Source organism: Emydura macquarii, unplaced genomic scaffold (genome assembly GCF_026122565.2).
Source record: "Emydura macquarii macquarii isolate MOO-44397 ecotype Brisbane River unplaced genomic scaffold, CSIRO-AGI_Emac_v2 contig_2422, whole genome shotgun sequence".
Classification (NCBI taxonomy): Eukaryota; Metazoa; Chordata; order Testudines; family Chelidae; genus Emydura; species Emydura macquarii.
This window is the reverse complement of record NW_027132559.1, coordinates 8,901,378-9,008,026: the sequence shown is the minus strand read 5'-3', so window position 1 is coordinate 9,008,026 and position 106,649 is coordinate 8,901,378. Positions and strand designations below refer to the sequence as shown.

At 40.7% G+C, this 106,649-nt stretch overlaps 1 protein-coding gene across 4 annotated transcripts; it reads left to right on the top strand.

The window, feature by feature from the left end:
- The first annotated feature begins 33,720 nt into the window (after positions 1–33,720).
- Positions 33,721–104,145, top strand: LRRC3B (leucine rich repeat containing 3B). Of its 4 annotated transcripts, none has more exons than XM_067561891.1 (3): positions 33,721–34,368; positions 90,378–92,007; positions 102,894–104,145. In XM_067561891.1, exon 2 carries the CDS (start codon positions 90,541–90,543, stop codon positions 91,318–91,320), a length of 780 nt encoding a protein of 259 aa, XP_067417992.1. In that variant the 5' UTR covers positions 33,721–34,368; positions 90,378–90,540; the 3' UTR covers positions 91,321–92,007; positions 102,894–104,145. The 4 variants fall into 4 exon arrangements, with proteins under 4 accessions (XP_067417992.1, XP_067417989.1, XP_067417991.1 ...); XM_067561888.1 differs by having other exon boundaries at positions 33,721–34,922; XM_067561890.1 differs by lacking the exon at positions 33,721–34,368 and adding an exon at positions 35,330–35,936.
- The last annotated feature ends 2,504 nt before the right edge of the window (positions 104,146–106,649 follow it).

Here is a 106,649-nt window from a genome sequence, read left to right as displayed (position 1 = left end):
TGACATTGCTACATCCACTGGCTTTGGCTAAATCCCAAACACCACCTGAGATGTGAGACTGCTCTTCCTTCCCTACCTTATTTCTTCTCTCTTCTCATTTTTTCTTATATCTAATAAGAGTCTGACTTAGCGTGCCAAGACCACATGTTTTTCAACATTGCTTTAAGTCTGTGACCAGAGAGGCAACTAAAAGTAATGCCCTAAACAGCCTGATGCTGGTAAGAGTTTTCCAGGTCTTGGTGTGTCTGATAAGACCACGTACCATGCCTTTGTTTTTCTAGCAGTGAGGTTGAATGTGTGAGTCAACACCAGAGACAGAAGCTGCATTTTCTATCTTTGCTATTCTTCCCTACCCTTTTGTGTGTCTGGCTTGTTTCCTTATCTTAGGAAATAAGGTCAGACTTTAACAATAGCTCCAGCCCATCTCAGCTACCTTCTTCTCTTCCCCCCCCCCCAACAGGCTATTATTATAATCTTTAATACCATCTAAAAGACTGTCAAATGAGTATTTCTTTCTAAAAACTGTCTCCAGCTAAAGGGAAAGGGAACAAGGGATGTTAAAATGAAAACTTTACTTCATACTTTATATTTCAAATGCTCTAGCTGTTTTTTTCCTTCTTTTCCTTTAATAAAAGGATTTGTAATTGTTTATCATGGTACTAACAGTCTCTGTATGCCAAACCTCAAACCTTGTTTAACACTGTTTAATAATGGACAGTGCCAGAGTCCTAACACTTTTAGTCCATATGTTCCATCTAAATTAATACAACAGACCCTGGGAAAAAGCTGGAGAGTGAAATTTTTGGGTCTGGTGTTGGCTAAAGAGGCTGGGGATTTTAAGCTAAAAGACTGCTCTTTTTGTTGGTTCTTTCTGTATTCAGAGACACAGAACTTCTTACGTTCCTTTTTAAATAAACAAGATTGCATCAAAAAAAAAGAAACTACCAGATTCCATCATCAATTTCTGCTTCCAACTGAAACATCCCCATGGCCCTGAACTTTGACCAGCTGGTTGGGTCAAAAAGGGGGCAATGGGTAAACAGAGTCAGAAAAGTGCTCTAAGTCTCCGCCATGCTTGATTAGTAGTTGTAAAAGTGACACCTGCTCTGTGCTTTCGTCTTCAGGTGACCACAGAGAATACAACTGATGTGTTAACAAGGGGGTCAAGCAAAAATGTTTAACCCAGTTTCTCTGCCTGGCTCAAGAGAATAGATTCTTGACAAACAGACAGACCTACATAGAATGCAGTGACAAATGAAGGAATATTTTGTGGCAGCAGGCTTTTCAGTTGTTCCTGAGAAAATTGCTGTATGTCAGACAGTGAACGCTCAGTAGTTTTTCCAGCTGAGACCACTTTTGATGAATGTGTTGGGCACTGGGTGAAATATTAGACATGGCAAAGCCATTTTCTGGCTGGCCAGCTGGTGATTGGGATTGGTGATGCAACAGCCATGCACTGACTCCCTAGGACACAGGGCTGGAATTTAACCACTAAAAACAGTCACTTGTTCTTACCTCTTAGATGGGTGCCGGCCCCCCCCCTCCCCAGAATGAACTAGGGTCATTCTCTGTGCACTACAAAGAAGCACACTAGCAGTGCACCAGTTAAATACCTGTTTAGTACTTTCCCAAGTGACATTGCTTCTAACACTTTTATTTTCCTAGGAATTTTTGGGTTTGGCATGGTGAAATGAAAGTGTCAATTTGAGCTTGTTGAGGGAAAAGGTTCTCTGTTTTTCAACATTTTCAAAAAATCTTTGCCCACCTCTCCTGTTAATGTTATTACAAGCACCCCCGCCTTCTCCACTGTAATGGAATATTAAACTATTATTAAGTTTAACCTCTAGGTGGTGTCATGTGTAATATACCTTTCCTAAGCAGCTAATAACTAATGCCAGCAGTACATTTAAGGGTATATCTACACCACAGTTAAACCACACCCGGGTGGCCCAAGTCAGCTGCCTTGGGCTTGGGCTTCAGGGCTGTTCAACTGAGTTGTAGACATTTGGTTTGAGCTGGAGCCCACACTCTGGGACCGTCCCCCCTCCTGGGGGGGGGAGGCGGTCTCAGAGCCTGTGGTCCAGCCTGAGCCCTAATGTCTACACTGCAATTTTACAGCCCTGTAACCTGCACCCCGCAAGGCTGTCTCTAGAGTGGAAGCTACATAACCAGGTCATATCTGGCAAATGACATGGTGTTAGAAGTGAAGGCAGCCTAACTGGTGCCAAAGGAGAGCAACACAGCATTGCCAGCAAAAGAAAAAAAACCCTAAGGTTGCAGATTTGTTCTCATCAACATGCCACTCTTCAAAGCCCCAGAGAACTTCAGCTTTGACAGACCTTCAGAATAGACAGACTGGAAAGCAGCATTTTGTAAGATTTCATGTTGCAGCCAAACTCCACAGGGAAACTGGAGATATTCAGGTATGCTCTTTAAATTATGCTATGGGGAAGCAGGCAGAACATATCTATATCTTTTACCTTTATTGAAGACAGCCACAAAGATGATTATAAAAGGGTTCTGGTTATGTTTGCTGCATACTTTATATTTCAGAGAAATGTGGTTTATGAAAAGGCATTTTTTCACCAGAGAATTCAACAACCAGGGTGCTCTATTGGATTTTTTTTTATCAGAGCTTTACTTGTATTAGCTGAAAAAAGTGATATTGGGGGAGGGCAATAAAACATGGAAATATGAGAGAGAGATTGGTTATTAGCCTGACAGACAAAAGTCTTTCACAGCAGCTATAACTAAAAACAGACTTACCTCTACACACAGCTATTCAAATAGAAAAGCAATCTGAATTTGTGAAACAGCAAAACAAATTTGCCAAACCCCTGTTGGTAGAAACTAGCTTGGAAGCTGTAAACAGAAACTGCTTGAGTCCAAATGTCATTATTATAAACCCCTGAGGCAAGAAATAATAACTTAAAAGACTAAATGCACAAGAAGTGGAAAAAATCTTAGCCAAAAGATGCATGTCTGGCCACAGGAATAAGATGTAATAAATACACAAAATATGGACATTTTGCCCTTGTTTGCAGTACTAAGGCAGTCAGGGAGCTGACTCATGTTACAGACAATGAAGAGCCATTGTTTCTGGGATCTATCACACGTTATGAGACAGAGCCTGCCTGGAGAGTGAAACAGAATATTCATGAAAAGACAATTGAATTTAAAGTTGACTCAGGAGCAGACATAAGAGTCATATCAGAAGGGACTTACAATCACTTTCAACCCTCCCAGAGCTGAAATCAACTGACACAGCCTTGACTAGCTCTGGAAGTATTCTGAACTGCATAGGCCAGTTCACCACAGAAACAGCTTACAAAGACAAAAGCTTTGAATTCAAAGTTTGTGATCAAAGACCAGCAACCTTCTCCACTGCAGCCTAGTGAGAAGTGGAAGAACTCAGTGGAATATTTGGTGTTGGACTTTTGAAAAGATCCAATATAAATAACTGTGAGACAACGCTGAACCATATAGTGCAGCGGTTGCCAAAGTGGCGTCTGCTGGGGGTTATGGATGGGTCCGTTCCTTGAAACTGGGCCAGAACACATTGGAACAGCATTGCAGCACTTTTGCCACAGGAAGGATGCCATCGTGTTCTCAAAATGGTGTCCTGCAAACTGCATGACCTTGCATACACTGTGCATGTGAGGTCACGCTGGTGGGAGCACTCCAGTAGTACCAGAAATGAAAGGAGTCTGGGACACTTGGTAAATTGCAAAAGGAGTCCTGGGGGGAAGTTTGGGAACTGCTCAAATAGTGTAAATACACCTCACAGGATTCCTATCACTTTGCTTCACAAAGTGGAAACTGAGTTAGAGAATGGAACAGATTGGTATAATTGAGACAATCCCCGAGCCAATAGCAGGGTTTGCTCCAATGGTGCCAGTTATAAAGAAAAATAGAAAATATGAATCTGCGTGGCTCTTAAAACTTAACAAAGCAGTTTATATCCTCCCAACACTGGATGTTTTCCTCCCCAAAGTGAAAGGAGCTACAGTATTCAAACTGGATCCCGCAAGCAGATTCTGGCAAATTCCTTTAGCCAAAGAGTACTAAACTGACTATATTTAGCAGACCCTGCAGGAAATTTTGCTTTTGAAGTTAACCTTTTGGGATTACCAGTGCCCCTGAATTTTTTTCCAAAGAAAGATTGCAGAACTATTAACAAACACAAATGGAGTTGTCATTTTCATGGACAATATTTGATATATGGGTCTTTGATGAAAGAACACAACAAAACCCTCAACGAAGCTCTAAGCCTAGCCAATTTAGTCTGAACTGAAGCTAAACAAGGAAAAATGTGTTTTCTGCTTAGCCCAAATCAAGTTTTTTGGGACAGACAAACTAAAGTTGAATCCATTCTTGCCCTGAGAAAGTAAAAGCAATTTGAGAATTTAATGCACCAACAAATGTACCAGAATTGAGATGTGTACTGCTGATCATAAACTACTTTGGTTGATACCTACAAGACCTTTCTGTGGTGAGAAAAATCACTGAATGAACTATCAAAGTCTAACATCTTGTGGCGATGGGGGCTAAATCAAGAAATTCTTTGGATAATTTCTTTTACCTTTTTGAACAGCTCCAGTTATCAAATACTATGATGTGAACAAATCCACAATAGTCAGTGCAGAGGCAAGCAGCTATGGCCTAGGTGGCGTATTGTTGCAACAACATGGATATGAGTGGAAGCCAGTTGCATTTTGCTCTAGCACACTCACAGAAACAGATGAAATTCACAGATTGGAAGTAGGTGCCAGGCATGCATATGGGAATGTGAGAACTTCTATAGAGATCTGTGTGGAATGGATTCTTTTTTTACATTGATAACAGACCATAAACTGCTTGTCGTCTTTATCCACGGAAAAAGCACTGCTTTATCCACGACGAGCACTGCTGAGATGCCAATGTCTATTGATAAGGTTAATGTGATTTAAGCAAATTGCCAAATATGTTCATGGGAAAAATCTAGTTGTAGCAGACACTAGAACCCAGCATTGCACTCAACTCGAAGAGCACATAAAAGTGTACATGGATGCTGTGGATGCATACAGACAAGAGACTAAAAAGAGACTATACCAACTACAACAAGCAACCTTGACGGTCACACAACTTAAAGGAGTTCTAAATTACATTAGAGCTGGCTGGCCTAAGTATATAAAGGATGCCAATGAGTGACAAGAGACTACTCTGTGGTAGGTGGACAATTAAGCAAGTCAAATTGACTCATAATTAAAGGCAATTGCATTGTATTTCAAATGAAATGAGGAGAAATTCTAAACCTCATCCATGAAGGACATATCAAAGTCTGACTAAGTGCTGTGAATGGGCCAACTAGTCAGTGTGGTAGCCAGGCATCAGCACATAAAGTATCTGCATATGACCATTGCAGAACTAAAAGAACAACACAGTGCAAAGAACTTATAATATCTCTACCAGACAGACCTTGGAAGAGACAGCTGCAGATTTTATGCGAATTCAGGGTATATCACCTGCTCACAGGGGAATATTTTTCCCGGTATATAGAAACAATGTACTTCATGTTGCAATGTTATTGAACAATTTAAGTACATTTTTGCTCACTTCCATAATCCAGAACTAGAGATGGACAATGGGCCACAGTTCACAACAGTGGAATTTAAGTCATTACAAACAAAATATAATTTTGATCACATTACTAGCAGCCTACATTAGCAACAAATGAATGCAGAGTCTGAGAGCTGTACAGATAGCCAAGAAAATCCTACAACAGGAAAATCCATTCCTTGCTCTTCTGTGCTACTGGTCAACCCCATAATAGCTACTGGGTATAGTCCAGCACAAACCCTGATGGGAAGACAACAGAGAACTGCTATTTCAACTTTGGCCACTTTGGAGACTGGAAAAGAACCTGACATGAAGAGTGGTCAAATCCAATAAAAAGGCAAAAAAAGAACACTTTTATGGCAGATGTCATTCAGTTACAGAACTGATGGGTCTAAAACCTAGTGACTGTTTTCCATCAAACTGGATGGAGGAAAAAGGATAGAGAACAGCTATGACAAAACAGCTGTCATAAAGAAAAAATTCATTGTCAGGATCAGATGTGATTGAGATCAGCAGTGGAGGGCTCAACAGAATAAGTAGACTTCTATAGTTTGTTCCTCAGAACAATCAATGGAGCAAACTCTACAGATGATGGATGGAGAAAATGACTCAGTCCAGACTGATTGCAACTAATAGACAGCCAGATATAAAGTTGTTACATGTTTGCATAATTAAAACACCAGTAACTTTCAGAGACTCTTAACAGACTGACCTGTACTGAACTTTACACTATTATACTGCCTTTAAATTTTGTGATAGGAATGTAAAACTTAAAGGGGGAGATGTAATTGAATGTTAAACTGTATCATAAAAAAACAAACAAAAAAACCCAATGAGAGTCCTGTAGCACCTTAAAGACTAACAACTGTATCATGTTTACCCAGTAGGTGGCACTATGTGTAGCATACCTTACCTGAGCTGGCAATAGCTAGAGCCTGCAAGGCATAAAAGTCTCTTAAAGAGAGCTCATCTTCATGTATCTCTATGGGGCGGAAGCTTTATAACTAGTCCACATCTGGGATATGACATCAGCTGTTGTCAACACCCACTTTTCTTCCTTGGTCTCCTTTTCTAAGCCCTTCATCGGCTTGTATGACTCCAACTTTTCTTGGCCTCTGTCCCCAATTTCACTTTTTCTTACTCTCACAACACAGGCATGCTCTAGTCTTTCCCATCCTCAAAAAGCCACCATCTCTAAATCACACCCTCATCCATCCAACTCCCACTGTCACCTCGTTCCCCTTCTTCACTCTACCTCCAAATTCAACAAGCAAGCAGCTTACAGCCATTACCTCCAATTCCTCCTTTCCTGATTTTTTTTTTTTTTTTTTTTTGTCTTGCATCCCCGCTAACCTGTCTTCTGCCTTTTACACTCCACTGGCCCTGCTCTGACCAAGCTCTCTGCTTGGCCACCTCTCAGGGTGGAATTGCAGTTGGGAGTGTTGTGGAGGAAGCAGGAGGAGCTGAATGCTTGTGGGCTGTGAGGGTGAAGAAGGGAAACTCAGTGTCTTCATCTTTTAAAAGACACCAACAACTCAAGTAACTTAATACCATCCCCATGGATCATTATCCCCATCCCTTTGCTTATGCCTGATACCCCGGTCCTGCACTCCTCCTCTGTCTTTGCCTTTTTTAGATTATACAGTCCCTACCCTGCAGAGCATGTCTTCGTCTTGTTCAGAAGATGCTTAGCACATTTGGGCTGCTGCTATTTTACAAATAAAGACTAGTAACTCGTAAGTCACAGGAGCCTGTAGGATTTGCTATATGTAACTCAGCAAGAACAGCGGGGCTTGCACAGGTGTTCTACGTTCAGAGTGCTTTTGGAAGTAGCAGGTTGGTTTTGTACGTTGACGTGAAGGTCTATGAATATGCATTGCACAAATACTAGAACAAACTATTGTGAAGCAAGTATATCTCATTGGCAATATGGTTGCTAGAGGTTCACACACTTGGTTACGTCTGTACGCCAAGCATATCACACACCATGGGTTCTTTGCATATCTCCAGTCTCCTCCACAAGTTTCCTGTGTGCCATCCCCATCCATTTCAGGGACTCCCTGCAATCCCTCTACCCCCTCCTTCATACCAGGTGCTCTGTGTCACCTGCAGCAGACCTGCCCCCTTCTCGTCACCACATGTTCTTTGTATACCCCATTCTGCAGCATGGCAGATGCTCTGTGCCGTCCTCCCAGCCCATTCCTCCTTCCCACCATATCAGAGGTTCTGTATGACCTCTCCCCACATACATCTTTTCTCTTCTTTCTGTCTGGGTGATAGTCATAGAGGGTGTCAAGGTGTTCAACTCTATTGAAAGGACAGGCAGAGATAAGATGGGAATATTGTTATACTGGAAGGATCAACCAGTTCTTTGATCTATGCAATTTCAGAGATGCTTGAAGCTGTGGCTGTGCTAAACAGATGGCCGAGAGTCCTCGTGGCTTCAATATTACCCCTTCTGATTTTTTAATTCCCCCTCCCCCCACCCAAATCAATAGGATTCTGCTCATTTATGCCTACAATCTTCCCTGAAATTTTGGAATTGATTGGATGCAATGTTAAAAAATTATTGTGTTAGACAGAAAAGGAAATGCCATAAAGTTGAACATAGGATCTCTCAAACTAAGACAAAAAATCCCTACCCCTTGACTGCTTTTATTTTAATGGCATCAGTTTTTCCTATTACACTTTGCTGGGCCTCTAACCTTTTGCTTACCAAGTCATCATTTCTTTACCTCCAGCTGCATGAGAAAACTAGACAAATAAACCAGGGCATTTTGTCTATCCCAATGCCAGGTCCAGCTTTAAAAGGCGAGAAAGTGCTTCCAGCTTTAACTCATGGGTTCTGCCTGGTACAATCAATATGTTACATTCTTGCCTTGCCATACCTTAAAACCAGCTTTTCATTTAAATAAACCTCTGTGTACAGTCTAGTGTGAGGATGAATGCTTAATAGTTTTACTAAAAAGTTTCTTCCAATTTGATTTTAAAAAATCAAATAAACCCAAATAACCCTGGAGCTGCATTAGCAGGGAGTGTGTATCAGGAAAGTTTCCTGTCACTGAGGTTTGTTAGGTAGTGGAATAGACTCCTGAAGGAAATACTAAAGTTCCATTGCTTGACATGTTAAAAGATTGCACAGTCTACTAGAAAGCACATGCTAAGGAACAATCCGGTATTAGCAGGAAAGCTGACGAGCTGACCTGTTGGTTCTTTTCCACCTCTTATTTCTAGAATTCCATGAGAATTCACATATGTAACACACAAGAAAAGGCAACAGGAACAACATGACGTGATATTTCTTTTTCAGAAGAATTTAATACAACAGGCTAAATCCTGAAGTCTCATTTTAATCAGTGCTTACTAGCCAAAGCTCCCACTGACTTCAGGTGCTTACATATTTTCTTATTTCTCTTGCTGTGAAGGTTATATGTGCCTCTTCGTATCATGATGCTCTAGCGGGCTCAGGTGCTTCAATGTTTTGGCCTGCAACAAATGCCATTACTTCTTGTTTAGTCCCCAATGTTCTCTTTATCCAATTTATCACATTCTCACTGCCTGTTCTTACTCGTCTGTGGCGTTGCCCCCTTCACCTGATTTAGCTGTGGCTAAAAGTTTTGTTAGACATCTTAAGACTTTCAGCCACAGATCAACAGGTCTGTAGTTAATCTATCAATGATTGCAGGAATCTTGAAGAGTCTTCAAGTCCTAGCACCTCACTGGAAATTTCCCTGTTGTCTCTGAACTTGATGACATTCTATTTGAACACATACACTCAAGGCATAATTTGACCTGTTACCATATGCCTGAATAAAAACTGACCTGTGATCTATTGCTATGTCTGATCCTGCACTCCTTTCACATGCAAAACTCCCATTTATTTACTGGAAGAACTGCATGATCAGACCAAAAATTAATTATATGTGATGCCAACACTTTACACTGAGGTTTTACAAAAGCAAGAAAGCACCCCTAGCCTAAGTTGCTGAGCTCATCTAGAGTTACAACAGGCCCAGAACTCAATTCAACAGAAACATAAAACCATAGTTTTTGAAAACATAAATCACAGCAAAGGAAATGGGAGAGGCACAGCACTGATGCACATGCAGTTTCGACCAGGAGAAATCTCTGTCATATCTTTGATTTTAAAAAAAATAATCAAGGATTAGATTTGTTTTTCTCACTGCACAGGGACACTGCAAGTCTGGCTGTTAAAACTATGTCCAGGGGACTATTTCATATAAACAGAAATGGTGCACTAATATTTTTGTAAAAGCATTTACAGTACACAATGAATATTTACTTGGAATGTTCTGTGCATTCAGGTAATACCTGTGAACAGGGTGCTGGGTGGTGACCCCCTGGCCAGCCCCCTGTCACTCCAGCCCAAATAGTGGAGGACAGCAGAGCTGGTTAGCTGGGTTGTGGACTGATTGCTTGAGGGGAGGCAGCTGTCAGGCTATGCAGGCTAAGCAGTTGCCAGAGCTTGATTAGGCAAGGGGCAGCAGCTTTCCAGCTGACCCAGGAGAGTTTATAGGCCAGCCCAGAAGGGAGGAGAAAAGGAGTGTGGAGGCTTTGCTTGACCCTCTGAACAGCCCCAGGGATTACTGGCCGAAGCAAGGCACTGTAAGGTGGTGTAAATAAAAGCACTGGTGACTGCATACCCAAGGGTCATTGAGTCCTTTGTTAGCCAGAGGAGAATGGAAGCAGAGGGGCTGTGGCAGAGGAACCCTTTACAGCCAGTCCCACAGAGTACTCCAAAGTGATTTTATTTGAAAGCTAAAATACTTTAAGGATGGGTTCCTTTTGGACTCCTGTCCAAGCTGATTTCTCTACAATGGAAACAACCTCTTCCCCCCCCCCCCCCCCCCCCAAAAAAAAAAAAACCAAAAAAAATACAGTCCAACCAGGAAATAAAATCAGCAGTGGGGAAGGGGGTACCGGGGTTTCCTGAAAAGTCTTGCAATATAGGGTTTTTAAAGCATTATTTTGTTTAAGTGAGAGCAGTTGCTGGTGAAAAACATGGCTCAAGACACCAATTTCATTTTTCTAGCTTCCAGTAGGAGAAAAATGTAATAGTTCACATTTGTACTCAGCCTGTCATGAAAAAGGAGCTCATATGCTATAAATATATTTCAAATACCGAGGCAAATCAGATGTATTCTTACAAACAGTCCTGTAAAGTCAGGTAATATATCCAGTTTGTAATATTCTACACAATCCCTGCCTAATAACTCATAGAATACTCTTAGATATTACTTTTAAATGTGAACCTGTATGGCAGGTATTTGCAGTGTGGTACAGCTTTTTTGGGGGGAGGGGAGGTGGGTATATAAATATAATATCCTCTGTCTCAGGACCAAATCATGAAGTCCTTACTCACACTAAACTATCAAACTCTATTGCAACTTTAGTCTGAAGGCCAACAACCAGATTTACTATTTAGGTTTGAAGGGTGCAGACAGGTGTCTAGTGGGATAAGTTAGGTGCCTAACTCCCCTGGAAAGTCTTGAAGTTCCAGTGAGACTTAAGGGGAATGAAGTATCTAACCTGGTTGGGCACTTTTGAAAATCCCATTTAGGTGCTCTCTGTACCTGCAGGTGCCTAAATACCTTTGTAAATCTGGCCCTAAATTTACCAAAAAAGTTAATGGGAGTTTTGCCTGAATAAGGAATTTAGAGTTTCACACTTGGATTGGCCAGGGAGTAAATCAGTGCACCTCCATTGATTTCAAGTGTAGTTTTTAGAACCTTCCCTCTAAAAGTAATACTGTATCTAAACATAGTCTCTGAGCTATGAGTCCAGTAGGTTGTAAAATACAACAGACTGTGGATATATTACCTATCTTTACAGGGCTATGGGTAAGAATATATCTAATTGGTCTTATCTTCAAGTCAATGGAGCTAAGGTGTTTTAAACCAGCTGAGGATCTGGCCCTGAACATTCTTAAACTGGACCCAAGTGCTTAGGTTTAAATCAGTATATTGAAAAGAAAATACTCGCATTTCAATATTTGTTTTCTGGTATTCCTATGAATCTAAGTTTAATGTAGAAATCCTTGTAGTAACATCCAGTTCCCATGAAAGTGCCTCAGAATGAGTTTTGTCCTCTGGTCAGAGAAGGACTTAGAAGTAAACACAGCTAAACTGTAGTACAAATGTGGTCTAATGTGTCTAAAAGGGAAAAAGAACAAAGTTGCCCCACACCCTCCTCTACCTGCATGTTTGCAGAAGCAACAAATGCAAACCAAAACTTGATTGCTCAGTGAAACGAAGGAAGGGAGAGAAATGCAGTCATGATTAAAAATAAAAAAGAAACCCCTTGTTTGAAATGCCCTTGTGCTATATTTTGGGGAAATTTTTTTAAGTTCCCTTCCCTTTTAACTGAGTTTTTATTATTGATTTCCATGAAAGCAAGACGAGGCCCAAAATGTCTACTGCATCATAAATAGCAAAAGTAGTACCAAGCAAGTAGCCTGTATCTGTTTTTAAAAATGTGTGATAATGGAGACATTTTAATTTAACAGTCCTACACCCTACACTTCCCTTCTATCTGTGACACATACCTGCTTGTGTACTGGATGCCTTTACAAACTGCCAGTAAACATCAGCAGGTCATCAGCAATCAGAAAGGATGGAAAATGTGAGCACTTCTAATCATGCAAATAGTGATGATGATAACAACTCTGCAAAGTGATTGATAAAAATGTTAAAGAAAAGCCAAGGAGAAAATGCAGAAAGTTGGCATCAGAAAGAATAGGTGATCCTACCTGCGATAGAAGAAAATTAGTAGTTCCAATACCACACAAATAATATGTACATCTTAATTTGTTTCTAATCAAACCATGATGAAAAGCTCATCTAACAATTCATTAATCCAGTTAATATCAATATTATTCCAGCAAAAAGGATAGTTTTATATTGCCCTTTATGTTTTCAGTGTACATATTCTAAACAGCATACAATGCCATTTAATAGTCCACTTATAGCTGATATTTCTTCATACAGATGTAGATCTGTACATTTAGTTTCACAAACAAACAATCAGCCAAGAACATGCAAACATCCTTGTCCACAGCCTGGTTCCTTTTGTGAGTGCTTCTTCCAGATGCATCAGTGAGATACAATTACTCTGGAAAAACAGCACCCTTCTCAAAGAAGCCATGACATTGCTAACCTAATTGCACTGGAAATTATGAACTTGCAAAAAGGCATAGAAATACTGTTTTTTTTTGAAAGAGTTACTTTTAATATCTAATCAGTCATGACAAGAGAATTTTCTAGTGCTTTTCAGTTCCTCTTCATGTGGCATTCCTCTTGCAGCATCTGTACTCAAACAGGGACCATTGAAGTAGAGCCAGAGCATGCCCTCTAAACATTTAGCAGGTAAAAAACTCAGCAACTTTCCATTCACAGGGCCAAATTCAGAGGTGATATATAAGCCAGACACACTTGCACTCAGTTAGGTCTACACTGGTGTAATTTACGAGATGACGTGCTGAAAGAAAGTATAAGAATCTGTAAGCTGGAGACTCTTCACACCATGCTGGGCAGTGGATTCTGGCCGTTGTGTTGTCAATATATTTAATCTTAACTAGAAAAAATCTTTCAAAATATAGCTATGGTGAAATGAATATAGCTATTACTTAACTGTGTGACTAATGGTGTAATAAAGAGATAGTTTTAACTCCTATTGTTGAAAGAAACCTCCTTTCCTTTGGCATTTTCCATTCAGACTCCCATGAGAAGTGATAGGCAATATTTAAACACAAATTTTGCTTTTTTCAGCCAATATTAATTAATATCTCACTTTTTCTCATTTGCTAAAAGATCAGGATTCACCACAGGTACCACAATCAAGACAATCACCCTTTTCCTTTGTAACATTAAAAACATTTTCTAATCATTCTCTGAATTAGTAGTGCTTTTCACCGGAGCATTAATTTAAAGTGATGTTACCAGAATTCCTCAGGAGAGTTTAGAGGCTTAAATTAATGATGTTTAGATTAATTAAAGAGAATGGTCTGTGAATTTTCCCAACTGAGTTAAGATCCAGGATTTTTTTTTTAAATATTTTCCAGCAACAGCAAACTTGAAGAAAAAAAAATTCAGACTTAACCCTACACTGCTGCAGAGCAGATTACATTGAGTGCAATTAAAAACAACATAGAGGAAGCTGTTGGTTTATTTGCCAGTCGTGTAGCTCCCCAGCTTGTGTAAATCACCATAACTCAGTTGAAGTCATTGGAGCTACGGTGCTTTAAACTAGTTTAGATTCTGACTCAGCATATTTAGTGGTTACAGCAGGAAACTTGGACATTAGGACACCTTAGTTCTGCTCACAGTACCACCATCAACTCACTGTGTGGCTGTATTGGTCATAGCACTAAAGAATCTGCTTCAAGGAATAAACACAGCAGGGCTGATCTATTGTACAGTTTGTTAGCGCTTTGGGGCACTTTGCCTTTTTGTGCTGTACTTGTACAGCGAATAGGACAGTGGGTCCCTGGTCCCAGGACAGAGGCTCCTAGGAGCTACAATAATACAAATAATAACAGTTTTGCTGCACTAAAAGAGGCTTGAAGCCATTTAGAGACACAAGGGACAATCCAGGTCCCATGGATGTCAGTTAGATGGGTTACTGCAGGATAATTCTATTACCAATAGTTCATCTACTGTGAGGTATTCATCTGAAGCTGTCTGGAAATGTTTGTCTCAGAACTGTTCAGGAGGACAGTGCTAACCTAACTTCTGTCTGTGATTGGACAGGATGTCCTACAGGGGAAATGGACAAAGACTCATAAAGCCTGAGAATCCATTGAGGTGTAGTCACTATGTGTCGTACTGTCGGCTGGATCTGGCCCTAAAGCTGGTTTAACGCATTCAGGGAGGATCACCCTAGAGTAAGGACAATCTCAGTTGACATATATGCTAATACCACTGGTATGGAGGGGTTGGTGCGCTATGACTAGTGAATTGTCACAGAGGATCATTGTGCTTTATCCTGAAAATTCCATTCTCTGATTCCTTGGAGATAAAAATGTTGACTGTTAGGCCTAAAGTGCTCTTTCTACATATAACTAGTGGATAGCTAATGTGACACTGTGATTTTTTAAAAAAAGAGGCTCCAGAGGAGATCTGGCAATTACAGACCTGTAAGTTTAACTTCAGTCCCAGGAAAATTGGTCAAAACTATAGTAAAGAATAGAATGATTAGACACGATATGTTGGAGAAGAGTCAATATGGCTATTGTAAAGGTAAATCATGCCTCACCAATCTATTAGAATTTTTTGTGGGGCTCAGCAAACTTGTGGACAAAGGTGATCTAGTGGATATAGTGTTTTGGACTTTCAGACAGTTTGTGACAAGGTCTCTCACCAAAGACTCTTAAGCAAAGTAAGGAACCACGCAATAAAAAGGAACCTCTCATGGATCTGTAACTGGTTAAAAGACAGGAAACAAAGGGTAGGAATAAATGGACAGTTTTCACAGTGGAGAGAGGTAAATAGCAGAGTCCCCCAAGGACCAGCACTGTTCAACATATTCATAAATGATCTGGGAAAAGGGGTGAACAGTGAGGTGGCAAAAGTTTTAGATGATACATAATCACTCAAGATAGTTAAGTCAAAAGCAGATTGTGAAGAGTTACAAAGAGATCTCATAAAACTTGTTGACTGAGCAACAAAATGGCAGATGAAATTCAATGTTGATAAATGAAAAGAAATGTACAATGGAAAATGTAATCCCAACTATACATACAAAATGATGGGGTCTAAATTAGCTGGTACCATTCAAGAAAGATCTTGGTGTCATTATGGACAGTTCTCTGAAAACATCTGCTCAATGTACAGCAGCAGTCAAAAAAGCTGGCTGCTTAAAATTAGCCTCCTAAAATCGTATTTAGGCACTTAAATACAAGTGCCTTGATTTTCAGAAGAGTTGAGCACCCCCAAAGTTTCATCAAAGTTATTACAAGTTGCAGGTGCTCTGAATCTTTAAAAACCAGGCCACTTATGTTTAGATGTATTGATTTAGGAGTGTATGCTTAGGCATCTAGGCCTGAAAATTTTGGCCTATATGACTTGGTCCCTCATATTTAACCTCTTCATAAGTGAAATGATGTTTGCAACTTACAGTACAGCAAACAGAGGAATGGCTTATGCAGTAGCAGTAAAATTCCCATCTTTCCCTAATTAAATAGCAGTATCGAGACACCTCCTCTTCCCTGCTTTCTTCAACAAAAGAAATCTGAAATGCAAGCGTATAAATGGGAGTCAGCATTTCTATTCATTTCCAATGGCCTCTGCTTCTGACAAAGTGGAATGCAAGTGTCTTTCATTCCAAAAGAATCAAACTAAAAATATGAATGGTCTTTCTGTTATTAAAATTAGTGGAGATGCTCTTGTTCATTTATTTCAATGAAAGTAACTGCCATCCCTTTTCTCTTTGATTTTCATATAATCAAATTGACTTGACAGAGAGAGAGAGAGAGAGAGTGAGACACTGGACCCGTAGGCATATTGTTGGATTGACAGAGTCTATCCTGTTAAAAGTCATTTAATCAAGATTCCCAAATGCTTTGAAACAATTAAACAAATTTCCTGAATGAAACAAATTATGAACACCCCCCCACACTCCTCTCCCCCCCCGAGAAAAGTTGCTGGGCTACATAAATATATATAACAAAACCCCATTCCCTGATGGTTTTTGTCTTGTTTTCCACTTCTCTGTTACTGTATAATATTTGTCTTTTATTATATATGATATAAGCAAATAGAGGATGATGCAGAAACAAACATGGAGTTTGAATGGGCTGCTGCATTTGGCGGCTGACAATCTCTCAGTGGTGAGCTGCAGTATTCTCAGGGATGATGAACTATAAATGGAAATACCTGTTACAATGGCCCGACACTTTTGTGGAAAACAGGTGGGATCTGGATAGAAATAGTTTTAATAGGCAGACTCTGTCAGTCCTACAAGCCCAGTTTTTCACCTGCTCTCTCTTAAGTAGATTTGATCATTAGTAAGGCCCTACTTAACTTGCGATATTGTGGAAATTGCAGATTCTGCAATATTAGGCTTCCACCAAGTTTTGACAGCGGGAGCCTTTCTGTGCATAAGGCTGACAGCAGGAGCTCCAGCCACTCTGGGACTGAGAGCAGGAGCCTCTGTTGTCAGTTCTGGGAGGCTGCTCTCAGCCCTGGGCAGCCGATAGCAGGAGCCCTTAGCCCCAGCCAGCTGGAAGTGGGAGCCCCTGCTCTCAGCCCCAACCCCTGCCCTCTGCCCTGGGCAGCTGACAGTGGGATCCCCTGCCTTGTGCCTCAAGCGGCCAACAGCAGGAACCCCCGCGCTCAGCTCCAGGTTGTCACCAGTGCAAAATCACAGAAAAGTGAGAGTGAACTTTATTACTGCAAATAATAAGGTCCATTATTGCTTTTCCACAATTTTCCAAGGCTTGTCTACAATTCAGCAGTGCTTTTCTGGCAATCATCCTGCCGTTTAACTAGAGCTGTAATAATAAGAAAATCAAAGTGAAATGCAGTTGCCACAAGATAGCCGGAGGCACAAATATTCCATCTAATTTTATTTCTGAGATTTTGCACCTCTAACTGAATAAGTGAAATTTTAACACAGATGCCCACCTTTCTTTTTTTCACTAGTAACTAGTAGTTATAATTCATTGGCATTATGAAATATTTTTGTTGGTGCTTCTAAGAGCATTTACAACATTGTCAGAAGTCTGAGAAATGAGCATGCAAGACAGAGTCAGTGCATTTCTTCCTTGACATTTTAGCTCCAGCAGCAGCCAAAGAGTAGTTAAGAAAAAAATAAAAGAACCTACAGCTCTTCCTCATTGATCTATGGTACACAAATAGATACTGTTTTATATGTAAAATCTCATTGCAGCATGGCTCTCCAGGAAGTTGTTATAATGAGAGTGAAGCATAGTTATCCCTTCTCTTGATGCCTGCAATCATTTCTAAACTTCATTCTGTGCAATTACTCACTGAGAAGGAGGAGAAAGCCTGGGGGAGTTGGGCCTGGAATCCTCTCCTGAATAGGAGAGTCTGGCAAGATTCCAGGAGAGACAAAGCAGCCACTGAGAGTGAAGCAAGCTCAAATCATAAGCCCTAATAAAAGGGCAAGATCTAGGCTTCAAGGGAGCAAGCTGAGGCAGGTGTTCAGTTAAGGAACAAAGCAAGAGAAAAAGAGCAGCTAAATAAAAGGTACAAAGGGCCAAACTGAAGGAGGGTTTGTTAAGGGGAATTGAGGGGCGGATCCTGAGAGAAGGGTGAACCTAGAGAGGTTGTGAGGGAGAAGGCCTGAGACAAAGCATAGTAGGAAGAAGCCCAGGGACCCAGTAGCAAGGAGTTAGATGGAACAGACCTTGGCTTCTGGATATTGGGTCCCTTGTCTGGAACCTAATGTAGTGGGAGGGCTTGTTCTCCAACCAGCTACCAGATAAAGGGGCATGAAGTTACCCTGATATAAGGGGATAAGGACATTAGCTGAGAGAACAGTGTGAGGACTCTGGGGCCTAGAACTGGTGCCAGAGACTTTTTGTGAGGACCATTGGACTTTGTTACCCCAGAAGGGATGGACTAAACCATGACCTAGCTGAGTCATGGGAAGAAGCAGATCACCAGAGGAACTGAGCTGCTGTCAATAGGGGATGCCAGAGGGGAAAGAGCTGCTATGCCACCCCCACCCACAAGGAGGCACTCCAGCAATGAGTCCACCATTTCACATTACATTTGCAACATTTTTAAAGTCTCAGAGAGCTCTACAAAACACATCAATTTTGAAGATTGTCAGTTCAATAGTTTGAAGTTATAAGCAAGTGAAACAGGTGTATCCTTAATTATGAGTAAGCCTTAACTCTGACTGGAAAAGTTTCAAGTTGCAAAATTCAAAATGTTTTGTATTGAGTTTTAAAACTACAGAATGTGCTTTTTTCCAACTTGACATTTTTGTGGATCTTATAAAGTCTTAAAATATCAAGCCAAGAATGAAGAAAATCCAGGATCCTGAAATTGACTATCCCATTTAAGGAAGCATTTACCAGATCTAAATGTCCCCTATCTTTAAAATTGCTGAACCAATTTCTTTCAAACCTAGCCTGAAGTTAGCAATAAGATCTGAAAAAAAAAAAAAAAAAAGAAGAAGAAAAAAAGAAAAGAAATCTGGTTCAGTCACTTTAAAGTTATAAATACTTGTGAACAAATTTTCAGTGGGTTAAAGGCCCTGATGCATCTGCAGAAATATGCATGGTACTTTTTTGCATGCAATTTGCATTTACCGATGGATATCTTACATCTAGTTATACATTCACTGCACTATGCCATTGATTATCAGTCTTTAGAAAACAGCTATTAATAACTAATGCATCCCTTAAGGTAGCTCAGTGGTTTGCGTGCATGCTTTGCATGTATGAGGTTGTGGGTTCAATCCCCCCCACTGCTAGTTTGTCTTGCTCTTAGCAGGGGGTTGGACTTGATGATCTCTTGAGGTCCCTTCCAACTTTAATATTCTATAAACACAAAGAGCCCTACTGGCCCTCTCTTCTCTTCTGGTGGAACTGTAAAATGACAAAGGGCTGTTCATTTGTTTCATTGATATGTCTGTATCTGCGGTGTTTGTTGTTATTTTGAAATAATTATGACATCTCGTACATTCTTTAAAATAAAAGCATAATATAAAAAGAAGGGAGGCAGCAAAGACAAGAGCTAAAGAAAGCAGCATCTGTCCATTAGGTAGCAACACTAAGCATTGTGGTGCCACTTGTTCCTGCACAAATTCAGCCAAAACAGTTGCTTAACCTGTCCGTGGAGAGGCATATAGAACATGATGGTGCCTCAGAGTCAGGGAAAGAAGGAAAGAGAGAGCTGTTTCTCTGTTGCAAGCACTTGGGTCTACTGTGGAGGGAGGCTGGTTGCAGCTAAACTACTTTCTTTCCATGCAAAAATTGTGAGTGAGCTCCTCCAGCATTTCCAGAAGGTTAAAAAATCTGTGTGCTGGCAAACCTTGGAAACTGAGTGTCAAAACCAAGGACCTCTCATAGAATTCCCTGCCAGTAGCCCCCTTTTGTTGATACTGTGGAAGCTCCAACTCTAGCACCTTGGCTGATTTCAGCTGTGGCAGTATATCACAGAGAGAGATGTTGTCTCTCAAGTAGCCCAATCCTCAAGCCTTTTAGGGCTCTACAGATTAAAACCAATGAATTCCTTGAATTAAAACCTTGAATTCCATCTGAAAATTTCTTAGAAGTCAGCACAGATGTGAAATTACATTCAGTAAGTGGGCTGCAGCACTGCTACAAATATAGCTAGAGCTTCTGACACTGGTGAGTAGTGTTAACTAATAGTTCATGACTATTCTAAAAGCTATGATGTCAAGAAAATTGATCTCCTGAATGTTATAGCCCTTGCTTTTAATAGCCCACTCTTATGATTGGAAGATGATTCATTAGTATTCCAGGCATGATATCTGACTTTTATTTATTTCCAAACTAGTAATACAATTATAATAATAATTAATAATAAATAGACTTATTGGTTTGCCTCCTTCCAGACCAATTAGATAAAGTTTAGAATGCCATGGGATACTAAGTCAGGACACTGAAATTGGTGATGAGTAACAAAGGTTAAACTATGCCTATTAAATTTTCCAGATGCTACTGCAAAATGGCAAAATCCTGTTACAATCCAGCATACTGTTAACCATAATGATCACCTTCCAACTATCTGTTTTGCAGTGGAGATCCACATTAGTGGATCTGGCTGGGTTGTAGGCATGCTTTGATATGAGTAATTTGACAAGAGTGAGGCCTCGTTTCTTGGGAGACACGATTAGTGAGGTAAGTGGATCATAGAAGCATTGAATTATAGGACTGGAAGGGACCTCGAGAGCTCTTCTAGTCCAGTCCCCTGCACTCAAGGCAGGATCAAGCATTCTCTAGACCATTCCTGACAGGTGTCTGTCCAACATGCTCTTAAAAATCTCCAATTATGGAGATTCCACAGCCTCCCTAGTCAATTTATTCAGTATTTGACAACCCTGACAGTTATGACATTTTTCTTAATGTCCAACCTAAACCACCCCTGCTGCAATTTAAGCGCATTGCCTCCTGTCCTATTGTCAGAGGTTAAAGAGAACAATTCTTCTCCCTCCTACTTGTTAACCACCTTTTATATATTTAAAAACTGTTATCAACTCCCCCCTTAGTCTTTTCTTCTCCAGACTAAACAAACCCAGTTCTTTCAATCTTCCCTCATGGGTCATGTTTTCTAGTCCTTTAATTGTTTTTATTGCACTTCTCTGGACTTTCTCCAATTTGTCCACATCTTTCCTGAAATGTGGACATAATACTCCAGTTGAGGACTAATCAGCACAGGGTAGAGCGGAATAATTACTTCTCATGTCTTGCTTGCAACATTCCTGCTAATACATCCCAGGATGCCGTTTGCTTTTTTTTTTTTTTTTGCAACAGTTTTACGCTGTTGACTCATATTTTGCTTGTGATCCACTATGACCCCCAGATCCCTTTCTGCAGTACTCCTTCCTAGGCAGTCATTTCCCATTTTGTATGTGTGCAACTGATTGTTCCTTCCTAAGTGGAGTACTTTGCATTTGTCCTTATTGAATTTCATCCTATTTAACTTCAGACCATTTTGTCATCCTATTTACTTGCAGACTAGATCAGTGGGCTGGAAACAGAATATCTGTGATAAGATAGGTAAATGGGTCAGTAAGTAAGTGACAGAATGTCTGTACTAGCTACCATAAGGGGGAACACCAAGGGAACTATTTACAATAGACATATAAGATGAGGTAAAGAGTAAGTCGTGTATGGCCAGAGCATGTTGTACAGGGATCGGTTCCTACCAAGTAACCATGCCAGTCCCAAAACATGTGATGCAATAATGCTATGTGTGTGTGTAAATATATACAAAGGAAGAGATTTACTGTGTAACTTTGGATTTGTGATGTATCCTGCATCCACACCCTGTACTGGAGTCTGATCAATTCAACGTAGCTTTGCTGTACGCCAAATAAAGATACCTGAGTGATGAAATCTGAAGTCAAACTGAGTTCTTGAGAAGCAGAGTGGAAAGAGGTCTCAGGGAAACACAACAGTGGTTCCCACTTTTTTCTTTTGCTTCTTCTGATCAGTAGTCCATCATACGTGCCCCAGATATAGAACAAGAAGTTAATGATTGATTGTGGTTTCATTTTGGTTTCTCTATATATAACTTCCAGAGTCCTCCACTATTCCCCTGCCTAAACTTGCACAGAAGACCACATCCTAACTGGGACTAACAGTCTGTTGTTTGTGCAGAAAAACTGGTGTCACAGTAGATAATTATAAAAGTTGCTCTGCCAGGGATTATACTGGACATGATTTTCCAAAAATTGCACATATAAAAACAAAACTAAAGATCACACAATTCCACTAGCAGGGCTCTCCATGGAGTCATGTTTATTACAGCCAAGTTGGGATCCAGAAAGCTCCCTCTTAGCTGCCGCCTAACCCTGTAGGCTCCTAAAGTTGCTCACCAACTAAATTTTTGCAGTGAAAGTTCCCTGGGTGCCAAAGTTTCTACCTCAGATCTTGAGACACTTAATTTTAAATTGTCCAAATAAACCATCCTGTACCAGCAATGATGGGAGCCAAATAGTAGCCGGAAGCAAATCTGGTTGGCTGTTAAAGCCTTAAACTAATTGGTTTATAATAAAAGCAACAATTCAAATTTAACTGTAATAAGCATGGATGTGCCTACAAAACTCTGATAAAAGAGGATGTGTTAATTGCATTACAGTTCTCCTGTGCTAATCTGGGCCAAAATTTCAGCTGAATTCCTTAAAAGCACCTGCAATATTTGTGCAAGTATCCACTTGTGTGTGCAAAACTCTGCATTTGTGCATACCAATCTAGGGGAAGTTTCCCTACATCCACTTGCATGTGAAAATGCAGTTTTATACACAGAGGGCCACCACAGGGTCTCTACATTAAGTTCTATCTTGAGGGTTGAAGTGGGACATAAGTTTTGCAGAGGCTGTGCTGGTCCTTTGCTGGTGATTGCAACCTTACAGAAGGCATACGCAGCTTTGCAGTCACAAGAATGATGCTTGGCTTTGAAAATTTATCTCTATACATGTCCGACATACATAATCTTACCCCTTGCCTCAGTGATGGTTGGCATCAACTCCTCACTGTTTTTTCCTGCACTGGTCTCAGTATATAGTTTTATTTGTATTAACTTATTTCTTCCTGCTCTAATTTTTTCTCACTATTTTTTTTATTACATTCTTTCTAGGATCATGACCTTGTGGAGATTTTGTGTGTGTGTGTGAGAGCTCACCATCCTGATATTCTCAAACTCCCAAATTTTTCATAGTCATGAATATGACATGTCTTTTCATAGTGCCTCGGTTTTAGTTAGCATGAATTAATTATAACGCTTTTAACAAAATGGAAAAGTTCAGTGCAGTTGACTCAGTAATTTCATTTACCTTGTGTTCTTGACCTCTGAAATAGAGCTGTCCTGGATTTCAGACAAATAACACTATTTCAAAAAAGTCTCATTAGTATGAACAATACTGTAGTTGTTTTTTCTTCTAACGCTATATTGTCCATATATAAGATTTATTGTTACTGTGCTCATATTGAGTTACTATAGGCACATGCAACATCACTGGACCATTATTTTCCTAGATCAAGCCTGCTACCTTCCCCTCTAAGAGCCATCTGTAAGCAGATAACACTTTTGAAGCAGACAGAGGGATTTACAATGAACCTCACTTTAATTATCATGCATAACTCTAGGGATTTTTTTCAAAATGTTCCTTCATTAAATAATTGCAATGCATTATCTTATCAGCTGAAAAATTTAAAGTTGAATAGGTCCAGAGGCAAACTAATTTTTATTTCCATATTTTAAATATTTGTATAAAACCCCAGTTGTTCTACTTTTTTGTACTCATTTTATTAATCAGACCTGGTTTTAATGCATTTGTTTCTTGTTCTCTCTTCTTCGCCTCCCCACTCCCTCCTCCAAATCCATCCTCGACTGCTTCTTTGGGACCATTTTAAAATTAAACTTAGCTATCTTAGTCCCAGATCATCAAATACATTTAATGTGACAATCACCACAGTACTGTAGTCCTTTTGGCTCAAGCAATTAGCCAGTATTTGGGGCTTTTCAGGGTTGTTTCTGCTAGAATAAGAAACCTTTGAAAAAAGTCAAATAAATGCTTGCTGTGATCTTATTTATAAAACTTGTATCTATCATAGGGTGACTGGCCCTCTAAGGTGAGATAGGGATGGGCCCAGCCCCACCTGTGACTGATCAACTGCCTCCCTCCTGCAACTGTGCAGCTAGGGATCAGAGAATAGTCTGAAGAGCACCTGGTCCTTACCCTGGCTGGGAAGAGCTGAGCTGAGCTGAGCGGCGGGCAGGATTCTGTAGTAGGCCCTGGAGCAGGGGAAAAGAACCTAGCTACTAGGTGACTCCCAGCTAAATGGCCTAGAGACTGAGGACTGAAAGGAGTAAAAAAGCTGTTACAGGAGTCTCTGGGTCAAGATAAGGACCTGGAGAGGCTGAGAGAAGTTAAGGAAAGCTTCTGGGAGCTGTACCCCACCCATTCTGGGTAGAAGAACTACTTCATTTTGGTATTTTGCCTAAGTTTTCTGTTTCACTAATAAATTGTGCCCTGAGGCCGGGCCTGAGGCAGACTTTGGTGTGGCATCAGTCCTTCCTGGGCTAGTGAGTTAGCTCGCTGGATTAGAGTACACAAAGTTCTGTTTCCCTGAATACAGCAGCAACAAATAGAAGGTAGTTTCCTAAAATTCTCTCCTACAAGCTCTGTGTCCTCAATGCCCTGTCTATCTGCTTTGTCTTAGGGTCCCCCTCACAACTGCTTTTCTACGCCTTTTTGTGACTTTCTGGCTCCAATGCATGGACTGCAAAACCAATATCCTAGGCATGGTGTTTGTAAACAGCAAAACACCTCAGCCCCACCAGGCTTAAATCTCTCTAACTTGCCATTTTCCTTGGTCTTCTACTGATTTTAGCCATCTTTGATTCACAAAAAGGCTTAATTGCTCCTTTCATTGTTTCTGAAAAATGACATATGCATTGATTTTAACTAGGTCTGTGATTGTCTTTGGATCAGAATTTCCTGATGACAGCCATTGGTACTTTTCAAGCAGTTGAACAATTTTTCTAATTAAAAGTCACATGAATGAAAGGGAAACAACAAGAAACCTCAGTGGAAATGTAAAATATCAATGATTTTTACTGAGAGGAAGAAGATAGAAGTAAAATAAGATGGTAAATTTCTATATGGTAGGTTCCGCTTAATAGCAACACAGATATATTAACAACTTCTGGTTAATGGGACCATTTCTCTGGCAATCAAACCCATCCCATTGACCTTAATGTTAATGAGATTTGGATACTGGCAAAGCTTTTCTGTGGGGTTTGGGATGAGTGAGGAAAACTGTAAGTTTCCTCCCAGCTCCAATTCTGGTTCCCCAGGGCTGGAGAACAAGACTGCCATGGTGATGATTGATATTCTCTTGTAAGTGGAAAGGAGGGAATCTGCAGAGATGGGATTCCCAGTAAGAGTAATACTGGTCAGATGATCTGTTCCATAGTAATTATCACACTAGAACTGATATTCATGTAGTCCAGTATCCTGCCTTCTCAGGTGGTAACTAATGCCTGATGATTCAGAGGAAGATGGAAATGCCCCATAATTCACCACACGCTGGTCTGGGAAGTTCCTTTCTGATCCCAGCTAGTAGTGATCATCTTATAATAGTAATAATATAATAGTACTCTTCATCCATAGGTCTCAAGGTGTTGAAGGATAAGTAGTATAATTAACCCCCGCTTTATATATGTGAAAACTGAGACAGTGAGCATGAGGATTGATAATCTTTGTAATTTTTGTCCTCCTAGTGTATCAACAGATGCTAGCATTACTAAAGCTTTCATCTTGCAAAGATTTATACATGTGGTTAATTGTATGCATTCTAAGTAGTCCCCTTGAAGTGAATGGCAATATTCCCAGGCCCATGCTCAAAGGTATTTAGGTATCTAACTATGGGAGTTCAGCACCTAAATACCTTTGAGAATCAGGCCTCAGTGCATGGTTTAGAAAACTTGACCTATGAAGAAAGTTTAAAAAAGCCTGGATATGTTTAGTCATGAGAAAAGAAAACAGTCTTCAAATATGTTAGGACTATTATGAAGAAGATGGTGACCAGTTGTTCTCCATGTCCACTGAAAGTAAGAGAAGAAGTAATGCACTACACCTGCAGCAAGGGAGATCTAGGTTAGACATTAGGAAAATCTTTCTAACTATAAAGATAGTTAAGCATTGGATTAGTCTTCCATGGATGTTGTGGAATCTCTATCACTGGAGGTTTTTAAGAACAGGTTAGATAAACATCTGTCAGGGATCATCTTGGTCCTGCCTCAGCACGGGAGAGTGGACTAGATGACTTTCCGAGGTCCCTTCCAACTTTACATTTCTATGATTCTATAAAGTTAAGTATATAAGTCTTTGCAGGATCAGACCCTTAAGCTGTAAGCTCTTGCGGGTAAGGGACATATCTCTGTGTGTGTAATGTGCTATGTAAAGGTATGGCAATATATACATATTTAATAAATAAGAAGAACAATTGTTTTGCCTGCTCAATCATAGTTTTTGCTAGTCCTTTTGATATTACACACAAAGTAAGAAATCTAACATTTTTGCTAAACAGTGTCTCAGATGTACTGGTCTAGAATCAATACTTTTCGTGTTACTGTTAGCTGGTTTGGACTGCATTTTTTTAAAGCCTTATTTTTTCTTTTCTGTTTCAGAAACATACTAAATCTATCACATTTTCTTATTTACCACCCAGATGCCCTGCACAATAATTCTGGGACATAGTAGATTGCTTCTTATAGCTCACATCATAAGCAATGGTCTTTAAACAAATATTTTTGAGCTGGGTGGCCACGACAGGTAGTATTATGCAAAATAGAATTTGCATGGAAAAGGCCTGTAGATGAAAGATGAACTGGATTTGAAAACCATGCATATATTCACTCACGGCTCAGAAGGGAGTTCAGGTTTACTCTACTTATAGTACATAAAGCATCCTCATTATGGCACTGATTCAGGAACACACTTAAGCATATGCTTGTGCTTTCCTTAATAAGACTGCTTTCTTGAATTGGACTCTGTATTCCTGTCCTTCCTAGAGATCCAGTGAAATGAGGAGGTATAGTATTGCTGATAAAAAAAAAAATAGCAATAACTATCTGTTCTCATTGAACGAAGAACCTGGTGGAATATAGCATTCTAGGGATACTTCCATTTTAGGGTCTGAAATTCTGACTGTCCTAAAAAAATCCTCTTATAAGACCATGATGACCCTACACTGATTTACCAGGAAAAGTGACTGGATTTGTCCTTTCTGCCAGCCTAGTTCCATGATATATATGCTGAACATAGCTTAACATCATTAATACAACAGCTCCTTGTTTACCTTTCAGATGGGGTTTATTGTTATAGCAGGAAAGTGCATTCTTTCTATATCACTGGCATCCAAGGAACATTACGAGTGATTCTTTATTAAATATACATGACATTTCTTGTGTCACACAAAGTGAACATGTAGTTGTTGGCTAAGGTAGATTATCGTTGCCATTGAGAGGCCTAAGTCCTGCTCCTGTAGTAGTTAGTTATTGAAAACCCAGTTGCCATTGTCATTGGGAAAATCCTCAGTATGTCTTTGGTTTTTCTTTGGTTTTAAAATAATCTAGATCTACTGTATATCATCATGTGAAGTAATATGTATACATGGGGAAAATAGTTTAGGGAATAAATACCTAACAATGGTATGGGTCATGCTGACTGCTGACAAGACAGCAAAATGAAGTGGGTTCATTTATAAAACAAACCTACTGAAAATAATATCTGACATGTCTTCACCTCTTCACATTTTTGAGTGAAGGCTGATAATTTGTGCCTGACTTTTACTCTCTGAAAGTAAGATACTGAATGAGTTTTTCAGTTTTGTGCTTTATTAAACTGTATATACCATGCACTGTGATCTCCAAGAAGAAAACATTTTTCAGGTTTACGTACTATTATTTATTTTGTTTTATTTATAAATTTGCTTATTTACAATGTCTTAATGTGTTTATGAATGACCAATTCAATGCTACGATGTTTATACATGTATATTAGTAATGAGTCATGTAGATGACACACTGTATAGGTGTTATTTGTAGCTCTTCTCTCTGCATCATTTCACAAGTCAGAGCTGCTTTTCCCCTTCTTTAATCCTGTATATAGGCTTTTAGAAATAGCATTCACTAACTGTATAAATACAGGGACAGAGTTCAGTTGTTCCATTGTAATATGTTCTATTTGGGGCTGCCATTTACTTGTAGCCTGCGGCCATAGCAGAACACAACAACCTCTATTCAAATACCTTCTCCAAAAGGATGTAAGTAATGTCATCAAGAGGTGTTGAGCACCCTCAGCTGTCATTGGCTGTAATGAAGACACCCAGCATCTCACAAAAGGCACTCAACATCTCATAGTATTGGGCCCTGAGTTCTTCATGGTTTTACCTCTACTATTGAAAGTCTATTTAATGTCCTGTCACCTTGTGTCCCATCATCACAGCTGAGTTCAGTGGGAGTGAGTTTATGAACTGTACTGAAACAAAGTTTAGAAATGGTAAGGCAAACAATTCTAGAATATTCTTCCCCTTCAAATGAACCCAAAGTCATGTGGACAAAGCTCAGTGCTTTTTTGTTTCTTTTCTACATTTTGTGTAAGTTGTTTCATTATTTGAGTATCCCGGTGGTTTTGTTTGTCTCTGTTTGGTAGGTCTGTAGGCTTGTGACTCATTTTGTCAATGCTTCTGGGAGGACCATCAGGAGGTCATTTGAAAATTAGAGCACCATTATTATTATCCTTTGCACAAGCTTCACGTTTTTTTATGCCTTATGAAGATATAGAGCCCTCACCACATAAGTGGAAGAGTCCCTGAAAGGCAGCCCAAAATACTGATTTCCAATAATTTAAAGCACATAGCTGAAAAAGGTAATTAGCTCATCTAAGTTTTTCTTAAATCTGAAATAAGTGGTGTCTAAGAGCTGAAGTAATAAAGCTTATTACTAGTGAACTAGAATAGAGTAATACTAGAGTATTAATAGAGTATCTTTGTTTTTTCATTAGAGTTAACAAATTATAGAACATCTCAGGACTTTCTATTATAGAAAACAGAAATACTGTTCCATAATGCAATGGACCCTCCCCACCATAAAAATGTGTGCTGATTTTTTCTGGTTTTAGGTGAAATCCTCATTGTACATATTTGGGAAAACAGTGAAATCTTTCAAAATAGTAGAGCTTATCAAGTGTGCTCATTATCATAGAATCACAGAAGATTGGGATTGGAAGGGACCTCATGAGTTCATCTAGTCCAACCCCCTGCTCAAAGCAGGACCAACCCCAACTAAATCATCCCAGCTAGGGCTTTATCAAGCTAGGCCTTAAAGACCTTTAAGGACGGAGATTCTACCACCTCCGTAGGTAATTATAGAGGAAAAATTGAAGTAATTGGAACATTTTGAAAGAAACATTATTTAGAGCTCCATCCTATAACCCCTTACATGAGTAGTACTCCTTACTACATGAGAGTGAAATCCACCCATGTGGACAAGCCCAGCACAAGGCTTAAGTAAGATTCAAGTAGTGTAGATGATTTGTGCTGGCCTTCTGCAAGGGTGGATTTTGCTCACAATTAGTCTGACTGGGGCAGAGCCTCAGTTGGGGTTAATTATCATAGCTCCATTATGATTTACACCATCTGAGGATCTGCCCCTGGTAACATCAATAGGATTAATCTCACTTGAATAGAGCTGGTCAGAAAATGGACAATATTACTAGGGAATTTTTATTTCTCCCTTATGGAAAAACTTCAATTGAATGAACATTTTCTGACCATCTCCACATGAAAGTGAGGCTTTTGAAAGTTGGTGCCCAGTGGCTTGGTCCTGAGAGATGATGAGCATTTGTAGCTCCCAGCGGAACAAATGCTCAGATACCATGATTACAGGTGCAAGTTGAGAGGCTGGTTAGAGAGCAGCTCTCAGGAACAGACACCCAAGTCATTTTATTTGGGAAAAATAAATTTGCAGGCACCATAACTATTTGTCATTAAAAGTGTTAGAAGGAGTTTAAGCATTCCAGTATTACAGAATTCTGTGGTTTTTGCTCTTATGGCTCTGCATAGAGCAGATGGAGACTGTTATTCTTGTAGGCCAGGGTCCTAAGAAACGGAGCAGCACCTGGGGAGATTGGGTGGGAGCCACGAAAGGACTTAGGAGTTACAATGCTGACCATCATAGCACATAACTTTTAGGCACCTAGACAATCACAGGAACACCACTCTGATCCACAAAGCCTTGTTAGGCTCCCTGTACAATGAATGGGAAAAGAGAGGTGCCTTAGGATGGGATCCACAAAAACCAGCATGCTAGGCATAGAGCCACTAAGCTAGCCAATGAGAGATGCTGATGACAGAGGTGTGCACTAAGTCCTGCTCCTCTCACAGAGATAGGGGCCGAAGTCCAGACTGCAAGGTGACTATGTCTGTATGAACAGGAACCTGCTGCCTGGAGAATCAGCTAAGTTGTTTCCTGTAGGAATGACTTAGCTGCCTGGCTTGCTCTATACAAAATGGTCAGAAGAGGTGGTCGGGTCATCACCCAAATTATAATGTTTAGCCCGGTGATTAGACGCCTTGCCTGGGATGTGAGACACCAAGGTTCAATTCCACCCTCTCCGCGAGAGGGGGAGAAGGGATTTATTAAAAGGCTAAAAGTTATGTGGGCAGCAGCAGCTCCTTCTCCGGCCAAATTTTGACTGGGACCTGATCAGGTTGGCCTATCAGCTCAGCCCTACACATGACATAAGCAGCCAAAAGCTTATCTTCTCCCAATTGATGAATTAGTCTGGGGTTTAGGCAGGAAATAGGACATCTAGAATGGGACAGCACTGGACATGCCCCAGGGCCTAAAACTTAGGCCCCTAGGGAACTTTTATAATGGAACGTTAGGTGTTGAGTGAGTTTAGGCACTTACAGGGTTAGACAGCAGCCAAGTAGCAACTTAATGGATTGCAGTGGCACTACACATGGTGATTTAGGCACCTAACTTTGGAGTGTAGGATTACACCTTTTTGTGCTCATCTCAGGCAAAATCTCTCTAGTGTCCGAGCTGGGCCACTGTGGTTTTGCACTGCCCCCTCTACAGGACTGTGGCATAAGAGCCCCAATATTGGCTTTAAGCAAAAGAGATATTACTGCTAAATTCTTGAAAACATGTTCCTAGAGGTGCGCCAGTTGGAAGATTCAGTTCATTAGCGCATCAGCTAGAATATTAATTTTATGCTATCGTTAGAAGTGAAAAGATTAATCCTCTATTAAAAATGAATATAAATTAATGAATCAAGAGAAGGTCATTTGGCTTCTCTTAACAGAGGAAGAAGCTGTATTATTTGCCAGCTTCTTCACACATAGCTATGAATATATAGGAGGCTAATAGAAATAGATTGTACCAGATGGCTCTTTAATTGACCCTGTGAAATAATTTTGGTTAATATTTATACATTAAGGACCAATCTTGCAAACCCATAGTCACATGAAAAATCCTTTCTCACAAGTAGTCCTGTTGATGTGAACTACTTTCATGAGCAAAGCTTACTCATCGGAGTAAGGGTTTGCAGGATTGGGTCCTTAAATATTTATAAATACCAATCAAAATTATTTTATGAGGTAAGCTAAAGAACCATCTGGTACCATCTATTATTTTATCCTCCCTAATTTCATAGTTATGTGTGCAGAAGTCAGCATGTACTACATACAGCTTCTTCCTGTGCTGAGAGAAGCCAAATGACCTTCTCCTTATCCATTAAACTTATATTCCTTTTTAATAGGGGACTAATCCTTTCACTTCTAACAATGGCATAACATTCACAAGCTAGCTGATGAGCTAATTAACTAAATCTTCCAAGGGGCTCAACTTAAGGATCATGTTCTCAAAAATTAAGCAGTTTCTTCTGCCTAAAAGAATGGCACATCCCATCTACTTCATATAGTGCCAGAGGTGGGAGCATGACATGGGCCATATTTAACTACTAAAAATCCATGAGACATTTTTAGCAGCAGCAGCTAGCTCCGGTGCTTACTCTGTTGTAATTTTCCTAAGTAAAATTACATTTCTCTCTGTTTTAAAGAGGTGCTGAATGCTCATTAACTTCAAATCAAGTAACAATGCTCAGCTACTCTCAGGAGCAAATCCTGGTGTGCAATCCTGAAAACATTCAAACTCATGTAGAGATGGTCAGAACTGAATTGAAAAGTCAACAGAAACAGAAATAATTAATTTATTTTTGGCCATTTCTATTCACTTGAAAAGTCCTTACTTGTGCGAGTAAAATCCATTCAAGTGAATGGACTAATTGTAGGAGTGAGTGCTAATCTGGTGAGTCAAATTTTGCGTGATCAGGTCGGTCATTGCTTAATTTGTTTTCTTTAGAAAACCATAAAAGTTGATTAGATTGTAGTGTACTGGCAGAATTTCAGTTTTAAAGGGACACTGCCACATAGATAAGAAAAATTGTTTATTTGAATAAGTAAAAATATAACTTTTCAGCCAACTGAGAGCAGATATGATTTGTTTCTTTACAATTAAGTGCTTCCACTTAAAATATTCAACAGGAAGTAGGCTTGGAAGGATTAGATTTTTATTGGTCAATAAATATAAATAAACATCAATTTCACCATACACACACAAACTAATGAACAAATATTTCCATTGATAATCAAAATTTGCAGCTAGACAAAGAAAAATTCTGCATGAGAACTTACAGGAGCTTGATTTAAGGCTAACATGTGATGTTGACAGTTTGTGTTGTCATGCTTTGTAAAGCTTTAACATTTTGAATTTCAATGTCTGTCATTAAATAATGTCTGACCCTCCCCCAATTAGGTGATCCCCCATAATTTTGCACAACTGTGAACATTTAAATTGATAAACATTGAAAATGTTTAAAAATAAACATTGCTATGTCAAAATTATTTTAAAAACCCCAACAAATCAAACTCTGCCAAATAAACATTGATATTATGTCAAAATTATACGAAAATACAAAATGAATTCTGCCAAGCCTAACACTAACACTAAAATAGCAGTTTTGAAATGTCTCTGATATGAATACCAGGGATCTGAGCATAGACAGGCGCTCTAGTTGAATACATACATAATGGGTGTTGTGCACATTTGTCTGATTGGTGCCCACATCCTGGAGAGTGAAAACATAAACACAAGCTGGATTTTGGTGCAATTGTCCCAGTATGCTAGCTTTTGGTTTGTTGTACTCAATTGTGATTAATATGTCTGTACTTTCAAGATTGTCTTAAAACTGATCCAAAATCAGAAAGTCTCAGTCCTAATGAATGAAACTTGGCAGGCCTGCAAATCATTTAACATTCAGTCACCTAAACATTATTTTGCAATCAAATGATGACCATGCCTAAATGATACCTGCCTTGAACAAGGATTGAAGAGGTGAACTGAAGGTTAAAAAGATCAATAGTCCTTTGTGAATAGGCCAGGAAAATCCATTCCCCAAATGTTTTAGTGATAGCAAAGCACATCAGGTAGACAAAATCTAACAGAGATTCTAAATGAGAATGCATAATCATGTATTTTTATACTGGGAAAGTCTTTAATGATAAATGAAGGCACAGAATGTGAGGAAGACATAAGAATTTATTGCTTATTTCTCATGCAAGCTGACAACAGTTATATAATCAGTGTCACTCGTATTTATCATTTACTTTTATAACACAGATGTACCTGATGCTTAATGTACATGAAAGAAGACACATGGACAATTTGGATTTCATTAGGATTTTTTCACAAGAGTAAAGTAAGCACAATGTGTCCCTCAGTTTTTGATGTAAGGTTGGTATTCACAATCTAAAGGCCTGATCCTGCAAAGCCTTGCTCAGATAACTCAGAGTGACTACTCACATGAGTAAAGATTACTTGTGTAATAATTGGCAGCACTAAGCTTTAAACTGTACAATGATCAGATGAAAAAAGAGAACACCCGGGTATCTTGTCCATTGGCAGATAGGAACATAGGAATTGTCCATCTGCTCCAGCATCCTCTCTCCAACAGTGGCTTACATAGGTGTAATGGGCTTGTTATATTATTAGAGGCAAGGATATGGATGTATCCAAGCCAATAAACTTTTCCATTTGACTTTATTTAGCATTTTGTGAGGAGCACACTTACGAGCAAACAAAAAAGCATCTTCCCCTGCCCTTTTTAGGCAGATGCAGTAGACCAGCCAAAGACAACAACATTTCTGACTAAGCTGTGCAAAACATGGCAAATATGCTGTATTGCACAGCCCAGAGTGATCGTTCCCAGAAGTCAGGGAGAAATAAAGTGCTTATGGGGGAAAATGAACAAGAGAGAAAATGCCCAGTGTTTTTGCTAATCCATGCCATGTGACGGGCCATGGCGCACTAAAAAGGGAAGAAATAATGCCCTTCAAAGTATCTTCGGGCGCTAGAGAGCTGAAAATCAGCCCAGGCGGCGGAAAGGGACTATGGAGATCAATACCAGGGCTCGGATTCACTTGCACCGCTTTTACAGAGTGGCAACACGAATGCGGTTCGTGGAGTTAACTCTGGATTGACCCGGTAGTGTGAGGTTAGCGGGGAAACACCCCCCCGGGCGCTCCTGAGCCTGGGCTGGGCTGCGGTCGGTGGTGGCTGGCAAGCCCCCGGGGAGCCCGCAGGAGAGGGTAGCCGCAGGGGGCGCTCCTGGTACCCCCGACCTTCTCCGGATCTCGGCACAGCAAACCCCACCCTCCAAAGCCAGCCGGGCGCTTCGCTGGCATGTGGCAGGCAGCGCGTGCTCCCCCTCACCCCAGTCCGCCCGCAGCAGCGCAGCCAGTGCCTGGGTGAGGAGGAAGGCTCCCCTCTCCTCTCCATCGCCGCCGCCTCCTCCTCCTCCCTGCCCGCCGCCGCGTGCGGGGTCTGCAGCAGCGCTCGCTCGCAGGCGGGCGGGCGGCAGCTCCCTCCAAGATGCCTGAGCGGCTGCCGGCATCGCCCCGCTCGTCGGCCGGCTGAGACAACCGGGGGAGGGCCAGTCCGTGCGCGGCCCTTGCAGCCCGCCGCTCCTATGGAGCCGCGGCTAGGCAGGCACCGGACGCAGCAAGCGAGGTAAGGCGCCGCCACCGCCGCCTGTTGCATTACATTGCCCCGCCTGGCTGGCTGCTCTGCCCGCCTGCTGCTCCCCGGCGTCCTGCGCCCTGGCCCGGGCACGCGGCGCGCGCGGGGGGCTGCTTGGCGGGCGCATGGTAACTCCGGGAACTTTTGCAGGCTCGGCTCGGCTCGGCTCGGCTCGCCGCGCCCAGTGGCTTCCTTTTTTTTTTTTTTTTTTTTTTGGTGTCTTGTTGCCTCCGCTGCTGTTTGTTTGTTTCTCGATTGGATGTGGCCGCCGAGCCCTGGCCCAGCTCCGGGGAGCGGCCGGGCGGGCGAGCGAGCTCCGGGGGGAGGCGCGGAGGCGAACCCAGCGCTGGATGCTCAGGGCTCGGGGGTGCTGAAGGACATAACGGTGCTGAGCTAGGAGGAGGGCTCGGTCCTGGCCAGGGCGGCTGCGCCCGAGCCGGCCTGCCACACCGCGCTGCCTCCGGCCCGGGCTGCTCCCGGGTGTGAGGAGCCGGCGGGCAGCGGCGGCAGAGCCCGGGGGAGAAGGGGGCCATGGCAGGGAGCGGCGCTCCGTGACGGGCTGGCTTGGACTGTGCGGCTAGGAGCGGGAAGGCGGCTGAGGCGGGGGCGCGAGCAGAGCAGCAGAGCAGCCCCCGGGAGTTGGGCTACGGGGAGAAGAGCGACGCTGTGGGAACCCCCCTCCCCCCAGCTGTAGCAGCGGCGCGGGGCGTGGGACGGGGCCAGGAGAGCGTGTCCTGAGAGGGGTGAGGAGGGCACTTCCCCCCGCTCCCGCCCCTCCCAGTAAGACTGAAGCGAGAGGCTCTGGGGAGCGGAGCAGGTGGAGTCAGCCCCCCCGCTTCCTGACTAGTGCAGCCGCCTGCTCTGCAAAGCCCCTAACTAGCCATCCCCGCTTCTCCAGCTGGAACCCCGGCCACCCGCGCCGCAGCCGGGCCCGGCGCCCTGCCCTGCTTCCCGGAGCTAGCGGCGGCTGCTGCGTGCAGAACTCCCCGGCATGGCCCGAAGGCGGTAGGTAGGCAGCAAGGGTTGGGTGGGCTGAATAAAGAAGCGGAGGCTGCAGGAACTAGGGCTACCTCCCCCCCCCCCCCCGGCTTTGGAGCAAGAAGAAATTGAGGCCCCCCCCTCTCCCCCGCATCCGTGCCAGAGCAGAGAGAGCATTTTCAAGGCCCGTCTTTTGGTTTTTTGCAAGCTGGTGGCACGCACGGGTTGCAGAGTGTCAAGCTGATCAGCATTCAAGTGGCGATGAGTGAGCAAAGTGAAGTGAGAGAGGCGCGTGCAACTAGCAGTGGAAGCTGAGGCTGGTGCATGGGGAGAGAGAGAAAGAGGGGAAGAAGCTGTTTGCGTTGCCTCGGGATTTTTCCACTTTGAAACCTACCAGGACCAGTTGCTATGAAGCAGGCGGTGATGCTTGTGATGATGAGGAAAGGCTGTTTCTATATGACTCGGCTGCAGCTCCCTCAGAATGCAAGCAACAAATGGCAGCGGGCTGTGGCCGGGCTGCAGCAGCAGCACTAGCTGCTGTTACTTCCAGGTGAGCTGCAAAGGCTCCGGGCTGCAAGCTGCAGTTTTCCATGCATGCGCCTGGCACTCCGCTCCTGATTCACCCCCAGCCCTGTACCCCCTAAGGTACTTGAGCTGGGAGCCCCTTTTCTAACCTATGTGCTTAGTGTATGTCTCAGGGTGCCAGAGAGTGACCAAGGGATTTGTGGGCGCTTCTGCCTTTGGTCTTTGTAAATTGCACTGTACTCCCTTGTAGAGGAAAGCCAAGGGATGAGAGGAGAGCTTGTGCTGATGTGTGCCTGGTCTGTGATGCAGTAAAATAATAGGGTAGTGTAATGCCCTGAGCAGGACACTGGCATGACCTTAAAGCTTGATATTTAGATAGAAATTTCATGACTATTTGCAGTAAGCAGGTACACAGATCCTCAGTATGTGGAAAATCTCTTTGTGATTAAAATCTGATAACACCATTCTGTATGTTGTTGCTTTGGTGACAATGTACATATCCAAAAACACTCTTTAAAATTCAGAACTCAGTATTATACCAAATGCAATAATATTTTTTCTTTCCTTTTTTGGCATCTTCCCATAAAAAATAAAACATTTTTAGAATTCTTCTCTTAAAAATACCCATGCAGTTCTGTCTGCAAATTATCAGTCAGTATTTGCTAAGTGGCCCCTTTTACTAGACAGAAGAAATGGCGTGGTTACAAAATAAAAATAGTGACACATAAAATAAATCAATTTACCAAATATATACACAATTGAAATGAAAAATGGGCAAAAAGCATAGGAGACAGGTATTAATGAATTAAACATAGAGCAATTTATACATCTGTAAAAATGACAAAATAAGTTATTTCTTTAAAAAAGATGTTATTGTTTTTTAAAGTAATAGCCCTGTAAAAGTGTTCCAAATACTTGCACTAAAAGAGAAAACAATACCTTTGAGTATAAAACTTTGGGTGGGACAATTCTCATCTCAGTACTGAAAACTGATTGGCTACTATCATTTCTTGGTGTTAAGCCATTTAATGGTTTATAAATTCAGATTGCAAGATGCCTGTTATGCTTTGCTGGAAGTGGTACCTGAAGTCTTTGATATAGAGTACAAGAGGGTTCACATGGTTTACATTTTGATATTAAGTAATGTCACCAAAAAGAAACATGCAAAATGAGTTTGATTTGGAGTGAGAGGCTAGAGTAATAGCTGTGGTATAAACTCACTCACTAAAAACTTCACCATGGTCAAAGTGAGTCAGTTTCTTAATTTTCTTTTGAAGGATCTAATTTAGTAGTAGTCTTATTCAGAGCATCAGTAATATTGAAGAAATTGTTAGGCCAACACTGCAGCTTTTATTCACACAAGTAGTCCTGGGTTTCAGTGGAATTACTCACATGAGTAAGGGTTGCTCACATGACTAAGGATTGCAGGATTGGGCCTTTTGTCAAATAGTTATGACATGGTGTTAAATATAGAGTCCTGCTTCTGCTGAAACTATTGAGAAATCTCTGCTTTGACTTAAGTAGAAGCAGAACTGGGGATGAGTCCATACCTTCTTTTCTTTGTCCATATATTGCTGAGAGAGGATTGAGACCCAGCCTTGCTCCCATTGAAGTCAGTTGCAAAACTTTCATTGACTTTAATGCGAGCAGAATGTGGTTCTTAGGGTGCTAATTTTCATTGATTTTTTTGGTGACGTTGAGACTGCCTACCACCTTGCAGGAAGTGTTCGGCACCTTACCGGTATTGAGCCCTTGGTGAACTTGTTTACTAGCAGAAATATCCAAGCTATAGCTTTCTTGACACTGGAAAATACTTACTCTTAAGCCCCATGATTTTCCTCAAATGGGAGATTAATTGAAAAACAAGACATTTTGTTAGCAAGAAATAAGAAAGTATTCATATGGACGGCCAGCCTAAACCACAGAAATCAGTGGGAGCTTTCTCATTGATATTAATGGTATCAAGATTAAGGTTTGTATGTACTTACTTTGGATTCATTATATATATATTGCCTTGGTCATTTAATTTAAAAACCGAAAAGGAACACAGCACTAGACTTTGAGCTATTCCAACAGTTCTGTCCTGCTCCCATTGAAGTCATTATAGATAGCCAATGACTTCAGGGCAAACAGGAGCAAGCTCATATAGCTTGTCAATTCAAGAAACAACCTCAAAACTGTAGAATTGAAATTTAGAAATTAAAAATAACTGTGGTCAGTGTCAACATTGGTGTTTGAACTAAGAAATGTAATATAAAATGTTCTTACTGAATTTAAGTAATTAAGGCACCAAAGCCTGTTTATCTTACTTATCCAACAGTGGGATACTCATGTAAACAAAGCATGCAGAATTTAGCTCGCTATCAGTACATTTGGAAAGATTAAACCTTCTAATTGAGAATGTAAGGAAGATGCAAAATGTTTGTAAACATTAGTTATCACTAACTTCTTCCTATAGTCAGAGGAGCAACTGTTGGCCATATTTTTTTTTTTTAGAATCAGTTAAATGTATATACATAATTTTAAATGTGATAATTAATCTATTTATTATGGGCCTGATTAGCTTAATTGAGTGCAATGGACTTTGGATCAGTTCCCATTTGAAAATGAAACTTCATTTGTGTTCCATTTTTGACATACATATATACTTAGTAAGTTTTGTTTTTTCCACTATCATCAGTTAGTAAATGTAAAGCAAATGTCTTGCTGTACTATTCATATTTGTATGTAGCTTGAAAACTCATAAAACAAAATGTCAAAAGGAAGAAAGGAACCTGATTTTAAAATGATAGTAGGATTCTCAAACACAGTGATTAAACATTTTGCCTTGAACCAAGAATGAATTAATGGAGTTCATGGCATTTTTAGTCACTTACGCTGGCTTCCTGGAACAGGTTTTTAAAATATCAGAGCTTGTTTAGTAAAAAGTAACTTGTGGAACATATAGCTTTGGTAGGACATCTGTGCTCTTGTGTGAACCAAAAGTCAGCATGTCCACAGAAACTACAAGGAAGAAATTAAAGAAACTTGCTAACTAATTTAATAAATGTTATTAAAAAACGTGGCTAACTTATAAATAGAGACATGAATGTTTGTATGCTAGTATTTAAACATGATACATTATAGGTAGAACACTATTGAATTTGGAGGTCTTTTCTTTTGGTGATTCTGAGTCTATATTTTGTTGGTTTTAGTCCAGTGCATTTGATAAAGTAAATTATTTCTTCTACTTTCTCCATCATTTTTGTGGGTGCTTTGTGAAGGTTGTTCTGGATGTGCAGCACACACATGAACTTGTCCAAAACAAAAACATACTGTTCAATCAGAGGCAATATCGTTTTTTTCTTAGCACTTTCTCAGCTCTTGATTTACAGAAGTAGTAAATGCCAAACTAACCCCAGGGGAGACTCTCCTTATTTAGCAATGATTAAGGTGCATGCTCTTGATTCATGAGGATTTATGAATGTGCATAAGTATAATTGGGGCTTTGCATTGTAGATTTCTGTACCCTATCGATTGACCTGGATCACAAGCATGTTTTATGGAGGGACTTAGGTTGAACTTGAAAGATATTATGCGCAGTGTTTGCTGCTACTTCACATACAAAATTCCAGGCTCTATCAGCTTTTATTCGTTTCCATCCTTGTCTCCCTGATATTTAAATGCTCTTTTGAGTATTTACATCAAATAGAGATTATAGCTTAGTTTATTTTCACACTGATTTCAAAAGTGGACATGGGAAAACTTTCACTATAAGAGTGGGCACAACTCCAAAGTTCAGTATTCTGTTGCCAAGGAAAAGGCAGTTGCCAAAATAAAATGGCCATTAGGTCTCTGTGTGGTGCTCTTTTGTTAGGATGAAAGAAGGAGAGATAAGAGAGAGTGGGAGAGGAATGGGGAAGGGAGGTGGCAATAGAAGATGAAGAAAAGGGGAAAGTGAGAGAGATCACAGGAGTTGTCTAGTTTGGGAAAAGAGGAACTTATAACTTTATTATGCTATTATAGAACCATGGAATCGTAGGACTGGAAAGAACCAAGCAAGGTCATCTAGTCCAGTCCCCTGCACTTATGGCAGGACCAAGCATTATCTAGATTCTAGGCCATCCTTGACAGGTGTTTGTCTAACCTGTTCTTAAAAATCTCCAATGATGGAGATTCCACAGGCAGTCCTCCAAGGCAATTTATTCCAGTGCTTATTCTTATGTAATTATCTAATCCTTAGTGAAGAATGATGGTCCAGTGGCTAGGGTACAAGCCTGGGAGTTCTGGATTCAGTTCCATGCCCCACCACAGACTTCTTTTGTGACCCTGGGCAAGTTAGTTCATCTTTGTATGCCTCACATGCTAAAATACATTAAAGATTGCAATGTGCTCAGCTGCTACTGTAATGGGGGGCATATATGTCCCAGAGATATGGATATATCATGTCCTTTTCCTTAGCATAGGTGCATGTTAACAGTTTTTACCTCATTTTCCTGGCCAAGGTCCACTCTGGGCTCCTAATTTGGATTCACCTCAGGTTGCGAATACATGTGGCCAGGGGAGTTGTATTTTAAACATGAGGTTTTTAAAATGTGTTAACTAACATTAAACAAACAAATTACACCATTTATTTTAGTCTAGACAAGGCCTTAGGGGAAATGTAGGGTACACCTCAGGCAGGTAAATCAAAGTAAAAGGTGTAGTAGACACAAGGAAAAGGTTCTGGCTGGGTAAAGGAGACGTGGAGAGAGAATGAGACAGCAGGAAATAGGAGGAAAGGTGATAGAGACAACAGAGGAGAGACAGACAAGACAGACAACATAAAAATGGGATGCTACTGTGGCCTGAGAACAGGAAAGAAAACAAAAAGTATTAATTGCTTAAGGAAAGATAAGTGAAGAAACAGAATGAAAGAGACAAACAGCAAGTCACTAGAGAATATCCAAAAGTTGAAAAAGAAAAAAAGTAACTGGAGAAAAGGAAAATAGAATATGGGTGGGAAAAGATTGGGGGGTGGGAGGAGGAGGAGAGAATAAGAAAAGATACGAAGAGGTTTTAATCTGGAGAATGTACCTTATTTATTCATATTGCAGTACTTCCATAACAGATGGCCCATATTCAGTCATGTTGTGAAAGACTGACAGAATGTTCTGCTGTCGGGGGTCAAGTCACATTTCAGCTTATTGTTGCTGTTGGTCGCATAACTCAGTTACCGGGGCATGTATTTTTAAAAGTGACATGCCATCGTGGCAGACAATCTTAAAAATATATTTTTGTGAATGATATTAAAACTATCTTCACCAGCACTTATAATGAATATACTGTAAAACCTTTACACTAACGTTATGTCAAGGTTGCAGTGAAGTTGCATGCTAGTAGTTCCGTTGTCTTCAGTGGGAATACTTTAATCAAAAGGGATTTGGTTCAATTTGGGTAAATTTGTGAAAGTGACTGAAAGTGGTTTTGTATATAAAGATAGTGGGAGTTGAGAGCACAGTGCTTCACAGCCGTGCTTGTGAGCTTGAGCCATAAAAGTGTTTTTTTGCAGGGCTTATGGGACATAGGAAAGAGTCTTAGTTTTTTAAACTGGACAGTATATATAACCAGATTGCTTGGGTTTATTGCAGCCTTTACTCAAAATTATTTTAATTAAATTGTATGTATAAACTGAAAGCCCAAGTATCTCAGTGAGCAGAGAGTAAAGATATATGACATTCAAATGAATTTATATGGTTGAACTTCATAGGGGGCATTATGTTAAAAACAAACAGAATCATCATTGCTTTTATGAATTATCCTATTCTTGGATTCTTCAGGAAGGATACAGTTTAATTATTGTCAATTGGAAAGGAAACTCTGACATAAGATTTTTGAATGGTTTAGATCACTTTGAAATTAAAAATCATGTTATGCAAATATATATTACATTCGATTAATAAAAGATTAAATTGAAATGCAATTTACTGGTCACTATTTTTTTTGTTTCCTTTTTAATTTCTTTGGACAAGGAAAATCAGTGCAGTAACTTTCACTTTTTTGTTTATAATCAGTTTCACTTTCAAATTCTGAATGCAGTTTAATATTTGGGTATCAAATACTGCAATGAAGTGTTTATTTCAAAACAACATTTTAATGGAATTTAAAAATAAATTGTTAACTTTTCTGTTGGTCTTTGGTTTTATTTGGAAATCTGCTTTTTTGTAGCCTGCTACTGGAGTTGCCCTGCTTATAAATATAATTGACTCAGAAGTGCTAAAATCTTGTTTTGGCATGTGCAGATTTAGGAGTTAAATATTTTAGAGAAAATGGTAAATATTGACAGGAAGCTATATGGTCCAGTGGACAGTCCATATAATTAGCAGTCAGGACACTCAAGACTTGATTCTTTATGGCCTTGTATCTTCTGTAGTCACTCACACTTGTGCAATGTGAGAATAAGAGGCTACCAAGCCAGAGTGGTAGTATTTACGTTCTTTTTACACAGGTGCAAATAACTTCACAGGGTGAAAGGCTGTGGAGAACTGGTCTCCTATGCCCAGTGGTGCGGACACATATACTTAACTTTTCTACTACGCATCTGTGCATGGCCCCTTGATTTTAATGGGACTATTCAGAGTAGTAAAGTTAAGCATGTGCATAAATGTTTTCAGGATAGGAGCCATACAGTCTGCTCTATACCTTATTTTCTGTGTGAAGTCACTTAATTCTTCTGCATCTCAGTTTCCCCATTTAAAATGGGAATATTTGGAATATCTTTCTTTTAAAAACATTTCAAGATATATAGCTGAAGATCATGGTTGATATTATTATTATTATTACTGTTTATTAATAAACACATCTTTTGTGATAGGAGTTATATATTCTTTCTAATGTGGAATGCATGCTAGTCATTAATTTAAAATGCAAAAATGATAGTCATGTGAAAGCTAAGACACCTTTCAGCAGCACTGATTTCAGTTTGTCTGTTTTTGTTCTTTCCCATTTGGAGTCTTTGGTTGCAGGCTTGTTATAATGATAATTTGTGGGATAACAGGGCGACTTCATTGTCTGTCACTGATTCAGCATTTCATTCCCATGAATCCATTTTCTGGGATATTCCACAGTTTCCCTGTCTTTGCCATCACACCATCAAGAGATAAAACACATTTGATGTAATCAATGATGCAAAGTTTGCTTGATTTTAAAAAAAGAAACCCCCACCTCAGTCAATATTAGTAAACTTGAGTTGACTACTGTGATAGCCATACTCTTCACAGTAGAGAGAGATTTCTATGTCTACACTACAGCTTATGTCAGCATAATTTACATCGCTCAAAGGTGTGAATAAATCATCCCTGCACCCCCAAGCAACATAAGTTACACCGACATAAGTGCCTGTGGACAGTGTGGACAGTGCTATATCGGTGGGAGAGTTTCTGCTGTAAGTTTTAATTATAGACTAGCTCTTAGAGCGGCTGCATTAGAGCATTTACAGCGGCGCAGCTGCAAACTCCCTAGTGTAGCCATGCTTTATGTGGTTACTTGGAGAAGAGATTTGGTGGCTATGATCAGGTGGGCTTTTGTAGCAGTATTATTGCTATATCAAGTTTGGTATTCTCAGACATAAACCATATTAGTATATTGTAGTTATCTCTTTCCAGGCCCATTGATACTAACACCCTTGGACAAAGAGCTTGCTATTGCCGGTAGTTCCATTTAAGTCTGAGAGATTGGCCCCCTAGATTTTCATTTTATTTTGTATTCTTTAGATTGGTATTTTTTTAATATGTGTCTAAACGGGATTTGAAAATAATTGACTTGATTTGAATAGTCGGAGAAAATGAAATAAGTTAGTAAAGAACTATAAAAAGTTGTCTTGGAAGAGTAAAGAATTTCCCTTGAATAAGGAAATTAAAAGTGGGCACATATTACATTCAGATTTTAAAAAAATCAAGTGTAAAATAAATTTAATGAATTGTATTTTTTTTCCTCTTAGATGCCAGGTTGGCAAGACGCTTTAAAAGAGAACCTGAAACCTCTTTCCTTATTTTGCAGTCTTCACTTTGTAAAAATTGGAGAAGAAAACTGTATAGTATGCTCCTTACTGTACAATAAGGATATGGGAAACAGTGTGGTGATTAAAAAATATTGTCATATTGGATTGAAAGATAGATGTCCTGACTGTACATGAGTAGCATAGGTGTTGCGCTGGCATACTGGAATCTTGAAGATTCCAGTGTCCTAGTGGAAGTGAATCTTAGTTCTGGAATGTGTGCCAGAGATTCCAGAGTGTTAATGGTGGTGACAGTATGCCTTGATGTTGGCACTGTGACAGAGTGGGATACTACTGTATCAGAGTATGAACCCTTGTTTGTTTTGTGAGCTCTGTTTTGTTTCAAGAGCTCCATTTTGTAACCTTTATGTTGGAGTGTGACCCTTAAATTGTACTGCAACTTCCATTGTGGATTAGTGCAAACATTTTGTGGTGGGGTATTGATTCCTAGTGAAAATGCTGTGTCCTAGAAGATGCAACAGAGCAATTTAGGGCCATCAGCTGTGATTGTGTCTTAACTATCTGCTCATTCACAAGAACAATGAACTGTCTACAGAGAAGTCTGGCTGGGGGAAAGGGGCTGGTGTTCCAATCCTCAGCCTGGGCACATAGCCTAAAGGATCAAAGACTATGTTTAAGGGAATGCTCTCTGTGAAAGGGGGCCAGATCACCACCCCATACAAGAAGGCCAAGCTAAGAAGAGAGCAGGCAGAAAGGTGGCCTAGCTGATGGGTGCTGACCACACCCATGACTCACAGGAAGGGTGAGATCTGACATGGGGGGAGTGTGTTGTTTTCCCAAAGATCTATAACTCTCTTGTGCTATTTAAAAGAAAAGTGCCTGTGGTTAAAAAATTCCTTTGTTAAACCTGTATTCCTTCCTGCCTGCCATGCTGTCATTGAAGGGGTTAGTCAAGAAACTCATTGCCCACAGCAAAATAGATCTCTAAGAAAACATGTATAAGCAACTGGGGGCTCAGGAGGATTAAGGCACTGGTTCTGGGTTAAAAGTGAATGGGATGAGGAGCCCTGCGTCCCAAGAAAGGGATGTAGACAAAAGATCTGCACTTGGGGCTGTCCTGAGAGACCCAGAGTGAGGAACAGTGATGCTCTCCCCATAGCTCATTGGCTTAGGAGCATAGGGGATCCAGCAGTTCAGTCCACTCACAATTGGTGTCCTTCCTGAGAGGGGGAGCCAGGTTGTGATAGACACGATGATTAGTTTGCAGCTCAACACGCTAGCAACATTTAGTAATTTAACTTAATTGTGTTATAAACTTAATTTTATCATGTGTGTTTTTAATCTAAATGTTATTGTGGGTTAGTGTTATTTCAAACTACCATGGTTGCTGTGAATATAAAGTTTGAAAGTTTTGATGCAGGATTGCAGAGGGCTGTGAAGAAGTCCCTGAAAGCACGGTAAGAAAAAGAGCTGACACTTTCCCCCCATAGTTAATGCTACAGCTTTTGAACTTTCTCTGCAGTGTGCCTTTGTATGTGGCAATTGTTTTGAAGGGCTGACATTTCAAAAATTGACAGATAAACCTTCTTTTTCAGAATTCAATTTTTTCCTGAACTAAGGTCCTATTCTTCTTTAGTGTAAAGAATGTTTCTGGATGTTAAGAAAATCATGAAAAATATGAGTTTGTAATATGTGTGTGGTGTTGCTTTAATCTGCTAGGTTGAAATCTTTGCAGTGTGGACACCCGTTCCCCCCCCCCCCCTCTTCCCTTCAAGGGTCGTATGGTTTTTCTAAATAAGGAGGTGGATTGTACTCAAGTCGTAATGGAAGAAATGTCTTCAAAAGGCCTAGACAGAGGGATTTTAACCTTTTCTAGTCCAGGATGAACAAATTGATTTATAGCATGGTAGTACCATGGACTACTGTAAAGGAAACATTGGTAGGCACACAATTCTCATTGTGAAAGTTGTCAGATACTAAGGAAAATATGTTTTGGACCACCTTTATTTCTGTTCCTCTGCCTCCTTTCTGTGGATTCCAGCTTTGTTGCTCGTTCCTTTGTATGTGTCTTTGTCTCTTCCCCTTTCATTTCTGCATCTTTCTGAATCTCATTTTTCCCTCTCTTTCTTTGCATTCTGCCTAATCAAATTGCATCTGAAATTTCAAGCTAAATGGTTATTTGTCTTTATTTGCTGCCCTAAACTAATGTGCCATGTTGCTGCATGCTGTCTGCTTTTGACCCCTTGACTCCACCATATTTCAGTGGTTAATAAAGTGAATCAAAGTGTGTGTCTACCTTGCAGTGTAAGCTTGGGCTCAGGCTTGAGCCCAAACCCTTCTGGATACACAAAAATCTCTCGGGCTCGGACCTGGAGTCCTAGGACCCTGTGGGGGTGAAGGATCTGAGGCTGAGTCAAGCTGGAACCCAGGGTTCAAGCCCTTTTGCTTTGCAGTGTAAATGCAGCCCTGCTTGACTCAGGCCTTGGGAGTCCTCCAAAAGTATCCCACAATCCCAACTACCTTTGTCCTCTCTATCCCAAGAATCTCCAATTGACTCAAGTGAAAATGGAAGCAACCCAGTAGCAGCTCAGTGAATTAACGATAACCCTTCCATTGACTTCTGACACCTAGCTGGAAATACACCATCAGAGAGCCTTCTCTGTTTGCAGTGGAGACTGACCAGAGCAAACCTTTTGCAAAGCATGCTGCTTCTTGGTCATGGGAGCACAGCCAGATTTTGGTGAATCTCTGATGCGAGGCCAGCAAAATCATGCACTTTAGTAAGACTACCAAGAACAACCATGCATACCAGCAAATAGCAAAGCAGCTGGCAGCTCTGCAAATTTACCAGACTGGTGACCAATGCGGAGAGCAGATTTAGTGGCTCAAGAGTGACTATCAGAAAACCAGGGACTAGAACCACACCTCAGGAAACTCACCATCATCAGGCCCTGCTGGCCCTTGAATCCAGCACTGAGTGAGGACTGTGAAGTCACTCTGTTGTTAAAACTGGTCCCAGAGCAAGCTTTGGAACAAGAACAGCAGCAGTAGCATGCCCTGGGTCCATACTCAGAGGAGCTGACTGATGCAGCCCCAGAGGAACAGCCCACTGCCAAGCTACAGCAGACACAGAAGGGACAGAAGCCGGCCCTGAGCCCAGTAAGTTTCTGGCTCCATTTTAATGTTCATTAGTAATGGGAGGGATTTCCACTCTATGAATCAATGCAAAAGCTATGAGAAGCCCTCGCTAGCAGCATGTATCCGCTAATAGCAGATTGCATCCCAGTACCTTGGCGGCCCCTCTCCCACTTTAAAGAGGTGTTTCTCCTTCTCCTCCCCCCCCCCCCCCCCCCCCACTGAAAAGGCATAGATCTTTTCTAGGGTCATTCCTGTTACTTAAAAATAGAAACCTTATATTGCTGTGTCTTTAAGCATTCAATGTCTGTAAGCATTCAATGGTTTATGGAGCTGCCTGGAAATTGTGAAATGTGTGTGTGTTTGTTTGTGGGGAAATGTGTTCCATTTCCAAATCTAGTCCGTTAGAGGTAGTGCATGTGGTCCATAGGTGACAAAAAATGTTTGTCCCAAGTACGGCTGAGGTTTGAATTTTTGTCCAGAAATGTGCTGGGTGTGGAGAGCAGACAGGCTGTGGAGTTCTGCATGTTTACATGCAGCCATAACAGGGAAAGCCATGTGTAAGCTAACACAGCATCCTATTGAGTCCCTCTTGATTTCTGACCCTATCTCAAGTGCTGATAGCTGCAAACTTTTTCTGAAGCAAGAACTCCAGATAGATACTTTCCAGGGCCACCTTTATAGCTGACCAGCCCCTCGCCACTCATAGATGTACTGTTCAGTCATTTATACAGTTGAATACTTCAGTTGCATACAGTGCAGGTTTCCCACAAGCAATTTGGAATAACATCTCCCTTTGCCAATAGGGCACCACAAAAACAGTTATGTCCTCCAAAATGTGGATTATGTCCAATTATGTCCAACCCAAATAATTCTGCAATTTTTACAAAACCAAGAACAGCTCAGAATTTTTAACGTACATTATCTCTGCACTTCTGTAACTGCGATTAATCAGGCTGTGTCCAGGGAGTTTCTGTGGACTGAAGCATCCCTTTCACAATATATTGAAGTTCAGTTTTGAAATGTAACATTTTATGTCCTTGAAATGCCACAAAAAATTATCTGTGCTCCCCACTGAGCTATTTGGAACAATTACCCTCTGCGGCTTGTCCTGTTGCAGACCCCTTGGCTTCTGCTGGCTGCTATACCTCCTACAGCTCAACCACAGTGTAGTACAAGCCTGGCTCAGTGTACCTTTATGGACTGTTCCAAGAGGAGGCGTTTCCATGATGAGCATATGGTTGAAGTTCTGTAGAGGCAACAGGCAGGTCCACTGCCAGAAACAGAGGGACTGACGACTAGAGAAAAGGCACGCAGAGAGGCAGGAGGAAAGGCTGAGGCTGCTGGCTGCACAACTTGAGGACAGAGTTTCAGGGCAGGAGCAGGCATTTAACACACAGTTACTGGAACTGGAACAGCAGCTCAGGGAGGAGGACAGAGCTCAGCAGAGAGAACTCTTTGAATGGCTTATCTCTCATGGCTGCAAGAGTCCCAGCTCCTACTGCCTTTCCCACACCACAGCCTGATTCCCCTGTGACATACGGTACCCTGAGCACAGAAACAGTTTAGAAAACTCCATGGCTGGGTGGCCCATGCAATCAGGCCCCAGGAGTGGCTGGGCAGAGCAACTGAGTTCATGCAGTCCTCTGTCTTGACCCCTTCTGTTGATTCCTCCACTTCCTCCCCTGATTCCAAGGGCCCGGAAAAGAAGGGAATGGAGAATGGTGGGGGATAGGGGATGTTCAGGGGACATGGAGCGGTAGAGGGTTTCTGTTGTGTTTTGCACTTGTTCATGCACTTTTTCCTTGTTTGCTTTGGAAAGGTTCTGTTGTAACTGGTGTTTTGGTGTTGTAATGGCAGGTGGCCTGCCTGGCAATGGGTGAATGCTGTACTTTTTAAACAGGTTTATAAGTAAAACTTTTTGTGAAAAGGAAGTTTATTGCTATGGCTGCATCTCATCATCCAGTCAGTATTTGAAATAATAAAGCTAAACACGTGACCATGAACAATTAGAAATTAGTAAGCAGACACTATTCCTCTATGCAGCTAGGTACAGCAATCCACACTTCAGTCACTTCCTTATATGAATACAGACTGAATCATCCAGACCCCCTCCTCCATTTCATAAGTTGTCATGTCATTCATGAGTACATTGCATGGCAACCGGCCTCCTCCCTCAGCACTGAATATCTACCAAATCAATTAGCCCCATCATCCCCACAGGCACATTTATAGAGGTACTGTTCTCCTCTTCCGTTAGGCCATGCAGTCCCTAATGTGGGAGCAGAAAGCATCCCTGACTTATGTTGCCTGAGTGCGTCCAGCTCCAGCTGTGGTAGCTGCACTTTTTTGCTGAGGGCACCAATTCAGTAGCCCTGCACGGTCATCAGTCCATGGTGGGGAAATGGCTCACCTCTGGCTTCACAAAGATTGTGAAGAGTACAATAATGCAAGCCACAGTAATGAGGATAGTATTGATGACACTGGCGTCCCAACAGGTCTGCAAACATTTCCAATGGGATTTCAATCTGCTAAAAGCACATGCAACAGCTGAGAGAGTAATTAAACCATCTTTTGCCAGGGCCTCTGAAATCAGGGTACAGTTTCATAAGCCAAGGCAAAAGGGTGTATGTGGAGTGCCCCAGAATAATGGTGGGGACAGAAATTCTGTTTGACAGTGTTATTTGATTGGAATAGGGTCCCCACCTCTCCATGAATGTAGACTTCCAATTGGCAAAAAACTCTGGTGTCATGAACTTTCCCAGTGCAGCCCATATTGACATTCATAAATCAACCTCTGTGGTCCACAAGGGCCTGCATAACAATGGAGTAGCACTCTTTGAGGAATATGTACTCATTCTTCTTGAGCCAGGCAAACTGTGGGCATGTGAGTCCCATCAGTGGCCCCAACACTGTTTGGGAACCCCATTCTCTCAAAGCCAGCAGTTACTCAGGAATATCTTTTATGTCCACCACCATGGGGTAAATCAAATGCCTGATTGCCTCAGAAACCTCTGCCTCCACTGTACCCCGAGTCAATTTTCCAACACCAAACTGATTGGCAATGGACCTGTAGCAGTCTGGGGTAACCAGCTTGCACACAGCTATAGCAATCTGCTTCTGGACTGGCAACAGTGGCCTCATCATGTGTCTTCATGCTGGAGGGTTGGGCAAGCTGCTTGCAAAGCTCCAGAAATGGTGCTTATTTTCATACAAAAGTCCTGAACCCACTGCTAGTCATCCCAGGTCTGCGTGATGATGTACTCACACCAGTCTGTGCTTGTGGTCCTGGGCCAGAAGTGCCAGTCTGTGTAGGGGGCATCAGCAGGTGTATTGAGTGTAGCAAGCCGCATCAGTCAGTGCGAGTCCACCTTTCCTGGATCACCTCTTCCTCCACCTGCTTGTCCATCTGAAGCTCTATTAGGTGCCTTTAGTGGGTCAGAAAGCGCTCCCGAAATGTCCACCAGCGCCTCCCGGAAGCTCTGCCTGTTTCGTGACACAGGAATGAAAGTGCAAGCAAGAGAACTTCTTGAAAAGGAGTTTCCTCCATGTGGCTTGGCAGGATATATTGGCGGGCTGTTCAAAATTCCAGTTACATACAGGGTGGTCAGTAAAGTTTTCCTACAGTGCATCCTGGTCAAAGGGCTAGAGCAGCCACATTTTGGGAGGGAGCTAGGAAGTCTGGGAGATGTTTGGTTTGATTCAGGTCTGTATGCTGCACTGTGGAATTCAGAGCTCCAGGTTCTAGCTTTGGTTGTTAAATTCTTAATGTGGAGTTAAGAATCAACATAGACCCTCGAGTCCCAGGTTCTCTGACACAGATCAGCTGACTTGAGTCTCATTAACCCTGGGCTTACATTGCAGTGTAGACATGCCCATAAAGGCTTCATCTACACTACCAGCTAGGGGTGTGATTCCCAGCTCGCATACACATGCTTGCGCTATCTTTCATTGACCTTGCGTGAGTATAAATAGCAGTATAGCCACGGTAGCAGTAATAGCAGCGGCCCAGATTAGCTGTGCTGAGTACGTACCTTCCGGTTTCAGGTGGGTTTGTACTGGGTGCTGCTTGTGCTACTGTGGCTACTCTACTGTTTCTGCTCAAGCTAGCTCAGTGAGAGCTGCCATGGTTATGTGTATATGAGCAGGGAATCAAACTCCTCGCTTGTAATATAGACATAGCCATATGTACAAAGCCAAACCCCGCCCTCAGTTACACTTGTGCAAACCTGTGGCGTTGTACAGTCCATTAGTAAAGACTTAAAGCTCTTTGAGATTCACCTGGATGAAAGTCACTCTGTAAATGTAAGCTGACGTCATTGTCTTTATTGTAGCGTAACTTATTTTATTGGCTTACCGGCATTAAAGTTGATCATAACGTATCTTGAAATATATGTTCAGATCCTGAGGTGTAGTATTGCCCCTTTGTGTGCCACAGTACTGATGGATTCAGTCAGTAAAGCTGCCTTAACCAGTCACAACAAAATCTCTATAATGTAGAGGGATCTTCCAGGGTTGCAGAACTGCTCACACACCCCTTCTGCTGGGTTTGGGGAATGTGGCCAGCTTTTCCCAACGTATCTCTGTATTCTAACTTTCTCATTTCTGCCTGAGACTAGCCCAACACAAGGTGAGCTCAGAACTGGCAGAGTGCAAAGGTGGTTCTGCTGTTTGGCTTGACCCCCGTATCTGCCCTGTGTTGTTTTGGGTTTATCTATGCCATTTACAATTATGATACAAGTATGTGAGACGAATTGGAGCTATATCTGTGCAACTTATGAATTCTGATTGATATTATGAAGTTGTAATATGAAAATCTGCTGTGCGGTGTGTAATGGTCTTTGCTTGTGGGAAGCGTTGCCTAATGGTCAGGGCTTAGGCCCTTCTGCTTGTGGGGGTGGGAGAAGTTGGGGAGCCTCGGCCTTCCACTCCACCAGGCTCCTGCCAAGGGCCCTGTGAGGGCACAACAAGGGTCTGACACCCAGGAGCACCTTAGGGCTGTTCTTCCTGGGTCACTTTTTTGCCACCTTGCTATTGTCCAAAGTTTGCAGTCTTCCCTGCTTCTGTTATACCTTGTGGCATTTCCCTGTTCACTTACTAGTGCAGTTTATTTGTGTTAAGATGTATCCTTAGAAAACCAGTTTTAGCTTAACTCTTCTGGGGGTGGGGAAAGTTACCCAAAAGAGCAAAGAAAGCCAGGTGGATTTAAATAGCGAGCCACACAGGGAGTATGTGGGTGGGGCAGCTGATGGGAAGAGGAAGTGTTATGTGGGGCAAGAAAGAGTAAGGTAACGGAATCTGAGAAGGGGCTCAATGAGGGAGAGAGACCAGCTACCACACAACAGCCTGCTGTGGCGGGATCACCTTGCCTGCCTGCCTTCTGGCCACCCAGAGGAGGGGGCAAAAGAAGCAATTTGCCTGGGGCCTTTCCCCCATTTGAAAGGCCCCCAAACCCATGTTATTTGAGTGAGTGGTGCTGTGACCTAGCATACAGGGTCACAACACCACTCAAACTTGACCTGGGTAGGCCAAACCTGAGTGGCACCACAACCCCTTGTGCTAGGTTGCAATGCCCAGAGTGGGGAGCTGGGTCCAGCTCCGTGGGACAGAAATTGCTGCTGTGGGTGAGTCAGGGACAGGCTCGTTTTCCAAGTCACCCACCCCTACCTGGTTGAGACCTTTTTTGTCTTGGTGGTAATTTTTTTAAAGGGTGAGGGCGTCAGTTTCAATTTTTGCTCCAGGCCCCCAAAAACCTCTGTGCACCCTATATGGGTCCCCAAAGACTCACAAGGGAAGGGTGAGATTGAAAGGTTGGGATATTGTGGTTTCAGATGTTTGTTTTGTATGACCTCTACTCTCCTGTGTGTTACATGATTAAGTATAAGAAAGCCTAAAGGCGTTAGTTTCTGCAAAGCGGGTGTATTTATGTTGACTGCTTCACAACTGCTGCACGCTCCTGACAGAGCTAAACTGTAACCAGAAGCTTTACATCTTTGAAATGGCATTCTGGGAAAGGGGTTGTTTTTGCAACTGGGTATTTCGGGAGTCAGTGCTGGTCCTGGTGGCAGGTGGGTTGAGGAGCCCCGTTTTGGGGAGAGGTAGCTGATTGAGAGTCGGTGCCTGGGAAATGTGCCAGAAAGGTTGAAGGAGGAACCAGTACTGCAGCCTGCTGGAGGTGGAGAGGCTTAACATACTCCAGGGGATACAGAGTGGCCGTGAAGAGGCGTGTACTAGGATCTGTGACAATAGATCATTTTAAAGGTGTACCTAGTATAGAATATATGTCTGTGTGACCCTTTATGTGTCATACATGGCATAGTGTGATATAAAACAATAGTGTGAGCTTGTCTACCTGGCAACTTACTGGGCAGCAAGCCAGGGTATGAATCTGTAATGCATCAGCCTGCCATACAACAATGTCCCTTGTGGACAATGCTACACTGTGGATCTGAAAGTCCTAGGCTATGTTCAGACTGACGGCGGCAAAATCGCCGTCGCCAGATTGATCTTTCTTGATTGATTGAGCGGTTAGTGAGACCTGCTCAATTGATCAGGAAGTCGACTGAGTAAGTCCACCCCCTCAAGTAGCCTAGCGCTGAGCCGACGGGAACGCTGTCCTGGCTCAGCGCAGTGAAAACAGCGCGCAGAAGAGAAGCAGAGCAGTCGAATCGCGCAGTAAGTGTGAACCAGCCCCTAGAGTGCAGTTGGGATTATTACGCTTTCAAGTAGACACGTTCTGGGACTGTCACTGCACAGTAGCACATGAGACATTGCTGTGCGGCAAACTGGTGTGCTGTAGATTCACACCCTGGTTTGCCTCACAGTAATTTACAAGCCCTGGATTATGTGGTGGTGTAGCCGTGTTGGTCCCAGGATATTAGAGAGACAAGTGAGGTGAGGTAATATCTTTTATTGGACTGACGTCTGTTGGTGAGAAAGACAAGCTTTCAAGCTTACACAGAGCTCTTCTTCATGTCTGGGAAACAGTGTGTCACAGTTATAGCAAGATGGAATAGATTGTTTAGCGTAAGTAGTTAAAACACTTTCAGAAGGTGAGCCTGGGAGCTTAAATTCATAATTTTTTGCTAGACACTAAAATCGCACTAAAATTCACGGACTGAATAGAGACACTAGATTTATTGTTTATTACAACAATCTATAACCCACTAATAAACCCTTCTCCCCCTCGCCCCAGCTGTCTTCCCCCTTACTTTCCTGCCCATGACTGGCGGGGTGTTAACGGGCCCCTGCTCCTTGAATGGTCCTTTGAAATATGTGTTAACTTATGCTAAACAATCTGTTCCACCTTGTATTTAGCAGTGACACTCTGTCTGAGTATGTTTCCCAGCCTGAAGAAGAGCTCTGTGAAAGCTTAAAAGCTTGTCTCTCTTTCCAACAGAAGTGGTCCACCTTGTCTCTCTCTAAGCTCTGTACTAAGCATTTAAGGTCCCATCCTTTGAGGCCCTCAGAACCCTCAGGTCCTATTGAGTTCAGCCAAAGTTGAGAAATACTCATTACCTCCCACAGCGAAGCTTGTGATTTATATATATTATTTGTTGGAATATCTTGTATCTTTACAGGTTTTTGTTTTTTTTTCCCGAGTGAGTTATATATTCGTAAATTTGAACAGATTGAAAATACATTCAAAGAATCCAGCTCTGAGCCAAATTTGGATTCCTTCTCAGTTTGCATGTATTGTGTTCCTATTGAGACGACAGTGCTTATGATGAAAAGTGATAAAGCAGGATGAGTAATTTTTATCTATCTTTATTTTTTGGAAAATGTGCAAAATTTGTTCCTTGAGTATTTTTTTTTTTCAGGTTGAATCAACTTATGAGTATCAGATTTTTTACCAATGTTTAATTGAGATTGTGGAGTGGGGAAAGGAAATGTAGAAATTAGAAATGAATTATTTATTTTTCCAATTTGTTGCTGTAAATGCAGGAGAAAGAAAATGAAAAACTTTACAGACTAGGAAGTTTACCATGCTGTGATTATGGTTCCAATTATGGATTATGTAAAACTGTAGACTGTAGCTTTGTGCCATCTAGTTTTTAAAAAATCTTCTGGGAGAGGCGGGTAGCTAGTAGCAGGTGGAAAGCTTTCCTAAGCAATAAGTCAGATCTAGAAGTATGGGAACTCTTACAGAGATTTACTCCTACCTTCTGTCCCAGAGATGAAAGACTGCTTTAAACTATTCTACTCTGAAGTCTATTGTGCCTAGAAGAATAAAAGAAGACTTCTAATGCCTGAGTACAAAGAGAGTTCCTAAATTTTTAATTATTTCCCCCTATATTCAAGGGATTTACTGGTAAGAATAGAAATACCTACAGAAACAACTTTTATTTATATTAATATCTTACAGTCAGCATGTAGTCTGAAATAATTACAGTGAATACACTCTCTTCTTCAAGCACTCAGAACTTGCATTCATTCCAGGCTTTTTTGCCCCACAGTCCTGAAAAGATAATCCCTCAATATATTATTCTTCCATTTCTTTTGAATTTATCCAACAATATCTTTTGTGAGCTTCATTAGCAATTATTTTAATATAATAAGCGACCCAGTTCGACAAAAGACATTAAGTAAGTTAACAAAAATATTGAAGAATAATAAATTTAAACTTAATTCACTAGATAATATTGTATTGTTATATATCTAATTTATTAAGTATTTTGTTGTAAAGCTTGACCTCAAAAGTTAGCAATTCTCCCCTCCTCCCCTTTGCCCCCCAAGACCTACAAGAGTCCTGCTTCGAACTACTACAGTCCATCCTTAGGCCTGGACTACACTTACCTGGTGATTCAGTGGCAGTCAATGGGAGTTACGCAAGCTACACAGAGTAGCTTGCATAACTCCAGTTGACTGTTGTGCTTCCCTTCTGCACGCCATCTTCACTGCACTGCGCCAATGGAAATCATGTTGAGGGGGTGGATTAACAGCGTCAACTTCTGGATCAATTGAGCGGGTCTTCACTGACCGCTCAATCGATCCAGATAGGTCGATCTGATGGTGGCGACTTTGCCTCCATCAGTATAGACATACCCTTAGCAATAGTAGGAAAGACTTCACAAGAAAATGCAAAATGGAAAGGATTTTCTACCTCCTGCCAGCATTGTTGGATACACTCAGGGGGGTGGGTACCAAGATCCCTACTGTCTGGACTACCTCCTCTTTCTAAAAACATCAGGACTGTCAGCTCCTTGTCGGTGCACTTGGAAGCTATTAGCGCCTTTCACCCTCTGCTAGACAGTCTCTCGATCTTTGTCCATCCTATTGCAGTATGGTTTCTGAAGGGACTTGTCGGAAACTTTCATCTAAGGGGTCCTCTGAAGCCTACCCTAATTTGGGACCTAAAGATAATCCTATTGGTATTTGAACTCTTAACCTCATGTTCCTTTGCCCAAGATTGCCTTTCTTGGTGCTTTCATCTCAGCCAGAAGAGTAGGGGAGCAGGAGGCCCTTATGGCTGATCCACCTGATCCTGTCTTCCATAAGGACAATGTTTTCCTGAGCTAATACCCCAAATTCATCTCCAGAGTAATTTCAGAATTTCATTTGAAACAGGTCATCCACTTATCTATCTTCCATCCAAAGCTGCACGCCACAAAAAAGCACAAGAAACTACACTTGCTGGATGTTGTTCGAGCCTGGGCATTCTACTTGCAGAAGACAAAACCTTTCAGGAAATCTCCTAATTTTTTTGTTGTCTTTGCAGAACATCTGAAAGGGAAGTGATCTCACAGAGCCTTTCCAAATAGATTTTGGGCTGCATCCTGCTTTTTTATGATTTAATGGTGACCCTTCCCCCATGCGGTGTGGGGGTCCACTTGACCAGAACCCAGGCTGCATTGGTAGCTTTGCTTCAGGATGGTCCTCTTCTGAAGAGATGTAGAGCAGCAGTTCTCAACCAGGGGTACATCAACTCATCTAGATATTTGCCTGGTTTTACAACAGGCTACATAAAAAGCAGTAGCAAAGTCAGTACAAACTAAAATTTCATACAGGCAATGATTTCTTGTTTTATACTGCTCTATATACTATATGCTGAAATGTAAGTACAGTATTTATATTCCAACTGATATATTTTATAATTATATGATGATAATGAGAAGTTCGGCATTTTTTTAGTAGCAGTGTGCTGTGACACTTGTATTTTTATGTCTGATATTGTAAGCAAGTAGTTTTTAAGAGAGGTGAAACTTGGGGGGTACGCAAGACAAATCAGACTCGTGAAAAGGGGTACAGCAGTCTGGAAAGGTTGCGAGCTACTGATGTAGAGCAGCAGTATGGGGTTTTGTTCCCATTTTTGCAAAATATTATGCCCTGGCACAAGCTTATACAGCAGATACATCCTTTGGCAATCCTGCAATCAGTGGTACAGCAGGGTTCCTTGCACCATCCTCCTCAATGAATATTGCTTTGTGTCACCTCAAATGGAATACGCATAGGGACCATCACTCAAAGAAGAAAGAAAGGTTACTTCTCTTGTACAGTAACTGGAATTCTTCCAGACGTGTGGTCCCTATCTGTATTCTACTACCTGCCCTTCTTTCCCTCTGCTGCAGAGCCTTATCCTGAGCTGTTTGTGGTAGAGAGGCACCTGGGGAAGCAGGCACTTTACATTGTCTCTTATGCACACTGTTCAGAGCCCGAGGAGAAGTGCACTGGTGCGGACCCACAGAAACTGCTAGAAAAAAATCTGCTTTCAGGAATATGGAGTGCATGCGCACCCCTTGAATAAAATACAGAGATCATACATCTTGACAAACTCCAGTTACTGGGTAGGTAAATAACTTTTCTTTTGTGAAGACTAAGTAGTTACCACTTGTAAAGTGCTGCACAAGTCCTAAAATCCCCCTGTAAATGTACTAAACCCTTCAGTGGTTGAAGCACTAGTAGCCCTTTGACTTCCAGTTTATTTTGACAGCTTTCCCTGAGAAAACTGTGTAAAGCACTTGCAGCAATGCCTGGATCCCAACAAAGGAGTAGGGACTGCACTTCTCTAGCAGGAGACCAGGCTAGATCTAAAGCTTATACATATGCACATTTTACATAAAATGTGCCATTTGAGTTTTCTCTATCTTCCTAAGCAGTTTTAGTGTGCTCAGCAATATTTGCACATCTCAATTTGAGGTGTGTCATAAAGAATCATCTTGATGCTCCTCCTCAAAATTTAGGTCAGTTGTGTGCATAGGGAAATGATCACTGGTGTGCTTTGGATGGCTGATGGAAATGAGAGGATGGGGGAGATCCAGTAGATTCACTCAAAAAAGAAAGGAAAGAAACTGAGACAGAAGTGGGAAAGATTGAAAGGAAGAAGGATTGAGATATAAAGTAAAAAGAGGAAATAACTGGCCAAAATAAGGATGTGGTGGATGAAGAGAAATCCTCAAAATTCAAAGGAATTGAGGAGAAAAGGATAAGGAGAATATTAAGTTTTAAGGGAGAGATTATATTTTTAATTGCATCCAACAAGAAACTCAAAACCAAATCCTTTCCCCTACAATTTAAGAATATCTCCTTTGAAAGAATTTATGGGTAAGTGGGTGGGATATCTCTCTCTAAAATTACATAAACTTGCACTCCTGCAGCTGAAAAACTTTTTTCATGTGATCCTGAAAATTTTAAATCTTATATAGAAAAGAAAATATTAGAATAAAAGAAAATCAAAATTAAGATCTTGATGACAGAAATAGTATTTTATTAATACATTTGTGTCTACTTGCATGTGTCAGTTTGTCATTAACAAACTTTGTTCCAGGGGAAATGTGACATTTTGTTCCAATTGAAAAGGCTGAAAAAGCAGGGAAAATGTAAAGCAAAAATGTCAAATAGAAGAGCATGCAGAAGAAATAATTGACAATACCCTTAGACTGTAAAAATTACCTGCAGACTGCCCTAGATTTTAAGCTCTTTGGATAACAATGTGCATTTTTAGGTGTTCTAAATCTGTTTTCTATTTATTGTCTATGTCAAGGGAATAGATTTACTTAGAGTTGTAAAACTAATCATATCACTATACAGCACTGATTTCCAAGAGAACAGGGTACATAAACCTACATTGTTGCATCATTGTGTGCTTGGTGGGTAGATCAGTCATTAACTCACAAGAAAGTGAAGTAGTCATTGAACTAGTCTAGTTGAATAAACTGAAATGAAAAAATATTCTCTCTGCACCTGTGGAAGAGGCTGCTGCTGTCAAAAGCAGGTTTAGCACTTTCAACAAATTCTGGCTTCGCGTGCTTAGTCAGTGACTTCTCCCAGCTCATTTAAATGAGCGTAATATATTATAGTAAGTTTAGACCTACCTGTGGGTTGTCTTAAAAATAAATTTATTTAAAATCAAATTTGAAATTATAAGAAAAAAAATATTTTTAAAAATAATTGATTTTTATCCACCCTACCTAACATGGTTTGTGATCCAAGATAGCTTTATTTATTTATTTATTTATTTTATTTCTAGTGTAGAGTTCGAAACGTCCTTTACATGGTAATCTACATAAGTATGTAAGTGGTCACAAGGGCTGGACAATTAGTAATTGTTGCTTACTGTTGTGAAAACGTATCATATCAGTGACTAACAATATTACTCTGACCTGGAAGCTGCTGCATTAAATGAAATAGACATAAGAAATCTGGAGACAGTAGATATGAGCATTCTTTGAAAGATGGCAGGTGTAAAATGGAATGAATTGAAGACAAATGAAGTTAGAAGGGAGAATAGGAAATGAAATCAGGATATGGGGTTGGCTACAATAAAAAAGATAACAATTGGTGAGGACACTGCAGAAGACAAACAGGATGGCATTCCAAAGAAAATAATGGAAACATAACCAACGTCAGTCTGACCAAGAGGCCAGGCATCATGCACAGCAACATGATCAGGCTGGGCTTAATGGAGGAGCAAGCCATGGGCAGAAATGAACGGAAATCCTGTACTGCTCCCTGTGTCTTCAAATATGCTTTAGTATAGAAAGAAGATTACTATTGCTGGTGCTTCACTTCTGATATAGCGAACTGTAGCTATTCTGAAATACCAAGTTAAAGCCTGCCATGTGCAGTGTCAGATTTCTAATTCAGCACAGTAGGCATGTGCCTAGGAGCACCGGGGTTCTAGGGGCACCTAAACAGTGGCAGATTACTGCATGGGCCAGTGTGGCCTGTGCCCAAGGGCCCTGGCCAATTTGGAGTCCCTGCTTGAGCACTGGAACTCTGACCCTGCCACCCTGCTCCTCTTCTCCCCCCTCAGGACCTGCCCCCTGGCCAGGCCGAAGCCAGGGGTGAGCATATTCCCCTCCCACCCCCCACCTGAAGCCAGCTGAGCTGGGGTCGCCCCTCTTTCTCCCATCACCTCCCAACCCCTCTTTCTCCCATCACCCCTCCATCCCTGTGCGGAAAACACAAAGGTCAGCAGTAGGTGCAGGGGGAATGGGGGTGTGAATATGCTGCGCCTAGGGGCGCATAAGGTATAAATCTGGTCTTGGCCGTGTATTCTGCACTGAAGACGGTCAAAAGTAGTTTGATAGATTTTAATTGTGTGTGTGTGGGGGGGGGCAAGGGTGCTATAGGGCTCTGTAGGGTAATGGTGCTATGATCATAATTTAGCAGAAAACCCAGGGCATGGATCCAGTGTTCCACAATCCTCTACTAGTGCTCTCAGACTATCATAAAAAAGGTGTGTTCAAGGGGAAATATGCTAAATAATGGTGTGAAGAGCGTGGGAAATACCTGTTAATTTTCTGAAGGTTCCATCTGTCTCTGGGGTTTGATGGTTGTGTTGCTGGCTGCCAAGTAACAAAGATTTAAATCAGTCTTAGTTAGCTTTGGTCTGCAGGACCCAGTCTAAAAGGGGATTCCACCCTGAGAAAATTACAGGTGCAGACCTGTCCCTTTGAAAGGGTGCCTAGGGAGAGAGTGAGTGAGGGGGTCACTCAAAAGAACAGCTAACCTTAGAATTGTAACAACTAATAAAGTCAAACGAGTTATTTCTGCATGGGAAAAGTAAGAGGTCAGAGTAAAGGTGTGGCATTTGTGTGCAATGCAAAGGATTTTGGTATGGGCTCTGTGGTTAGATGTTGAACAGTCAAAGGGCAGTGGGGAGTCTGAATGCATTTGGATAATGTGAGGTTTGTGTAGTAAGGCATGTATTGATGGTGTTTTGCTGATTTATTTAGTGATTGTGCTTGTAGGATTTGGATTTTAAGCAGCTCTAACTCCTAAGCAAATGAAGATTCATGCTTTGGGGGAGGGGGTAAATGCTAAACAGTAGTGAAACCAGCATGCACTGGCTTTTCTGAAATTTCCCATCCTCTTTCTCCATGTGCCATTGAAATGTTGAGCTGCATTATCTAAATCTACCAGTGGTGATCAAAATAAGAACTTGTTGGGCCAAGTTTTGCATTGTTACATTAGTGTAAATCTGGAGTAATTACTCAATATTTAGACCACTGAAATTGAAAGCAGAATTTGAGCCTTTTTCTGTCAGTGTGGTTAGTCAGAAATATTCTGGTGTTATTAGTTATTGTAATATATTCTGTTACTACTCTCAATCAAAGACAAAAACTGTAATTTTTTTCTTGACTCCTGAATTACAGAGGATATTTGAGTTATTTTCCTTTTTGTTTTGTTTTTTCTTTTGTGGAAAAATTGTATAGGTTTTAATAGGGATGAAATTTACAGAATTCCATAGAAATCACTCAAATTACTGACTAAGTTGAATACAAAATGATGCATTTTTTTCTGTATAATTTGTAAACCAGCCCATAGCAGGTAATAGAGAATTATATCCCTGCTATTGAATTCTATCTAACCTTTAAGAAAGGTTATTCTTTTATTCCACAGGGCTTTTCTGTAAGTCACTCCCACTAAATTCCCTTTACACTGCTTAATTCTAGGCTAGATGTAGGTATGGTAAGAGTTACTTTCCTAGACACTTTCTCAGAGGTGTAATTTTATGAATTCATTCATTACTATGCTTACCTCTGTCTGAATTAACAATGTGGCCTATTATTCAGTTTGCAGACTGATGACTCATTCTTTTGCTTCCCTGGATTGTTGTGAGTAATTCTGACTTTATCTTACCCAAGCTTTATTTTGTAGCTAATAAGAAAAGTTTACAGCATTCAGAGTAGATCTTGTAATCCCACAAAGAGGTTTCTCTTGCTTTAAAAATTGTGTTATTGTAACAGAATAAAATACATAGACTCTTGGTCTACTTTAATCTCTTCTGCTCTACATACATGGGGCTTCAGTGTGTGAGAAGGAGCTTAAGGGGCAGATATTCTCTGTTACCCTTCCCCATGCATCTGGCAAGTATCAGTGTGTGCGGAATTGGAGTGGAGAGCTCAGAAGAAGATTGCCCTAGGGAATTTACAGTGCAGTCGAAAGTATGTTACCTCATAACTTGTGCAAGTCCCTCTGAGGGAAGACCTCTTGGTTTAGTATCCATCCCTAGTTAGTGAGGGGTTGAAGCCAAGGAGCTGCTTCTCTTTGTGACATTTCCAACAGAAGTTAATGCCCATTTTCTGTACATCTTCTGCCCTCATTAGAAGGGGTAAACTGACAAGTTGTGGGAGGAGAGCTTATGTTTACAAGGCTGTTTGTGGAGGTGGGCTGGTGGCAGGCAAGGAGGGTAAGGTTATGAAGCACCAGAGAAGGCTTTACTCCCTGCATCATCTTACTGGGATTTAGCTTGCTTTCCCTGTTGCTTCTGGGACTCTGAAGAATATTCAGGATGTGTCTCCTGCCCCTGCACCAGGGCAAAATCCCTCCACCCTCGAGTGAGAAGCTGTTTGCTGCACCTCCTCAGCACATCTCCAGGTGCTGTGGCCACACTCCCTCACAAAGCACTGACATCCATTTCTGGAGCTGTGCAGATTAACTCTTCCCTTCAGTATATAGGAGATTACTTGCATTGCCACAGCCCTCCATTGGGGAAGCCTTTCTTCATCTTGAGACCTGTCTCGTGAATGGAAGCTGGTGAAATCCAGATCTGAATCTATCCCCATATTTACTGTAGATTTAAAAAGGAATATGTTATTATCCTATAAACCAAAATAAAAAGGATACTTTTCCAAGTCTCATATTTGTATGTTATATTTTTGCTACCAACATTTCTCTCTCTGTATTACTTATTAGTTAGGATTTGTAACCATGAAGTTATTGGATTATTGTGTTATGTCTGATATTCTGCTGAAAAAGTTTAGTTGACCTACGGTGCCTGACATAGAAGCTTGTGCATACTGTATGTGGGAGTGTAAAGAAAGAAATTGTGACTATTGAATTTCAAGAGCAAGCAGTATAGGAAAATGTTTAGAATATTTGGAAAGGAAAAAAAGTGGAAAGTGCACAAATTGAATATGAGGCACGAAGTTCAAGTTTCTGTACAAGTGAATGAGAAGCATCAAGGTGTTCTTTGGAAAACTGAGATATGATCATTTGTACATACAGAATAGTAGTGTCGTACTGTGCTACAAATTGGCAGGACTAGCTGTATTAAAAAACCTCCAGCATGTTTAATCTTATTATATAGTACCACTGAAATTTGATTGTACTGGTTGCATACAATGAATTAATATTCTGATAAAACAGACACACAAATGTTGTCTAACTTTACTCATTCATTTGCTTTTGAAGTAGATTTTAAAAATATTAGTTATAAACAACATGAATAAAAAACAAAACGCTGTCCTGTTGTCTGAATGAAAGTTTCTCATTAAGTGACCCTTCTGTTTTAAAATCTGCTTTAATATTAAATAAAAATCTTTAGAAAGACACAGTGGGGAAAAATGTCTTCAAAGACAGCAAACTGCTTAACAAATAGAATAGGCCTTCTACTTATCATTCTAAAGGAAAATGATTTTGCACTTCATTACTTTATCAAAAAGTTGAATCTTAATTACTTTATAAAGTCACATGGATAAACCATATTAAATAATGTTTTTGCAAGTGCTACCTAAACCCTGGCATTTTTTTATGCATGGATTTGTTATTTAATCGTATAAACATTCTCTTTTCTATAGTATTGCTAGTAATCAGCTTTTTAAAAATTATTTTAAGTGAAATGAAATGTTTATATGAAAAGTAAGCATGAAAGGTTAACATATGGGTTAAGTGAAAGAAACTAAATGAAATAGAATAGTCAGTTAAAGAAACAAATACATTACATCCAGAAAAACAGTTTGTGGAAAGTCTTAATTCAGTTAGCTTGGGTAAGAAGACTGACCAGAAACGAATAATAATAATAATGTCTATTTCTAACCAGTATTGATAAGTAGTAATTCACAGTGCTGGAAGGGAAGATGCCTGTAAAGAGAAGGCTGTGAACCTTGGAAGAGTTTTACTATGTGTTTTTCCTGGAGGATGACTTTAACTTACTAAATACATATAGTGACTATTGAAGAGCAAACATACAACTGAAACATGAAAAAACATGTCGACCCTTGTGCATGATGGGAACTCCCTGTGAAGCATCTATATTGTCTATTTCAAAACTCTCCTCTCCTTACAACTTACCTCTGCCATGTTGGTTCCAAAACACTCAACAGTGGCTGGATGACGGATGAGATTGCTGCTTATTATATCAAAAACAATTTGTTTAATTGTTACCTTATCGTACACCCTTCCCCACTTTGTTTTCCCCCCTACACCTGTTGGTTCACATCATATACTGAGATTGTAAACTCTTTGAGACAGAGAATTTTGGCCAGATTTTTAAAGATATTTAGGTGCCTTAAATATTCAAATAGGAACCTACTGGGATTTTAAAAAAGTCTTAGGTGTCTAAGTCCCATTGATTGCCATGGGAGTTAGGTGCCTAGCCCACTCCTGAAAATTGCAGTAGGTATCTAACTGCATCATTAGGTGCCTAGAATTTGTTCTTGTATGTTTGCATAGCATATAGCGCAATGGGGCGTCATTGGGGCCTCAGCGCTACTGCAGTGCAAGTAATAACCTTAATAATAATACCCTCAGATGCAAGCTGCACCAGGCTTATCTCAGCCACAGGTAGCTGAGGAACAATGTATCCTAAATACCTTGGTCAACATTTTCAAACTTGGTGTCTAATATGGCACCCAAATCCAAATACATGGCCTGATTTCCAGGCGTGTTTAGCATCTGTGGCTCTTTAACTTAAGGAACCCAATTTTGGATGTAGTTTTAGGCTTCTGTTCTGTTGCCTAGTGATGTAAAACCCTTAAACAATTCCGTTGCAGCAGGAATTTGTTTCCTTTCCAGTCATAATGTAAAGTTAAAGATATCTGTATTATGATTAGCTGTAAAATTGGGAAGGTTATGATGCATTTCTTCTGGGGAGGAATTTCAGTTTGTACCCTATAGGTTTGCACACAGAGATAATCGTCCATGCGTGGATCTCTCCCTGACCATGCAGAACTGGATGGTCAGCCACTTCCGTTACACCGTCCCCAACACAACCCCAGTCATCTGGACCTGTGGAGGGCAAGAAGAATCGAGTAGGGAGTAATTTATGTTGTTTGCTCAACAACATTTGGCTGAATTAAACTTCCTGCAGAGACTACTCCATATTGGGGATTCCAGAGGCTGCCATGTTCAGTGAAAGTCCTGACATGGCTGAGCTGTGCTGTGAGGTAGGGAGAGAGAGCCACAGTGAACCCCTGAACTAATACAATCCATAACACCTCCAACAAATCCCAGAGCTCTGTATGGCTCTCAGGAGACAAAACCTGACAGAAGAATTTAAAGGAAACTCCATGAGTTTTTATCCCTCATGAGCTCCTCTTTTCTCTTCTGCAGTGGGTTTTCCTGTAGGAGGGCACGAATGTTCTAACTTCTACAGCAATGTTAAAAACAAGTGGGAGTAAAATAGCAAGCTTGAAAATGGAAATGAATATCTGGACTCTGTTATTTTAAATGTTTTGTTTAATTTAAGTTTTTAAAAAAGGAAAAGATGGAGGTTGGGATTTTCAAAAGTGCTCTGTAATGGCCTAACTCAGCTCCCATTGAAATCAATGGCAGTTTTAGAACCAACTTCAATGGGAGCAGACTTGGGCCAGTTCTACTCTTCATGAAGCCTAATTCTTGGATTTGGACACAGCAAATAAAAATGAAAACCATAATCTTTTAGGTACCACTTAATAGCCATTTTGTTGCAAAAGGTTTATAAAGAATGATTTTCAAACAACATGTATGGCTTAATATATTCCAAAAAAGATGCCTTAAATTAGGCACCTAAATTTGTATTTATTAGGAACCAAAAGAAGGGTTTGGTTCTCAGCACTTCTGAAAACCAGGATACTTCTATTTAGCTGCTTAAATATGAATTTAATTGTTCAACTTTGGCTCCTGTTTTTTGAAAAATGTGGCCATAATTACATATTAGTGATTCTTATCCAAATAGTCATCATAATTTTAAAAAATAATCTTTCTTTGAACAGTGTTCTTATGCTTTCTGATATCAGTTTATGAGGGGTTGTTTGATACCATTTGGCTAAATCCAGAAGTCCCCACTCAATTTTTAGGTAGAACTTGCATTGACATAAATTAATAAAGAGTTCCAGATTTTGTCCCAAGTGTTTGTTTATCTTTTAAAACCCATTTCACTTGTTTAGTTTGCATTGTAATGTTACGAGTAGGAAAGTCTTAGTATTCTTTAGTAATGAAATCGTTTTTCAGGGAGCAGTGTTGTTGTGGTAACCAGTTTAATTTTAATGTTTTATTTAACTTATATTTAGCAAAGAATGTTTTAAAAATAGAATGTATTTTTCTGGACTTTGTACCCAAGATATTTGTAATAGAAACTGCTCCCAACAACAGAATTCATTAACCGACCTTGACTAACAGAAGTAAAATATCTGGGGCCAAATTCTGCCCCGGGTGCGTGTATGGCTAGCTGCTGAGAAGTTGACCGTGAAGCTCTATGAATGCAGAGGGACAACATAGAGCTTGTGGCCACTTATATCCTACTTAAGCCTCATTTAAATTCTTTTTTAAGGTCTTAAGTAGTGAATAGACCTTCTGCAGCACAGAGGTGAATTTCACCCCCATGCCAAGCATCTAATGTTGGGTGTGCTATTTTTCTTTTAAATATTTTTCCCTAAAATTATCAATTATGTCCTTCACGGCCATTTTTTAGCAAATTTGGAGTGGATAATTATGCCGTTTAGAAGACAAATATGTTTTAATTTGATTACCCTTTTCTCTGATCTCATTGTCTGTGTGACAACAAAAGAATTCTTAAAATCTTAGTGCTTAGGATGCAAACCTATTATTTGCATATTAAGTAAATTAGATTGATTTTAAGACCTATGCTAGACCAGTTAGTATTTAAACTCTGAATAATTGTCAAAAATCTAATGTATCATCATATATGTACAGAAAAAGGCCTAGAGAGAAATTTTCAAAGTCACTAAGAGGAGTTGGGTGTCTAACTCCCATTTATGCCTTTGAAAATCTCTCCCTGGTCCTTGAATACTTACAAGAATGCATAGCGCATTTCAGGAGATGAGGTGTAAAAGGGCTTGAACAAGTGTAATGGTGCTGTATCTACCCATAGCTGAAGCTGAAGCTATGATTATAGGCTGCAACCTGCCAAAATATTTTGTGATATTCTTCATAATAATAACAAAGACCGCAGCTTCCATCTTATCCGCCAGACACTGAGTCTTTCCCTGCTTTTTCTGTGTGGGAAACCTCCACTGTGTTGTGCTCTTTTTGGGATATGTAAGGAACAGCTCCTGTGAATTGGAGCCAAGCACATCTCCAAAGCTCAGGTTCCCCCATCTGCCTCTTGTACCTCTCTCTCTCCTTTCTTTGCTAGCTGTCCAGGTTGGGCTGGGTCAAGTCTTCAGACATCCAATTTTTGAACCCACACCCAATCCAACTCCACAGATGAATGCATGGTAATTTGGGGCTCTGTGCTTACATGTGATTGCTAGGTACACAGTCCATTTCACTATAAAACAGACACATTGTTTTAGGCATCACCAGATTTCTTATCCATGTCCTTTCAGCAGCAAACTTGGAGCCCCTTATTGTCTCCCGGCACGCTGTCCTGTCCACTCAATCCTGGGATCGGTCAGCAGAAGTTTGATGTTCCTTTTTGTAGTGTTAAAGTTGTGGGTTTTCTTACTATGGCCCCAAGCTGTACCAAGATTCTGGTGTGTTCATATAGTTTTGTGGCTGTGTGTTGATCATGGGCTTCTTAGAGGCCTTTGTTCTACTGTAGGAAACACCAGAAACGAGTGAAGCTGGAGAAACTACAAATGGGTAGGACTGAGTATGCTGAGCACAGGAGATGAAAGTAGACCACTTCCAGTCAAGTGTCAGAGCATGAATAGCACAGGTAGATGTCAAGGTTGTACACAGGAATGGGTGCCCAATGAGCTTCTGAGAAAGGATTGGAGGACCACGATATCTTATTTGATGTGAGTGCTTGTGGCTGAACATTTTCACGGCATTAACTGCCTGGCAGCAACATGTATTAAAAGTTACCTCTTGATTTGCCCTGTAGCTCAAGGCATGGTGGCTGCCTGGCTATGTGGCACTGATAGAGGTGTGTGAATGTGTAGACACATGCTGTGTTAAGGGGGGAAACTGAGCATGAAGTTAGCATGCAGTGAAAACAAGGCCAAAGGGAGGATGAGGATAGGATCTTTAGAGAGACAAATAGACTCATCATTGGGGTGACTTGAATAAGGCAGGATGGATATAACAGAGGACAGAATTTGTCCCACTGTGTATGACTTAAGTCTAACAGAAAAGATTTGAAAAATAAAGTAGTTTTGAGCTTCTGTTTCTCCCCACTCCCCACCCTCTAATTTAGGTCATTTAAAACTCATTAACTCAGCCCAGATTGACTGTACTTATGCAGACACTCAGACCTATGTCCATTCCATTTCAGGTGTGTGCACGCCCAGTGCACCAGAGTCAGAGATTTTTCTCTTAGTGGAACCTCTCGGGGTAGCTCATGCATCCTCAGCCAGCTTGTGTCGTTGCACAATAGTATAAAGCAGCGGTTCTCAGACTTTCCAGACTACTGTACCCCTTTCAGGAGTTTGATTTGTCTTGAGTACCCCCACGTTTCACCTCTCTTAAAAACTATTTGCTTACAAAATCAGACATAAATATAGAAAAGTGTCACAGCACACTATTACTGAAAAATTGCTTACTTTATTTTTACCACATAAAATAAATCAATTGGAACAGAAATATTGTACTTACATTTCAGTGTATAGTAAATAGAGCAGTATAAACAAATCGTATGAAATTTTAGTTTGTACTGATTTTGCTAGTGTTTGCTTTTTTAGCCTGTTGTAAAACTAGGCAAATATCAAGAAGACCTCTTTGTTCCCCCAGGGGTACATGTACCCTTGGTTGAGAGCCACTGGTCTAAAGGGCAGAGCCACTCCAGACCCTCCTCAGTTCCTTCTTACTGGAACACTTTGGCTAGCTCCTGCAAGTTTCTCCCTTCGTAGGGGAAAGTATTTTCTTTTCTATAAATAGTTAGATTAGTGGTATTTGTTAGTGTTAGATTGGCATTTACAGTATCTGTGTGCAGATGTTCATGCCTTCAATCAGGGGTCTAGGATTTCCCTTTCGAAGGTCCTACCTACCCTCTTCTCACAGAAAATGAATGAAATGCTCCACAGTCTCAAAGATTTGAGAGCCATGTTGAAATTGTTGGGAATTTACATGCCTTTCCCTTTAAAAAAAAAAAAAAAAAAAAAGGGGGGGGGGGAGTGAGAGGAGGAATTCTGCCCTCAGTCTCTACAGAGATTAGCTTTTTTTCCCACCTAGGCAGTCTGATCTATCTAGGAAATGAAGGAAAAACCATGGGAGAAGACTACTACCTTCTCAGTTTTCTTCTTTGATGGATTCTTCAAGACAGTTGAGAAATCCCAAGCAGTCTGTTTAACTGCCTTGTTAGGGACAGGGAATCATATTCCAATATACCAGTTTTTCCCTCCCCTATTTTTTCCAATAGGTTATCCCACTTCCAATGTGCTTGGTCCCATACTACCACAGAATGAGGGTCTGAAGTACTGTGAAACGGATACACTCTGCAGTTTATTTCTCTCCTCTCACCCCCCTTCCCCATCCTGCTTCAGAGATCACTGTCATGAAGATGTCCTCCTCCAAGAAGTGAGGTCTCTTCTCCATTTGGGAGTAATAGAAGGGGTTCTCCCTTTCCATCAAGAAGAGGGTTTTTATTCATGATACTTCCTGATTCCAAAGACAAAAGAAGGTCTGAGACCAATCCTAGTCTTGTGAAATTTGAACAGATGCATAAAAGAAAATAAGGTTTTGCTTAGTCACCATGGTCTCCATCAGCCCTTCCCTGAATCGTGTGACTGGTATTCTGCACGCAACTTGAAGGATGCATATATCTGTGTGGCTATCCATCAAAGTCCCAGGAGAGTCCTAAGATTTCTGGTCATCAACACCATTATCAATTTTTTTGTCCTACCCCAAGGCCTCTCTGCTGCCCTGTGAGTATTTACAAAATTCATGACTTAGGGTTGGATGCATTCCTAAGGAGAGCAGCTGTGCAGTTATTTCCTTACCTGGATGACTGGCTGGTATGAGGCCAAGAACAAGTCAGTTTATCCAGGAACTGATCCCTCTTCTGTGTTCTGAGTCTGTTGATTAACGAGGACAAGTCAGTCTTCTCCCCTGTTCAGAAAATACAATTTATGGCGGGTGATTCTGGGCTTTACTGTAGCCATGGCATTCCTATCTCACTCCAGATTCCACACAATGTTAAACATTTCCATAGGTCTCAAAGCTCATCCATTTACAACAGTAAGAAACTGCCTCAGACTTCTGGGGCACGTGGCCTTTCGCATGTATGTGGTTTAACATGGCAGATTTAATTTCAGAAAACTGCAGAGCTAGTTGGAGTCACCCATCTTATCATCCACTGGATATGATGATTCAGGTGTCTGCAGGAGCACTAGCCTCTTTGGACTGGTGGGTAGCTCCAGCCAACGTGTGTATGGGAGTTCCCTTCACCCTCTCTTATCCATATTAAGTCTGGTTACCAACAAGTCTTCAGTAGTTTGGGAAGCTCACCTAAGAGACTGACAAACTGAATGTCTGGTCTCATCAAGATCTGGCTCTCCACATAAACGTGTGGCAGTTGTGGGCTATTCTTCTAGTCGGTCAGGTTTTTCCTGTCTCACCTTAAGGGAGAGATTCCACAAGTCCTCATGGACAACTCTGTAGTGATGCTCTTCATGAGCTGATGGAAGACCCAGATCAGACCATCTGTCAAAAGGCAATACATCTTTGGGAGTTTTCTATCACTAGAGCAATTTATCTCAAAGCTTCCCACCCTCTTGGTGTTCAGAACAGCTTGGTGAATCACCTGAGCAGGTCGTTCAGCGTAGATTATGACTGGTCTCTCAAACTGGATATTGTAAGATTCTTTTTTCAAACCTGGGAGGTCCCTCACATAGACCTGTTTGCTACTCGTCTTAAAGGAAAGTGCTGCTCTTTTGTTCCACTGCAGATGGTGCTCAGAGCTTGCTGACGGTTGCTTTCCTGCCTTTTTGGAAAGACAAGCTGCTGTATGTATCCAGCCCCATTTCACTTCCCAAGTTGTTGTACAAGCTTAAGTGTGATCATGCTTGCATGATATTCATAGCACTGGGTTGATCTCACCAGCATTGGTTCTCCAGTCTGCTGAGCCTCTCTCTCTCGTGTCACTACCTACAGATCCTGACTTAATCTCCCAGGATCATGGTTTTCTAGCCACTTCCCAGCCTGGTCACTTTCTGTCTTACATACTGGATGCTTCATGGTTAATACTTCAAGAGATTAAATGTTCAGGGAATGTGCAAAACATTCTTCTGAATAGAAGAAAGCCATCTACTGGGTAAGCTTAGCTGTTGAAGTGGAAACGAGTCTCCTTATCATTAAAGGAAAAGGGTGTTTTGCCAGTCCTGGCCTTTATCCAGCATGTTTTGGACTACTTACTGCACCAGAAACAAGAAAGCACGTGAATTAGTTCCTGAAGAGTTCACCTGGCAGCTATCTGCTTTCCACCAACCAATTGCAGGCTGCTCAATCTAATTCTATGTCAGTGAGATTTATGGTATCTAGATAGGTTATATCCCCATATCATAGATACTGTTCCCCTCTGGGACTTAAATCTGGTGCTAGCAAGGTTGATGGGTCCATTCTTTGAACTGATGGTTAGCTGTTCTTGACTGCATCTATCTATCAAAGCAGCATTTTTAGTAGCTGTTACCTCGTCGAGAAAGGTGGCTGAGTTATGAGTGTTGGTAGATGAGCCTCGTTTGAGTTTTTTTATCAAGGAAAAGGTATATTTGCATCTGCATCTGAAATTCCTTAATAAAGTAATATTGTATTTTCACCCCATTCTCCTAAGGATGAGGAGAGGATCTATATGTTGAATGTTAGAAGGATCTTGGCCTTTTGTGTCTAAAGTGTTTTTCAGAACCTTCTACACAGTGTGAAACCTGCTTCAGTGCCTAGCTATGACAGATGCTTCCAGCTCAGAACCAGTCTTGAGAGTGGAGCTGGTGTTTGGGTCCATCTACACTAGAAAAAATTGTTTCAGGAGTGGGTCATTTTTCTAGTGTAGATGGACCTAAGAATGATTTGGCTACTGCTGAAAAGGATTTAATTGCTGGAACAAAATCTTCTTCCACATTGTTACAGAAAATGTGATTGAGACCTCATGGAACATAGTTTTGAGCTCTGTAGCGGTACTGAAAATGTTTTTGTCCTATCTACACAATAGCAATTAAACTGTCTTCCAAAGCAGTTGAGATGGGTACAGAAAACTTGCAGATAACCATTGTTTAATAATGGTTCATTTCTCTTCATCACCTGAAAGAACCCTACTGATGTGACTGGACACCTGTTTTAAAGTCTGTTTCATGAGTAATTGCTGGGGTGTCTGAAATTTTATCATGGAAATAAAGGGTTAAACTTGTAAAACCTGGTTATTTAATGATAGAGTTAAATTTGTATTCAATGTTTACTTTGCATAATATTTCTGTTCCTATGTTAAATTGCTTATGAAATCTTGCTTATATATATTTACCTATTGAACATATTGCTTGTGGGGATATAAGAACGATGATTAGACTATTATGGTCCACCTAAATCATAAGAAAGGGATACCGGAAAGAATCAGGAAAGAGGTAGGCAGCACTGAATGGTTTACAAACTAAAGGATGGTGGCAGCAAAACAGTCAAATAAAGCTCTCTTCAATCTTTGTCAGGACTCAAAGAACCCTAACAACATCCCTGAGTAGCTGTTTGGTTGGTTGGGTTTTTTTGAGGTTTTTTTAATGGTGCATCTCCTATGAAAATCAATTCTCATTCTGACCCATGTGTTTTCCACAAAACACTTTCAAGATGAGAAACGACATATAAAGCATGGAAGAAGGAGAAAATTGCTCCCCCCCCCCCCCCCCATATCTGCAATTTTCATGTATCGGCTTCACACAATTATTTATCAGCTCAGGGTTATAAAAATTAATTTTTGAGTTCAGGAGGAAAAGGGAGAAAAGTCAAATACATTTTTAACAAGAACCCAACCCATCAATCTAAAAGTGCTGATTCATTTCCCCACACAGTATAATTAAGTGAGCCATTAATCTGTTCGGGAGCAATACATTCAGTGATCTTGCAATCAGAAAGTAATTATAGCTTAAAATGTTCATGCAGGCTCTCCTTAACTATTTTATTACTCCATAATTGTTAAGAGATAGTATTCATACCCTAAGATCTATTAATTGTTTCCTAGAACAGACGCCTCTGTAACTAAAAATGTTTTGTGGACAGGTATGTGGTGTTAAAAACATGTTTATAATGGAAGTCTTGGGGGGCCTGAGAATGTCCACTAACATTTCAAGTCGTGTATTAAGAGACTATTATGGTGTGAGTATATTGAGTATTTCATTAGATAATGAATCTGTTCTATAATTGAAGTTCAGGCTCATACAGATTAATCATGACATTTCTATTATTCACTGAATCAGTGATCTCTCTGGAACTTTTTCTCTCCTACCTCATTTGCTGTTAGCTTTTATTCATGTTTTTCTTACTGTATTAGGGCTCAGTCCTGCAAGCTGCTGAAAATACTCCTGTCATAGATTTTCATATGGGAGTTTAGGGCACTTAGTACCTGCTAAGCATCTCTTGGCATCTCACAGGTTTGCCCTCTATAGTACTACTGATTACCTGCATCCAAGGCAGCCGTTCACTTGTACCATCAGATAGATAGGGTGGGGATTGACCATAACTGTCATCTCTCTCATTTGCTATTGAGCTGTTGATGCTCATCTCCAAGCAGCCCTGAATGCCAGTTTCCACTATCCACTTGTTAAATTTCCTATAAAATAACCACTTCAGGAGGCTGGAGCTGTGTTCAATGACATTTTTTTCCATTAGAAAAAATATTTTAGTCTTCTAACATATATTTGAGTTGAGCTAATTTTAAAACATTCAATATGGCAATTTTAGGAAAGTGGGAAATATCCAGTTTTTGTCAGTGAGGAAAATAGGTCAGATTCATTGATGGGCATGTCTTTTCTATCTACCAATATATTTGTCTGCCTTTTTGTTGGAAACTCATAATGCTCTTCCAATTTTAAAAGGTTCATTTCAGTTATCAGTTGGGAATTAGGTAAAACAATAAGCTTATTAACTATGCTGCCTTAATGGGTTCTCTCAGCCATTTTTTATTGTTTTATTTAAAGTTCTATTCTCTGAAAAATGACTGTAAAAATAACATTGTTTTTGTGCAGCATTAATTTCCAAGTAGAAAGAGGGGGTCTCTAAATGTCAGATGCAGACTCAAACTGGACTCATAGTCAAACTGAGTCCTTTAGGTTCTATCGAAGGGTAATGGGGTGCACAGCTATTACTGAGGGTCTATTTTGAAAACAGTATAGTTGCCCAAGCAAAACTGAGGACATAATTTAATCTTCAAAATATCTACTACTGGTTGTGATAATGAGTAAAAGGGAAAGACCCTGGATTGCTACTTAGAGCACAAGGCTGTCTTTTCAGGTCTGTCAGTCAGTTATAAGGGGAAAATCACCTATTTAAAAAAAAAAAAAGTAAATAAAAATGTAAACTGGGGGAAATTTTATATGGAATCTATGGTACTATTTTTACAGTCACTTTTCCAAGTAAAACTTTTTAGAGTACCATGTCTAAAATTGGCAACAGCAAAGCACTTGTTGTTTTTCAAGTTTTTTTTTTTTTTTTTTTTTAAAGTCTAGAATCAAATGGTTGGATTTTTTTTTTAACCGCTAAATCAGTGATTTCAATACGTTCTTTCCAGATCAGGTGAGTTAGTCAGTGGGGCATTGTGAAGTTTTATGGAAATCAAGGGATTGTCTGTAGTATTCGCATTTTTCCTGTAAATAGAAGAATGGCAGAATACACATAGCTCAGTTTACGGGCCATCCCTTACAGTCGCTGTATTGGCTTGTTTTTACCACATATTTCTTTCTTTCCTGCTCATTTGACCATACAAGCTCCATTAATAAGTAATTCCACTAAAATCTCAGGCTTGGTCTACACTTACCTCCGTGATTCAGCGGCAGTCAACAGGAGTTATGCAAAGTACGCAAAGAACTTACGTAACTCCGATCGACTGCTGTGCTTTTCTTCTGTGTGCCATCTTCATTGCACTGCGCCAACAGAAACTGCATTCCCATCGACGCAGCGCTACGCCACTTGCGTGGGTGGATTAATAATGTCGACTTCTGGATCGACTGAGCGAGTCTTCACTGACCGCTCAGTCGATCCAGATAAGTTGATATGATGGCAGCAACTTTGCTGCCATCAGTGTAAACATAGCCTCAGTAACAATCTCCGCATCAATAACAACAAATAAAAGCTGTTGGCCAGATTTTCAGCTGCTGCAACTCAGGCTGGCTCCATTGAAGTCAGTAGAGCTACACCAGTTTATACCAGCTGAGGGATCCAGCTGTTCAGTAGAAATGGGAGGAGGGGGAGGAAATAATTCTAGTCATTTACATTACTGAAAAGAAAAAAAGGGGAAACAGAACTGATATGAGGGTCATGGGACTTCGCTGCATAAGAATGATCCATACAAGCTATATGTCTGTCACAAATGTAACATCAAGTATCCTTTTCATGTGGCATGACTTAAGTACAGTACATAGAATCATAGAATATTAGAGTTGGAAGGGACCTCAGGAGGTCATCTAGTCCAACCCCCTGCTCAAAGCAGGACTAACCTCAGCTATATCATCCTAACCAGGGCTTTGTCAAGCCTCAGCTTAAAAACCTCTAAGGATGGAGATTCCACCACCTCCCTAGGTAACCCATTCCAATGCTTCACCACCCTCCTAGTAAAAAACTTTTTCCTAATGTCCAACCTAGACCTCCTGCCCTGCAACTTGAGACCGTTGCTCCTTGTTCTGTCATCTGCCACCACCGAGAACAGCCTAGCCCCATCCTCCCTGGAACCCCCTTTCAGGTAGTTAAAGGCCGCTATCAAATCCCCCCTCACTCTTCTCTTATGCAGACTAAACAAGCCCAGTTCCCTCAGCCTCTCCTCATAAGTCCTGTGCTCCAGCCCCCTAATCATTTTGGTTGCCCTCCGCTGCACTCTCTCTAACTTGTCCACATCCTTTTTGTAGTGGGGGGCCCAAAACTGGACACAATATTCTAAATGCGGCCTCACAAATGCCAAATAGAGGGGAATAATCACTTCCCGTGACCTGCTGGCAATGCCCCTCCTAATGCAGCCCAATATGCCATGACAACCAGGGCACACTGCTGACTCATATCCAGCTTTTTATCCACCGTTACCCCCAGGTCCTTTTCTGCAGAGCTGCTGCCCAGCTCATCGGTCCCCAGTCTATAGCTGTGCATGGGATTCTTCCTTCCTAAGTGGAGGACTCTGCTCTTGTCCTTGTTGAACCTCATTAGAATTCTTTTGGCCCAATCCTCCAGTTTGTTTAGGTCACTCTGTATCCTATCCCTACCCTCCAGGGTATCTACCACTCCCCCCAGCTTAGTGTCGTCCGCAAACTTGCTGAGGGTACAATCTACCCCATCCTCCAGATCATTAATAAAGATGTTGAACAAAACCGGCCCCAGGACCGACCTCTGGGGAACTCCGCTTGTGACTGGTTGCCAGCTAGACATGGAGCCATTGATCACTACTCGTTGAGCCCTATGCTCTAGCCAGTTCTCTATCCATTTTATAGTCCATTCATCCAACCCATACTTCTTTAACTTGCTGATAAGAATACTGTGTGAGACAGTATCAAAAGCTTTGCTGAAGTCAAGGTATATCACATCCACCGCCTTCCCTACATCCACAGAGCCCGTCACCTCATCATAGAAAGCAATCAGGTTGGTCAGGCATGACTTTCCCTTAGTGAATCCGTGTTGACTGTTCCTGATCACCTTCCTCTCCTCCAAGTGCCTTAAAATGGATTCCTTAAGGACCTGCTCCATGATTTTTCCAGGGATTGAGGTGAGGCTGACCGGTCTTAGTACTCTGTGTCTAGCATTTTCATCTCTAATAACCTTGTGGGTATCTTTCTAGGATTGGGTGAAAGTGCCCTGAATAAATTCATATTCTGAACTTTCTTACCTTGGGTATTACTGTGTTTATACATTTAACCTACAAGCAACATCTGCTGAAAGCTTTTTGAGGTTGAAATGGTTGCTGCCATCGTCCATTTTCTTGGAGAGATCACACTAGCTTTTCCTGTGACCTCATTCAACTTGTTCCCTTAGGTGGAAAGTGTTTTGGTCTGGTTTATTTGGAACAAAAAGAGACTGAATTTTGATAATTACAACTACTCCTGAGGTCAAATTCTGCACCCACTAAAGTCAGTTGAAGGTCACTTGCTTTTCCTGGGTAAAAAAGGCAAAAATCTGACCTAGAGGACTAGGTTTGTCCCAGAGCACTAACACGGAATCTGGCTTGGTTCCCTGCTAGTAGAAGACTCATCAGGAGATGTGAAAGTGGTCAAAACATCCATTGTATCATGACAGACAGTGAAAGGGGCTATCCAGGAAGGGAGTGTGGTCAGGGAAGCTAGAGAATGCACTTGGTGTGGCACATCCCAACTTGTGGCTGTCACCTATACAGCTTCTCTGGAGCTCCTGTGGAAGATAAAGCTGCTCCTCCCAGGCCAGCCCACCCTCAGATTGAATACACCTCAGAGCAGCTGGGACCTTGGTGACACAGAAGGGTGTATTTTACACCTCTTTTAATTAATTTTAATTAACCTGGCCCCAGGAATTTAGGTGAGTAAGTTTGAGACAAGACCAAAATGTGTGTTTCAGTGCACTCCTGATTCTACCTCTAATGTGTGTTGTGAGTTTTTATTTGAGAATGTTTTAGTTTATCAGTTGTTAGATTTAACTATTTAACTATGTTGTAGACCAGTGGTTCCCAATCTTTTTGAGTGAGACCCCCACTAGTTAACACTAGGTAAAACACGTGCTCAACCACCCCCCCTGTTCTGCCCTGCCCCCTCACGGGCCATAAACATACATGATGATTATAGTGATAACACTAAATTACATAAATAATAAATTCCTCTGACCTCAGTAAGAAGCTAAGCCTTCCCTGGCGCAGCCACCACCGTGTGCCCCAGCCTCTTGCCATCCCTTATGGACTGAGGGTAATGGAGGCAGGCTCTAGCGGGTTGTCCGTGGCCACTCCAGGCCCTGACTGGCACAGGGCTGCTCCTCTCCAGGGGGGTGCCTGGTCTGTGCGGGGTTAGCAAGGAGCTGTTCCTCCGCTCCGGCCGGCACGGAGCTCAAGGTGGCTGCTCCACTCTGGCCAGCATGGAGATTGGGGCTAAATGACCTCAATATTATTGAAACCTCATGGACCCCGTGGATTATTTGGTGCCCCCTCCCAAAGGGGTCCCATCCCCCAGGCTGGGAACTGTTGATGTAGAGGGATCTCAACAGACTTGAGCTGATCCTTGGTAATTTTTGAAATCACAGCCATGTTGGCAGCTCACATTATAATGGTTTTGGGAAGGCCCCGTTTTGATAAAATAGCATTCCTTTTAGTTTGTTATACTGTTAAATTAGGCCCAATCGTCCCAGAGTTCGGCAAACTTGATTAGATGCTATTGAGTAAAATATAAGTGGAAGTCACCAAAATATAAAATCCCATCAGCAAATTAACTGCAACACAGCATCAACCAGGTTTATTAACCTGTTGGACCAGTGGCAATGAGGTAAATTCACATTGGAAGGGTTTTCCTTTTGGTGCCAACCATGTCAGTGTTCCTATTTATGAGTTTGCTTAGTTCACGTAGACTTCTGTGCACTTTATAAAGAACTATGTAGTGGCCTGAACTTTTGATTAAAACTAACCTACTGATTTTCTACTCAGTTTTATAAATAGAAGACAGCTTTCTTCATCTCTTCTTATAATGGGCCACTGTTGTGTGATTTTCCCAAGTTCAAGCCAAGAACAGAACTCACATCCGACTCTCAGGCCTGTACTTTAGCAACACCATCCTTTCTCCCCAAAAGCACAGCAGGTACTCCAGCAAATTGATCTCTCTATTTAGTGGTTTAGTTCATTGTTTTGAGTAGATGCAATATTTTGAACACTTAGGGCAGAAATATTTTTGGCTCATTGAATCTACACTCTTGTATTTGAACAGGCTGAGCAAGGTCAAAGGAGATGAATGTCAGAAACAAAACTTGGGCCAAATGTCAAGGAATGAAGGAAGATTAATTTTAAGTCAACAAATCTAGTATTGAGCTCAGTATGCTGCTTTAAAGCAGATTTTAAAAAAAGTTCGTAATCAAATTATTTAATGAAATCATATAAACATGATTTAAGGCTATCTAATTTTGTTTTATTATTTTTCTATCACTAGTCTAAAATTGTTCTGAATTTACAACAAACATTGTAAATTGGACTTTGTTCTGTGCTGTGGGTATAAGCCTTTCATATATTCAACAAAAAGTATGATCTTGTGATGAAGGCATCAGACTGGGATTCAGGAAATTTGGGTTCATTTTTTTGGCTCTTTCATGGGCTTCCAATGTGACTTTAGCCAAGTCACTTGATCTCTTTCTGCCAGCTACCAAATGTGGGCTATATTGCTTCTTTACCTCAAAGAGGTGGTGTGAGGATAAATACATAATTAAATACTTGGGGGGAAGTGCAGATGGAGCTGAGTTGTTTACATATCTTCTGAGTACTTAAATACATATTTTTTTCTTCAAACCTCAACCTACCAAGTGCCTGTGCTCTGATATCAACCAATCCTTTAGTCAAGTGAACCCTCACCATTACACAGATTAGCAGAAAATCATGCTGTGGCTTTTAGCGTGTGGACAGCTTTCCCTCCCACCTCGCTCCCACCCCTCAGCACATCCATCCTGAGTCATCTTTTTAAAAAAAATCTGAAAATCTTTTTTTACCTTTTTAAAAAGAACTTCCCCCTGTCCCCAGTGTTAATTATTGGAGAATGAAGGGCCATTGCATAGGATCCCCACCCCCTATTTTTAATGACACTGTATGATGTAGCTTTTAAAATATTTCGTGTTTATATTTGTTAATGTTTTTACTTGTATATTAAAAACTTGTGCACAAAACGCCTGTTAAAATGGTGATTATTTGTATTGGTTTCCCAGTTGTGCCTTCAGCTATTTCTTAACTTTTCTTTGTGTTCTTTTCTGTTCTCTTTCTGCCTGGTTTTATATTTGTATTCTCCTTCATTTTTATTTCTCTCTCTAGCTGTCGGTGTATTTTTGTCTTTACTTCAACTCCTATGTTAGCTTTTCCTTTCCTATCCACTTCCTATGTTCTGTATTCCCTTTTTTGTCTGAAAACAGTCTTGAAACCCATGATCCCAAGAATCAGGCTCAGTTTATGTACTTTCTATCAATATGCCAGTATACCAGGACCACCACTAAACCGATTCTTAAGGCACTGTAGTCCGAACTAGACCTCCAGGTACATCTAAGGGCTAATTTTGGATTCCCTTACTCCTGTTGAGTAATTCCTTACTCCTTAAGTAGTCCCAGTGACTTCATCGGGGCTACCCATGGAGTAAGAAGACACGAATGACCATGAATAAAAGTATCACATAAGAATGGCAATACTGGATCAAACCAAAGATGCATCTAGTCCAGTATCCTGTCTTCTGACAATGGTCTGTGCCAGATGCTTCAAAGGGAATGAACAGATCAGGGCAATTTCAAGTGGTCCATCCCATGTCATCCAGTCCCAGCTTCTGGCAGTTGGAGGTTGAGACACCTGGGGCATGGAGTTGCGTCTTTGACTATGGCTAATAGCCATTGATAGACCTATCCTCCAGGAACTTAATCTAAATCTTTTTTGAACAAAGTGTTATACTTTTGGCCTTCACAGCATCCCCTGGCAACGAGTTCCACAGGTTGATTGTGTGTTGTGTGAAGAAGTACTTCCTTATGTTTGTTTTAAACATACTGACTATTAATTTCATTGAGTGACCTCTAGTTCTTGCGTTATGTTCAGAGGTAAATAACACTTCCATATTCATTTTCACCATACCATTCATGATTTTATTGACCTCTTTCATATCTCTCCCCTTAGTCATCTATTTTCTAAACTGAATAGTTCCGGTCTTTTTAATCTCTCCTTATATGAAAGCTGTTCCATACCCCTAATCATTTTCTTTGCCCTTCTCTGTCCTTTTTCCAATTCTAATGTTCTTTTCTGAGACGGGGAGACCAGGACTGCACAGTTTCAAAGTGTGGGCATACTACGTATTTATATAGTGGCATTATGATATTTTTTCTGTTTTATTATCTATCCCTTTCCTAATGATTTCTAACATTGTTAGATTTTTTGACTACCACTGCACATTTAGCAGGTGTTTTCAGAGAACTATCTACAATGACTCCAAGATCTCTTTCTTGAGTGGTGACAGCTACTTTAAACCCCATCATTTTATATGAATAGTTGGGATTATTTTTTTCAATGTGCATCACTTTGCACTTATCAACACTGAATTTCATCTACCATTTTGTTGCCCAGTTATCCAGTTTTGTGAGACCCTTAAGTAACTCTTCAAAGTCAGCTTTGGACATAACTATCTTGAAAACATTTGTATTGTCCGCAAATTTTGCTACTTAATTGTTTATCTCCTTTTCTAGATCATTTATGAATATGTTGGACAGCACAAGTCCCAGTACAGATTGTTGGGGCATCCTGGCATTGACCTCTTTCCATTTTGAAAACTGACCATTTATTCTTATTCTTTGTTTCCTGTCTTTTAACCAGTTATTGATCCATGAGAGGACCTTTTCTCCTATCCCATGAGTGCTTACTTTGCTTTCTGAAAATCTAAAAGTACAGTCTATTGAGAACTCTATTAGATTAGTCAGGCATGATTTCCTTTTTCAAAAGCCATGCTGTCTGTTCCCCAACAAATTGTGTTCATTTTTGTATTTGATCATTCTCTTCTTTACTATAGTTTCAACCAATTTGCATTGTACTGAGGTTAGGCTTACCAGCTTATAATTGCCAGGATCACTTCTGGAGTCTCTTTTTAAAAATCAGTGTTATATTAACTACCCTCCAGTCATCTGCTACAGATGCTGATTTAAGCAATAGGTTACATACCACAATTATTAGTTTTGCAATTTCATGAGTTCCTTCAAAACTCTTGGGTAATAACATCTGGTCCTGGTGACTTAATACAGCTTAATTTATCATTTTGTTCCAAAGTGTCCTCTATTGATACCTCAATCTAGGATAGTTCCTCGAGTGTGGGAATCTCCCTCACATCTTCTGAAGTGAAGGCAAATAATCCATTTAGCTTTTCCCCAATGGTCTTGTCTTCCTTGAGTGCTCCATTAGCACCTCAAATGTCTTGTGTCCCCATCCATGACTCTTTGGCAGGCTTCCTGCTTCTGATGTACTTTAAAATATTTTTGCTGTTAATTTTTGTGTCCTTAGCTAATCGCTCTTTAAAGTATTTCTTGATCTGTCTTCTTATACTTTACTTGACTTGCCAGAGTTTATGCTCCTTTCTATTTTCCTGACTAGAATTTGAATTCCAGTTTTTCAAAGATTTTTTTTTTGCCTCTAGTTAGCTCTTTTACTCTGATGGTTAGCCATGGTGGCATTTTTTTAAATCCTGTACTGTTTTTCTTTTTTATTTGAGTTATACATTTAGTTTGAGATGGTGTTTCTAAATTGTCTCCATGCAGTTTGCACTGCAGGCATTTCACCCTTGTGCCTGTTACTTTTGATTTCTATTTAATTACCTTCCTCATTTTTGTATTGTTGCCCTTTTTGAAGTTAAATGCTACTAAGGTGGGTTTCTTTGACATTTTCCCCCAACAAGAATGTTAAATTTAGTTATATCATAGTCGCTATTCCTGAGTGGTTCAGCTGTATTTACCTCTTGTGCTACATTTAAAGCTAAATCAGGAATTGCCTTTCCCCTTGTGGGTTCCCGGAGAAGCTGCTCCAATAAGCAGTCATTTGTGGTGTCTAGAAATTTTATCTATGCATCCCTTCCTGAGGTCACATGTATCCAGCCAATATGAAGATAGTTGAAGTCCCCCATTATTATGTTTTCTGCCTTTGCAGTCTCTCTAATGTCCCTGAGCATTTCACAATCACTGTCACCATCCTGGTCAGGTGGTCAGTAATATATTCCTACAGCTATATTCTTATTGTTCAAGCATGGAATTTCTATCCATAGAAATTGTATAGTACAGTTTGATTCATTTAAGATTCTTACTTTAATTGACTTTGTGCTTTCTTTCACATATAGTGCCACTCCACCATCAGAACGACCTATTTTGTCCTTCCAGTATATTTTGTACCGTGGTATTACTGGTCCCATTAATTATCCTCATGCCACCAAGTTTCTGTGATGGACCTATTATGTCAATATCCTCATTTAATGCCAGGCAGTCTAATTCACCCATCTTAGTTTTTAGACTTGTAACATTTGCATATAGGCGCTTGTACATTTTGACAATATTCACTTGCTTGCCTTCATCACAATCTAGCCCCAGATGAAAACACATAGGGAATCAGTTAGTATCAAATTTGTGTGTTTTAATTTGAGATGTATGAGCAACCTTCTTGTTTTTCCTGATTGTAGTCTTTGAGGATCAAGTAGAAGAAGTAGAGAATTTTTTCATAAGTTTAAAATGGTTAGAGATGTATCAGTGCATAATGTTTATACAAGATAACATCATGCAATTGCATAAACATAAGACAAGGCAAGTCACTCCAGCACTGATTTACATTGTATACCAGCCATATACTCCAAATTCAAAAAACAATACCTACTGCCAGAAAACACAAGGGAGAATAGGGAGGAAAAGGTACAGCTAAGGACTGTCATCCCTAGCCAGTCATTAAAAAATGCCATTCATTAAGGTTGTTGGTTGTTGCTTTTATTAACTGACAATGAATAACACACAAATGTATGGATAATTATTTGTATGAATAATGTAATATGAATTAGTAAGTTTAGGACATTTCTTAAGCATTCATGTCCTTTACATCAGTAAGTTACTTGGCTTGGATGTTTTATTATTTGTTTGTTTGTATTTCAGTAGCACCAACCAGAGTCCAATCAGAGATCATCATTCCATAATGCTAGACGCGGTTCAAAACACTTAAAAAGATGGTATCTATTCCACAGTATAAAGTAGGTTATAAAAGAACATAACTGGTGGATGAAATGGACTAATGAGGGGTTAAGAGGTGAGGGAAGAGGTGGTGAAGGATGTAAAGTTAAAATGAGCATATCTTAGCACAATGAGCAGTAGTCATAACTGGCTTCCTGTGTAACCACTGCCCGCAATCTTAAGAGTCCGTTGAGGTTAGAATAACCGTTACACTCTCCAGTTGCACCTTGTAGAGTTGGGACCACTCTGGCCAGAATCAGTATAGAGTAATATTCAGGAGACAGGAAGGCAGAAACATTTGCGGCTATTCTGCATATTGATGCTCACCAGCATTTTTAGAGTTCAGCATGGCATCGTGAACCTGATTGTTTGAGTGGACTCGAGCTCTCTTTGAAATGTGTCACCCATCTCTTACTTTCCTGCACATGAATCTCAGGATCTTAGACATGGAGACAGAGCTCTTCAAAAGGATTCCTGCTATGTAAGTGGAATTGCTCAGAGACTATTCCAATTATGAATAATATTCTGCATTCATTAAAGGATAGTCAGGTAACATCATGGTAGAAAGTATGGTGCCATGCATCTGTTGTCTGACAAATTATTATTCATTGGATTGATAATTATCCAATGCTTCACAGTTCATAAAGCTAATTCTTGTACTTTCATAACCATATTACTGATATTAACTTATTATGGGGGAAACTGATGTAGTTGTACATCCAGGTATATGCTAACGATCAATTTATGCTTTGTTTTCCTGCCAGGAAATATTGAATACTCATATCAATACATGCTAATAAATGTACTGCCTGATCCTCAGGTCCTGGTGAGAAGAACAACGTTGATGGGTAGGATGCTGTGAAATCAATAGCTGAGATGCCGGCAGTCCACTTAAAATGGCTCGAGGAGGTCTTACTGCTCTTGGGCATTCCTATAGTAGGATTCCAGTATCACTTACTCGTAAAAAGTTACAGTGTATGAACAGTAGGTAGCAAGACCATGCTTATCACCTTCGTGCCGCTGAACAAGGTCAGTGACCTAATGTCAGTACCAATGGCCTTGTTTATGGTACATGGCATGCATCACAGAAGGAAGTGGAGAAACAGTCATTTTAATTATTAAGAAATACTTTGGAGGAAGGAACAAGTTCAAGGTGAAAGGATATTTAGCACATGGTAGGTCCTGAGTCTTTCCACTGCTAGGCCATTGTTAAAGATCCTTTGTTGTCAGGGTTTTCCTTGAGAGCGTGTGTATCCCACTGGTTATGGGTTTCTCTTTCTTTAGCACCCTCCTGTTTCTGTGAAGAGTGAGGTTCTTCATGAAGGGTGCGGTGTAGACTAAGAATCAGTCTATTTCCTGGGTTAGGAGAATGTTAGTAAACTGTTTAATTTAATTTGAGCCCAGATACTACTGCGATGGCAATTCTCTATATAGTTTTGAATTAAAAAATGAAGGAATATACATCTCTCCTAGCTGTTATATGGTGGGGAAATGGGTCTGTCCTGACATATGGGTGTGCAGGGAAGATCAGGGCAGCAGGTTTTCCCTGGGTAGTGTGCAAGGCTGTCAACTCTTCATGCTCCAAGCTGAGGCTGGGTCGGCAGGCTCTGGTGGGGAGCGGAGGGGCTGCAGTTACTGCAGAACTCCCTCTCAGTGAAGTAGCAGCATGCCCACCTCTTCATGTGCTGTTGAAGTAGCTGGCAGGGATCAGGAGGGTTGTTGTTAACCTAGTGGAGAAGAGTTCCTCTTGCAGCAGCTCCCACAGGCATGGTGGCAAATCCACACTATGGAGCTGCCAGAGTGAGCAGCTGCCAGTTCCATCTTGGGCTCAACATGCCTGACCAACCTGATTGCTTTCTACGAAGAGGTGACGGGCTCTGTGGATGTGGGGAGAGCAGTGGACGTGATATACCTTGACTTTAGCAAAGCTTTTGATACTATCTCTCACAGTATTCTTATCAGCAAGTTAAAGAAGTATGGGTTGGATGAATGGACTATAAAATGGATAGAGAACTGGCTAGACCATAGGGCTCAACGAGTAGTGATTAATGGCTCCATGTCTAGCTGGCAGCCGGTTACAAGCAGAGTGCCCCAGGGGTCGGTCCTGAGATCGGTTTTGTTCAACATCTTCATCAATGATCTGGAAGATGGGGTAGATTGCACCCTCAGCAAGTTTGCAGATGACACTAAGCTGGGGGGGAGTGGTAGATACCCTGGAAGATAAGGATAGGATACAGAAGGACCTAAACAAACTGGAGGATTGGGCCAAAAGAAATCTGATGAGGTTCAACAAGGACAAGTGCAGAGTCCTGCACTTAGGACGGAAGAATCCCATGCACAGCTACAGACTGGGGACCGACGAGCTAGGCAGCAGTTCTGCAGAAAAGGACCTGGGGGTAACAGTGGATAAGAAGCTGGATATGAGTCAGCAGTATGCCCTGGTTGCCAAGAAGGCTAATAGCATATTGGGCTGCATTAGTAGGAGCATTGCCAGCAGATCACGGGAAGTGATCATTCCCCTCTATTCGGCATTGGTGAGGCCGCATTTGGAGTACTGTGTCCAGTTCTGGGCCCCCCACTACAACAAGGATGTGGAGAAGTTAGAAAGAGTCCAGTGGAGGGCAACAAAAATGATTAGGGGGCTGGAGCACAAGACTTATGAGGAGAGGCTGAAGGAACTAGGCTTGTTCAGTCTACAGAAGAGAAGAATGAGGGGGATTTGATAGCAGCCTTTAACTACCTGAAAGGGGGTTCCGGGGAGGATGGAGCTAGGCTGTTCTCAGTGGTGGTAGATGACAGAATAAGGAGCAATGGTCTCAAGTTGCAGGGGGGAGGTCTAGGTTGGACATTAGGAAAAAGTTTTTCACTAGGAGGGTGGTGAAGCACTGGAATGGGTTACCGAGGGAGGTGGTGGAATCTCCATCTTTAGAGGTTTTCAAGCTGCGGCTTGACAAAACCCTTGCTAGGATTATTTCGCTGAGGTTCCTTCCAACTCTGTGATTCTATGATATGATTCTATTATAGCAAGCACTAAGCTCTTTTGGGCAGGCGAATGAAACAAACAATGGTCACAGCGCCGTGCACAGGGCTGTCCTAAGGTTTTTTAGGGAGGTTTAGGCCATGTCTACACTAGAGAGTCTACAATGGCACAGCTGTAAGGTCTTTGGTGTAGTCGTTCTACGCCGATGGGAGAGAGCTCTCTCACTGACATAATTAAACCGCCACCAATGAGTGGCGGTGTCTGTCTCTCCCACCAACATAGTGCTGTCAACTCCGGTGCTTATGTCGGTGTAACTTACGTGCTCTTTTCACATCCCTAAGCAACATAAGTTATATACCAACATAAGTGGTAATGTAGACATAGCCTAAGCAACATGATTCTTAAGGATACATCCCAAATATAACGGACTTATTTTACATAAAGTGTGTGTGCATGCATGTGAATTTAATTTCTGCCTAGCCTCCCTTTGCAGACTGAAAGCCCAGCTGCTGCTTCTTTTATCCTTAGTGAGGGGATAGGGGTGTTACATTTGTTTTCCTTCATTTTAAATTTTCAAGACTAGCAGAGCAAGAAAAAGGGCTAGAAACTTTTTTTTTCTATTAATGAAAACCGAGATTCCTGTTTATGGGCCTAAATGCCAGCTCTGTTAACGAGGGGCTCATGCAAGCCACCTCCCAGTTCACCAGTGCAAAAGTGAATGGGTTTAATTGTCTTGAAGATATATTCTGTAGGAGGCTGCTGTAGGATTCTTTAGAAGTTGGACATTCCAGTGAAGTCACAATGGAATACTCATATGTAATGTATCTGATACATAAAGCAATACCAGGAGATGTGTTTTGTCCTGACTGCAGCAGCAAAGTGGTTAACTAAAACTCATATTATTGGGTTAAAATATTCAGTAATAAAGAGTTAATGCAGTGGTGAGCTGTCAAAAACTGTGGTTAGTCTGTGAATTCTTCAGGATCCATCATTGCAGGCAGAAGTGACGGCAGTATCTATATCCATATCAATATCTATACCTCTCTTCCCCCAAGGAATCTCACAAATCCTTCCATATAGGGATTTCAGTTTTTGCTGGACTCCAATGTAATTTTAAAAAAAAAAAAAAAAAAAAAAAAAAAAAAAAAATTTATATGTAAATGTAACTCGGAAGGCTTACAAGTGTCTGAGTTGTTAAAAGGCTAGAAAGTGTGTGCATGAGAACATGGACCTGGCATGGTTAAGAACTTCATAGTTTACCATAATGGGAGGAAAAATAAATGAGGTTGTCTGTGAATCCTTATAGGGCAACATTTCATAGTCCGCATTTGTGTTTCCGTTAAAGAAAAAAGCTTCTGCATATTTATCATCTTTGGAGGGGAAAAAAGATGCAATCATTTTCTTATGTTCTGTTGGGACATAGTGTATCTCTAGTGAGTTTTTGTTCACTACACAGATATGGCACTATGTGTCTCTTTTGTTTGTATTTGTTTATTTCTGTTTCTTTGTTACTTAAATACAATAAATCTTTTTAGACAGAAAATGGAAGACAAAATTTATTTCTTTAGAACCCTCCAGAAATATCTAGCAAAAGTCTTTGAACTAGAAGACTCAAAACACTCAGAAGCAAAAAAGGAATTGAGAGAGAAAATACATGCATGGGAGATGGATTTTCTGCTGTGGCTTCCAGCAATATTTGGCTCAGTTGTTTTTATAATGACTGTATTCATTCAGAAAAAGGTTTCTTCAATGAAATCACTCTAATTTGAACTTGAAATAGGAAGTATTTTGTTATGAGGTCATTAACCACAAAAATACCGGCCTTATTTGTCACTGTTTCTGGCATTCAACTATAAATCCTATTAATGTGCCTTCTACTGTAGCTTAGAAAATGTAATTACATTTTATGGCAGCTGTTTTAGTATGTCCGCGATAGAAACAAACTGCTGATTCTTGTAACAATTGTCTGATATTAAACCCAAACCTCTGCAGTTCAGAACTATTGTGGTCTATATTCTTAGAGATGGGCTGCGATTTTAGTACTAAACTCAGATTAATGCTAATAGGAGTTTAGCTGAGTTAAGCCCTCTGTGCACTGATGGGATAATAGACCTTTGTGCAATGCTTTTCAGTTAGACTACATTTATTTCCTTTTAAATGAACTAATCTGGATTGTATTATACGATCTAAGGAACCTTTTTTCTCTCCTTAGGTGTATTTTTAAGAAGAGTACTGACCATGAGGAAGTCCACCAGTTAGCCCATTTTTGCTAATTCTACTGCAGAAAATGAAGCTACGCCTTCGCTGTACAGAATCCTTTAACACCACTGTTGGGTAAATGAGAAATGGTCGTGTGATTATGCTGACATCCCAGCATGCATTTGGTAGACCTGTGGTTAACTCGTTCCCTCTCCATGTGTCTGCTCTTACAAAGTTTTGTCCTCATGATACTGTGCTTTCATTCTGCCAGTATGTGCCCGAAAGGCTGCCTTTGTTCTCATTCTGGAGGTTTAAATGTGAGTTGTAGCAATGCAAATCTCAAGGAAATACCGAGAGATCTTCCTCCTGAAACAGTCTTACTTTATTTGGACTCCAATCAGATAACATCCATCCCAAATGAAATTTTTAAGGACTTGCATCAACTGAGAGTCCTCAATTTATCCAAAAATGGTATTGAATTTATAGATGAACATGCCTTTAAAGGAGTGGCAGAAACCTTGCAGACTTTGGACTTGTCTGACAACCGGATTCAAAGTGTGCACAAAAATGCTTTCAATAACTTAAAGGCCAGAGCCAGAATTGCAAACAATCCTTGGCACTGTGACTGTACTCTGCAGCAGGTCCTGAGGAGCATGGCTTCCAATCATGAAACAGCCAACAATGTCATCTGTAAGACTTCTGTGTTAGATGAACATGCTGGGAGACCGTTCCTCAATGCTGCCAATGATGCAGACCTTTGTAACCTTCCTAAAAAGACTACTGATTATGCCATGCTAGTTACCATGTTTGGCTGGTTCACCATGGTGATATCCTATGTGGTGTATTACGTGCGGCAAAATCAAGAGGATGCAAGAAGGCACCTTGAGTACTTGAAATCCCTGCCAAGCAGGCAAAAGAAACCAGAAGAAGCTGATGACATTAGCACTGTGGTATAGTATCTTGAATACAACTGACTTTGAGATGGCAATTAGATTTGGATGGCCCTAAAACCAGAGGTTTACTTCTAACATTCATTGTAAACATTTAAGACTTTTCTCTCAGTTTAACTGAATTATGCCACTGTTGATCTTTCTAACAAAGGTTTTAGTTTGGGAGGTATACCTTAATTGTTTCTCTGGTGGTATTCTAAAACAAGTAAACTAATATGTAAACATTAGTTAGACCCATTTAATAATGAAATTTATTTTTTTAATTTAAAACCAAATAAAATCTTAACTTTGAACCATATTAAACAGAGTAATTTATTGATCAGAAACCTGTCTAGTGACTAACCCTGTTTGGTTTGTCAATGTAAATGAGGTTAAAAATAATAGTAATACTATGGGTCATAACACTCATAAAATCCCAGGAACTCCATCTCATACCCAGGAACTGCTCTTGATTTACTCCAAGGAAATCAAATGAAGAGCTGATGAATAGCAGCCCTTTGGTTGTTTGCCTTTCAAAAAGAAAGGGGAGTGGAGGTGGGGAGAGCAGGTGGTAGGCAGTCAGTCCACAAAGTTCCCATGGGCTTAAGAAACTGAAGATATGATGGAGCTCTGAATAGCACTTCAACTGAGCTAAGGAGCGGCAGCCGTGAGGAAGCCTGTGCTTCAGGATGCCACAGCCAATTGGACAGATATGTAAGTACCAATGAGACATGGGAATAATAGTGTCAAACCAAACCTAAAGGATTGATTAAATGAATTTAAATGTAAGCAGGAATACTGTCACAAAGACCACGTCCCTATTAACCTGTGACCTCTTCAGTCTGTATTTTAATACTCATTATTGAGCATGTGTACTGTTTCCAAAGGTATTGTAGGTACTTTGCCAAGTGAAAAAGACAAGATATGGTCCTTGTCTTGAAAAGCCTATAATTAAAGGGCTCAGTTATGGTTTTGTCATAAGCCCTGAGCAAGGAGCAGCGGGAACAGGTCAGGAGCCAGATTGTTACTCTGAGAAGCCCCCCTGTTCCCTTGGATGAGCTACCTGCAAGGCGCAAAGAGGTGAGCAGTGAGGGCTGCAACTCTCCTTTCCATGCATTCAGGCAGATGAGGATGAGGTGTAGGCGAAGATTTTGCTCTGCGCCACTCAATACTCCAGCCAGCAAATCTGAGCCAGTGTGCCAAAAAAAGGAATCTACACTTACACTCACTTACTGACTTGAACAGGTCTGCAGACTATTCTCACTAGTGGTTGTTGGCGGGGGGTGGGGAGAACAACAGTGCATTTGTCAGCTATAACCCCCAAAATACAATATGCAGTTTGTATATAATTCTGGTAATATACAGGACAATACCATATTTTAATGTAATACTATCAGCAAAGACCCTGTGATAATTCCTAATACAGTACTGATTTTTGTGTCTCCAACTTACAGCACAGTACCAATAAAAATCAGTACCATGGATAAATATTGATTATTGAAAAAAAAATCAGATTGTTGGATGTAATTGGATGTTTTAATTTCAATTAATACATTTTTCCTTTAAAAATTAAACCCATTTAAAATTATATTTGAAATTATTATAACCTGTATTAAGCCCTAAACTTACTATAATATATTAAAACATATACATTCAATAAAAAAAACACAAGCAGTACGTGTCCGCTGCCAGTTTTAAAGAAAGTCAAACCACTGAGCTGCTGGAAGGCCCTGGCTAAGCACCTGAAGCCAGAGTTTGCTGAAGTGCTGACCCAGCTCTGACAGCAGTAGACTCTTCTGCAGGTGCAGAGAGAATATTATCTTCATTTTAGTTTATTGAACTAGATTCATTCAATGACTAGTTCATTCAAAGTTGAGAAACGAATTGGGATTTGAAAAAGCAAGAAACTTTGGAAGAGTAAAACAATGTATGAATAAAAACAAGGTCTGAGAGGATGAGATCTACTAGTTCTAAAATCTTTAAGGACATGGTGACCAGAAACAATGAGTTCACTTCACTAACTATAGATAATACTACTACTTAGTAGATCAGTTAGTTTTAGATACAAATCATTGTTTGGATAGATTTGTTTTTTTCTTATGTATCAAGCCACATTCAAGGTAGTTTTTATTTAACCTGTAAAAATTTTAAAATGCTATTTTTGTGCATTTTTAATTGAATTCCAATTTCCATCCAAATGCTGCTTGATACAATTTATGAGTAAAAAATTACTCAGATAATGAGAAATGCATCATTCTTCATTCTCTAATATAATAAAAATGTAAAAAGCTAGAATTTGAATAAATGTATGTTAAGCTATATAATTGTTTAACTAAATATAGTGCTCCCAGTGAGCAAAAATGTACCATAGTTAATATAAAGATTATCTTTAGTTGAAGATCAACAAGTTTTAATGCACAAAAATAGCATTTAGGAAAATAACTAAAAAGCACAAATGCTAAATACAATTACAATTAGTTATTTACATCAAGGTTTCCTGCTTACCTATTTAAATTACTTTGGTCTAAATCAATGCACCCTGATAGTAATGGCAACATTTTTCAGACATGAGTATGTAAAGTTTGGCTCCTAAATCTATATATTTAGAAACTTAAATAAAAATGGCTTATTTTTTGCGATACAAATCCCACTAAATGTACCCAAAGTTTGAAAATGTTGGCCATTGTGTTTAAAGGGCATGCTTCATAAGTGAATGTGTAGATAGTGCATGTTCTTCTATTGTTTTACTGATCAATGGTTATGAAAAATAAGACAGTCATATAGATACTCATCCTAGAATATAAAGATTAAGGGACATAATCTTTAAAAACAGGATGTTTTCTCTTTTCAGTTCGAATGAATGCACCAAAATGCATTTCTGCTGTTGTCATAATAAAACAGTGTTTGACTAAGAATCCATATAGGTCCACGTTTACTGAGCATGGAGTGTTTGTGGCCTTAGGGATTAAGTGTTTACGAACAGGTGTTTTGCAAAAGCAAGGGTTAAAGGACAAAAAATGAATAAAAATCCCCAAAATAGTAATCTTTCTTCTAAAATTATCAGTTATTTCTGTTAAAGCACATGTATAGTCTTTTTAAACTCTATGGCATGCTCAAGATTGTTTTACACCTTTTGCGTGGGTTTATTCTCTCTCATTATCTGGGTTGCTATACAAAAGAAAGTAATCCCTAGAATAAACTGCAATTAGAAATAGCTGATTGCATACAAAGTGAAGAAAAGAACTACTTTTTAATATATTCAGAAAGTGAGTAAGAATGGCTTTTTCTGTAATTTTCATGGGCCAAACGCTGAGTACCTGCTACTTCCATGGACTCAGCAAGTCTCAGTATTTGGTCTATTAAATTGTTGGTATTTTTTTAATGGAACAGTTTTGAAAAGTTAAAGAATTCTTACATGCAGTGTAGTTGTAGCTGTGTCAGTCCCAGGATATTAGAGAGACAAGGTGGGTGAGATAATATCTTTTATTGGACAAACTTCTGTTGGTGAGAGAGACAAGCTTTTGAGCCACACACAGCTTTTCTTCAGGTCTGGGAAAGATACGCCGAGTGTCAGAGCTAAATGAACTGAACAGAGACACTGGATTTATGGCTTATTACAACAATCTCTAACCTACTAACCCCCTCCCATTTTGTCCTATGATTGCAGAGCTGTTAATTGGCAATTCTACCTTGAATAGTCCCTTACAATATGTGCTAATTACTTATGCTAAACGATCTTTGCATTTTGCTGTGATGCTGAGGGTTTCTTTCCTAGACCTGAAGAAGAGCTCTGTGTAGCTCAAAAGCTACAGAAGTTGGTCCAATAAAATACATTATCTCATCCACCTTGTTTTGCTAAAGAATTGTTAGGTATTCTAAATTTTGCTCTTTGGCCAAAAGATTGATCTGCTGTCAGCTGAGCTAATGAAATTGATTCTTCAATGACATTTTTTTTTTCAAGTAAAAAGGCTTTTACGGAGTGGGATAGTGTTAATTGCACAAATCCTGTTTGGTGTAGATGTTCTTGTTTCTTTCTTTGGAAAATGCTTTGCAAAGACTCCAGACTACTCACAGGTTTCTCCTTCACCCTCAACATTGCCACCAACACTGTGTAGACCGTAGAAACAGCAGCCTCCTATGAGAGGGGAGGAATCTGAAGAGAACAGATGAAATTATATACTGTACCAACAATATACAAAAACATGTTGAAATAGGATGTCTTTCATAAGATTCACCATATGTGTATGCTGGACCAAATTATAAATGCTGGACCAAATTCAGCCCTAGTGTAATTCTGTTGACTTCAATGGAATTACTCTAAGAACCAATTTTTGCCATATTTCTATTACTGTGTTGCCAAACAGCATATTGGATCCTAAAACATATATTATTTCTTTCTGGGGAGAAAAAAGGAATGGATGGCAGACACAGAACTGATATATTATTTAGCTCTACCTTTAGTTATAAATACATACTGCACAATTTTGACAGACTATGACTATATATGATTTTAACAGCAGAAAGCTTCCTTGGCAATTGTCAGAGTCCCTCAAATTCCTGCACTTTGGAATTATCCATTTTTTAATATGTTTCTGTCCTCACTCCCTAAAATAAATGAATAAACTTTTTTTCCTTTCATTTTTTCCCCCAGCTTGTACAGCTCAAGCTCTGTGAGAGAGATCCTGGAGCTACAATGATTTTTATACCAACTGAGGATCTGGCTTATTGTTTGTAAAACCACACTCAAGCCCATGAAAATGAAGTTACACTGTGTTTGGAAAAGAGATTTTGTACAGATAGCTGTATCTAATTTAGTCTGGCTACAAGTAAAAGGATGATTTTTTTTTAACTACCTGCATGCAATCTCTGCTTAAGATCTAAAAATAAAGTAGGACTTTCTCTTCCTCTTAGACCACTACACTAACACACACAAATATTGCAATTACAATTTAGCTGGCAAGGAAAAGAATCCAGGTCACTCTTCAAGTAGCTGTATTGCCCAGGTGGTGCCTGTCCTGCTAAAAATTTGAGTCACAACTGTTTTTTTACTGAAAAGAAATACAAAAGGAAGGAGTAAAGCTGTTGAGTAAAGAAGATGCTGTTTTTGCATAATCACTTTTTTGACTCTGAAAGTGTCTTTTAAAAGAAAACTCATGGGGTGAAATCCTGGCCCCAATGAAATCAGTTACAAAACTCCCATTGACTTCCATGAGGCAGGATTTCACCCCAAGTGTTTTTGGGTTTTTTTAATTTAGACATTCCATCTTGTTCACAAAATTACTAAAGTGGCATTTCTAACTGTATTTAATATAACACAAAAAAACTGATTAAAGGAACTGGAAGTTGCCATTTTTACATGAAGAGGCCCATCAAGACTCTACTTCCTTGAGTGAGGAAAGCAGGAGGCTTTGAAACTTACTTAATTTGAGAAAGGATAGGGAACAGTGTTGCTCAGTTGTTAAAATGTGGTTTACTTATAGCTTTAGGGATATTGTTATTAGAGGGGGAAGGGATTATTCAGAGGCCTAATTTTATCTCTCTAAATTTTGTAACCCCCTGTACCTATGAAGGGTGTGATAATTTAATACTGATGATTATTTTCTGCGTGGATTATTTTTCTAATGTTGACACTGTGTAATAATGACGACGACGTCAGTCCCTTTGGGACACTGTAGTGTAGGCTCATACTGTGTACTTTTATTATAACAGAACATAAATTGTTGTCACTGACAAGTTATTTTTGTATAGTAATGAATAAATACAAACTACAATCACATTTTTATTATATGAAAACTGTGACGAGTGGAAATCAATGTTTTTAAATCTGCTTCATTGCAGGAAACAGTATAGGGTATTTTTAAAAAAATGATCTTGCAGAAGGATCTCTGGACCCTCAATTTTTTTAATTAAACAATATTTTTGACTCCTGGTCAAATCTAAATGTTGTCATGTATGGAAAATGGAGAGGTACATCCTTCAGACATGGCCCACAGCTTGGGTGGGGGCGTTGTCTCAGGAGGTGAGCAGAGATGTATTGTGATGAAGCTCAATACTTTTTCTGGATAAAAGTGGATTGAATTTATCTCATTCCTTAAAAAAAGATTCCAGACCCCACATTAGAGGGTCTAAAAAAGAGAAGAAAAGAAAAATTCTGGAAAACTGTACTGTAAACCTTGGACATGCTCCCCTATTGGCTGGCTCCAGCTGAGTTACATGGTAGAAGTGAGGTCACAAGCAGAGGAGGGGCTGTCACTCCATGGTTGGATAAAACAACCTGCAAGTAGTGGGTGGCGAGTGTTACTAGGTGGCATGTGCTGGATAAGTCCTTGCCTGGCTGAGGAGACCCATACAGCATATATTACTGAAGTGGATGGAATTTTGATTTGCAGCTCATCTTTACTGCGCAACTTTCAGTTTGATGTGAAACGATATTAACTTTACAGAGATAGTAATTCTGAATGCTAGGATGACTAGTTATTGATTTCCTACCCCTCCTGTGGGAGCCTGTGAAGGGCAGGCTAATTAAGTAATGCTGTGGTGGTGCTGCCAAGGCACTTGCTGTGCTGAAAGGAGGTGTAGTGGTACAGCTTCGATTCTTGCCAGAGTGAGAGGGCTTTGTGGTGGTTTTAAATTAAATTCCACCCTCACCACACCCATTCTCCCCCCATATTTTTGACAGGTGGAAAAGGAATTCACTTCCCAGTCCAGACTGTTTGTTAGTGAAGAGAAGTATCCCTGGTAGAAACAGAAGTGAAACAGTTGTGCTTCCTTCTCTCCTCCTGAAGCAGCAGCAGATCTTTTGGTGGAGAGGGAGACTCCAAAGGGTGGAATGGGCATGAGGCATCTTGCAGTTGGAGTGGCTTCTCAATGATTCACAGGGCTAACTACAGGGAAATACTCTAGCAATTAGCCCTGTGAATCATCCAGATTTGATGGCTGCATCCTTTTCATCACTTCACTGTGACAAGGTTACTTGTGCACCTCGCCATAGACACACAGGATGCTGCAGCTTTATTTTTTAACGCTTGCGTTGGCTATGTTTATGGCCCATTCAAAGAGCGAGGGGGGTCTCCCTATGAGCAGATATACAATTCTAATGCTGTTTTTTCACAAGGCAGTGTCTTTTGCTTAAATGCATGTTTTTTAGAGAGAGGGAATTGTTAAGCTTTAAACAATGATGATTTAAAGAAAAGGTAAGAGTACTTCTGTCAGTTGTCATGGAAAAATGAGCAGGTGTCCTTAGTTTTGTTTGTACTTCCATCAATCAATCAAATCAAAGAGCTTGACAATAAATCAAATCAATGAGTATAGGATATACTCATATATACACACACACACACACACACACACACACGGACACACACACACACATACTGTACATAGGTGTTTGTGTGCATGTCTGAATAGGTACATATATACATATTGCATTCATTCATCTACATTTAATATTTACCTCTGGTTGCTACATATATCTACAAGACATGAACCATACTAGATTTTCCATGGAACTTCTATCTTGGAACCACTTTGCTTTGTTGCTTTATAAACATGCATGCAGCTGCTGTACCTAGTACATTTCCATCCACAGCCTTTCAGACTGCCCCCCTATGGTCCGGACATAGTGGGTGAGCCATGAAAGAGAACAGGTTCACCAGCATGGCTTATGCTATCACTGAGTTCAACCCTCTAGCCATATTGCTGAATTATTAGAGAGCTCCCTCCCAAACACAGCTGCTGTTCTGAAAAGAGGAACACAATATACCAGAAGGAAAAATTTCAAGGTGAAATGTCTGGAGCCTTTTTTAACTCAATTGTTTAATTAATACAAAATTAGAACATGGGCCTGATTATAAAAACCAGGATGCAAAAATGTATTTATGAATAGCGTCTGTGGACCACTTTTCTTTCCTTTGCATTTGTTAATGGGTTGATTTTTTACATGGATTCTTTACTCAGTGATGTAGTCTACTGTAAGACGTTATGCTTTTTCTTTCCTTTCTCCTCCTGAGGGAGACAAAATAGTTTGGATGTTGTTGTTTTCTTGAGATGGCTCTGAATCGCCCAGGTATATTGCAGGGTTTAAAAGTAGAAAACCCAACAAGCTTCAGAATGCTAGAGGTGAGATTCTAAGCCTTCCCCACAGCAGATAAATTTAAGAAATGATCAAGTTTGTGAGGATTTTGAGTCTTATTGTGGAAGATGTATTTAGGTCTCAAATACATATTGTGAACATTCTCTTTAACTGAAGAAGTAGACCTGAAACTTCACTACAGCTTCCTTTAACCCCCAGCATCTCATAGTGCTGGAATTAAGTTGGTATTGAAAAATATCAGAGTTTTAAGCAGTCTATATAAATATTTTTACCCCTCTCAGTTGCTCAGCTGTTAGTCTTTGCCTCTTGTGATGTCATAATCTGGGGCGTTCTCATGTAATTATAGGCCTTGTCTTCACTAGGAGAAATGGTAGGGTTTTTTTGTTTTTGTTGTCTGTTTTTTTTTACATGTTAACACAAACGTGCTAAAATCCCACTGTACACAAGGCAGTTGTAGTTTTAACACGTGTTAGCTGGTCAAGGCCTTAGGCTCTCCCATAGGTTTTACCTCAACCACTTAATGTGTTTAAACTACAACTGCTTTGTCTACGCAAGCATTTCAACACGTTAAAACACGTTTTCCTAGTGGCCACAGAGTCCTCCAAGGTAGATTTGATGTAAACTTCTAATAGGAAAAAAACAACCAGGGAGGGGGAGAGAGGATTTCAGAAGGGGAAAAAAAACCCAAAAAACTCCAGACATTTCAGGCATCCTACATACATCATAAGCAAGCAAAAAATGGCCGGTTTGCTGGTCACCTTTTGAGGCTTAGCTTTTATCCTTTACTTTACATTACTTTATCCTTTTATCCATATTTCTTGACTTACTGGTGCTTCATTTCTCAACTTAAAGTTGCATTCATTTTTTCCAAGGGCTCTTATAAAGGTGCAGTGTTTACTTGTACCAATAGAAAAAGAATTAATTTATTTTGGATTTAGCCAAAATGGCTCAAATTGATAGATGAAATTTAGCTGTGAAGACAACACATAAGGACTCTTTTGCTGGTGATTTTTCTATACATTGCTAAGTAATTAGATATATTGAAAAGGGAAAGTATTTGTTTTTTGGATTATGGTTAATGCTAAAGTTTTAGACGCACACAGCCAGTTTGTGGGGATTGGTCATGCTGTGCCTGCTGCAGCACTCTGGGGGCAGAGGAGGCATCTTTGCACTGCCCTGACCTCAGAAGTGCTGGTCTGGTCAGCTACTATAAATGAAAAATACTGGCACATCAGTTTGAAAGGTGGTGACTTGTTTGTCATCTGTACCTGAAGTTGTTTAGGAGTTGGAGGGGTTGGTTTATCCCCCTGCTAATTCCAGCTGCACTATAATCTTAATTCTAAACACCAAAAAACAGGTTAAACTGAATGATTTAAGTTGCATAACCTTTTAATTTAACTTTCTTAGATGTCCACATGTTTAATCTTCAACCAGCTGTCTCTCGTTTGTTAAAACAGCTTTTCTCTTGTTGCTGTTGATGGATTTTATTGGGAAATGTGTAAATGGATAAATATATATTTCATACATTTGATGCTGCTTCTTTTTCAAGTTTTTACGTCTCTTTTATCATCTAATATATTAAGAAATTCCATAAATAAATTGAAGCTTTCGTAAACAGAATGCTTGCTGAATTAAAACAGCAAGATGAAATTTATTGTATTTTAATTTAAGGTTCTGCACATAAAAAAAATCTATGAATTTGTAAATTGATGGATTAAATAGGTAATCTAACAACCATTCTTATAAAGGACAAACTTGGAAGTTCACTGGAATACACATTTCTTTTTATTACAGTTGGCAATCCTGATGCTCCAGCAGACAGCACTCACCTTTTTATTAGGCATCATTTGTAAAACTGCACAGTCAATTTCAGATTCTTAAAGAAGAAAAAAGGCTCAGTTCTGCTTTAAGCACATTTCACATTGCTACCAATCTTAGCAGGTACACTGATCAGAATGTACCTTGTTACCAAAAGTGCCTCAGCTGAAATTCTGACTCCTCTGAAGTCAATGGGAGTTTTGCCATTGATTCAATAGAGTCAGGATTTCACCCACAGCATGTGCTCTTTAAAAAAAATATTGATGCATCAAGAAGCATTCAGAGAGCTTCTGGTGACATTCTGGAATTAAGAGGCTAATAGTGGGTTAACCCTTAGAAAACTGTGACTGCTGGAAAAAGGCTGTTTTGGAGACCCCCCCCCCCCCCTTGGAAAACTAGACTAAGAGCTGCAGGTTACTTTTCAGTGTTCTAATGCAGGGGTATCAAACTCATTTGCTATGGTGGGCCAGATTTGAATTAAATGCACTTCAAGTGGGCCATACATACCATAAATGAAAATACTAGGCACTTTTGGAGTGCTGTGTCTCGTGCACACCGCGCTCCACGCGCTGCCGCCAGAGTACACAGATCTCGCGGCAGCACGCAACGCCGCAAGGTTTCGCAGCATTGTACCCTCTGGCGGCAGCGCGCGATGCAGCCAGAGAGTACAATGCCGCAAGATGTCGCGGCGGCACACACTGCCACCAGGGGCCAGACCAAAAAGGTTGGCAGGCCGTATCCGGCCCATGGGCCAGATGTTTGACACCCCCGTTCTAATGGATAATACTAGTAGCACTTTATTTGTTTACAGTTTAAACAGTGCATAAATAACAAGGGACAAATTCTGCTTTTTTGGTATGCAGGTACTCCTTGACTTTATAAGAACTATACAAATCTTACTTCATATTGTAAAACCTGTATTAAGCAGGCTAGAACCTGTTCAGTCAGCATCTCTCACACACTGTCACTTTTCAGTACAATTGCAGCAGCCAGCAGGAGGCTAGAAAAAACAGCCATTATTGTTTAAATACTTGTAGTCTCCATTATTTTTCACAGTCACTGCTGTTGAGCAGCAGGGGATTTGTTTTGTTTTGTGTGTTTGCTTCTCTGTGAACATACTGCTGGAGTGAGCTAAATCTATGTGGTTGCCTTTGAAGGAATGTGATCTGGTATTTTCAAGCTTTTCTCTGAAAGAGAAGGTTGCATAGAGATTACCCTTCATCATAACCCCTGCATTTTAGTTAAAATTAATTAGCAAAGATGAGGTAAAATTATGCAGAAGGACTTAACTGCAAACCTGAAGATAGCTGGTACACAGATACTACTCCCTCACCTAAACTATAGCCATGGCATTAATAAATCCCCCATCCACATGAACATTGAACAAATAATTTTGGCTTCGAAGAGTGAGTCCTTCAGACCTGATTGATGGTTTGAATGAAAGCCTGCAATGATTTAAAAAATGCTTTATATCTCTAAAATCCTCAGAGCAAATTTTTAATCAGCTTCTCTTTCTTGTGCCATTAGATTTGTTTTGACACAACATCTGAATGAATGCAGGCATGAATAGGCAGGCATGTAGTCAGTTTTTAGCTGGTAAAAGAATAAGGGGTATGACTGTTCAGATGCTTGCTATATAAAATTTGAATACAATATTAGGTGCCTGATACATATGTTCTTTCTGCTGTAGGTGTTGGATTGAAACCCAAAGAAAAGGACCCCAGCATGCCAACACAGAAGTCTGTGAAAGGTCATAGGCAACCTAGCCCGAGGATTTGGAGAAGGGTTTCCTACTAGTAGACCTGACGGAGCTGCTCCGACTGAACAGTTGACAGTAGTTCCCAACTTTTTTTTTTTTTAAACTGCACTGGTTTACAGACTAAGACCTCAGCTGTTCTAGCTTCTCATTCAGTTGTGTGTGCTCTAACTAACGATGCAACTTGTTTTATGATCATGAGATTGGGAACCAAGCAGCCTCAGATGAGGGTTAGGAGGTGTACCAGTGAAGAAGAGGTGGGTGGCAACAACATGGTGGGATCCAGCATTGAGGCTCGTAAGGGAGGGAAGACCAGGTGTATCAATTACAAAAGTCTGAAGTTCTTGTAGTGGTTTAAGAAGTTCTAGATATTCCAATCTCAATCTGTTTCTTGCTCTTTAATGAATGTTGTAACGCTGAAATGTGTTCTGCAGGTGGAAGTGATGGCACAGAAATTAAGCCATTACTTACATTCCTGTAACACAAAAGTATGCAATTGCTAAGTTAAGTTTTGCATTTCATGCCTCTTCCTCAGCCTGCCAAACTATTCCCATACTCACTATGTAATTAGTCACCTACTACGAGGCTAGAACCCAGAGTCGCCATGATTGCCTGTTCTAATGCAGGGGTCAGCTGTCTCTAAACCACCAAACCAATCATTCTCAGCTTGTGAACTAAATCATGCTGCTTGGATCACTGGCAGATTTGTTTCATGGCAACAGGGTCCTTCCAAACCACCCAAAGGTATATCTGTCAAATTTTGTGCAGCTCCATGTATGCCATTTTCCAGTAGTAACAAATAGTCACTTATTTCTCCCTCACCATGCCCTCCAAGTGGTTGGACAGAGTGGGGCCTAGCAGAAATCTATAACTCTCGCCTCACTCCAGGGCAAAGGAGGGCTGGGCAGAAGGAGGGGCAGCTTGTGGAAGCTGGGCTTGACCAGAGAAGTCAGTCAGGAGCAAGATAGTGGAGGAAATCTAGGCAACCCATAGGGGAGGTAACCTTAGAGAGTTGGGGTGGAGAGAGAGGGAAAGGGGCAGAGAGGAAGTAAGGGGCGTCACTGGATGTGCTGTTGTTGGGCTGAGCAAGGCCTGGAGTAAAATCTGCCCTCTATCCTCTTTCACACCATTCCACCACCCCCTTTTGCACCTCACTCCTGAAAAAGAGTGACTTGTGCAGCATGCTGCTGGCTCCAGAAGGAGCTTTGAGACTAGAGGAGATGCCACTCTAGTCTATCCTCGAAAGGCTTTGCTGGTGCTTTTATACCAACAACATCCTCTACTGGAGACAAAGTGTATACTGGCACTAGGTCCCGTATAGAAAAACTGCATGCCATGAGCTATACTGCCACAACAATGCTTTTGCTAGCATAAACTGTGCCTACGGGGGGAGACAGGGTTTCCAACATAACTGTGTCACTTAGGGGTGTGGCTTTCACACTCCTAACGTGACACAGCTATGCTGGCAAAACTTTGCCATGTATGGGTTGCCACAGCCTTCCTGTGAGAGTGCAGGTGTCCAGTCACCCAGTGCAGTGGCTGGGAGGAGCGATTACAGGAAAGTCCCTGCCGCACATATGAGATTACAGCATGGCTGTGGGAATGTAGGAGGGGGCTGCCAATCGTGTGAATGTCACACCCAACGCATAACACTTGGCATCCCTGATTAATGAAAAATAGCTATAGGAATTCTACCTACGACAACCCCTAGGTAGTTTACTTAACTCAATTCCTAAACTCCCCCAATCTCTTCACTTGTAGTTAGAGAGCCTTGCTTACTCCATTAGCTACGGCCCCTCAGCAGAGCTGCTCAGCTGTCAGGGAGGCTTTCAAAGTGGCTAACAAGATAGACCCAAAAGCTCATTGGGCTGTATATACCTCAGGGAGGGTTCAGCCTGTGAGCCTCTCTCCATCCTTGTACTGGGGGGATTTGTGCCTTTCTTTCAGCCAATCAACTCCACCCCTCCACCTAGCACTGAGGCAGTGCTGACCTCTGAACAGCTTTGCCCAGATGGTGACCTTCATGGCAATTCTGAGTTACCCTGAAGGCTGACACTCCAGCACATGGCTCAGCTGCTGCTCTCTCTCTGAGGAGCAAGATGATGAATGCAAGGCCTCTGCACTTCAAGGCCAGCAATACAGTTACTGCCTCAGCAACTCTCTTGCCTCAGCACTGGCAGAGAAGGTAACGTTCTTGCTGAGGGCTTAGACAAAGGCCACAGTTAATCAGCTGCCTCAGATCACTATTTCTGCAGCAGCTCTGTTGCTGCCTGTCTTTTCCCTGACTGGCCCTGGGAAAAGTGATGTTTTTCTCCAATATATTCTCATCCAGCTTTTTTAAAACAATGTTCTTGGTCCAGAGTTCCAGCAGAATAGTGTTAAACTGGCTGCCGGTGCTTTTTAGAAACACAGGGTAGATGTGTAGGGAATGGGGTTGGGTGCTGTGCTAATGAAAACATCATTCCCCGCTTCTCAAATGTCCAACTGCCATGAGACCAAGCTACCCATTCTGTAATGGTCTGCTGGATGCATTCCATAAATATAAAGGGCCAGATGCTCAACTGGTGTAGCTCATTGCAGTTCAAATTGAGCTATACCAATTTACACCAGCTGAGGATCTGGGCTAGGTTTGATTGCACATCATAAATATGGTGGGGTTGCTATCCTGCATCTAGATAGAAATCTCTAGTACTCTATTGCTGAGTTCCACAAGAAAAAATGACCTTGCCTATTTGGATAAACACTTGGCCCAGGTGATTAGTATTTATTATTTGTACTTCAGCAGTGTCTAGAATTCTCTAGCAGGGAAAAAGTAATTGTCACAGGAATTCAGCTTAGCAACACTAAACAACATAGATTTAAGGAAGTAAACAGATAATATAAAATTAAAATGGGAAATATTAGTACTTGTCTTTCTGCCTCAGGAGAAGACAAGGAATCTAGCAAAACCTTTTTGTGTGTGTGTGTGTGTGTGTGTGAGAGAGAGAGAGAGTGAGAGAGATAGCTAGAGAACAAGAAATCTCATGGTTCATTAAGTGTTTCATCAAATAGGAAATTTTTTTTAAAAAAACCTCAAAAATTCATCAAAGCATAGGAGCATGCACTCCTCACCTTATAGCAGCTCTCCTCCTTTTTTGAGGAAGTAGAACTCTCTGAATCTTAACCCAAAGGTTCAGAAAACAAGGCACATGACAAGTCACCGTACTGCACTTCCACTTCAGGAAGAGTCAAAAAGCAAGGCTAGCAGTGTCTACAAACGAACTAGAAGAATATAGGCAGATTTGAGACCTGCTTCACTTACACCTGTTTTACCTTGATGTAACTGACTGACTTCAATGGAGTTATTCTTGATTTACATTGGTGTGGGTGATAGAAGTACATGACTACTAGGACCAAAAAAAAAAAGGGCACCATTCACTTCATTCATAATTCAACTAGCCTTCTTCAACTCTTACCCCTCTGGAAGCTGGGAGCCCATCTCAGTACATGCTTGCTGCATCACCTAAGAAAAAGAAGGAAGACATTAGAGAGAAAACCACTGTGGAACCTTGAGAGCTGTCCTGCCAGATTTTGGTATCCTGGGTGAGAAGGAGGCTTCATCACTCTGTTGTAGCTATCCCAGCTACTTGGTTTTTTTTTGAGGCTTGGAACAAGGTCCCAGTCCAATTCACTTCTTCTAAGTCTTAGGCT

Excerpts from the sequence above, each read along its gene's own strand:
- LRRC3B (XM_067561891.1), top strand. The coding sequence starts at position 90,541 with ATGCATTTGGTAGACCTGTGGTTAACTCGTTCCCTCTCCATGTGTCTG.